At 42.5% G+C, this 121,896-nt stretch overlaps 9 protein-coding genes across 17 annotated transcripts; 3 read left to right on the top strand and 6 right to left on the bottom strand.

Annotated features, from left to right (window-relative positions):
• Positions 1–295: 295 nt before the first annotated feature.
• On the top strand, positions 296–5,380 carry LOC115044905 (amine sulfotransferase-like). Its single transcript, XM_029504235.1, has 6 exons — positions 296–452; positions 733–947; positions 2,125–2,251; positions 2,342–2,436; positions 2,530–2,710; positions 5,256–5,380. The coding sequence occupies exons 1-6, from the start codon at positions 296–298 to the stop codon at positions 5,378–5,380; spliced, it is 900 nt and encodes a 299-aa protein (XP_029360095.1).
• A 5,939-nt stretch (positions 5,381–11,319) lies between these two features.
• rwdd1 (RWD domain containing 1) lies at positions 11,320–14,098 on the bottom strand. Its single transcript, XM_029504740.1, has 7 exons — positions 13,904–14,098; positions 13,414–13,479; positions 13,168–13,298; positions 12,377–12,520; positions 12,108–12,240; positions 11,955–12,017; positions 11,320–11,586 (listed from the first exon to the last, which is right to left on the bottom strand). The coding sequence occupies exons 1-7, from the start codon at positions 13,974–13,976 to the stop codon at positions 11,474–11,476; spliced, it is 723 nt and encodes a 240-aa protein (XP_029360600.1). The 5' UTR covers positions 13,977–14,098; the 3' UTR covers positions 11,320–11,473.
• Positions 14,099–14,415: 317 nt separating this feature from the next.
• Positions 14,416–20,770, top strand: rbm42 (RNA binding motif protein 42). 2 transcript variants are annotated; one of them, XM_029505007.1, is made up of 13 exons: positions 14,416–14,582; positions 15,001–15,057; positions 15,407–15,542; positions 15,700–15,766; positions 16,137–16,208; positions 16,736–16,890; positions 17,050–17,220; positions 17,386–17,520; positions 17,873–17,990; positions 18,231–18,328; positions 18,897–18,993; positions 19,107–19,231; positions 19,707–20,770. In XM_029505007.1, exons 2-12 carry the CDS (start codon positions 15,002–15,004, stop codon positions 19,217–19,219), a joined length of 1,218 nt encoding a protein of 405 aa, XP_029360867.1. In that variant the 5' UTR covers positions 14,416–14,582; position 15,001; the 3' UTR covers positions 19,220–19,231; positions 19,707–20,770. The 2 variants fall into 2 exon arrangements, with proteins under 2 accessions (XP_029360867.1, XP_029360866.1); XM_029505006.1 differs by lacking the exon at positions 19,707–20,770 and having other exon boundaries at positions 19,107–19,330.
• Positions 19,285–28,337, bottom strand: ppox (protoporphyrinogen oxidase). 2 transcript variants are annotated; one of them, XM_029505003.1, is made up of 13 exons: positions 28,227–28,337; positions 27,226–27,312; positions 26,400–26,534; positions 26,191–26,306; positions 24,219–24,351; positions 23,358–23,502; positions 22,808–23,001; positions 21,852–21,912; positions 21,581–21,699; positions 20,567–20,680; positions 20,269–20,418; positions 20,140–20,182; positions 19,285–20,065 (listed from the first exon to the last, which is right to left on the bottom strand). In XM_029505003.1, exons 2-13 carry the CDS (start codon positions 27,307–27,309, stop codon positions 19,929–19,931), a joined length of 1,431 nt encoding a protein of 476 aa, XP_029360863.1. In that variant the 5' UTR covers positions 27,310–27,312; positions 28,227–28,337; the 3' UTR covers positions 19,285–19,928. The 2 variants fall into 2 exon arrangements, with proteins under 2 accessions (XP_029360863.1, XP_029360865.1); XM_029505005.1 differs by lacking the exon at positions 20,567–20,680.
• A 2,941-nt stretch (positions 28,338–31,278) lies between these two features.
• Positions 31,279–69,277, bottom strand: dyrk1b (dual-specificity tyrosine-(Y)-phosphorylation regulated kinase 1B). Of its 3 annotated transcripts, none has more exons than XM_029503666.1 (13): positions 68,551–69,277; positions 40,546–40,712; positions 38,938–39,057; positions 38,261–38,449; positions 37,857–38,004; positions 36,809–36,958; positions 36,159–36,295; positions 35,592–35,738; positions 35,117–35,257; positions 34,239–34,359; positions 33,889–34,071; positions 33,328–33,431; positions 31,279–32,957 (listed from the first exon to the last, which is right to left on the bottom strand). In XM_029503666.1, the coding sequence occupies exons 2-13, from the start codon at positions 40,612–40,614 to the stop codon at positions 32,442–32,444; spliced, it is 2,025 nt and encodes a 674-aa protein (XP_029359526.1). In that variant the 5' UTR covers positions 40,615–40,712; positions 68,551–69,277; the 3' UTR covers positions 31,279–32,441. The 3 variants fall into 3 exon arrangements, with proteins under 3 accessions (XP_029359526.1, XP_029359523.1, XP_029359524.1); XM_029503663.1 differs by lacking the exon at positions 68,551–69,277 and adding an exon at positions 50,077–52,060; XM_029503664.1 differs by lacking the exon at positions 68,551–69,277 and adding an exon at positions 50,077–52,060 and having other exon boundaries at positions 34,239–34,356.
• A 436-nt stretch (positions 69,278–69,713) lies between these two features.
• On the bottom strand, positions 69,714–77,296 carry fbl (fibrillarin). Its single transcript, XM_029503667.1, has 9 exons — positions 77,181–77,296; positions 74,605–74,700; positions 74,365–74,508; positions 74,074–74,168; positions 73,700–73,870; positions 73,127–73,259; positions 72,910–73,022; positions 72,050–72,195; positions 69,714–70,851 (listed from the first exon to the last, which is right to left on the bottom strand). The coding sequence occupies exons 1-9, from the start codon at positions 77,188–77,190 to the stop codon at positions 70,827–70,829; spliced, it is 933 nt and encodes a 310-aa protein (XP_029359527.1). The 5' UTR covers positions 77,191–77,296; the 3' UTR covers positions 69,714–70,826.
• Positions 77,297–77,948: 652 nt separating this feature from the next.
• sacm1lb (SAC1 like phosphatidylinositide phosphatase b) lies at positions 77,949–88,856 on the top strand. 5 transcript variants are annotated; one of them, XM_029505098.1, is made up of 21 exons: positions 77,949–78,004; positions 78,395–78,492; positions 78,612–78,618; positions 79,236–79,303; positions 79,427–79,554; positions 80,216–80,365; positions 80,544–80,603; positions 81,373–81,406; positions 81,782–81,883; positions 83,170–83,255; positions 83,574–83,660; positions 83,743–83,811; positions 84,601–84,680; positions 84,762–84,860; positions 84,943–85,081; positions 85,584–85,653; positions 85,740–85,812; positions 86,167–86,260; positions 86,666–86,758; positions 86,843–86,900; positions 87,001–88,856. In XM_029505098.1, the coding sequence occupies exons 1-21, from the start codon at positions 77,976–77,978 to the stop codon at positions 87,135–87,137; spliced, it is 1,761 nt and encodes a 586-aa protein (XP_029360958.1). In that variant the 5' UTR covers positions 77,949–77,975; the 3' UTR covers positions 87,138–88,856. The 5 variants fall into 5 exon arrangements, with proteins under 5 accessions (XP_029360958.1, XP_029360956.1, XP_029360960.1 ...); XM_029505100.1 differs by lacking the exon at positions 78,612–78,618 and adding an exon at positions 78,755–79,049 and having other exon boundaries at positions 77,965–78,004; positions 79,229–79,303; XM_029505096.1 differs by lacking the exon at positions 78,612–78,618 and having other exon boundaries at positions 79,229–79,303.
• Positions 88,857–93,931: 5,075 nt separating this feature from the next.
• slc6a20 (solute carrier family 6 member 20) lies at positions 93,932–104,848 on the bottom strand. Its single transcript, XM_029504330.1, has 11 exons — positions 104,725–104,848; positions 100,974–101,114; positions 100,529–100,620; positions 100,179–100,406; positions 99,711–99,821; positions 99,298–99,539; positions 98,024–98,180; positions 96,849–97,050; positions 96,036–96,195; positions 95,779–95,944; positions 93,932–94,102 (listed from the first exon to the last, which is right to left on the bottom strand). Exons 1-11 carry the CDS (start codon positions 104,846–104,848, stop codon positions 93,932–93,934), a joined length of 1,794 nt encoding a protein of 597 aa, XP_029360190.1.
• A 7,908-nt stretch (positions 104,849–112,756) lies between these two features.
• ggctb (gamma-glutamylcyclotransferase b) lies at positions 112,757–115,669 on the bottom strand. Its single transcript, XM_029503718.1, has 4 exons — positions 115,559–115,669; positions 115,316–115,461; positions 115,080–115,212; positions 112,757–112,921 (listed from the first exon to the last, which is right to left on the bottom strand). The coding sequence occupies exons 1-4, from the start codon at positions 115,667–115,669 to the stop codon at positions 112,757–112,759; spliced, it is 555 nt and encodes a 184-aa protein (XP_029359578.1).
• Between the last annotated feature and the right edge of the window lie 6,227 nt (positions 115,670–121,896).

The following is a 121,896-nucleotide window of genomic DNA, read 5'->3' as shown; positions in this document are numbered from 1 at the left end:
TGCGTGCGTAAAGACGCGTGCTCGATACGCATCTCCAGAGGCAAAGAGGAGGAACCTCCGGGCGCCGCAACTCTGAGGTCATATAAGAGGTTTCATCCCGGTGGCAGCGAGATCATCTCCTGCTCGCCGTGAAGTGGTTCCCTCAGTCGGACACAGGAGCGAATTGAACAGGTAGTAGACAGACAGATTACTTTTATTCACATGGGTTTTTTGACCTTTACAAGAGCGCAAACTGCTACTGTGATTAACACAGGTAAAGAAAACGCGCCTTTGCTTCTGTTGTGCCTCAGCTGTCATGGACTCAAATCATGCCGAGACTCACAACGACGAACTGGTGCTGCACAGAGGTTTCACGCTGATCAGAGGGACTCACGATCCGGATGATGTGGACCAGATTAAACACCTGGAGATCAGAGACTCTGACGTGTTTGTTGCCACCTACCCTAAATCAGGTGAGAGGAACACAGAGGGCCCAGCACACACGCTGTTTTTCCCGCAGTGGGAATGCACTAATGTCATTGTTGTTTGTTGTGCCTTCTGCATAAAAGAAGGGACGAGGCTGATCAATGTACAGCATTTTCACACTATTGTCCTTCTCTCCTGAATGTAACAAATGGATGTGAGAAAACCATCAGTGAGTTCTGTATAGACAGAGTAATCAGGACATAGTTCATCAGAGGAGAAAGTAAGGGTATGCTCATACCCCAGGCTGTCTGTCTTTCTCTCTCACAGGGACCATCTGGTTGCAGCAGATCCTGCTGCTAGTAGAGGCAAAGGGAGATGTGACAGCCATCAGAAACCCCACCATCGTATCCAACGCTGATATAATGCCCTGGATGGAGAGCATTGGCACCAGAGAGATGTTCATCACAGCCCCATCACCCAGAATGAGGGTCACCCATCTGCAGCCCCAATTCATGCCTCTTGCTCTGAGCCAGAGGGGCAAGGTCAGCTCAGCCAACTGCATATCACAGACACCTACTTTTGCATGAGCAACACATCAACATGTAATCAGCTGTACGCATGTATAAGAACATTTAAAGGTCCGTACTGTATAAACCTCTGTGGTTGGGTTCTATATTAATACAGTGAAGGTATCAAAGGTCCACGGAATAATGCTTACAATCTGTATTCAGAAACTGAGCTTTAAACTGCCAGGACTTCTGGGATTTTGTGATTTCACAAAAAAGCAGTATGCACTCCATCTCTCAGTGAGAACGTTGACCTGCAGCGACAACACGCTGATGTTTACTGATTTCATCTCTGTTTTGTTGCACCTATGTTCCCTGATGTTTGCTTTAGTTGTTCTTGTGATCTCCTGTCTGGCATCAGCATGAGATGGAAAATGTTCAAATCAGCCCATCGACATGGAAAAAAAAATTCGCATGAACCCTTTCCCCGCCAATCACAAAATGTTCTGTCAATCCGTGTTTTCGCAATTATAGTACAGGGGGTGCTTTTGCAGATTTTGTGAATTACTACGGTACTCCTTGTTTGACTACAAATAACTTTTATTCCTCATCAACGGAGTATACACCATCATTGCACTTTGCAATTGAAAATGCCGTCTCCATGAAAAAAAATAACTTTAGAAGCATTACAAGTTCTTATAGACACAGACTCGGACAATTTCATCTACAATGTTTGTTTAGAAGAATTTAGAAACAACAGACAAAGAGGAGGTGAGGGAGACACGGAGATCGGGCTGACAGTGGAGGCGTATAGGATCGGTTCAAACTGATTAATATTGCTATTTTTCTTATTTTGTATACAGTGTTACAATATGTAAACAAGAAACAGTAAAAAGTCTAAATAGCATATCAGTTTTATCTCGAAAGTAAATGTCAACACGATTTTCTCAGTTTTTTGTTCAAAATTGATGTTTTTTTCATGAAAATTACCAATATTCACATGTATTCAGGTCTCAAAAATTAGTGGATATGATCAAAAAGGTTGGAGCTGGCTGGCAACTTTTTAATAAAACTCTGGCAGGGAGAGTGCTAACAAGGAGACTACAATTTTATGCCCCAGAAAGGTTTTGACATGAACAGGTGCAGGCTGATACACTGACAATGTCTGTTTAATAGAAATGGGAATTGTTTGACTTGTTTCAATCTCCCTCAGGTGATCTACGTGGCAAGAAACCCCAAAGATGTTCTTGTGTCTTACTTCTACTTCCATAAAATGGCAAAAATGTTGGAGACGCCAAAGGATTTTAACGATTTCTTTGAGAAGTTCCTGAGAGGAGATTGTGAGAACAGCTCCTCCTATCTTCCTTGCCTGATATTTTCATGACCATTGTCTGAAGTGTGATGCTGACACTGGGCCTTGTACATTTCAGTGTTCGGGTGCAGCTGGTTTGACCACATTAAGGCTTGGTACTCAGTGAAGGACGAGATGAATATGTTGTTCTTCACATTCGAAGAAATGATTCAAGTGAGAACTCAGATCTTTTCCATGCATGCTTTCTCATCCCATGTTGTGGTGTCAGTTTGCTTTAACAGTTTGTGATGCTGTGTCTCTTCGAAGGACCTAAAGTCTGTAGTTCAGAGGATCTCCCTGTTTCTGGGTAAAGACCTGACAAATGAGGAGCAAGCCAATGTGGTTAAGCACAGCACCTTCAAGAAAATGAAGGACATTCCTCAAGCCAACTACAAGCAGGTGTCTGAAGAAATGTTCAACCACCAAAACGGCATGTTCATGAGGAAAGGTAGGCATGCTTACAGGATCTCAACTGTCAACGTGAAGAATTACAGATCATGTCAGATACATATATCAACCATGTACTAATACGACATCTTTGGAAATATTTGAACTGCAAATAGAGGGCCAAACTCTTCATCTAAACAATATGAAGTGTAAAAGATGGCTCTCGAGTTATAGATTTTTGGAATTTGGGGCCGACTAGACAATTAGGATTGACAAGGTGATGTTAGAGGCTGAAACTGAACCTAGCCTATGACTGGCCCTACATACAGGGATTTTAAATCTGAAATGACCTACTTTTTGGCCACTTGAGATCAAGAGAACCAAGCTCCAAATATAACAATGACATATCATCATCATTAATGTTGACACACCTACGTCTGTCACAAACAGGTGAGTCCAGTGGAATAGGTGATGTTTTAATGTTTTCCACACAGAAGGCTCAGAACATCATATTCCCCAAAAATGAATGACTTTAACTCAGTGACTTTTATTCAGCAGAAAAGCACCATCATGTGAGGTAAAGCAGACAAATGGGGCTCCTTTTATCCCCAACACAGATGAAAGAGGGCCCTGGTGTTTCACAGCTATATGAACAACTATAAGCCCTCAAGACATAATACAGAGCCTGGGGGTGCACAGTCCAATTCATCTGCACTCCCCATTGCTTGCATACGAGTCACCTGTTACATGGGGGACTGGTTTTACTTCCAGCATCTGCCAATGGTCTGCATGTTAGAAATTTACAGGGGGGGATCAATGTGCACTTTGTCTGGGCCCCCGAGAGTCTGGTAGGATACAGACAGGTCCATAAATATTGGGTCATTGACACAATTCTCATCTTTTTGGCTCTATACAACACCACAATGGATTTGAAATTAAACGAACAACATGTGCGTTAACTGCAGACTTTCAGCTTTTATTTGAGGGTATTTACAACCAAATCAGGTGAATGGTGTAGGAATTACAACAGTTTCTATATGTGCCTCCCACTTTTTAAGGGACCAAAAGTAATGGGACAATTGGCTGCTCAGCTGTTCCATGGCCAGGTGTGTGTTATTCTCTCATTAACCCATTTACAAGGAGCAGATAAAAGGTCTAGAGTTCATTTCAAGTGTGCTATTTGCATTTGGAATCTGTTGCTGTCAACTCTCAATATGAGAAACAAAGAGCTGTCACTATCAGTGAAGCAAGCCATCATTAGGCTGAAAAATCAAAACAAACTCATCAGAGAGATAGCAAAAACATTAGGTGTGGTCAAATCAACTGGAACATTCTTAAAAAGAAAGAACACACCGGTGAGCTCAGCAACACCAAAAGAGACCGGAAGACCACGGAAAACAACTGTGGTGGATGGCAGAAGAGTTCTTTCCCTGGTGAAGAAAAACCCCTTCACAACAGTTGGCCGGATTAAGAACACTCAACAATCAAGAGAAGACTTCACCGGAGTAAATACAGAGGGTTCATCACAAGATGTAAACCATTGGTGAGCCTCACAAACAGGAAGACTAGATTAGAGTTTGCCAAACAACATCTAAACAAGCCTTTACAGTTCTGGAATAATATCCTATGGACAGATGAAACGAAGATCAACTTGTAACAGAATGATGGGAGGAGAAGAGTATGGAGAAGGGATAGGAATTGCTCATGAGCATGGTGGTGGTAGTGTCATGGCGTGGGCATGTATGGCTGCCAATGGAACTGGTTCCCTTGTATGTATTGATGATGTGACTGCTGACAAAAGCAGCAGGGTGAATTCTGAAGTGATTCGGGCAATATTATCTGCTCATATTCAGCCAAATGCTTCAGAACTCATTGGACGGAGCTTCACAGGGCAGATGGACAATGACCCGATGCGTACTGCGAAAGCAACCAAAGAGCTTTTTAAGGCAAAGTGGTGGAATGTTATGCAATGGCCAAGTCAATCACCTGACCTGAATCCAATTATGCATGCTCAATCTGATTCACTTCTGAAGACTTGCTGAAGACAAAACTGAAGGGAAAATGCCCCAAGAACAAGCAGGAACTGAAGACAGTCACAGTAGAGGCCTGGCAGAGCATCACCATGGGTGAAACCCAGCGTCTGGTGATGTCTATGCGTTCCAGACTTCAGACTGTAATTGGCAGCAAAGGATTTGCCACCAAGTATTAAAAAGTGAAAGTTTGATTTGATTGTTAGTTTGTCCTATAACTTTTGGGCCCTTTAAAAAGTGGGAGGCACATATAGAAACTGTTGTAATTCCTACACCGTTCACCTGATTTGGTTGTAAAAACCCTCAAATAAAAGCTGAAAGTCTGCAGTTAAAGCACATCTTGTTCGTTTCATTTCAAATCCATTATGGTGGTGTATAGAGCCAAAAAGATGAGAATTGTGTCAATGTCCCAATATTTAGGGACCTGACTGTAACTACATATGTCTATAGCTCAGGCTTATTCTGACTGGTTGGTTGAAGACCAGAGGTTTGGCTGTGAAACAAGCTGAAGAAGGATAACCTGTTTAATATGCACTATGTCCTCATCTTTCTCCTTCCATGTGCTGTGAACTTCAGGCACCATTGGTGACTGGAAAAATCATTTCACCGTGGCCCAGAATGAGAGATTTGACCAGGTCTTTCAAAAAGAGATGAAGGATTTTCCTGTGTCGTTTATCTGGGACATCAAAGACATTGAATGACCACCTGTTTAGGGTTGTCTCATTACAAATGTCACAAAAAGAACAGTTAGATGCTGCTTCATGAACTAAAAAAACAAAACCCACATCTTATCCTCTTAACTATGGTGGCACAGCGCAACTATCTATGCAAATCTGTATCAGGTCTGAAATTGCTGTTGATATTTTCCTATGGTCCAGCAGTCAGTTTGATCCAGAAGGTAGAGATTGACTCAGCTGAAGTTTAGTTTAGTCCCCAGTCATGTTCCCAATCTGAGTGACCACCAAAATTTGTCAGATCACAGGACTAACACAAAGCATAAAGTTATGACAGTCAGTGTGAAGAGAGACCTTAACCTCAGGAAGATGTTCATTAACACTTAATTTTGCAATATTTTCCCTTAGAATAGAGTAAACTGAATAAACTATAGTGCGCCCATAATTTCGGAATCATGTCAGTGGAAGAGCAACAATGCCAAGTACATCTAAATTATATATTGTTAATATAACATTGTATTTTATTCACTTCTCATTCAATAAACACTGAAACACTGACATCTGTCTTTCATCTGTGTGATCATTTCAACCCTGCATATTTAGATCAAATCTGATTAAATCTAATATTTTGTATACCACCAAATTATAACATGAAACATGACATGAGTAAATTCTTGTGGGATGAAAAAAACCGAGAGTTAAATTGGAGATCTTGAAACGGGCCAAAGGGGGGACTTGCTCTCCCCAATCTGAAGAACTACTATTATGCTTCTCAAGTGTACCCAGTACAGGTTTGGTTAAACGATCATTCCAAAGTGTGTGCAAAGTGTGCCATGTTTCATTAAAAACAATACCCTTCTAGAGGACAGAAGGAAAAAACACAGACTACAGGAAGAAACAGAAACAGGAAAGTTAGTGACATGTAATGGAGTGGTATAAATACATGAGGGTGGGAGGGGGCTCAGTGCCTCACCCAAAGTCTAGGCCAGGGGTCGGCAAACCGCGGTTCTTTCATCCCTCTGCCGTGGCTCCCTATGGCTTTGAGAAAATCACATCAATAAATAATAGCTATTTAATTTGAATACATTTTATTCTTTTATTTTCTTCAATGTAATAGTTATGATTCTAGAGATTTAGGTGATCTTGCAGCATCAAAATAAAATGTTTTCTAAATATTTTGTCAATCAAAATATGCCCACCTTGTTTGTGTCACCTTTTGCTGAGAGGCTGATGACTTATTTTGAGCTCTTGACGCCCAGTAAGTTAAGGTAGGTTTTGTGGCTGCAGGTGGGTTTTATTTGGTGGAACCACGCCCAAATTGCTCTTTTAATGCTGAAGTTTGCCAGCCCCTGGTCTAAGCCTATAGCAGCATAACTAAAGAAACAGGGATAGTATTATACATATAATTATAGCTTTTTAACTGTAGGCTTTGTCATAAAGAAAGGTTTTAAGCCTGATCTTGAAAGCTGCAACAGAGTCCCACCACCCAATACTCGGAGTTGGTTCCATAGCAGAGGAGCCTGATAACTGAAAGATCTGCCTCCTGTGTACTCTTGGAGACTCTTAAGAACCTCAAATAAACCAACATCCAGAGAGCAAAGAGACTTGCTGAGACAGTAAGGAACTATGAGCTCTCTGAGATATGATGGCGTTTGGTCATTAAGAGCTTATACATTAACAGAAGGATTTTGAATTCTATTCTGATTTTAACTGGGAGCTGATGCAGAGAAGATAACACAGGAGAAATGTGATCTCTTTTTCTAGTTCCTGAAAATATTCTTGCAGCAGCGTTCTGAATCAACTGAAGGCCTTTCAGAGAATTGATGGGATATCCTGAAAGCTGTGATTTACAGTAGTCTAGTCTCGAGATCACAAATGGATGGACTAGTTTTTGTACATTTACTTCAGACAGGATGTTTCTGAGCTTTGCAATACTGCGTAGGTGAAACAAGACTGTTTGTTTTATATGAGGACAAAGGACAGATCCTGATCAAAAATTACTCCAAGATTCCTAACAGTGGAACTGGAGGCCACAGTAATGCTGTCCAGGGTGGTTAAATTATTAGATAATGCTTCATTAAGGTGCTTAGGGCAAAGTACAATAACTTCAGTTTTTTCTGGGTTTAGAAGTAAAAAGTTCCAGGTCATCCAGACTTTTATGTTTGAAAGAGATGCCTGAAGTCTGACTGGCTGTTTAGTTTTGTGCGGCTTTAGTACGCAGTACAACTGAATATCATCTGCATAACAGTGAAGATTTAAGCTGTGCTTCCTGATAATATTACCTAAAGGAAGTAGATATAGAGTGAAGAGGATCATTGTTTTGTTCCACAACTTACCAATAAAGTTTTTACCCAATAATACATTTTAGTGTCAAAACACATGGATGATCGCACTAGAAGAACCATAGTGATTAATTGATGAAAACAAATGAACAACATCAATTATCTACATTGTTTATAAATGGGAAACTTTCTTGATTAACAAATTTAAAAAAAAGGACCAAAAAATGTATAGAAATTTACCAGCAGAGCCACTCAGTGAAAGTCAAAGCTGTTCTAATTGGAGAAAATAAAGATTGTCTTGAGCCCAGTGAATATGAGAAGGTGATGCCAGTGATTTGCATTTCATTAGACTGAGTCTCCTGGCCAAAAAGAGTGGTAAAAGCCAGGAGGTCTTTAACTGCAGAGAGAGTTGGTTAACATAGGCAAGACTTAAACAATGCAACAAAAGCATCAGGCGCAATTAAATAAAAAACTTTGACAAATCTTTGTGCAATGATGAGTAAAGTATGAGCATATGTACATTGCAGGTGAATGCTGGTTTCTTTTGTATGCAGGAGACAGCCCATCATAAATTGCAAAGAGGCATTAGTATAATTGATGTAATTAAACAATTTACACTGAATAAGGCTATGCCTTGTGCAAACACAGGATTTATGAACTTGTTTTAAAACATCCATCCAAGTTCCCTCTGGTTTGCCTCCCACAAATCCTTCTCCCATAACATCTCCATGGAGATGACCTAAAAGATGAAAGTTGTGTATGGAAAAGGGGAGGAATGGATAGAATAGGTAAGTCGTGATGGAGGGCATTGAAAGGCCTCATATTCAAGCCGTTATTTAAAAATTCTTACATTGCCATGCCACCGAGCAGTTTAGATCTTTGTGGATATTGCTTCAACATCAAACAAAAGAGATATATATCGAAAGACATACATTAGGAAAGGTGTGAGAGAATATAGACTGTATTACTTCAGGCAACCAAGGAAAAATTAACAACAAACCTGTGATCAGATGAGTAAAGAGATGTATAAAATGTGTGGGAGCAAACTTCTTAGTTTTATATTTATATACTTTAGTTTTTTTTGTAATTCAGATTCTGAATCTCACTTGTTTTTTCATATTTTCTTTTTCTTGGGGGGGGGGGGGGCTTTTGGTTTGATTTTTGACTGTGAAGTATCTTCTAATGATACCTCATTCAGCTCAAAGCTACCTCAGGTCACCAAGCAAAAAAAAAAAAAAGTCTCATAGGTGGATTTACTAGAGTCTAGAGACGGTTTGTAATAATGGGGGACATTCACACAATGCTTCACCAATTGAAGTTTCCAGAAGGCAATGTTGATTTTCTGTAGTTTCTGCGGTGACCTGGGGGTGATACAAGTCTTAATCATCAAGAGTATTTGCATGATTGCGCACCTGTGTGGCACTGTTTCATCACCCAGCTGAGCAAACTATGCACTCAGATGGACAGCTGAAGATAATAAGAAACATTTAGACCTAAAGTTATTGACACAAAGCTAAATAATATCTATGTTGATGATTGCCATCTGTGTCAACAGAGGAAATGAGGATGACACAATACTGCTCAATAAAGAGTTCTCAGCTGAGTGTCAAATTGAAGGGTTCCACCTCTTCAAATTGTTAATGGCCGTTGGGTGTTATTCTCAATTCCTGAAGCAGACAGAGCTAAAGAGGTCAAAGAGCGCAACCTGGACAGAAATTGACTTCAAACAGAAAGTATGTGGCATGCAGCAGAGTGTGGAAGATTAATTAATCCACAGCCACACACGAAGAGGATTATTACCTATGTTTAGCTCCATATACAGTATGGCCCGCAAGGATTTCTCACATTCTTCATTCTGCCTGCTAAACTGCAAGCGCAAGACCAGTGGAGCATAAAATATTATAATAATGATAATAATAATAATAATAAATCACTGACTTCAGGGTTAGAAGATGCCTCAAGCCCAGCAGACACATCACTATTTTTCAGTTGGTAATTACCATCTGAAAAATTGTATGACACAGTGATGTAGTAAAGACGTTTGAATAATGAGAACGGGTAGCACTGTGTCCTAGTGCTTAGTGCATCACAAAAAGGTGGCAGGTCTGGTTCCCAGGTCTAGGGCCTTTCTCTGCAGCGCTTGCATGTTCTCCCAGTGCTTTCGTAGGTTTCCTCCAGGTAATACGGTTTCTTCTCACAGTCGAAAGACAGTGTGAAGGTTTTGACCTTTTGCAGTTTGCATTTTATTCCTTGTTTATCTAATTTCTTTTTGTCAATTTGCAACAGTTGCAAATGCAAGGCTCCAACTAAGAAGTCTTATTTTAAAGGGCATCTAGACAATCAAGTTTTTCTTAAGCACAAGCGTCTATTAATCTCAGTCAGCTCAAGAGTGACTTCCAAAGCTGGTCACTGTCATATATTTAAAAAAAAATATTAATTTCTAGAGAGTCAGCAGTTTTACCTGAATCTGTTTGGATTTGAGAAATGTGGCAAGTAGCAGCCATTTGGGGCAACTTGTGGGACAGCTGCTTTCTGGCTTTATCATGTTCAAAAAAAAATAGTATCTCAATTGGTGCATCAGTTTGAGAAAATTTTTGCTCATCAGTTGAATAAGTAATTATTTAACCCCTAATATATCTCCCACAGCAAAGAAGTGGATGCATCAGGTATTTTGTGTATGCTCACCAAAAAATGCAGCAGATTTGGAAGGTGAGCAAACCTTAGAGGAGGAGCAGTCTAACTGAATTTTGAGCCAGCAATTAAAGTTGCATTCTAAAATTAAACATCGTGAAGAGATATCAGGAGAGTTGAGAAGAGACATCTAAAATTGCCTTATCAGCATAATTTCGAGGATGTAGATTTGCCAAAAATCAAGTTAATGTTACGTAACTGGCCAGTAGTAACAAAGAATTAATGATTTGGATCAGAACTTTGATGGTCAATATTCAAAGCTTCCATTGTTGAAGGTGCAGTGGTATCCCGTGGTCTAAGGGGCAGTAACCCCCATGGACATCAGTGGTCAATGAAGCCAGCTGAAGGAGGAGTAGGACAATAGGACGATGGTGGATGGTGGATGATGGGAAATCATTGCACAATACCCTGGGCGAAGTCGCTGAGGTAGTTAAACAATTCCACATTGGCAAAGTTCCAGGGGTTGATGAGATACACCCTGAAATGTTGAAGCCTCTGGGTGTTGAGGGGCTATCTTGCATGGAAGTCAGGGACGGTGCCAAAGGAGTTGCAGGCCTGGGTGGCGGGCCCTCTTTTCAAGAAGGGGGACCAGAGAGTGTGTGCCAAGGACATCACCCTGGTTAGGGCATCTGGTAAGGATGCCACCAGGGCACCTCCCTAAGGAGGTCCTCCTGGCATGTCCAACTGAGAGACCTCAGGGCAGACCCAAGACCAGGTGGAGCGATTATATCTCCTCACTGGGCTGGGAACAACATGGGATCCCCCAGTCAGAGTTAGCTGAGGTTGCTGGGGAAAAATAAGTGTGAGGCTCCCTGCTCAAGCTGCTACCCCCACAACCTGGATTTGGGGAAGTGGTTGAAGATGGATGGAACGAGTAGAAATATATTTGAACACTTGTTTATCTCTTGCTATACTTAATGAGATACTGCCCTCTTCTGGCTCGATCAGGTGGGACATCCTGCAGGTCAATTAGCACGAGAGCCAAGTCACACATGTATCTGGCCACTTTAATGGTTCGGACATAGAAACAGACACTGGTGGATATGTATGTGTTTGTAGAAGAGTCTTTAAAAAATGAGTACAGCTGTTGTGTGGTCAGAGAATCACGTCTCAGAGAGGATCAGTCCTCAGTCCTCCACCTCCTGCTTCAGTCCTCATCACTGCCCATCTCTAAAGGGTCAAAGTCTGGGTCATCCTCATCCAGGTCTAAATCATCAATGTCCTGGAACAGTGATTCATCCACTTCCACATTGTTTCCAGCTGCAGAAGGAGAAAGAAGAGTATTGACTCATTTGTTTCCCAAACTTAAGACTTAAAGGATTTTACATACTGGTCAAACTAACTGCATTCTCAGAGACGTCCCCCTGCAGTCTCATACATGTTTATACCAAAGAGGACAAATGCCATTCATATATCAGCTGATATCTGGAGGTTGTGACTTGAAACCTGCCCTAGGCCCGTGGTCCACACAGGGTACACACAGACCTGAAGCCAGTTTTATGGTTAGGACTATATGTCAGGCAAGAAATAAAAGGTGTTGTTTTACACTAATTAAATTAAACCGATTTAATCATTTTCATTCCTTTGTCCTGAAAAGCAGGAACACCCTCAGTCTCCGAAACACTAACCGTCTTCAAGGAACTGAATGTCTGATGTATCTAGGTTGTGGTCTCTCTCAAACAGCTGTTTACCTGGAGAGGAAGGCATCAAATGACCATCACTTCATGAGTTTGTCAAATCAAAGTTCCAGATTATGAGCTTTGACAGTAAATTGTTTTTACCAGTGAGTTTGGGTTTTCCTGCCTGCTCCTCCTCCTTCTGTTTTTTCCTCCTCAGCTCAGCCAACTCCATCTCAAACTGGGCTTTCCATGCCAAGAAGTTTTCAATGGTCACCACTGTGCCCTGGAATGCCACCTGTCTCACACACACGTTTTTACTTTTACTATCCTTGGCAGTTTGACATATTCATGCCTACAAAATTAACTGATTAAACTTGAGATAGCTAAAGAGAAATGTATTTAAGTCATACCATACACCCTGATTTTCTTACCTTCTCTGCTTCCTCTGCCTCTCTTTCTTTCTGTCGCTTCTCCTCCTCTTGTCTGTTTTTCATCAAATCCACAATTTCATTGAGTTTCTCCTGAACTGCTGTCACCAGGGTGAAGATCATCACCATTCCCAGGTTTTCTTCTGCCTGCAGGGACCACACACACACGGTGCTGTTCACACTGGTGCATTGTGTCTGATCAGTAAACACTGATGATTGGATTAGTTAGTAGTGCTGTCAGTTACTGATACACCTGCTACAACAACCTATTACTGTGGAGACCTCTGTTCTTCAGATATTGTGATTTTTGTTATTAAGAGGAACGCTACACTCATCCAGTGAGTGAGTTATGCACTTCACACCTGGAACCTGGACACAGCCTTCCAGGCTGCTAGCTTTGGGCTACAACCATAATCCAAATCCAGTCAGTTTTCACGTCATCATGGTTATGGTTTACATTCCACTATCTGCTAATCTGGTAACCCAATGCTTGTTTTTAGTTTTCAGTGAGTGACACTCAAATTTCTGCACATTTGAATTTGTACATTTATCAACTAATGAATTGTGTACTTTTTACTATCAATATTTTCTTCCTCCATCATCTTCAGCAGTTGTAACAAGTGGATTTCCCTGCATAGATCAATAACAGCTTTATTGATTCTGACATTTAGGTAAAGAGAAGGAATACTAATAATAATTGTTGTTGGAGAACACATATCCAAACCATCCCCCTGGGCAGATCCTGGACACAGGATTTGGCTTAAGCTGCCCATTGCAAGTTGAAGTAAACAGACCTGCTGCTGCAGTAAGGTGAGGATATCCTTTACATACTGGTCTTCCAAGTTCTCCTGGGAGTGGATTTCCCATAGCGGAGCTTCATCTGGGTACTTATCTACATATGTGAACCTGAGTGTTGCCTCCACAGCTGCAGTCAGAAAACAGACAGATGGTCTTAAACCTCATTGCCATGAACTGTGTGAAACTTCATATCTTATTGCAATGACAACTACGTATCCAGAGGTTGACATCGAAATACTCACTTTCTCCATGTTCTCCAGCATCTGATGTGACAGTGATGGTGAAGCTTGTGGGTTCATCTGAAAGTACTGAAAACAAACAGTTACTGGGACCAGTCCACATACCGGTATGCCACAGTCCCCTAAGGAATCCCGAGTCTCAGACCAGAAAGTACAGTACAAACACTTTCCCAGCACCAGATTTACGTGACTCACTGCTACGTTCCCCTGAGCTGCTACAGTTTGCTGAAGTCTAGAGTTCAGACTATGAATCATGGTGGATCCATATTCGTTATAGATCTCTAACAACTCAGTAAAGATTTTGGTCTAGAACTGCTCAGTGCGATTTATAAAACAATTTAATTTGATTTGATCCTACAGAGCAGAGCAGGCCCGCGTGCTGAACCTGTCGGTCTTTACGCTCATCAGTGTGGGCACTATTTCAGTTGCTCTGAGTTAGTTAGCCTGTGCGCTAGCTACCCTGTATCTCCCGCCTACTCTCTGGGACTCAGACCTGTGAACGAGTCAGGGTAGATGGACTCTATCGCCTCCAGCTCATTCTTCTGCTCTTCAGCGTAGTCTGTCATTGTGGTGGGGCTGTAGGTTATCTGGACGTTAAAACGACCATCCCGCTGAGCGGAGCTAACACCAGCTAACACCGGCTAGCACACCGTACACTCACACGGTGTTCTTCTTGCTCTGCGTCTACTTCTTTTGCTTCTTCTTCTTCTACGGGGTTTTACAGACGTGTAGACCCCTGACGTCACATGCCTGCCTCCTCTGGATTCAGTTGTCCACTACAATAAATCCCTTCATTTGTATGACGGTAGCCTTGTGTCCTAATGAAAATACTAAAGGAAGGCATAGAGTGTATATCTACCTTTGTTGGTTTTTGTTTCATAATAAGGAAAACGTCCTTCGTGTGTGTCTTTGCATGTGTAAAATAAAGCCAGCCTGGGTGGCGCCCTCTCACATCTAGTCGATGACTGTGACGTTCACGTCCAAAGAAGAAGTCGGAGCCCCCAGGGTTGCTGCTATAGCCGCTACAACCTGTCGTCAAGCTAACGTGTCCACCGCTCGGACAGTAGCTCTTTACTCATTACTCATGGTTTCACTTTATTTTCGCCCCAGCACTTAGCCTGATCAGTTGACGGAGGAATCAGGGAGCGGGTCTCACAGCGGCAAGAGTTAAGGTAAGGGGCCAGCTGACTGAAACAGTAGAGCTGGGTTAATTTATCTTAGCTAGTTTGTGGTGTGCTAAGTACGAGCTAATATCACACACCTTAGTTTAAAATCCCGGTATGTGAATTGAATTTTGTAAGCGAAAGGAAACGCTAATATTAGAGGAGTCGCCCATAAATGAACGTAAGTGTCATGTCCCTGTGTGAACGAGTCAGAAATAGAAATTTTCCGGTTCATTGTGCGTCAACAATCCCATTGCTAACTGTTTTTGGTGTCTCTTAGTTTAAATGCGTACAAGTCTCTGAGCAAGCCTCACATCCTTTACAGTGACGCCAATTTTTCCAGTGTGTACTCAGTCACCTTGTATTTGTTATGTCTCCAAGCTCCTGAGCCCCTGTGTTGTCCCTGATCAGTGTTGTTGTCTCTTAGCATGGCGCAGAAGTCAGGAGAGGAGCGTCTGAAAGAGATGGAGGCAGAGATGGCTCTGTGAGTACAACTGATACACAAAGACACTCACTCACTCTTACAGGACATGAAACACAATCTTCCCAGTAACCTGAGTGTGCAAGTGACTGATCTGTGGTTCATCACAGCCCACTTTAGTGAGTTCAGGCTAAGCTGAGTATGGCCACTGATGCCCTGGTCCGGTTTATCTAACTCACAGGCTTACTCAATATAGCTTCATATATAATCAGGACCAGAATGAAACCATGCACTTTACATAATAAAGTCACTTTCATGATTCATCCACAAGTAGACCGTAAGACTGTAAGACAAAATGACTGTGTTTGGATCAGTGATGTAATTGGTGGCCGATCTCCCTTTTTTGCTGCAGTTTTGAGCAGGAGGTTCTTGGTGGTCCAATACCGGTATCAGGAAGTCCACCTGTTATTGAGGCAGTTCCCATCACTCTGGCTGTCCCTGCAGTTCCAGTGGTGCGGCCCATCATCGGCACAAATACCTACAGACAGGTTTGTACTGCTCCACTATCTGTCTGGTAATGCGTTGGATGTATATAAAAACAAAAGCACTGTTTATTTTCATTGTTGAAATTCTATTTAATAATGAAAGACCTTGGTCCTTTGCAGGTCAGGCTGAATCTTTCTGTCTCTGTCTTTTTTCTCTTAGGTCCAGCAGACATTAGAGGCCAGGGCTGCTAGTTTTGTTGGTCCTCCACCAGCTTTTGTTGGACCAAGTGAGCATGCATTCTGACATACATAAGCATTTGATACCTTAGGGTAGGGCTAAAAAGTAGGGACAGGGGGTGTGTTGGAACTGGGCCTTAGTCCAGGTCTGATGACTCCAGTTAGTCAGGGGAGTGTCACAGTGTGTTCTTAGTTCAAAATGATTGTGTTTGAACATTGTTATGACACAGATAAAGATCAGATCACATTTTTCTTTTTTCCATTGGATAAAAACCCAGAAGTCCGAGTACCTCAGGTCACTCCACATTCATCTTCATATAGATGTGATTATGGAGGACATAGACTCATGTCAAATGTGCCGTCATACTGTTTTCCTCAGATGTTTCGTCTATTTGACACTGTGATTTGTGTCTGTCCCAGTCCCTCCAGTTCGCCCCCCACCTCCTCCCATGATGAGGCCAGCATTTGTCCCCCACATCCTGCAGAGACCTGGTAAGGTTACCAAAGAACACTGACTGATTTATTAATTATAACAGTATTTCTTATTTGAGTTGTTAAGGCTGAAATGTAATGGGTTTGTTTTTCCACAAATAAGACATAATAGTATGTAGTACAGCATGTGAATTTTTGTTTTGACCTGGGCTTTAACAGTGTCGAAGTTAATGAATTTGCATATTGTCTTGCTATTTGCGTGTATTACTAAGTACAGTGTTTACTTTTACATGTGCACTGATGGGACTGATGGGACAGTTGATGCAACATTGTGTCTGAGCTGTGATAAACAATCTAAAGTCTGCTTCATATTTATTTATTTTTGTTCAGGTCTTTATCAGATAGACTTTCCATATTCCTTTCATGTCCATACAATAACATATAACATGAAATCACATGTCTTGGTAATAACATCGCATTTCACCAACCAACACATCTGCACTCTAAAGGAGGTCAGAGGTCATAAATAGACTTATTTATGTTTTCTGGCTCCTCATCCATGTTTCTGTCCTGGTGCTTGTTGTCAGGTGGTCAGAGGCTGCCCATGATGCGTGGCCCTCCAATAGCACCTCCCCTACCCCGGCCTCCACCACCTCCTCCCATGATGCTCCCTCCTTCCCTACAGGGCCAGACACCTCAGGGTCCTACTCAGCCCATGCAGCACATGGGAGCCGCCACTCAGGTCAGAGCTCAAAGCGGCAGAAAGCGTTGGTGTGACGTTGCAGCTGCAGTTTGTGTGCATGCTACTCAGCTCATTATGGCTGATTATTAATCTAATGCTGAGATGTTATATCACAAACTCTTGTGACTGCATCTGGGTGTGTCTGTGTTTTTCACTTAGGTTGGTGACATGGTCTCGATTGTGTCAGTCCCAACCACAAGACAGGGAGCCCCGCCTCCTGTCAAACCTTCACAGTCCATCATCCAGGCAGCCCCAACTGTGTACTCTGCTCCTCCTGCTCCAGTCGGACATAAAAAAATTGATATTAGAGCTCAGAGACAAGCCAGAATGGTGAGACAATTATTATTGATCAGACAGAGGGATGTTGGTGGGTCTGGACGTTTGCTTGAACACAAGCCACATCATCTGTACATGACTGTTGTGGTAGACATGACTAAATTAGAAGCTGGGTCGGGGTTGTGGTAACGGTTCATGCGTTGGATGTGAATCTTCCAGGAGGAACTGGCAGCACGGGTTGCAGAGCAGCAGTCAGCAGTGATGGCAGCAGGTCTACTGGACAAGAAAGACAGTGACGACAGCAACGCTGTCATTGGTCCCAGCATGCCCGAGCCTGAGCCCTCCCACACTGAGGTATGGATGGCCACCATTCAGCTTCCTGCTGCTAATGCTGAACTTCCATAAAGTAAGGATTTACTGAGGCCTGAAAGTGCAACTCAGTGCAATAGTTTGTGGACACATGAGCCATGATAGTGAACAGTGGCAGTTAGTGAAATTACTTCTATGTGTAGTTCTCAGGTCAAAAAAGTCTTAATTCTTACCATTACTCCATCAGTACTCCATAGCTGATGATGCACCATGGTTTCATGGCCATTCATGGCACCATAGGTTGAACCACAGCAGTTTCTGCAGTGTGTGCACCTCCAGAAACAGCTACCAGTGATATGTAGGTGAAGATATCACAATGTGTGTGTGTGCTTATCAGCCCGTGGAAAGTACAACCGAGGACAAAAAGAAAACAAAGGTTGAGAAGGTGAAGAAGTGTATTCGTACTGCAGCAGGGACGTCCTGGGAGGATCCCAGCCTGTTGGAGTGGGAATCAGGTAAAAGTTCCTGCAGCCACTAGAAGCTCAGCATGTAAAACCCTAAGAAACTTGATTTCATATCAATTTAATACCTCCTTGAATTGCATGTCAGCAGTTAGGTTGTCCACCAGGTGATTGCATTTGTTTATAGGAGGTTATTGGGCTAGTTTTCCATCAGTGTCGTTAGAGGATTAACTGCTTCTCTGAGCTGCTACAGGATGAATGGAATGCTGAATCCCATTCTGTCTATTTTTGCAGATGATTTCCGCATTTTCTGTGGTGATCTTGGTAACGAGGTGAATGATGACATCCTGGCCCGGGCCTTCAGCAGATACCCGTCTTTCCTCAAAGCTAAGGTTGACCTGATTTTCTGTTTTTGCTGTGATCATGTCTGTACACAATTCTTTGTCTTCCTTGTCGGCTCCAACATTTCACTCACATAAATGGTGATTTCAAATAGTGACATCCATTATCAAATTATCCAGGTTAATCTGAGCTGTTTACTTGATTATTGCATTCACTTCAAATCTATTATTGATAACTAAATTTCTCCAATCCGTCTACAACCATGTGTTTAACCTAAGCATATTTACAGAAGGGTGGTTTAACAAACTGTCACAAGGTTTAAGTTCCAACTTTACATCATTGTTAAACCATGTGACAATGGATATGAGAGGCCAGACTCATTCTACTCTTTCCATATAGAATATGGAAATATAAATCTTAGTCTACAGTGAGTCTGGAACCTCTCTATGATTTTTTGTGATTTTATAAGATTCTCTAAAAAGACCTGTCCTTCTGTGGCACAATGCAAATATTTAATATAACCCTTTCATAGAATCTCTCATAGATTGAATCTCATTGTTTGGTTGTGATTATGCTGTTAAAGCCTTGTGTATGTAATATGTAATGTAATGTCTTCAGGTGGTGAGAGACAAACGCACAGGGAAGACTAAAGGTTACGGCTTTGTCAGCTTCAAAGATCCAAATGACTACGTCAGAGCCATGAGGGAAATGAATGGTCAGTCGTCAGACAATCTGAGTCTGTGTACTTCCCCTTTCCTCATCTGTCTCATGTTGACTTTATCTATGGAGTGAATAACTCATTTTAATATATGCAAAATCTGTGTCCAGGGAAGTACGTTGGCAGCCGTCCCATCAAACTGAGAAAGAGCATGTGGAAGGATCGTAACATTGAAGTGGTTCGCAAGAAACAGAAGGAGAAGAAGAAGCTGGGTCTAAGATAGTGTCAGTACATGGTGTGTGTTGTCCTATTTTGATCAGGTCAGAAGATATCCCATGGTTGTTTAGGTTGAAACTTTTATTTCTCCAATAAAACCAGAATTTTTATGTTTGAAGAATCTTCTCAGTGTTGTTGGTGGTTCTAAAAACTGTTTAATAAAATCAAATTTATTTATTTATATAGTGCCAAATCCCATATAAAGCACAGTAATGGCAGATGTGTTTCTGATAGATGTCTCTCCCACACTTCAGCCAGTAACAGAATACAGACATCAGCAGGCTCATGAGGTCCCTGAGGTATAGCTTTACACTCAGAACAGAGGCTAGGTCCTCCAGAGTCTGGATTAGCCATGACATATTTCATCACTGCATTTAACACAACCAATAAGATCATTTACACAATCTTACATTACAACACAATACAAATATACCAGCGCAAAAGATGTCTCAGTCCAGTGTAATGTAATGACTAAGGTCACTGCATGTCTCCAGGTGAACAATGAAGCGGAGCAAACAGCTGAAGGAAGCAGAGTGACTTCACCAGAAGACCACAACCCTTACAGCGGTGTGGCTTTATGGCTAGAAAGATAATGACTGCTGGTGTAGGCAGTTGCCTGTCGCTACAAGGACACCTGAGTATCAACAACCCAAAGGTTATAAACTGAAATTGATTCTCCGTGGCTCATGATTGTGTTAGTGTGTTGGTGGTGGGCATCAGACTCCAGCTCCCAACAACTCTTCTACAGCTGTCCGTCCACTGAAGATGACATCATTCACTGACACACCGTCATAGGAAGAGCCAATCAGAGACAGTGAGAGATTTTTCTTCTTTATGAAGGTGCGCATGGAGTCTGGGAGGACAGATACACATATTAACATGAAATGTGACTACACCTGCTACACATGGTATCAAGTCAACACTCACCTACTCTCCGATGGTGTCCTAGATAATACTGAGGTATACAGTCCTGAAGAGAACACATGACATGAGCTTCACCTTCTAACCAAGGGGGAAAAAAAGCATGAATCTGTTTTGGGTCTATCCCTATCGTACCCTCTCTAGAGCCACCCAGCTCCAGCTTGGCACTGATGTGACTCCCAGGTGGGTCTGCACTGCCTCAGTGGCTCTCTGTAAAAGGTGCTCCTCCTTTACTGTTTCTGGGTCCCCAAAGTCTTCCTGAAACCAGGCCCCGCCCATCATCACCTAGGAAAAAATTAATATAATGGGTAAATTCATATAATTAATATATAAACGGGACCAGAACTCAGGTGTGAAACAGCACACCTGAACTGAGGTCAGACCTGAACTCTATCAACCACAGCAGAGGAGCATGTTTGTGTGTGTCTGGTACCGTCAGTCTAGTAGTATGCCCATTAGGTTTGTTGTGCTCAGGGAAAGGAACAGAGTCATAGACGATGCCTAACAAACTCCGATCCTCTGATGATGGGACCAGGTGACCAAAACCCTGAAAACAGTTCCACAGGTTTTTTTTTTCTTTTTCAATTCTATCGTGGAAATAACATGCAAAAAAAAAAAAAAAAAAAAAAAAAAAAAATTTCAGTGACTTCAAAGATAACACGATAGACAAGCAAACAGACAGAAGCAGACAGTTATAGTGAATTTTGGGTGTGGGAGTGACAAGACACATTGCATCAACAACAAGAAATTTTGGTTTTTGCAGTGTGGCCAACTTGATTCTTGGTATTTTGTAATAGATATTTTGCTAACGATTTAGTCTAGAGATTTAAATCAGGTGAAAGCTGGATTCATTGTTAGTAGGTAGCTAATTTTGGGGAGAATTCTCATTTCAACAGTGGCCATTCTGATCTGGAGTGATATTAAGAATAATCAATTATGACTGTTCAGGGGAAACATTAATACCCAAATATTTGATGTGACATAATGGGATGTGATTTGAAGAGATGAGGGCTGCCACATCCAAACGATTACTATATAAGGGGAGTATGGAGGATTTGTTCCAGTTAACTAAGTAGTCAAAGAAAGAGGAAATGATTCAATAAGTCTCACTCCTTTTTGAAGTGATGACTGTGGAATTTGGTTCAAGAGTAATGTATCATTTGCCTAGAGACTTATTTTAGTGCCCATATTTGGAGATTTGAAATTCTTTTCTATGGGGGTTGTGATGGATGGCTGCTGCTAATGGTTCAATTAAAACTGTGGAGAGAAAAGGAGAGAGTGGACATCCGTGTTTAAACCCCCGTGCTTTCTGAATATTGTACATTTGTGATATCTGTGACTGTGGGTGAGATGTACTGTGGTTTGTCGCCACAAAAATAAATAAATAAATAAATGCTTTACCTCTGTGTGTGTGTGTGTCACTGTTGTGTAGTTTTATTGCTCTTACCATCACAGGCAGGATGGAACCATCATACTCCAGATTTACAACAGCAACTGTCACTGTGGCAATGTCTTGCAGCTCCTGGATGAGGGGTTGACAGGAGGATGGCAAGGTGGACGAGAGAGCTGGGTGGAGCAGGAGGGTGGGGTATAATAAGAACATCTATCTCTGATGTTTGTTGATGTTTTTGTGTCCCAGTAAGCAGGTTCCAGTTCATTATTTGATGATCCTGCAGCATCCAACTGACCAGAGACAAAATCTGTCAGACAACACTTACCTTTAGCTGGCAGAGCAGAAATTATATGATCAGCTGACACAGCTCCGTCTTCCAGGTGGATCTGCACACACGGATGCCTATGTGTTATCAAAGCTGCCAAACAGCACCATGATACAGGATGCCAACAGTTGATCAGATTCATTCACTGCAGGGGAGCCTTGACTGTGTCCATGAAGTTGATGCCCAGCTTTAGGCCAGAATGTAATGGACCATTGAGTGCATCATCATACCAACTCACAAATAAAACCAGTGTATGTGGAAACACTTCTGATTTGTTGAAAGACTGAGCTGTTTTGGGTGGCCTTATTTGCTTAGGCTGAGTGGCTGATTCCTGCACACATGAATCCTGATGAATCCAGCCAAGTGTGCACTCGCACCATGTGGTCGATAACATGAAAAAGTTTGTTTGATGTAGAGGGAAACTGTTGTTGACCAGGAACCTCAGAAGGCAGTCCAGAGTTCAGTTGAGCCACCAAGTCAGCGAGGGACTGGAGATGAGATTCAGCCACACAATCATATCTGGTGACTCCAGACTCCATGCTGGAGTAATTATCAAAACAAAAACCTACTTCACACACTGGGAAAGTATTCAATAGACATGAAGAAAACCTCCTCTCAAATCATCTGCCTTCATGTTTCCCTGATAGACATCTTATTCAATCTGCACATGGATGAGACAGGTGATTGGCAGTTTGAATCTTTATATTCTCTTTATAGTACCACATATTTTTTTGTGCTCCTAAGTTTCAATAACCTTCTACAGACTAAGAATAAGATATTACCACTCTTTGTCATCCCTAACCCTAACTCTTAGCAAACCCTATCTGTACTGCAACCTCTGTACAAAGAGTGTGGCTGATCAGGGGGTGAATGGACCCCTCAGTCACAGCTGAGACAGTAACGTGGCTCTGACTGCAGAACATGAGAACCTGCAGTGTTTTTGGTTCCTTACTGACCTTCCAACCTGAGGCCGATGGACAGATTTGTTTAACAACTGCATGTCTGTGAAGCTCCACTCTACTGCTTTTTTGGAGGAAGCCCGTGATGGATTCTGGGAGAGACTCAACCCCCCTCCTCAGGGACCACTGGGCCCAAGACTCTTTAGCAGATCTCTGAGCCAGAGGCCTGGCAGGGACCACAGGACTGGGACCTGCAGGTTTTCACACATACAGCTTTAGTTTGATTGGTAACAACAAGCATCAACAGACTGAGAGCATGGTCATAATTGTGGCCATCTTTGTTGGTATATTTAGCTTGTTTTGTTGTATGTTTGTTGTGTGGCTGTTTGGTGGTGTTTGATCATATGTTTTTTGAAGGCATCTTTGTTGTTCGGTTGTATATTTTTTTAGTTGTACGTTTTATGTATGTTGTTTGGTTGTATGTTTTTGTGTCATGTTTGTTGTGTAAGCAGCTGAATGCAGAATCAGTGTGTATGGTATTAACTCTCCTGCTACTTTTTTCGCTCCTTGTTGTGTGTTCAGTTGGTTTAGTGACACAGCACTGTACCTGAGCCCAGCAACATCCCCAGAGCCAGGGAACCTCTGCGCTGCTCCGCATTGTACAACACAGGAAAACAAGAACGCACACTCAGCTTCCTGCAGTCGCCTGCAAACACCCCACGACACAAACTGTCCACAGCGATGTCTGCAAGCTGTGAACACACAAACACACAGAGGATATTTAAAACACTACAGCAAGAGGTTATCGTTTCTTCATAACCACAGACAATGAATGAAAAATGTTATAGAGTTGCATTATCAACCTCAACAGATAGAGTCAGTTTTGTTCATGTTAATAATAACTCCTCTATGTACATGAAAAAGTTTGTCAATGCCACATGGAGAACAGGCCTCAGGTGACACAGTGAGAACCTGTAGGGTAATTTTTGACTGGGACAGTCTGACACATAAAACAAGTCTGTACAATCTCCTTTGCAACATTGTCAAAGTGAAAAACATAATGTCTCAAAAAGAAGCTAAAAAAATTACTCCAAGTTTACTCAAGTTAACTCTTGACTGGACCAAATTTTTATAGCCATCCAACCCTGAGCCAGGTCCTGTTAGAGGGAGTTTAACCTCTGCTCTCTTGTCAGGGACCAACTCTTCAGATAATGTAGATAGTGAAGAGATAGTGGAGAGAATAGAAAAACATGATCTAAATCTCAGTTGAAGGACACTTTAGAAATTGTTTGAAATGTTTAAAAAATGTGAACTTCTCCTCCAACCAGCAGGCAATGCTCCAGTCCAGCCAGTTTACTGTTACACCAACATGATGCAGTATTGATGTAGTGGTGAATGTCTATGACCTTTGCTCAGTGTCCACAGGGCACCTATACTGCAGGTAATGTTTGCCCCTGCACTCCCTCACCTCCTTCCCCAGCCTCCTGGAAACAAATGAGTGTATGGACTCGTCATCCTCCTTGCTTTTCTTTACCAGTATTTCCATACCAACACTCCAAAGGATGGGGCGAGAGAAGGGTGGGACTGTCCGCAGAAGGCCACTGAAACAGAGAGAAACAAACTGAAGTTGCAGTGGTTCATATGTTTACCATCATACTGTTATTTCATTCGGTGAATCTCCACATGAGCTCATGCCCACACGTGTCAATAGTCATTACTGATGTTCTGCCCGAACCAGCACAGAACCAGCTCAAATCATTATGGGATCAGAAGTAATGTTCCCTCTAAGATGCACGGTTGTGCAATCGCACACTGCAAATCTATGCAGCACATAATTTAAAATCGAATCTGAACTGCATCTTGCAATGCAACTTAGTAAGTGACTGGTGACATTAAGCGGTAACTACAGTAAAACAATGACGAACAATGTCCAACATACAACATACATACACAACATACATACTTGTTCATGAAAAACAAGATATTTCATTGTAAGTGGGCCAAAACACTTATATGAAAAGTAATCTAACAGAAATTACTGCTGTAATTTGATTCGTTTTTTAATAAGCCATGAAACTTGTTAATATTCCAGGTTCTGGACTGATGCGATACTGGTGCAGCCACAGTGTGCATGTCGGTGCTGCTGATGTTGCTCAGGGAGTTTGTGTGTTTGCTCAGACACATGAAAAATTAGGGGGAGCATTGGTCAGAAGGATCTGCATTTAAACAGATACTCAGTTGTTGATTATTGGTTGTTTCATCAGTAGTTGACAGTTAGGACTAGGAGGTGATGCTGTTGTTTCTGCTTTAAGCATCATGTCTAGATCATTTAGCTCCCATTGATACTGTTATTAATCTGAGAATTATCACAATCTCCACTGAGGAGCTTTTGTTTTTCTCTAAACCTGAACTGATTTGAGCCAGTCCTGCTGAAGAGACTGGGGCAAGGTCAGAGAAAACTAACTTACTTTAATGTGTAGGATTTGTGTGTGCTAGACTGCTTTCTTTCTGTAATACTCACGTTAGCATCTTTGGATTTAGCTCCTACTCTTGAGTTTGTGGGCATCACTCCATTCCGTGTTCAGCAGCAAAATGTAACTTATCATAAGACAATATCTTTTCGGTCTATCTCAGGTGTACTGTCACAGTATTCTGTCAACAAGTCTGAGGTTTTTTGATTAATAGATGGTTACACAAGATGACTCAGATCCTCTCCCCTGCCTTACAGAAGTTGTTCTGAATTGTTCTCTTATTTAAATAGTAATAATTTGTGCACTACGTATGCTGTAAAATTCATTTGCCTTTTTGGGGATAAATACACTTTTAGATTTCTTGTCTGGAAACTTTCCTGCTCCAAGAATAGCTTTATTCATTGTCTCTGTGTGTACAGTAGTAAAATCACATCTGGGGTCTACTGTATTATTGCTGCTGTATTACTTCTTTGTTGCATTTCTGAATGTTCCTAGATGAAATACATAGATAGGAACCTTGTGTTGCTGGAATGTTGGAAACTTGGAATGGTATATTATGTTGCACAGGAGATGTAATAATGGTGTGTTGAACATCTACATTGAGGCAACAGAAAATGGTGTCAGATGAGTGGTTGTAGCCATTGAGATTAAGGAGGAATGTGGTAGTAGGACAGAGGAAATGCCCAAGAAAATTTTATGATACTCCAGATAATAGAAAATAAAGCAGATGACAGAGTGAAGAAGAACGAGACAGAGAAAGAGGACATAGGGATAATCACTGACCTGTGAAGAGAAAACATGGACATGGTCTCCTGACTGCTGTGTGTCAGGTAGTGATTGTCTAATACGTTAATAATAAGCAAGTACCTTGAAGTGTATAATGACTCCCATTGCCAGAGGGGGAGACAAACCTCCATATATATAAAATACATAAAATATCAAGGGGAGATTATCTTGTTAGTCCAATACCTGATTCCTGATGGCATCCTGTGCAGCTGTTTGTTCACATACAGGTATCTGTTCTTTGAGGCCACATGACTATAGGTGACTGGCAGGACATCCCCCGCGAGACCCAGGTCATCCACCTATACACACACATGGATGTAAGGTAATAAGGTTCTTCACACCTGTAAGTATAGTGTTATCACTGCAAATTCGCTCTCTGAGTCCTAACTCACCATGTTGAGTGTGTTGCGTCCCACTGCCCCAGTGGGTCGGATCCCTCTGGGTCCATGTTCAAACACTGCCCCATCTGACCTCCTGGTGGACCACAACCAACCTCCAAACCGACTGCTGGACTCCAAAACTATGACCTGAGGAAAAGGGACAAACAGTTGATTCAGAATATTGAGAAAAGAAAGACACAGACTAGAGGAAAGATGAATGCTGTCTTATAGCGCTGTGTCATAAGCATTGAACTGTGCGTCCTGGACTGACTTTATGAAGGCTTCAGTTTAGAGAGCATCTTCTTCAGTCCACTCAAATAAAGGTGTGAATGAACTTCTCAGGATTTTGTGAAGTTACAAATAGGTGTGCCCTGGAAAACCAGTCAGTTCCATTGTATTCTACTGGTTAAGCTTTCAGACCCAGCACATATTTCATCTCTTTTTATTTCAGAGTCAACTGAATCTCTGTCTTATCCACGTTCAACTTCAGGAAGTCATTGCTCCCACACTGTGTAATGCAGACAGCATCATGCATCCTTGTCATTAGACTTTAGATTTTCCCTGCTGACATTTCCAACAGAAACATCATAATGAAACAAAGAACCTTTCCTTGTGCTACAACATGTCTGTTGATTTAAACTAACTGTGTTCTTCCTCCAGTGTCACCATCTCCTATTGTTCTGATGGAAGACACAGTGTGTAATGTGTATGTTGTATTAATGTCCATCAGACCAACAGCACAACTGAACATCTTGTGACCTACACACTACGTTTTCCTTCACCACCGCAGGTACTGACAGTTTTGTAGAAAATAATAGTGTGTGTCTTTGCCAGTTACCTTTGTAACCTGGGGGCTTTTGCACAGGTAGTAAGATGCTGCCAAGCCCCCAATTCCTCCTCCAAGGACTGCAACAGTTTTCATTGGCTAGAAGCAAAAACAGATTAAATCCAATGACCAACAATAAATGATAAGCAATGATGAATAATAACAACAACAACACAGGCCCAATTCAGTAGTTTTGAGACCACCAAAACATGGTCACATGTAGTCAAGAACAGCTTGAATGTGGTCTGGCGGATCAGCTCTAAAATGTGCCCACAATGTGTCTTAAGTGTGAACAGGTCTGGCGATGACAGTGAGAGGCCCTTTCCATGGTCCTGACATTTGACCCCTGAACTCCCATCCATTTTCTACATATTTCCAAAGCCTTTCTCTTCTAATCATCCTAAGTGTAACATCCTAAGTATCCTGGGTCCTCTGGTTTCACTCAGTCCCCCAGGGTGTAACTGAAGGACACGTCTGTGTGTCCTGATAGTAGAAACTGTTAGCTTATCAGCTGGGTCTCTGTTGCCCAGCTATCTGTCTTTTTGTCTTTCTCTGTGCTCCTGTTTCTCAGACCTCCTCTCTGCCTGTCTTTGGGCCCAGGTTGTAACTTGTTCCGTCTCTTTCTTTATTGTCAGACTATAACTGGTGGTGTCAGGGGCCTGCGGCAGCTCTTCAGAGGACCTGGGCAGGACCTGTTCCCTGTCCACAGCTCCACCTCGGCCCCTGGTGTTGTAGACGTTCGGGCATGGACTCTGTCTCCAGAATAAAACAACTGATCTAATAGTGCAAGCTATGAGGGAGATCTGCTACAGAGACCCAAGGACTGAAAATCTGTCAAGTAGCTGGACCTGGAATGCAGTAAACCAGAACAGCCCCACACCGCTACAGGTATTATCACACACAGAATCACAGACAGGCAGAGGGACACACAGAAGGGCAGAGGGACTTATACACAAAGGGACACACAGACAGAGGGGCAAACGGTAGGAAACTGTAGGACATTCAGCTGTTACCTTGATACGTGACGTTTCACCACAGACCGAGAACCGCGATCATTCGGACACTAGATACAGATATATTTCCGACCTGGTTCCTTCAGAATAAAGTTACACAGCGCTTTTTCTTCTTCTTTTGTTCTATCGTCACTGTCGCAAACAACAATTTTAGTGCATTGGTGCCTCCAGCTGGTCTGGCGTCTGAATCAGATTAGCACTGAGACCATACAATGGGGTGGGGCGGGGACTGTCATATCTTCATAATCAACTTAGTCTCTTACAGAAAATAAGAGAACACCCACTTCTTGACTTCTTTTACTGTTGGTCTATGACATGAAATTATAATTAAACAGTTTCAGATTCTCATCATGTGCCTATTGTCTTGTTCATACTGTGCAAAATAACTGTAGCCTACTGTCGTTTTAGCGACATCATTGCAATAGCATTATTGTTGTTGTTGTTTATTATAAAGAAGAAAAAGTTTTCATTTTGGATATTGTTCAGTTTAGGGTAGCACGGCGGCATAGTTCCGAAGCCGGGAACCGAACCCATGCCTCATGTTGTGGGTTGTGGGCCTTTCTGTGCATAGTTTGCATGTTCTACTTGTGTCTGTGTAGGTTTCAGCAGGTATTCTGGTTTCCTCCCACCATCCAACGACATCATGTTTGGGTTAATTGGTGACTCTAGATCAGGGGTGTCAAACTCAAATTCACAGTGGGCCAAAATGAAGAACTGGGATGAAGTCGCGGGCCAAACTCAATATTTATTGAAAAAATGGACTGGAGTGCATCTTTTCCTCTCTCCAGATATATAATATTGAACCTTTTCATATGGAAACAACATTAGTTTTGTGTAAACATTTAATCTGGAACAATCAAAGCTTAATATTATTGACACATGAGAAATTAAATTTGAAATAAAACACATATCAGTCGTATTAGTTTCTCATTATGTCTCTTTCCATCTGTAGCCTTTCAAGTTCCCATTTAATGGGACAACAGGCCAACAACAAAACAACCAAAAATAACTATTTCCTTCAATGAAAATTCAACTATTAACAGTCCATGCCTTGAAGTTGAAAAAGTGCATAAAGACAACATTCATTCAAGCTCAGTTTGCCCTGATTTATTGTGATGCATTGGTTCGAGCCCGATACCTGACATCTCTTCTTAGATGCAAGTGCATCAATGTCTGGGGTTAGGCTCTGAGCTGAGAAAATCCTCTGGACTGAGTGAAGATGTTCATCAGTGAGACAACTCCTTAGTGGTGCTTTATTCATCTTCATCAAAGAGAACAGTTGCTTAAAAAGACGTGCTGCCGAACATTAAGAGCATTTGAGTAGCTTGGGCACTTAGTTGGGGCAGTGTATCGGAGGAAACATGGAAACTGTGCAGCACCTGTGCAGCACCCACACACTCATACATTGACTTGACTGTGTCACTACACTGTGTTTCAGTCAGATCCATTTGGAGGTTGGCTGGTGCACTTTCCACGTCAACCGCAAACGGAATACTGAGTAGTCCAAACCTGCGTTTCAGGGCTTCAAAGTTGGCAAATCACCGGGTAAACTTGGTAAACTTGAGTTTTTCGGCAAACTGTGCACTAGGAAACACGGCGGGTGAGATATGTTTGTCCGAGGTGCCTGGTAGAATGGATGCAAACGATTGTCAACAGAAAGGGAGGGGGCGCTTAGTGGTCTCGGCTGATGCGCCAACGTAAAGCATTCTGGGATTTGTAGTATTAGCAGTGTATGCGCTATATACTGGCGGGCCACCTCTAATACGTATTTGGTATGATCTCGCGCTCCAAATATAATTACAGCGAGGGCCAGATTTGGCCCGCGGGCCTGAGTTTCACACCCGTGCTCTAGATTGTCCCTAGGTCTGAGTGTGAGTGGTTGTTCATTCACAGTGATGGACTGGTGACCTGACTTGGGTGTACCCCGCCCTCACCATATGCGACCCGGAAACGGAAAAGCGGCAGAAGATAGGTGGATGGATGGACGTTACTCAGTTTAACATTGAATCTGAAGTTTTTTGCTCCTCTTCAAACATGTTCATTCTCTTGTCCATCAGAGACTGTGTCAGATAATCCAGAACGATGTGAACCACTAAACATGTCCTGTGCTGGTTGTGATTCGATGGTTAGAACATGTCCAGTTTAGTTTATCGGAGGAATCGGTGATCCTCTTCATTATACCTACGCGTTGTCCCCCTCCCTGTCTCTCATAAAGCTGTCTGATTAGGTGCGTTTGAAAGACTGAGAAGTCTGAGGTTTCTCTTCTATCACTTTTCGGGATCTTGTAGGAAGATGAATGGATTCAGTTTCTAGGCTGTCAGGAGGTATTGAGCTTACCTGTGTAGGTTACCATGGTGACGAACAGCAGCTTTATGAGTCCAGTACACCAGAGATAACTCCCACAGCACAAGTAAGCTACGCAACATCTGTTAAGTCCTGGTTAAAAATGGTTAACGACTTTAATGATCACTATAACGCTCTCGCTCTCTCACAGATAGACAAGCCAAAATAGATTGTTCCTAAAAGGTTAATAGTATTTGTAATCCTCCATTCATTTTTTTTAAGTGAGCTGAGTCTCAATATTGATGTCTGCATCAGACTCCCTTTGCTCCGAGTACGATGCAGGAAAACAAAGTCTGTAGAAAAGACAAGTCTTTCCTCCTATTCTGAATAGTTTTGTTGTTTCATGCCGACACCTGTCATGTTTGACAAACATGGGACGCTTGATGTCATTGAGAAAAAGGCTTACAATGTGACCTGTGTGTGTCTCTGAGATTTTATCATAAAACTCACTTCACTGCTAACTGAATCAAAAATGATTTTCAAGATGAAATAAAAAAACATGTTTAAACAAATACTGAAAATTTATTATGAAAGCTCAACTTTCTTCTTTTCAGGGGTCGATCATACTGGAGCTTCATTCTGACGTGATAATGATAATGCCTGGTCAGATTAGGAGGAAGAAAAGCGGAGATCTGGTGTTTGTTCGACTTTGGTGTGCAAAAGTATACTCTTTATTCTTATTATATATCCAACTTTATTTTGCCCCGAACCCCTCCCCTCCACCCAGCCCCCACAACCGGTGGCATTCCCATGTCACCAGTTACTGTCACTGTTACAATAGCCAATCAGAGCTCACCTGCAGAAAGAAGGCAACCAAACAAAGAAGAGCAGAAAAAAGGGTTACTTTCAGTTTGTTTTTTCTTGTTAAATAGTAATAAATACATTGAGATGCAGTGGTTCTTACTTTATCATTTTCTCTTAAGCAGAAGGGTTAAAAAGTTTTTTTTTTTTATTTCTGTTTCTATTTCTTTTATTTCTTTAATTGATCTGTGTTGGATCTTTAGCAGCAATCCGGACCAGTTGTCATGGTGATTAGCAGCACAGAGAGGAGGAGCTGTCTGGAGGAGAAACACGACAGGAGAAGGAGATGAAGAAGAAAGTGGGGCGAAGAGGAGGATGAGGAGGAGAAGGAGATTCCTGTGAGTGCCAGCAAGGCATCAGTGTCCCGTCACCTTCTCCTCCATCCACCTCCCTCCCCCTCTCCGTGCTCTGTCAGTGCGGCGGCGAGAGACAGAGGGAGGACACAAACTCAAAGAAAAGGTGAATTTAACACAGACAGGAGAGAGAATCCATGAGTCCTGAATCACACATGTTGGTGCTGTCTTCTTTTGAAAACAGCCCGTCATCTCGATGCAGCAGGATATACTGTGTGTGTTTGTGTGTTAAGACTACTTGTCTCTAAGGGCTGCACATATGAATATGTTAATGTCATAACTAACCAGTGTGAACATGAACTCTCCGTTCACTTCCAGCAACAATATGGAGTAAAATAGAAAAGCATGGCTCCTCTCTCCTTCCTCTTCATCCTCCTCCTCCTCTCCAGGCTTAAACAACAACCAAATAGAACACACAACTCCTCAAACCCGAGAAAAATCAAATAATATTAAACAACAATAATAATATTAATAAAAACAAACCTGTCACAATCATTCCTTTCCAATTACAGTCGCAACAGAAGACAACAAACTAAAACAGGATAAAAGGAAAGTTTCCTCTGCATCCTCCTCCTTCCTCCTCCTCCTCTCATGCAGTACGAACTGTCTCCTTCAGCACAAAGTTCACTTCTTTGTCTCTGAACTCTGGCTGTATGTGTGTAGTTGTGTAGTAGTTGTAATTAAAATTGTATGGCTTTAGGGCATGGTTCAGGTTTTATCAAGAATTGGCTGGCCCCTCATCTGAGTCCGGCCTCCCTCTGCCCCCCGCAGCGGGGTTATTGTTGTTGGAGGCAGGGTAGTAGTCCTCAGGGGGTGGGGCTTGTGGCCCTGGGGCGGTGGGGGCCGTCCGAGTCCGGAAAGCAGACAGTCCAATTGGCAGAGCAAGGGGCAGGGAGGCTGAGCCAAACTGAGAGGCCTCCATGGAAGACACCGCCCCCAGGTGGTGCAGCCCTAAGGACACACCCACATCCATGCTGTCACTCATCTGGGGTGAGGATCCCTGCTGCCCCCCCCCTCCACTGATGCCCGTCTGTCCACCCTGCCGCAGGCCACGCCCACCGTTCCCATGGTGGGAGTAAGTTGGGTGGGGGTGGTGGGGCGCGTCCAGGAAGTGGCGCTGGTGTTGCTGGGAGGCAGCTGGCTTGTGGAGCAGCAACTGGGTGTATGCTGGGTCCTGACCCCCACCTCCACCATCACTGCCTGGCCACATCCTCATCTGCTGCTGGGAGGGAGCCTGTGGGAAGAAGTGCACACACAGAGTGATACTTAGTCCTGCTCCAATGGAGGAACTTACAGAACCCTGACTGAACACCACAAACTCCACCTGCTGTCTAAGCTCTGCTAAGGATGGAACACTAAATCCTGATTCTGTCACGGTCGTGTCCAGCAGATCAGTCAACACCAGCTAAATAAAAGAAATGGTATTAATAATATGATGAGGCCTGGCTGTCAGATCCTGTTTCTGAATTCAATCTGAGACAGAATCTCAGGCCTCAGGGACCCGAATCAATTAGTATATGTACACATGTCTCATGTTCAGCCAGCAAAGAGTGTTTAAGAGTGAATGTGTTTCTGAGCTGTAGACGGTGTGGATCCATGTGTACCTGAGGGCTGGTCATCTCATAGTCTGAATGTGTCACAGCAGAGTTGTAGTAGCGGTTACTGTAGCGGTAGTTGCGGTTGTCATTGGAAGAACCACTGGAGCCACCTGGATATAAAACAAGCCAACATTACACAGAGTACAACTCATATTACCTGGTCTGATCCAGTTCTGGACCCTCCACTCAGGAGTATGTTATCTTGCTGGGTAACAGCATCGGGACCCAGCAAACTAAACCAAAAGGACTTTTCAATTCAGCTTTGGAAAGGATGTTCTGCTGCACTCAAGTGTCATGGCTCACAGCTGGATGTCAGTCCTCTTCTACCATGAAAACACAGGGCAGAAACAGAGACTGGATTCACATTCATGTGATGTTTTTCAAGATCCTGTATTTGTGTGGACCTTTTCCACGAGTAAAGAGGAATCTGACCCACCTATGATCTGGGTTAAGCAGCACCAACTTCATCTGACACAGAGTCTACAAGGGGACAGACCTACCCCTTCTGACCACCTAGGACTGTCCAGAGAGGTACAGTGTGTGTGGAGCAGATAGTGTGTGTTTTACCAGAGCTGGAGACAGAGCTAGTAGTGGAGGTTGAATGGGAGTGGTCCATGGCAGGAGATGTGGACGTAGATGAACTGGTGTTGGTTCCTTCATCTGTTGTCTTCTTGAAGAAGTTGTGCTGCAGGGCGTAGAATGGTGTGATGCGGCTTTTAGGATCATAGTCCAACATGCGCAGGATCAGGTCTGGAACAAGACAGACACAATTATGATGATAATGAGGAAATTCTATGGTTTCCACAAGGAAGCAGGCGGACAGTCTTATATACCAATTCGTATAATGATTCATCTGACTGTATTTCTATTAGGGTCATCTATGCAGGGATTAACATCCAACTGCAGTTCTGTTATACCTTTAAACTTCAGGTAGTCACAGGGGGCGTGTCCTGGCTCCCCCGCCCTCCTCCCCCCAGGCCCTCCAGTCTCTACACCCAAAATCTCATGGAGACGCCGCGTGGCTGGGGGCTTATACTCCTGCAAGACACAAATAAATCAGGGCAGGACAATTTAAATTTAGGCTTAACATGCGGTGAAGGACTCACACGTATGCATCTACACACAGGCCCTTGTGGTACAGCCACAGTGGCATTAACAACATGTTTACATGTTAAAAACATGGCTGAGGCCTGCTGAAGCTTACTTCCTGCTTACTAACCATGTTCTGCCAAAGTCTCTGTCTCTCCCAGTTCCTCTCCTCTCTCTCCCTGTCCTCATCCTGCAGGCCATCCCATGCTCCTGCAACACCTGCTGGTCCCATATTTCATGAATTCTGTACTACAGCTCAACTCCAAGAACTTCATGCAGCAAGATGTTCCTGCCTATACCCTCCCCCCAATGCCTATCTCACTCTCTCTCCCACTCTCACCCCAACCGGTCGAGGCAGATGGCCAACCCCCCTGAGCCTGGTTCTGCTCGAGGTTTCTGCCTCTTAAAGGAAGTTTTTCCTTGCCACTGTTGCCAAGTGCTTGCTCATCGGGGGATCTGTTGGGTCTCTTTAAATAATTTTATAAAGAGTTTGGTCTAGACCTGCTCTATATGTGAAGTGCCTTGATATAACTTTGTTATGATTTGGCGCTATACAAATAAATCTGATTTGATTTGAAGACTGACCCTGATCATTTGAGGACCAAGTCTTTCACAGCATCCATCTATTACCTTTCTATCATGTACCTTCACTGTCACTCTAACAGCAGTCAGTTCAACACAATGTTAAAGGGAATGAAGTCAAAACCTTTTTGATGTCCTTGTTCTTCTTCACTGTCCATAGACCGTCTGACAGTTTGTCAAAATACTTCCTGGCTTTAGGGGCTGCATCAAGCATGTGGCTCGGAGGGACCCCAAGGACCTCCACAATCTTATTCATCTGGTCAACCTGGACAAACACACACTTTTAGTCTTTGTATTGTTTACATACACATGCTGTTGCAGGTGTTGTTTAGGTTCCTGATTGAGTTTTGCTAATTGGTCTTTATAAAACAGGTTTGTGTGAGAAGAATTTATGAATACTTTGTAAAATGATTATTAATGTCTGGTATTTTACAGCAGCTTTGTGAAGTGTGGTGATAACTGTAGTAAATAAGGTTTACTGTAGATGATGTCTAAGCAGCTCACGAATGCAGTATAGCTCCTGACTTCCCGTGTTACTGCACACCAGACTGGAGTCTGACTCATTACTGAGTGTGTGTCTGTGGTAAAGCTGTTGGTACCTCATTAGAACCGCTGAACAGAGGCTCTCCTGTGTGCATCTCCACCAGGATGCATCCCAAAGACCACATGTCAATGGCCAGATCATAGGGCATTCCCAAAAGGACCTCTGGAGAGCGGTAAAACCTGCTCTGGATGTACTGGTAGATCTTGACAAGGGGGAGAAGGAGGAAGTGATGAAGAGCAGTAAATCATTGTATCAATCTGCTGAAATTTTAATTTCTTGCTACACAAGTGACATTCTGATTTTAACCATTCATCAATAATCAAAACACAATCTGATGAAGCATCTGCTGACTGATCAGACGTGAAATGCTCTCAGAGACAGTTTAGATTTCAGAGAGGCTTCTGTTCCATCTACTGCCTTGTGTGAGGCACAGTGTCGTCCTCACAGAGCAACCACCAGAGAAGGCGCCTCAAAGAGAGGCTTCTGGGGAAAGACCCAGCTATGGATTTGCTCATTCATCACTACTCCATCTAGTTTATAACCCCAGCAATGAACTCATGAATGCATTGGCATTTTGGGAAGATGTGTACATGTGTGTGTTGTAAATGCGAGTGTAGCTCACCCTCTGTCCCAGCTGGCAGGAGGATCCAAAGTCGACTATCTTGATGGCAGATCTTTTGGGGTTACACAGCAGGATGTTCTCTGGTTTCAGGTCGCAGTGGATGATTGACAGCTCTGGAGTGGCCAGGAACAATAATGCTGCACAGAAATGGCCTCATTACTACTGTTTTCACCATCATCACCATCACCATCAACACTGAGTCTAAGTCTGAAACTAAGTTAGTTAAGTCAATATCTGAAACTGACAATTTTATGTTTTCTCTTTTATTCTAATTCATTTAAGCTGTATTAGTTTTCAGAAAACATCCTGTTGAATGCTTAGTAATCTAGTTATGCTTTGGATTACTAGACATTACTGGACATTGTTTAACTGAGTGACTTCTGACCTACCACTGATTCTGTCCTGTATTAAAAGTGCAACCAACAGTCTTCACTTTGGCCACCTGGGGGCAGAACTACACCACAAACTGAACCTCACGTGAGCATGTTTGTTCTTGCAGTGAGATTGTGTTGTTGTGTCTTTCAAAAAACCTGTACACAATGAGGATGTTTTAATGAGTTTGTCATCTACCTGCACACAGTGAGAGTGCGTTTTTGTGTCTGTCAATGATCTGTACACAGTAAAGATGTGTCTGTGTGTCTGTCACCCACCTGTACAGAGCTGCTGTGCAAATTTCCTGGTGAGGTTGAGGGATACTCCTCTGAAGTTGGTGTTCCTCAGCAGGTCATATAGGTTATAGCTCAACAACTCAAACACCAAACACAGATGGTTCCTAAACATAAAGTGGCGCTTCAGATGGACTGCGCACGCGCACACATACACAACAGACAGACAGAGAGAGAGACAGATGCGAGACAAGGGGGAGAGTTAACAGTTAAGTCAGATAATTTCCTGTCAGATGTACAGTGATAATGGCCAAACCTTATATAACATATGAGGTTATGAGCCAAGGTGGTGTCACCACCTCTACTTGGTTGAGATATTATTTTGTTAATGCATCTGATGGGGCAGAATCTTTTACCATCAGCTAAATCACTTTAATTTTGTTGAGATAAACTTTCGCTGGAGCTTTCAACAGTGTTTCACAGTCTGAAGTCATCATTTTCAGATTCAGCGGTCCTTATTTTGACAACAATACTGCCTCCTTAATGTCTGATGAAGATTGTGATGCACTTGAAAACTCTTTAAAAATAGAGGGAGCTTGTCTTGTGGAAGAGACAAACATAGTTGGTGTAGAGACGTATATCAAACACCTCTAATCCATGTTCAAGACCAGGATCAACATGGAAACAAGCTTTTAGCTTATTTGCATTGCTATTGTGGACACTTTAGACATGTTTTCTGGACTACATGTTTGCTGTTTTTTCTATTTAAAGAGGTTGATACGATGTGAGCATCTTCCTGTGGGTGGTACTGGAAACCAAAGACCTACAGTGTTTAAAAAAAAAAAAATAAAACAAAACAAAACACTGTTTCTCGATGTCAGTGAATATGTGTCAGAATCATGAGGACCGACACATTTACAGAAGGAAAGGTTTCTCTGTGAACAACTAATAGCACCTCACAGTCTAAGAGACTACGACCCTGACCACAGGGGAATCTGTCATACGCTAACACACCTGTATGCACAGGTGGCTGTTGTGACATTAATCTGTGTTACTTCTACAGCCCTGACCTATGTGTGTGTGTCTTTCTTACCTATGTAATATTTCATCTCAGTGTCGTGCTTGTTCATGAGCTCCAGCAGACGCAACTCAATCTGAGCCTGGTTCAGAAAAGCCTTTTTATTCTTTATGATCTTGATGGCGACCCATTCCTGCTCATGGTGGTCGTAGGCCTTCACCACCTGTAAGCATACACCAACACATTTAATATTACACAACACCACACACACACCTGAAGGCCTGCTCTGATTTAAGCTCACACAAACAAGTCTGTTCACACACAGATTCAACATAGCTTTTTGATATTGTCAGACTGCCATTCTTTATGCTAAACTAAGCTAAAGAACAGAAAATGTTCAACATCAACATCAGACTTAAACAACCAAATCGTGATTTCTGAGGACCACTCCTCCTTATTGTCTCCTCTGTGGACCTCACCTGCCCAAACGAGCCCTTTCCGATCAGTGAGTCTATCTCATAGCGGTCCAGCCACTTCTCTCCATTCTTCACAATATAGTCGTAGTTGTCGTCATCGTAGCCATCATTGTAGACTTTCCTCTCCTTCTTGGTGCTGCTGTCCTCTGGAGGGACCTGCTGGGCCCGCCGCTTCTTCTTAGTATAGTACACCTGCAGATCAATAAGAGCTCAAGGTCTCAGCTCTGCTTCATCACCAAACTTAAGATGTAAATCCTCAACTCAAAAGTCTTGATTGTGTTCTTCTTCTAGTCTGAGGTTCTGGTCTCTGTGTGCATAGAAGTGGTGCATTGGGAAGATCTGCTGTAACAGTTGACATACCTGCCACCAATACAGCTGTTGGTCCCTGCAGTAGTCACACATGTAGAGAGGACACACATCTATGTCTGTGCTCACTTACCTGTACCTTCCTTCTCTGACTCACAGTGAACAGTCTTATCAAAACAGCTCTAAATCGAACTCAACATTCACGCTTTATACTCTCTAAACTTTGCTGACTTTATGAAAACCAGACAACAGAGAGAACCATCAAGGTTAGTGAGCTCATCCCTAACTCCACCCTGGGGAACCATGATCCTGGTTTTATCTCAGGGACCCCAAACAACAGCATGTAACTATGTGTGCGTGTGTATGTGTGATACCTCATTGATGTGCTTGTAAGTTTTGATGAGGTCAACAGAGAGTTTCCTCAGTGGGGCGCTGGCAGGGTCTCTGAAACTAGGGGGGATCCTCCGCTGGAGTATGGTCATATCAGACAGCACCTGCACAGAAGCGCAACACACATTAATTACTCACATGCTCACACCTGCACCAACAACTAAAGATACACAACAATGTCAAACAATGCCTTGTTTAAGTTAAATACCACGTCATCATCCATCGTCACATTATTAAAGGAAATCAGAGTGGTAGTCAAGGTTCTGTGTGTTTGTTTACTGTCCCTTTAAATTATTCTTGACACCTATCAAGTTATGTCTTGCAGGTGCAGACAAACACACACCCATCCTATAAAATACATCACATTAGCATGGATGGTGTAGTGTGATCTATTGAACCACCTTCATCTGCTGCTGCTTCACACACCGAGTTTATCCTGCTTCTGAAACACTAGCACGCTTGGTGTGTTTAGGTAGACAGGCTGATGAAAGCCTGGTTCAGATTCTTTTTGAATATGACTTTCTTTTTACTAGAATATGTCCCTTCAGGGGACACAAAGTGCTCCAGGCAGCTCAGTATTCCAGGAGGGGAAGGAAACCATTAGCATTTTTATGTATATGCGGAAGACTCAATAACACCAGGGAGCAGGTGAACGACATGAATTCCCATGACTCTTTGCTGACATGATTCAACATATGGCTCCAGCAACCACATGATCTATAGGGGAAACCTGCTGATTGCAGCTCCTGACCAGCTGAGAACAGAACCATGAAGAGGAGCCCAGAACCTAAATGATACTAGTATCTGATCTCTAACCACATCCTGGACTTGAAGCCGTGTGATGAGGTCAAAGCAGGTGCACAGCAGCAGCCTGTGGGGTTCATGCTGGCAGGGCTTGAGGATGCTGGGAACATCCATTATGGCACAAGAGAAAACTCGAGTGGAGGTGGTTGGTGAGGGTGGAGCATGTTGGAATTGGTTGGTTACCACAGCAACCAACAGCACTTCAACCTTGGAAGTATCTGGATTAGCACTTATTTTCTGATTCACATGTATGAAATGTTAAAACACACGAGACCCATGACCCAAACAGCAAGCGGTGGTGGTCCTCTGAGCTGCTTGGTCTTCAAACTAGAAGCTACAGTGACTCAGCATCAGAGAGCTAGCTAGTTACCAGGCTGACTTCAGTAAGATGAGATAAAGACAAGAGTTGGTATTTGTTTTCACCTCTGGAGACAGATGTTAGTGAGTAGAGGAATGTTGTTTGATGTTGAACTCACAAAGTTTCTTCAAGACTGGTAAATAACTGCTAATGTAGCAAGAGCCAAACTTATATATAGGTCCTTTAACTGTAGATACGGATGAACTACTACTTAATTTTCATAGAAGATCACCTTATCTCTTGACAGTGGATGTGGCTTTACCTGAGGGGATGTGATTTTCACCAGGTCACAGTATGATGTGTAGTGATGATACATAAGTTTCTCTCATGGGACAGGACAACAACAAGTGACACAGGTAAACTTTATCTATACTACAGTATTACCGAGGACCATCACAACATTGTGTATGCACATGAGTGTGCGTGTTACCTGCTGCTGCTCGGCCATGGAGTGGATGGAGCTGAAGGTAGGGTGTGTATGTGTGTGCTGGCTGGTCATGGCTGGCTCAGCGAGGGAGAAGCCCTGGGCAGTGGAGGAGGAGGAGGAGGAGGAGGAGGAGGAGGAGGAGGTGGGCGGACATCCTGAGCTGCTTACACCTGAGGAAGGAGAGAGAGAAATGATCAGAGGGAAACTCCAACATTTTAATCTACTCCTCTTCATCCATCTACAATTCAAGGCAGACCACTACTTTTTCAAATGCAGCCAAACACAATACCATCTGAACCAAACACCACGAACAAGAGAGAGACATGTCCATTTTAAAATCAACCTGTCATGGAGACTTTTTTTTTTACTTTGTTAGTCATTGCCCAAAACATATCAATATATACCCCACTTATAAATGTGACCCAGTTGGCCCAGTTGGCAGGATGCTGGAGCTATAATTAAATTCCAAAAACAGTGTTCAAGGCCACACCCCTCAAACTGTGTTCAAACTGTGTTCTCTTCTGGACCATTGTAGTCCACCATATTAGAGTTTTGCTTATCAGTGCAATATGAATATGTTAATACTTTAGCAGGATATTGTCCATAACTGTGTTGTCTTAACTAAATCTTGATTAAACTGACTGAGGACATCCCAGAACACACCAGGATCAATTATGAACATGCAACAACAACAATAAAACAAAGCCACGAGCAAACAGATGGATGGGTGTACTCTTAATACTTTAACCTGATTTTAACTGTATGCTAGGACTTTTAACTTAATTGATACAAGGTTCATCTGAACTGTTTCTGTCTGATGAGTCCATAAAGTTTAAAATCTGTAAATTGATGCCTGTAGAATGGCTCTGTCCCTTCACCCCACTGTCTTATATTCAATGCTAGAATGTGCCTCCTTGACACTTGTGTTGAGATGAAGTGCATTTGTTTTCATATCACAGACATCCCCACTAATCAAACATCACACAAACATGAGGTTATACAAAGGGACTGTATGTACGTCAGGATGATGTTTCTGCTTAAACACTATGAAGATGAACTTTAAAGTTGCTAAAACACCTGGGTACCAACAATAGCTGTCTTTTACACTACACAATAAGCAGCATATACCTGGGGGCCAGATAAACACCTAGAATATAAATTTGGAAGAAAAAAAAAAAAAAAAAAAAGTTTGCAGAAAATCCTACAACAGCCAATCAGAGAGCTTTCTACCAATCAGTACTGAGATATCGACAGTTTGTAGACAGGGAGTATAGATAAATATGCATATATATATATATATATATATATATATATATATAGATAGATAGATAGACACACACACACACCATGAGCCTTTTCTTCAAAAAATTATTGCAAGTGCATGGCGAATCAGCTGGTCACAGTTTATAATTGATACATAATGATTTACTGGTATCTTTGTGAGTTACAACAATGATGAAAGACTGTTTGAACTCATGATTTGTAATATTGTATTCTAACGCCATGGTGTGTTGCTCCCTTGAACACCAGACTGGCGATCAGCTGATTTTGAGCCATTCTGCACAAAAAAATCTCAGCTCTCAGGGACAGTGGATGAAGAAAAGGCAATGAAGAGTTAAGATCTTCATCAGTCCACAGTCAGACAAACTGTCTACAGATGGACATGTTTCAGTCCTGAGAAGACTCTTTTTGGGAAAGGACTGAGTCTACCAGAAACTGCATAGAGGTTTCTCTGCAGCTGGATCACAACTGTTCATGAGTCCTCCACACATAGATCATGAAGTATGGAGTTTTGTTGCCATGGAAACCAAAGAGGAAGATGCTCCATCATTGACCTGAACAGCACGACTAGATAATGTCTGATGGACTGAGGACACTAAGACTCAACTGTCTGAGCGACACTTAACACCACAAAGACATCCTCCCACAGTTGAAGCAAGGTGGAAGGAGCAGTAGGATCTGGATCTTCACTGCCTCTGGACCTGAACATCCCCATATCACAAAGTAAAAAAAAAAAAAAGGTATCAAGGTTCTTCCAGGACAATGTCAAGGTGGCTCCACTTGCTGAAGCTCAGGAGAAGCAGGATAATGAACCTGACCATAAAAGAAAATTAAGCTCATGGACATTCTGATTAGCAGCTACTGAAGAACTGGTTTCAGATTCCTGGATCCAGAAGAGGTTCAAAAGTTGTTGAATCAAGGCTGATCTTACTGATCTTTTCTTTGGAAACTAAGTCAGCATACACCTGAGCTCTCCAAACTGCAGGAGCCACCCTTTATGGATCTTTCAGATTTAGACATTAATGCTAATGTTAGTTGGGAACCTTTGTCCTACTTCCTGTTTCAGTTCATGTTGTTACTTTTCAGTCAAATGACATGTTGGTAGATGTTGGTAAAACTCAGTACAGTGTCACCAAACATAATACAAAGATTGACAAATGTGTGGATATTTCATGACGTTCCCAGTGTCAAGCTCTGTACACAACAAAGCAATAACAGTGTTATGTATGCACATCATCTGCAACAACAAACCATGCGAAGAACAATTTGACCTACTAACGTGTCTAAAATTTTTATTTTGGAAGTGTGTTTGCTACAATGTCTGCTACTACTGAGGAAAAAATTACTTTAAAAAATTATGTTTCACAACAGAGTTGTTGAGACATCCAGTGTGGACCTCTCCTGACAGCCATCTGGCTGACTGCAGGTCAGAACATCCACAGCAGGATGACTACAGGCCAGAGCAGCTACGGTAGGCTGACCACAGGCTGACCGCAGGCTGACTGCAGGCCGCAGCAGCCATGGCGGGCTGCACTGGGTCATCACATGGACACCCTCAGATTTACATATAGAAGGAAAGTTGAGCTGCTGCTGCCCTCACAGAGGAGCACTGCTGCTCTCTGTACCTTTAAGAGTAAGATGTCTATTTTTATGTAAGTATAACATAATTCAGGACACTGAAAATGTAAGAATAGCTTTATAATTATAGGCTTTTTGTTATCCTCCACACAGACAGGCCCCATATTCAATGTTGTACAACTTCTTTGAATAACAACTTAAATTTTAAACAGAGCTGTGTTAAAGAATAGCTTTGGTGTTGGACTGCATGCTGTGTTGTGTGATGAAGTAAAGAAAGTAATCCAATCACTGTCACCGGGACTGTTGTGGTGCTCTGAGTCCTGGCCTGCTTACAGACATGACACTGCTGGAGAGAGAGAATATCTGCCTAGCACTGAGAAATCTGCACCATCTCTTTAAGAGACCAAGAGGCACTCACAGCACTTCCTCAATCTGGCATCCCCCTTCTTGCACTGCCATTGGTTAGGGCCCCCTCTTTTTCTGTCAGCTGATTCGCTGTTGGTATCTAAGGGCTGGCTGGCCAGCACTCTATAAATAAACCCTGTGCTGTCTCAGCAACCAGCCTACAATACTCATTAGCTACTTCTCTCCCTCCTCTTCCGCCTTCTCCTGCTAAGCAAGCAGCCTCCAATAGCAGCTCAGGCTCTGAGCAGCAGTCTGACATCCTCTCCCCTAGCAACCAACCACCCTACCAGCTGCACTCCCCCCCCCCCTTTATCCTTCCTGCTTTAAAACCTCTGCCACTGAGTCTGCCTGTTTATCCATCATTCATACATCTTCTCTTCTTCGTCTTTCATTTAGTAACAGACATCTTCACCTCTCTATCAGTCTGTATTGATGCACAATGATGTAACAAAATTTAGGGCAACAGTAAAGAGGTACTCCAGGCAGCACAACAAAAGGTAGAGAACAACATACAGAAACACAATAGTGCAACAAACAACAAAAGGCAGAGAACACCACACGTTACGACACAACACAATGCAGGCAACACACAGACCAGCACAACACACACAACCACGCAAATGGAAACACTTCCTGTTCATAACCAGTTCCTTAATGGTGAAAAACACTGAACCAACTGTTTACAGCAATTATAGTCCTAACCCCTGTAGTCCAGACAGTGAAACATTCACGTTAATACAAAACACAAACCAAACCCATTGTGTGTGTGTCATCTTAACATTTTAACTAACCTAACTGACCAACACGACACACATTTCATCTGAGAACAATAGCCTATCCAGTCTGACACCAACATGACACCCACTGTGACAGACTTAATTAGTACAAATAATCAACAAATCAAAATTGCTCTCAGTGGACCTTATACCTCCATCAAAGCCCATCATAAAACTAGGTCCAGGTAATCTGGATCTGGTGTTTGGAAATGTTCAGCTGGGCGCAGATCAAGCATCAAGTGCGAAACCAGGTTTTCACACTCATTCTGTCCACTCATTAACACAAACCAATCCCTTCCCAGTATCCCAGTTCTGTACTTCACATTACGTTAATGAAAGCTGGATGAATACTAAGTCACAACATTGACAGCTAACCTGTACAGCTGTTAAACATACCCACATGTGATTGAAGAACTGCACAATAGCCCACATCCACCAAGTAAATTTACATCTCTGAGAATCTACCATCTACATATCCACTCTTAACGCAATAAATAAATAAATAAATAAATAAATCTAAAAACCTTGAAATCCTGTAAACCAATGGGAGTATCTACTCACGTAGCTCCCACATTTGTTACTTCTCACACACACTTTGTGGGTTCATCTTCAAAGTAAGAATGCCAGGGGCTCTGCTCCTTTAGCCATGTCTAACTTTACTTTTAACCATCAGACAAAGAAAATAAACTAGAACATTTTTACTCTCAAGAAAGAAATGGAACACAAACAGGTCTCAAGTTAAGAGCATCTGATCTGATTCAGGACCATGGTCAACAAAGAGTGGGTTCTCTTGTCTTAGCCATGCAGCCATTGTGGTCCAGGCTGGAACAGCCAATTCTCTAGTTTACACATGTAGAGTAAATGTCCATAACTTGAACTTTGTGTAATGCTAACTGGTAAAAATGGGCAGGCGCACTGTCAAGCGTCTGCTGTTAGCAACAAGCACTAGTACAGTGTCACAGAGGCAGGAGAAATGCTTTGATTGATATATTGCTTATGCCCTTTTAGATCTTCATCATGTCACCAGTCATATATCAGCAGAGCAAGACCGTTGGTCAGGGTCAACACGTGTGATGTATAATCAAGCTTTAAATGATGGTTAACTGTCAATATAATTTCAGTTACTTTGCTTCCTGATAGCAGATCCAGATCCAGCCCAGGTCAAGGATGTAGGTCAGCTTGTTCAGACTAAGAAGACCCCAAAAAAGTTTGATCCGTATCACTCTTGTCTGCTGGTCTGGTATACAGAATATACAACAGCTGAATTCATTAAAGGAGGTAATAACTAGAACAGGAACTGAAGACCTGACATTCACAGTGTGAACAACAACAAGGCTGACTGTGATAACATAAACAGGAAATAACTATAAACACAGAGAGGGGGGCCTGGTGCTGGATCTGAAGCACAACAGAACAGGCTGATCATTAACAATGACAGCTGTCTGTCTTAAAACAACAACAGGTACATACAACTACACCACCACAGAGCAGTGAGGTGCCTCTTTAGGAGGGGGTGGAAAGCAGACACACAACTCTAATACACCTATTCAGTCTGAACATAGCAAGTGTGTGCTTTACCCCCAACAGACACATCAGAGTCCTATACTTCCAAAGAGGACCAATAACCAGCCACTGTCTCAATGACCCCAAACATGACATACACAGGTCTGTAAGAGGACACCTGTCTTACTAGTGATGAGGATGATGATGGTGGTTACCTTTGCTTATTGGCAAGTATCCCATTATAAGTATAAATAAGTTAGTTAGTTTGAGGTTAGGGTTAGGGTTAAAACCAGGTTCTTATGTCCTGCATCAGTCCATCTCAAGCCCCATGGTTCTGTAGTCCAAGCCAGGACCTCCCTCTTCACTCAAAAGCAAATGAGGACTTCTGAACAGGCTCACCCAAGTCTGGCAGGGAGTCAGACCTCCTACAACCAAGTAAGATTGTTCTGAAGATAAGCTCCATATACCAGCATGACTGGATCCCGGTGTTTAAGACATCCTAACTTTCATATCATACAGGTCCAGTAGCTTGAAGGTCAGACATCAGGTCACCATCACTCTGGTTTGCGATGTGCTGCAATCAAACAACATAGAATCTGTTGAGGACATCCAGGTTCTCACATGCACCATCAATGATGCACAGAACTCAGCTGAAATGGCTTGGGAGACGTTTCACAAAGAACCAGAACTTTGTATACAACCTGTAAGAGGCAAACTCATATGCAGGTGCTGTATTTAGGTAAGTCAAAGTCTCAGTGAGGGAAAGCCCACTGGAGGATCCATGGTACAGGAAGTGAGAAACAGTGACTCAAAAGCTCAGGAGCAGCTTCAAATGGACTTTGAAATCAGGGTTGTTTGATATCATTGGTCTCACTATTGGACCAACAACCGATGACTGTGCTGACAGATGAGGGTGGTAGAGTTGTCAGGATGATGGTGAACAGGACATCCTCTTCCACAGCAGTTGCTCTTTATCTTCATCACATGATCACAAACACTAACACAAAATACTAATCAACTCTGTGTAGTAATTGTAGCTAACTAAACACTTCTTCTGGACGTTCCTCTGGACGTTTCACAGTTAAAGCACAGCACTACCTTTACACTGAGATACATTTATGTGGAAGAGAAAGCAGGAAGCTTGAAGAACAAGCTCCCTTGATGAGTCAATTGGTAAATTAATTTTTGATCATCGTTACAGATTGTTGATCAGAACTACAGGAACAGAGGCATGTTAATCTCCACTATCAGCCTGACTGTACTGAAATATACTGGGGATCAACAGGGTTCTTCCACAGTTTGGTGTTTGGCTGACGGTGGTGGCAAATATCACTGGAAAATCTATCATAGATGTTTAACCACTTACAGACCCTTAATATCCCTTAAAGGCCCCTGAGAAACCTTTTATTTAATTTTAAATCTCGTGAAGGAATTCTAAGACCTCTTAAATCACCACTAAACCAGACTTTCGGGAGCTCCTAGAAGACTTCTGGAACCTTCTCACTAACCACTACAACCTGTTCAAGGACCACAAGAACTTTCTAATAACCCCTGAAAATGTCACACAACATCAGCAGGACAATGACTATGTGAACAATCTAGTGGATCTCTAGACCCATGACAACTTAAAAGAATAGAAATAGATTTGTCCTTTAACTTGCCACTTGTGTTTGTGTGTTATGTGATGACATTGTTTAATTCTGTGCTGCTGTGTTCTGTAACTTTACTGTATAGAGGCTACCTCTACAGAGAATTTTGCTATTAGTTTTACTTCTAACAGTTCATTGTTAGGTTGTTGGCAGCCCAATGAGGTGGTTGTTGTGGAAATCAAAAGATGGTGGACAGCAGCAGCTGAAAATGTCTTTTCCACATCTTTGTAAGAGTAATGAAAGCTCTTAATTCAGTCACAACTGTGTGTCTCTGCTTCTGTGTTTTCCACTTTGTATGTGTATTTTTGTGTTTCAAAGCGTAGAGGCCCAACAACAAACATGTTGGAGGACATTAATTATTTTTTCTGGTATGTTTGACGTCGCCGTTGTGTGAAGGTGTGGCTCATGTAAATTATTTTTACTCTAAATTATCATGTTTAGGTCTTCAATGACGTTTGTTTGACATCTTCCTACTGTGATGATGAGAATATGATTCACTTCTATTTGAATGAAACTTCTTGATACAGTCCCACAGCAAACTTCTGCGTGTCAACACAATTCCTCCATTCAACCTAAAAGACCAGCCTCACACTGGACAGAAAGTTGCAAATCTGTCCAATTTGTCATATTTACACACTTCCTGTGATGTCAAAGGCCAGGTTATAGTCAGTGAAGGACACTGGAACTGGGCCAAGACCAGTCATAGCATGCACTTATTTATTTTGTTTTTCTTTTAAACGTATTTCTAAACAAGTTTTTTGTTTATTTAAAACATGTTAATATGATGAAGCTGCCTTTCATGTCGTGCTCTACTACCTGTCAGATTCAACATAACAAACTCAGAGAGGAAAGAAGAATAAGCTTTATTGGGACTCCAATTTAACTCCAGTTGGATGCTAAACAGAGTGCCCACATACTGAAACAGCCACACAGGTGTCTGTGACTCTCACAATCTGACCTGTAACAACTTTGCATAGTTCTTTGATCACCTGTGGTCTCTGTCCCTGATCTTGGTCAGTACCTATGGTGGAGAGGGTATACTGTACATGTGTACGAACACTGCCACCAATCCACCAATAAGGACATAGGATACATGGGTGTCAGAGAAGGTCCAGGGCAAGAACAACACCAAGGTGAGGAGGACAGCACCGGCCCTTTACCTCTGCAAACACTAACAGATTACTAAGAGAGAAAGAGAGTGAGGGAGTGAGAGCGCTAGTTCATCAAACACAAGATCAGACTCACAACACTTAAGTCTCATACACAACAAATCCTACTAGAGCAATCCAGTAACTCAGTACATTCTACTCTCACTCCTGCAGTGGCTCCTCTTGATGTCCAGCCAGTTGAAGCTGGTTAACAGATGTCAGTTCACTTGTGTTGTGATGTTTCTGCGAAAATTGATTGAAAATATATAGTCACATAAATTGGTGTGTACCACATAAACGATGAACACCTCTCTAACACTCTGAAAACAATGACTCCTCATCTCTGGACCTGGACCAGTGGAATTTCAACCTCAGCCCTAGTCCACAAACTGATTAACACTGCCCACTGAAAATTCAACTTTGCGAAACTTGTGTTTCGGAAAAGACAGAACACTGCAGCAACGGAGCGTAGGTAGGTAGTTAGTTCACAAAAATAGAAAGAAGCTCTACAACATCGACATTTAACTGGTTCAGATTCACTCAGGAGCTACAATACAACTTACAGCTGACACACAATTGGCTCAGTTGAAAATGATGAGATAGGTGGTTGAAAGCCAGGACAGCTCTCAACATGAAACACACTGTGAGCTTTCCTTCTGTGCACTTTGTAACATCGCTGTTAGAAGTTGTTGCCGCACTTTTTGTTTTTGAAAAAGCTGATCTACTGTAGATGCCCAATCAAGCCGCTGGACAAACTGTCTGAAAAAAATTTATTTATTGATTTATTTACTCTGGATTGGATTGCACAGAGACTGCCACTGTAAAACTGGCAATCTTGCCCAATTTCATTAAAATGAAAAGCATCAATTATAAAAATATTTTTTTTATTTAGAAATTGAAAAAAATCTGAATGCTTCAGATAAGATAGATGCATAAAGCTTGTTCACAATGACCCCCACCACAATGACACACACGCACACACCAGCATTATGATATAGTAACTACAACACATACAATCTCTAAAAAAACAAACAAACAAACAAACAAAAACAATCACTGCATGGACACACTACACACAGCTACAGTAACACCAAAAAATAATATCAAATATAAAAGCAAGGATTTCCAACTTTTTTGTCAAACAGTGCTTTAGTCAGTGTGTGTGTGTGTGTGTGTGTGTGTGTGTACACTGACTCTTGTTCTTGCGAAGCAGAGCAGTGGTGATCCAGGGTTCTGATTGGACCATCCTGCAAGAGGGCACGGTCTTGTCCTCCACGGATGATGACGTGATCACCATGGAAATGCTTGGCAAATGTTCAATCCAGCAAGGAAACACGGTCAATCACAACTATCAGACTGATGGGTGGGGCTTGTGAAGGGTCAGGTAACTGTCATCAGGCGTGTTTTCAATCCCAGAGTTCGCAGTTTACATCCAACTAAAAATCAATTAATCTTGAAATGGTGGGAAACCGACCAACCAATCAAAAGGCACCGTCTTCTCTGGCTTATTTCTTCTGTGAGATTTTTGTGACTGTGGTTTCTAAGGCAAACAACTGGTGTACAGGCAGCTCGTCTCTCTGGAGTAAAAATATAAAGGATGCAATCTCTGTCTTCTGTGGAATTACACTAAAGATATAGATCTCTCATTCAAGATATATATTCTGTTTCTCTGTGGGGGTGAGGGTTGGGAAATAGAATATTTGGTTCGTCAGTTTAGCTTTTAGTTACGTTGGTTTTGGCAGTTTCATGCATTCTGTCTTTGTGCTGGAGGTTTGGACCGCTCCAGATCGCTGGTGACCAATAGTTTAGGTAGTCAAAGGTAGACTTTCCTTCTATTCCACTAGGTTAACAACTCTGATTTCAGAGTCTGATCTATATGTCCAGGGGGTGAAGGCATAGACTCTACTTGCTTATGATAAGTTCACTTAGACCAACGCTGGTTTAACAAAAAATGCACATCTAGTAGTCCTTCAGACATCTCTGTCGTTATCCAAAACAGGGTTATGTGTCCAGCCCAGCCTCGACCAACAGAACACAGTATTCCCAGGTCACACAGACTCCATGGTGTGTATGGTTCCAACAGGTCTCAGATTATTCGGCAAAATAAATTCATCCAATGTTTGTTCTCCTTCTGGACCACTTGTGAAGCACACTAACTAGCTGTAAATCAAGTCTGTGCTAACCAGGCTCGCCCAGCATACTGCCAGGTGGGGTGAGCGAGGTAGTGTGACAGAGGGAGTGGAAGAGAAGGAGGTGGAGGGGAGTTGGGTTTCCAGCTCCCTCCTTTTACCCCATCCCTTACACTAAAAATAGCTCCAATTACTGCCGCTTTCTGCTGGGACTGGTCACTGGACAGAGTGGGGCAGTGCAGAGTGATGTTATCACTCAGGATTAATCCAGTGACACACACACAGGGCCCTATGCTGACAGTCACACAGCCAGAGCTCCACGGAGCCTGGGTGCCCGGTCACTCAGCTCACCCTCACCCGGGTGAGAAGGGTTCGCTTAAAATGCCACACAATAATGTGATCCACATACACTACTGACGCGATCTGTGTCAACAAACCGTCCACTGCTACGTGTTTATTTCACATAGACCTGGGTCTCCGCTGTGGATACAGACCCGGGCCAACAGGGACACAGCCGCTTGCCACTGGGGAGACCAAGTGGGCAGAATTGGAGTTTAGAAAGTTCAGATCCAGGATCTGGAGTCAGAAGCCAAATGTTTCCGCGTGCTGAAGAGACGGACAGGACGAGCCGCTGACGGCCTGCATTATCCCTCTAAAGTCCAGCTCAGGTCTGTTTACCACCGCCCCGGATCCAGAAAGGAGTGGGCCAGCCTCTGAGGTAATCACACCAAAGTAAAATCACAAACAGCCTCTGAACTGCGACGAACCAAAACTTGAAACTCGTCTCAAAGTGAATGTAGAAACCAGATCCAACGGAGTTCCTGAGCTGCTGACAGCCGCCTCTGGTCTCCTTCTGGCGCGCCTTTCTTCCGCCTGCTTCCGTTCTTCTCTCCTACCGTCCTCCTTTGCTCGTCCGTCTCATCACTGAGGGAGATTTTTTATTCCTTCGAGATGGAAACCTTCACTTGGGCGATTTTGATTCATGTTTCTCGCCCGTTTCCCTTTCCGTGCTTCTCCGTTAGTCGGAATCTGTGCTGCTCTCCCACACGGCTCCCCCACCCGGAGATAGACTATACCATATGCCCGTGGTAGGGGTCGAAGTTGCTCCGTCTGGCGCTACCTCACGTAGTCCCACTGAAACCGGGACCGACGCGTGCACGGGACGAGAAATTGCATAAGAAGCATTTCACCATTAAATTCACACCGTGGGTCTCTCGGTGGCTTTTAGGGAGCTTTATCCACAGCCCCACTGAGTTAGCAGGACGGTAACCTTCCCTCTGTCCACAGTAGTTTGTTCCAAGCAGACCTCTCCTGTCCTGTCCATTTATAGTAACAGCGGGATATATATACTGGGACTTTATATACACGCATACATAGACAGCCTGTGCTTAATTCACTGAAACGCTCCTTCTATAGTTTCATAGTTAAAACTTTGTGAAAAAAACAGACAAAATGCGTATTTAAAAACCACTTAATTGGGAGTTCAATAACCGTCTGAACACCAACTCTTAATAGATTACTGTTTCTGGGGTTTACAAAAGTTGTGATATTTAATAAAAGATGCTGTGCTGCTGTTGCTGCTTGACTGGACACGAAGGCCTCTGTTGATCAACGACATTAAGACCTCACAATACATTCATTACTCGCCACACAGGTTAGGGGGAAGTGGTTTACGCTTCACAAAGTGTTTCCCAGCAGAAAACGTGGTATAGATGGGAGTTTTTACCATGATGACAGCTGTGTGGAAGAGCAACTATACAGTGACCAGACAACTGGGATTTCTCTGTTTCACACGGGCTCATTCTGTTGCTCCAGACTTTGAATATATTTCAACTTCTCTGCGCTCCGATATAAGCTCCCTCTACAGCCTCTGTTGCTACCCGACGCCATGGCAGCTGCACCGCTATTGGCTGCGTAAAGTCCCTTCACCGTCTGTAATTGGCTCGCAGCTGGGTCTGTGGGAGGGGCGCTAGGGTTAGTTTCCCACTGTCTTTTCAAACGGCGCGAGGCAGGAATGACGCGGAAATAGTTTGAAGATGTCAGGTAGAAATGGAAATTGGGGGGGAGCGGGGGCCCCGCGCGCAAAGGCTTCTATAAGCACATAGTCACTGAGTGACTGTACAGCTGAGATGGTTGACTTCTCTCCACAAAGCGGCCAAACCTAAAAGTTGTTTCTGTTGCTATCCGAGCGTTCGGCTAAATCAGGCACAATGCTGCCTGGGAACAGCTCAGCAAACAAACACTGTCATACACCAGCTGACGCCCCCTTAAAGGAAAACTCACCCTCAAACACAACTCCCTACACTGACAAATGTGTGCCACTTCAGCTTCTCTTTCTTTCTTTCTTTCTCCCTTGTGTGCAGATGAGTCAGTCAGTAATATGCAATGAATAAAGTTCCGATCCACTGCAGTTAACTCTCTGTAGTTGCCTTTTGTATAAATATAACCTGGGCTCCCCTGATAATCCTGTGGCTGAACCTTGGGAGCAGCTGAACATGACAGGTTCTTTGTTTTTTATTACTGCAAAGTACTCGTTAATTGCATGAATGTTATATTGATTTGATTTATGCAGTCCATACAGGACCGGACACTGCACTAAACCTGTAATGGTAGCCTGCAGGAACATCTGAGTTCAGTGTCATTTAGAAGATTTCTTTAGATTTGTTACTGTATAGAGTATTTCCTTTGAACAAGGCAAACCTCAGTCAGTCTAATTACTGCATGTGGGCTTTGTGATGTCCCTCTGAGGGCAGTTCCTGCAGGTCTCCTCAGTGGTTTACTGAGGAACCAGATTCAAGAACCCATCATCCAAATCCCCGCACTCCCACACACTGAAACAGCTGACCAGTCACAGCTAAAATAGGATGGCATGGCCTAATAACACACTATAATTATAGCTACAGGATGCATTAGAATGATCTGTCTCAGAGATAAGTCATAAATAAGCAGTAAGTAACATTACAGAGCAATACAAAACAGCAGCAATGTATGCTAATCAAATCCAGATGTATCACTACAGGAGGTCTTCCTTAAAAAAGCCCAACTCAGGCTAACTGTGTCTGTCTGGTCCAAGCGAGAGCCATGGCAATGTAATGCATGAAGCTTGCAATGCGTGTGTGTAGGTCACCCCCCACACACACACACACACACCTACACAGCCTCTGCACTATGATTCAAAGCAACTGAATCTGATGGTCTGACCATCCCCAGACTGAGAACAGAAATACATCCACATGTGAAATGCATGACAAATGTTACATTAACTACAGATTCAATTAAATCACAACTGGTGTCAGATATAGAATAACAGTGAGTGAGAAACAGAGAGAACAATGGTTTGTACTGTGATCACACAAAGGAAGCATGAATGATGCATGTGTGTGTGTGTGTGTGTGTGAGACATACTCCTCTCTCTAGTAACAAGTGACAACTTTAACTAAGCAAAAGTCATCTTCCGCACATTGTATTCAAACTAATTCATCACTGTATCAATTGTTACTTTTCTAAAATGAGTGATTGATTTCAATGCCACTTTAGGTTTATTTTCCTGGAATTTGTTGTATTTTATTTAATTACTTGAATTTGTAGAATAATAGGTGATGGGCTTCTTTATATTTATCACACACAAACACTGTTTAGTTCATAACTAAAATTAAACAATGGAGAAATCATACTATTGCCTTTTAAATAACATGTTACAGGAAATATACACAAGCGCCACAACCCCAACAAATGGCTACCGTTCTGAGTATGTGGTTCAGAGGACAATAATACCTGGACCAGATCTGGACTAAGGTGCGACAAAAGGCAGATCCAGAACTCACTTCACAGTGACTAAATACCATCTGACAGGCTGTTTAGGCCAATACCAGGACTTACCACTCGAGCATGCATGCTAATTTAGATTTTATGTCAGGTCTATTTCTGTATGTGCAGGCACACCATCTGACACACAACTAACCGGAAGCCAGAAAGTACACAGAAGGACAAGGAGACAGAGCTTTTTACTGGCCTACTGTTTACACACATGTATGTTTGCACTGAGGAGGAACATTGAGGGTACCACACTTCTCATCATCATGCAACACCAACCCCACAACTATCTCAGCTTCACAATCAGACACAGATGAGCAACAGGTGAAGATGTGTGTGATTGAGTGTGGACTGGGATAACAGGACCTTCAGTGATTACAAACATACACAACTGTTCTGTAGCTTTTCAGTGGTTTGATTATTTTGCTGACTGTAGAACACCATTATTTTAAAAGTGTTTTAATTATGTCTTTAACAAACAGACAAGTAAGAAAATAATAGTAAAAAAGCAAATACAATCAATCCTTATGATGGAAGGAATAGTGTTCAACATTTAACATTTAACTAATAATTTGTGTCCAGTTTTAATAGGATATTGCATATTGACTCAGATTTGTGTATACAAAATGTATTTGAAAAGAGTCCACAACAAATTATTAATATTGAAAGGGAAAATGTTAAAGTTGTATTTCTTTTAATATCCCTGTATAGTTTTTAAAATTGATATATTATCCCAGGACAGTGATAAATACAGTGAATAAGGACATTGTTTTCTGCTTTTCTTTTTTTGTTTGTTTGTTTCAACAAGAATCAACCTATCTGAAACAGTCATTAGAACTTAAATTTTGTGTCTACTCCACCTTTTGTTAAAATTACCTCATAACACTGATTTACTCCCTCCTCGTTATTTCTTCGCTAACACTAAAGGCGGTGACGGGTTTTAATGGCCAGGGCCCGCTGAAATGCTGTTTCAGTACAAGTTAGGTAATGATACAGCACATTGGCAGGAAAGCAGCCTGTGAACGGCGGAACAGGCTGTGGGATCAGATGCAGACGTTTCCTTCTCCCTACTCGGCCGCTCTTCCCTCTCTGTCTGTTGTGAAGCGCATCAGTGTGGGGATATTTAGTGAAAATATGAACAAACGTCAGTCTTTCCCTCCACATAGTTACTGCCTGGCTTCCACTATGTCACGTTCAGTGGTACTAACGGCCAGACAGCGGAGATTACAACGGAAGCGCGGGGAGGCAAGCAGACTCTGAGACTCACGTGCCTTGCAGCAAAATTCCACCCGGCAACTATACACTGTACCATGGTAACAGCCCTGCCATTGGTCCCCGGTGCGTTTTCAAATGACCAATGGGATGGCCAGCCGCGGGTGATGCTTGTTGCTAGGTAAACATGATGCAGAGGAAAGATAGAGGAGCAGAATTACCATGCTGCTACTGCAGGGTGCTTTCATCGAGGAGTGGAGGAGCACTTCACACTCCGACATACCCTCCTTTCTCTCAGCACTTGGCGGTGCCAGAGAGGCAAAAACAAAGCGAGGCGGGAATGAGACAGGGAAGGAAGGAATAAAAGACTGGGTTACAGCCTCTGGGAACGAAGCTGCCGCTGTTACCGCCACTGTTCGACACGCACAAATGCCATTAACATCAATTTAGCTAGCCGGTGGAGAGGGCTAGTTTCAGGAGTTAGCAACCTGTGTGACATTACTAAGCTAAAATAAATCACACTGACACTGAAAACACCATGACAGTAACAACAACAATAATAATTAGATCGAGAATGATAGGAAAAACAGCAGTACAAGTTAAGCCTTACCCCATAACTGAGCGAAATAGCTAATATATGGCATAAAGTAAAAGCACTCAATCAGTGATAACTAATTCCAGTTGGCAACCATGATACACACTGCACTGTATGGATGCTATAATTGATAATATGACCCTCCTGCAGACATCCCTGCTTGTCTGCTGCTTGTGCCTAATCATAGTTTTGATAAGATGATTGAGAATCTAAGACAGGCACTGATTCCATATTCTGTTTAAGCTGTAGGTGACATATTCTGCCCAAAACCTGGTTTCAGGATCCCAAAGTTCTCATGACCCTGACAGTGAATTTCTGCATATTAGGCCATCTCATACGGGCCACACCTCCCACAGTACTGAGACACTGCTGCAGGACATGTCCTCTACCAGCATCTTAATCCTGGTCTGTATGTGAACACCACAGACTGTGGAAAACAGTTTTCCATATTTAAAAGCATAACAGAGTGTGTGTTGCAGGATGTATGTCAGGCATAGTCAATGATGGAACAACATTTTTATCCAGGAAGTGAAATCTTGTTAATTCATGCATCATCATCATCAACCATGGCTTTACTCATAAAACAGTGGATTTGGAGGGGTGCTGATCTGTTTCCTACTCCACTGATTGGTCAGCTGTGTGCAGGTAAGAGAACACCTGGACATCACTCACATCATCTGTTTTCATTAGGTACACATGGGCCATCTTTATCTTCATGTTAATATCACACCCTTTTCTCTATAACCAACAGCTTTTCACTGTGGCTCCAATGACAACTCCTCATCCTGCATCATTTGAACCTGCTACTGTAATGGTTCTGTTCATTAAAAAATTGGTTTTGCAGCGGATCAAAAGAAATACTCAAGAGAAAATACAGTAGTTAGAATTAGCCCCAGCACCACCAATGCAACACTAAGATGCTGCTGATGCTGCAGTAAAGACACAGTATTTAAGTTTGATTTCAAATCCTAAATCGTTACATTTTCAGCATATACAGATTTGATCATGATACTAGCAAATTATTTGGTCAATACTTCATTCACCACTCGGCCACATAACATCGTATGCTTATTGAATTATTTAAAGAAAGTATTTTTAGCCATGCTACTGTGAGGCTCCAATTTCGGTTTGTCCCACATTCAGTGTTGTCACTGTTTGGATGGCCATTAACCATGATGTTCACAGTTTGAAGAAGTAAGAGCTAGATCACTATGACAATCTGACCCAAGAGGATGACATTGTTATCCCCAACCCCTACATGGACAGGATCCTATGTGGTGAACGCAGTCATGGTCTTATGATTAACTGTGATGACTTTTATCTGACATCTCTTCTAACAACATTATAATTTGTCCGATAAATGGTAGCTTGGTTTATGACCAAATAGCCCCTAAGATCAAGAGAATGTGAAGAGCCTACCTATAATGTATATTAAGTTATCATGAACCATCAGTGACCCCTGTGACCTGCATGGAAGCACATGGATTTGTTTTTTTCCCCACTTCCTCTTTACCTTCAGTCAGGGTTAGGGTTAGGGTTAAGAGTCAACTACACAACAGGGAAGACATAAGCTTCAAGGACTTTTCCACATAAACATAGAGGAACAAGCCTCTGGGGGTCCAGTGGGTCTCTTCTTGAGACCCACTGGTTTGAATGTCACTATTCTTCCACAAATGTTTATCTCAATAAATGCATATTTTAAACCTACGTGTCTAATTCATGTAGAAATGATCAGGTCCTGAAACTACATCATACATAATGACAATATTACAAGCATTATTTTGACATGGCAACAATTAGGTAAAATAAGATTTATTATTCTTGTTTAAAACTTGAATTAGGAATGTATTAATTATAATTATAATTAATTTTACTTCTGTAGGAAACATATCAGCGTCTGAGGATAATTATCAGGAAATTTACTATAATCCAAAGATTGTTGCTCTCTATTCAGGGCACAGACATACACATAGTTTGTGGGGCCGACAGAACATTTCTGTCAACGTGCTGTTCATTGTGGTGGTAAAATGTTCATTAACAATTTTCTCAAAGTCAAACAGGTCTTCAACTAACACCTGGGGCTTATGGGAAGATCAGCCTTTTCTTTCACTTGAGAAAGCACCTCAATTAGAAAGTCTAATGTAACATCATTCTGGAGAAAAATTCTGTGATTCTGCTGTGTAATATTAGGGCAACAACATGAACATGGGAGAACTGATCTATTGAAATAAGACATCAACAGTTAGCCTCCACTCACAGGTTTTTCTTAATTTACTAAAATGAGTTATGAACAATATCTAAACATCATGATGTCTCTGTAGGGTAGCTCAGCATCACTCAAATGAAATGTATGATTATGTGTTACGATAAAACCAAACTAGGCCCAGAGTCAAGGGTATCAGTGACTTATTTTCTATTCTTCAATCATATCCAATGGTCCTGACTTTGACCACTTCAGCGTTAGTTTTGGGGTCTTTGAGATTAGATTTTCTTTACTGCTATACCAAACTTGGCACAGGTTTACATGAAGATGAAGAGCTTTGCAGCCTAATCCATGAATCATGTCCTGAAGATATGGTCAAACACAAAGTACAAAATTAACTCCATACACAGCAGCAATGTTGTCGTCCAGAGGCTTCTCATTTCGGAAGACTTGGTCTGTGAAGGTGTGGCTCTTTGTAGTAAGCATAGATTGGAGAGACTGAATTGAAATATAACAGTGTAGAATACAGAGGATTTCTGCTTTCTGTCACCAGTTATTTCTGCCTTCATAAAGCAAAGCATGTCTGCTGTTGATCTCCTCAGACCTCCCGGAGATAAACTGAGTGACTTTTTGGACCAGCTAAATTAGTTTTCACAAAAGAGCCTCCAGTGAAGTAAGAAATTCTTCAACTACAATGGACCAAGACAATTTCACATGTAATTCAATAATGTAGAGGCTTCACATTCCTCCAATTATTAACATCCTAACCCTTCCTGAACTCCACCCTGGAACCAGCAGCTACAGTCAGTCAGCCTGTCACTCCATCATTGAACTGAAGAAGAAACCCTGAGCTCACACTCCTCTGTGGAGCCATCACTCCATTAGTGCAGAGATCAAAACAAGGAGGACAGGGAGGCATGTTCCTCCATTATTACTGGTCCTTGTCTTATTCTATAATTACATTGTCTTCTTCATCTGTCCATTAAATGCTGTAACCAGTTCACCTTCACAGAGCCAAAGCCACTTCACACACTAGACCTGGCCTGAGCAGGAAGACCTGAGCCAGATGACGAACCAAGATACAGGACTGCACACTTCCACCTGAGTCTGCTGAGCTGTGAACTGGAGGTGTAAGGGACATTAGGAACAAGACTCTGCTGGTGAATGGATGAATAGTTAGCATATGGTAGGTTTTATCGTGGCTGTGCTGTGGTCTGTCCTTTGAAATATTTCACTGCTTCCTGTAAAGGGTGCTTGTTTCTGTAGTGGTGCTCACACCCTCACTTCAACATGGTCGCCGCAGTGAAAAGTGGTGAGCTCATGGTGGTCAGGAAACTTCAGTCTCCTGCTCAAAATCCTTTGTCTCCTCTCTCTCAGACACTATCACTCCCTAATGTTTACACACAGACTTCACTTTGAAACAGTGTGACTAACCCATGTCTTGGTTGTGTTTACAGTTTAATAAACTCTTATATTTGAATTAATCGTTGATTGTTGATTTTTTAAACAGTGACACAAGTGTGTATTTCTTATAGTTCCTGTCTGGGCTTAAATGTTCAGAATGGCAACTTCAGCGAACTGTTGACACCATTTGTGTCATCAGCTGGTGAATAGTTCGATGCATGTGTTTTTACTTCCTGTCCAGCTCAGGCTCAGCTGCAGTGGCCAGTGTGTACCTAGTCAATGAGGACTACATGTGGTCCAACAGGTGTCTGCACTGATGGACTATGCAGAGCTTCAAACAGCGTTTAGCTCCTTGTTACACTTCCAGTCCAGTGGTTCATGAACATGTTGACCTCAGTGGACACACTGACAAAGCTGGTGTGACAGCACCTTTAGTTACTAAAGGTGCTGGTGTTGAATAGTTAAACAAGCGCTTTAATTAAATGTGAAGACTGGTCAGTAGATGGTTAGTGGTGAACAGTTAAAAGTGTGGCCAGTTTTGGAAACCCCCATGTGTTGGAGTTTTTGCTAATCAGGCCTCAGAATATGCGTTGGGTCCGGGTGGCCCTCTACTGGACGTGTATGTAATACAGAGACCGGCATGCAAGTGCTTTACTGACCCAGCACTTAAAACAGTACAAAATGGATACTGGACCCTTAACACACATATCATAATCATTGGGGTCTGTTAAGTTAAAGTCATGATGTCTGTTACTGTCTGCATACAAGTATCACATAGGATCACCCTGAAGGAACAGTCCAACCTCAACAGGGCAGTAAAACTTGCTCCATGGCAATGAGGTTAAGTGTCTGTGGTCTGACTGTTCAAAGATAAGGAAAAGACATGCATTAACTTGTTCAACACATAGCCCCTGTGATATATATCAGACTAACAACATGCCAGATTTGTTTAAGCTGCATCTTGGACTCCACTTTAGTCTGCTCCCTGTTACAGCAGAGTTCAGCTGGGTCATAGCTCCATATGAGCCTGTGCAGCTCTCGTGCCACTGAAGTCAGGACTGGAACAACATATGGACGGACGGACGGACGGACGGACACACACACACACACACACACACAGAGTTGCCAGGCGAGACATAGTCAGGTTCAGCATGGGGCCCAGAAATAGAGTCCCAGTAAGGACAGGTGGGGGGACCACATGCAACAACCCTGTCTCCCAAATTACCCTCATACAGACCCAGATCAAGACCGAAGACCTGAAGACTGAGCTAAAGGTGACTGTATGTGGCTGTTTGGGAAAATTTCCCCAAAAAGATGTGGGGGGAGGGTTTTTTGGTGTAATTCAGCTCTCTGACAGACACTATCTATAGTGGCCTTGTTACCCTTCATCTACTAGTGCAGGTCATACTCATGTATTAAAACCACCCTTCACTAATTCAGGTAAGAATATATAGATCTAAAATTAATGGCAATGAAAATCAAATTGATTGTTAGTTAGTTTGTTGTGCGGCGGAACAATCAGCCATCTGGTCTGACAGGAATCAGACTAGTTAGGGAGCATCACCGTTAACATCAATACAGCTTCACTACACACAACATTATGACAGAAGTACAGGTAAAACAAGTGAGATCACTGTGATCTTATACAAACATAATCATGGTGACAATCTATTAAACTGAACGAGTGATGTAATTCATTATGATAATAATGTGACAGCAGCAGTCACCAAGCTGATAATGATGAAGACCAATGAGAACCGTTAGCTACATTAGCATGTGAACAGACCACAGGAAGAGTGTTGATGAGTTTAATGAATGAAAGGTAGAGGTGTGATGCTACATGTTATATTTATTTACACAATGGTTGAGCACATTATCATTTGCATCACAGTGTAATGACTGGAGGGAGCGGTGGTCAGAACTGGACCAATGTCCAAACTGATCCTTCATTGCTCACTTACCCAACCTTCCTGGTAACCTGCAGGTAAACCAGTAAATAACTGGTGTCCTGTTGACCCATTGTCACCTCCAGCCACCAGTTTGGATCTGACCACCAAACATATTGTTTACATACACATGTATAGGAAGATAATGATTATATCAATGGATTTCTTTCTTCTGTAAGGCCAGTGTTCTCCTGAAACATGGAGGTAGACAGCCCTGGTCCTCACTGCCAAAGAGCACTCAGATTGTCTGAGGCATTTAGGGACCATCTTTAAAATATCCTTTCTGTCTCCTGCTTTTATTACTGGATTGATTTAGCTAATTTGCATGTTTTGGAGCTGCACATTTTGAAACTCCATCTTTGCAGTGTACTTTGACAAAACCTTTAGACTGAGCCCATAATAAACCAGCCAAAGTGGATATTATTAAGAAATAAACTATTAGTGTGTTGTATCTTCCTTTTCTCTTCTCCCTTTAGTTGAAATCGAAATATAAAGGAAACATAGATTCAGAGTTCAGTCCAGATCCTGGTGTACTGCGTGTGGCCACTGCTAGGGGCCTGTCATCATACCCCCCACCCTCCCTCTTGAAAAACATAAAAAAATAAAATGTATTACAATTTAGTGTACAGTGTTTGTGTTAAGGTTCAGTGGGACATTTAGTCTCATCAGCCAGGCAACATGGACTCTAATGTTTTTACTGACTCACTGAGACTGAGGACAACCCAGCAGTAACTAGAATGTGGATCTGAGTGACAGTTAACACAGGAGGATGATTTTGGAGTTCCGATCTGAAGACTTAAACACAATTTCTGAACATTAGGTAAATTTCCATCTGGATTTTGTTTTTGACCCACCTTTCTACTGATGAAGATTGTTGATAGAATAGGTTATGATATTACACCATAATAAACTTGAGATATTTATGTTTCAGCTATAATTCAGATCTCTCTCTATCTCTATATGATCCAACCTTATATTAGACACCTCACTTCTCGAGGGAAGAGAAGGCAGGAAACTGGAACTGAACGATTGAGACAGTAGAGGATAGAAAAAGCAATGATGATGACCAGGAACTAAAACATCAGTGTTACAGGTTGCATTTGGTTTTTTATGTGGAACCAGACTGTCACACACACACACCAATCCCTAACACTGCAGTCCAAGTCCAAAACAAGGATCAAGTCAAGATGGCCACCCTAAAACTAAGGGTGTGTGCCTGCTACCTGTAGCCTGGCAGTGTTCATCCCAAGTTGACTTCCCCAGACCCTGATCCAGGGCTGCACCAGTACTGGAGTTCTGAATCATTTAAATGAGGCTACATTTAGCTTAAAAAAATGTGGCTAACAGAGCTGATCTGAACCCACGAGGACTGGAAGAATAAATTAGCATTGCAGTGCCACACAAGTCAAGCTGTTATGTTCACAAAGGTATTAAAAAATAATAAGAAAAGTACACATCAAAAAGAAGCAAAATGGAAGCCAGAAAACTGGAGAAGGTAATTTTTGATTGGCTGTTCAACCTGTTTGCTAGTTACCTGATACTTTCTGATGTAGGAGGGCTCAAACACCCCAACATGTGTCAGCTTAGAGATCTTGTTTTTTGAACCTTGATTATTTTTCTGACAGTTTGTACTTCATTTGAGTGTAGCCTTGCCATCAAAGCAGGTATTTGGCTAAGACTGAGCAGCTCAGCATTAGCCTGCCGAGCTAACTAGCTCTGATCTAGTTAGAGCTCCTGGATCAAAGTCTTCGTGCACAGTCAGGTGACAATTCACTGGGTCCACCTGCAAAAACTAACGCTTCCTCATCCATGACAGTTGTATGTTCATGTTGTGAAGATGAGTGTTGCCTGTGTAAGCTGAGACAAGGTGTGACTAACACATGGGTGACTGAACAGCAACGTCTCATAACATCCAACAGATGTTTACACAGGACCTCACTCCTCCTGTAACATGTCCAATGTCACACACGTACATACATACATACATACCTAGAACCTAAAAAACACCCAAAAAACCTGCACCAGTGTGAACACTCCAGAGCCTTGAATGAGTAACAGCTTCACTGCGAAATGAGAGCTCACCCCAATCAAGACTGATGAGAGAGAAGTGGGGGCCAACAAAGACTGTGGACACTGGTATAGCACACAGACAACAAATTCCAGCTCCATCTCATAAATTGAAGAGAGTAAGGACACAATCTCAGGTATGAACTTGGGTGGACTGATACCACCCCCCTCAAAATAAACAAAAATAAACACACAAAGCATTTAACAGGGAACCATTTCAGATTTCAAATGTTTTAGTCCTGCAGGTGAAAAAAAATAAATGGTTGCTAAATTGAAAGAAAAAAAGAAAAGAAAATCCTCCACCACATTGTTATAATTGCTGTGTAAAAGAGAAAGTAACTGACAACAGATCATACAAGCAAACTATGAACATAGTAACCTGACATTATTTGTGATACAACCTAAAATGATTAAAGATCTTTGCCATAGTACAATTACTTCACCTTTAACCAACATCTGATGCTGGCGATAGGCAAAATACATTCATGCCCTTTATTCAACTTGTACTTGTAGTTTGGAAGATGAAACTTAAAAATGGTGATTAACTGATCACTTTTCTGGTGAACCTACAGTTACACATTAAAAAAGTGTGAAAAGGCACTAGCTGCACAGAGCCCCAACACGAGTCAAGTCTCGACCAACAGTCTCCATCTAAATCAAGATTTGGGTACCTTCTTTAGCTCAGTCCACAGATCTGGTCAAAATGGCAGCAGAATAAACATTTTGTAGTATTTATTACATAGATCAAATTGAACTGGAATATGATACCTGGCTACATTGGCTACATCCCCAGAATTTGACTACCTCTGACCAGCACTCAGATCCAGTGATAAAATGAACTGATGTTGAGATACACAAACAGAGCAAATGAATGAATGTCTTTACTATCTATATTAGAGGTCTGTATCTGTGAAAACCACACAGGGAACCAATTCTTCTTGTATTTCCCAGAAAAGCTGGGAATCAACTCTGTGATGCAGCAGTAATTCCTCTGCCAGATCTGATGTAAAGTTTAACCCCATTTTCACCTGATGTTCATTTGTGATCTGGATATTTTATCTGGCATTAATTAATGTCATCATCTTCATTCAAAGTGCCCTTGTTTTGTCTTAAAAAACTGAAATTGGACGATCTTTGAATGATGATGTACAGGTGCCAGTAGCACCTGCTGAGACCTTCACATTCAGGATGGAAACTCCAGATGACCGAGGTCTACAAAAGCACTGTCATAGGAATTAGTAGTGAACAACATATGTGGGCTCTTTCAGTGACAATTAGCAGTCAATCTAATAGTCAATAACATAAGAAGATGTTATTGGACTTCTTCTTTTCCCCACATACACACACAAAACCGGGAACCCCGCTGATTTGTAACTGATCTAAAAAATATCAGTGTTAAATATTACACCAGTTTTCTGTTTTCTGATCCAGGAAACTAAAAACAAAAGCAAAAACAAAGAAACCCTCATACTGAAATAAAAATAGATGAGTTTTACCAGGTCCTACTCGTTCAACAGTGACTGAACATTGTTAGTGGTTGAGCTGCTAATAATTATTATCAATCAGTAAATGGTCTAAATAATAAACAGTCAAAATGAAGAACACCCCTTTCAATGTAATATTATCTCACTTGTCAGATTGTGTTGTGTGACGTGTTTTATGAAACACTGTCCCAACTAATGACTGAGGTCTAATCTGGATTCAAAGATAATATATGGGCTAATGCTGTGATATGACAGCTAGGTCACACTGCAGTGAACATGTATTTATTTACTCTATTGTCATTATACATCTGTCATATTGTTAAAATTATGAGTTCAATCCATATATTTCTGCCTCAGTTACAAGCTCAAGTGATACAGTTGTTTGATATTTTAATTTTCCCTTTAGCAACTTTAATCAAAGCTGTGGTATAATTTGGATAATTCATATTGTCACGATGATGATCATTATTAGTGGTAGTAACAAGAATGTGATGAGTACACATTGTAAACACCAGACAAAACAGACTGTGTCACACCCACCATTGACATCTACAGGATGTGTGGACAAAATTTCTGAATAGGGCCATACTGACCTCTCCACCTTTTTTTTTTTTACCCAGAACCCCAGTTTCCAGATGATGTGGTTAAAGCTGCTGTTAAGTTTCATTTTACAGCATGAGGGAGTAGTGAGAGGGGGTTGGATTTCATGCAGAGCCAAAGGACAGAGATACAGAAGCTAACACTATGCTGCAGGAGGAGCCCAGAGTATAGATGTATCTGTTGAGGAAGTTTGAGGATGAGTAATTGCGCCATTATTCCAAGATGAATCCATGAACATAGTGAGGCAGAGGCAGAAAGGGGGAGAGTGATGAAAGTAAGAGTTAGTTGGGTTCCTGGTGAGTTTGTCTCGAAAGTGTTAGATGTGTGTGTGATTGCTGTCTCATACAAATTCACGCACACACGCACGCACACACACACACACTGAGCTTGTTGTCACAGCTGTACTGTCAGTCAGAGAACAAGTCCAATGGCCAAGAGACACAACCTCCAGAACTACTCCAGCCATACAAGCAGGCCAAAAGTCTGACTTTACGTTACATGTGTGAGATGGAGTATGACCGTGCAGGGAGAGAAAACATTGGAGGTCTGGCAATGGAAGAGGCCACTTCCAGGAGCATCACTCCCACTGAGCCCCTGTCTACATCCAGCTGGCAAAGTCTTAAAATGAAAGTATTTCTGAGCCTGATGATGTTGTGTTTTATACTTATACTAATTAATGTTACATTTAAAAGAAATCAAGCCATTGATGTTGTAACAACTAATATTTTGGTATAGTTTCTATGCAGATAAGAGCTGCAATTCGTAAATGTAACCACAGATACATTTAATACATGCTGGGCTGATGGTGGTAGCTCAGGCTCAGGTGTAGACCTGTTTGACTGAAAATACTTGGATTGCAAATCCACTTTTACTGGAGGCTCGCACCTCTTCACCTATCCATACCAGATGCATCAATCTGAGCTAATGTCTAATTTCTCTCAACTGAAATTTTCCACTCTGGCCTGAATGTGGCCTGTTTGACTGAGAGGACTGGGTTGAATACTACCCTGAGGTAGGATGTTAAGGGACCAAAAATGAATGAGAAATTAAGTAAAGCAGAAATGGCTGAGGGAAAAAGGTTCATTTTGAGGCTTAATTGTCTTCATACCACAATTACAGCAACACAACTTCGGCGAGGTGGGTGGGGAGGGGGTAGAGCATCTATGACAAATCTCCCTATTTGAATCGGCAACAATTTCAGACCACAACATTTTCTGTTGAGCAATGACGGAAAGAAGCATAGACAGAGACACACAAACCAAGAGGAGATGTCAAGTCATGATTCCCCCAGCTGTGCATTTGCAGCGGTCTACTCATGGCCCCTGTTCCCTGACTGGGAGCAGACATCTCCCGGCCACTGAGAGCCAGTGTCCCTCTACTCCAGGGCAGGGTAGGGGCTGGGGCTGATGCAGTAGCTAGGCTAGTGGCTAGCGTTAGCTGCCATAGCAGATGAAACGCTGCAGATCTACAGAGGACAGTCGGGGGTTGCGGGTTGCTGTGACACCCAAAGTCATCGCCATCCACATGCGACCCCAGGATGCATCCGCCTATCCTGGAAGATATCGCCCCGTCTCCATCATGTAGCCACACAGCCATTCATCTGCCCTCTCCCTCCGCCGGCATCCTCTCCCTGTCAATTGGTGTCGTGCGATAACTTGAGGCAAGTTGCGATGCCACTGCTACTGAAACTTGCCTAGATACACGCACACTGATCGCATCAATCATTAGCCTATTTAAGACCAACCCAGCCCTTGGTACCCCGACATATGGTTAGCCGTTAGTAACGACTCGGTCACAATGTAAACTAGAAGGGCAGGGGACTGATAACTACACACTTGGAGGACATTGTATGCTACTAAAAAGGGGTAACATGTAGTCCATGATCATAATGCACGCCCCAGCTGCTGTAGACACGCCAACCAAGCCTTGATTGTTCGGCATGATCTATTGTCCAACATCGGCGTTAACCCACCTGTTTAATCGCAGCCTGCCTCCTGCCCCATTAGCCACCTGAGCGGCAGAGGAATGGGGACACGAGGCCGGGTGACAGGGGCGAAGAACGTGGGGAAGGGGTAACATTATGCTACCCAGCACTATTTCCATTCATTGACTGTCAAACCCCTTGCACACGCTCAAGCATGCATAAACGACGAGAAGCAAACATCAGAAAATTCATCCATGAATGAAAGGACAACGCCGACCAGTTATGTCTTACCTCAGGTGGTGTGTCGAACCAAGTTCCGCGTAGCAGCCATGTTCGGAACCCCTATCTCCCTCTGTCCGCACGAACCGAGCCCCCTCCCCCGGGTCAGTCGTCCTTCCTCCACAGCAGAAATCCAAATATAATGATGCAGAATCGTGCAGCCGATAAAAGAATCCCGGTGAGATTAGTTTCCAGTAAAATTGCGTTAGTCTCCGGAGCTCAGAGAGTGGGCTGAGATGGGAACTGATCACCGGCGCGGCGCAGCACAGCTAGCCGTGCCTAAGGGGAGGTGGGCAGCTCACCGCTTCAACCACGGACACCTCAAACTCAGTCCTCTTTCTCCTCGGAAAACTTAATTCACTTGTTCCAGCCTCTGAGCCTGCGACAGTGGCTCACAGTACAGTGTGGGTCGAATGATTTTACAAGCCCGTTAGCTTTTTTAAAATTAATATAAAGGCAAGGAGCTAACATTAGCCAGCTAGCTTTTAGCTAGCATGCTAGCTGTCTAATAAAACTCTGCCATTGGAATTTGGAAGAAGACAGTCCGCACACTGCAGGCTGCTTGGCGGGCCACGGCCAGCCGATGGACTGATGGACAATACAAGCAGCCACTATGAAGAAACTACACGTATTTTAGCACACACTGCTAGCTCTGTGCCGGCCAGCCCCTCTGTGATGTTAATATCGGTCAAAGGAGAGAGGGGCTGCATTGTGAGCGCACTCCCGACACCAGGCAAGTACGGCCCAGCGCGCTCCAGAGAAATTTCCCACAAAATGGCTGCCAAAACAAATCCTCCGCGAACAGTTATAGTAACTTCCCGAAGTTGGTTCTCAAAAGACAAGCCTTTCAGGTATTAAACGGACCATCCGACTACACAGTCGGTGTGTTTGTGCAGAGGCCCCGGAGGAGATTTATTTTGGCGAGACCTGACAGTTAAGGACAGAGGATGTGGGCTGCTCGGCCCCGCATATATTTAACTACCTGCTTCCACAGAGTAGAGACTGCAGCTGCCGGCTCTAAAGATCTAAATGGGTATGTACCAGTGTGGGGCAGGAAGACATATGTCCCGGACTGATACCACCACCTGACACCAGGATATGCAAGGGCGTTAAAATCAGTGTTAAAGCACTATGTTGGTGGTTATGCGAGGTTTAACTGCGCCAGATTATCAAACGAAAACAATAAACATTTTATTAAAATAAAGTTACCAATCATATCAAAAACGGTTCAAGAATAATTTGTTGTAAAATATCTACAACTGTTTTGCTTCATACTCAGTCCACACAAAAGGTAACGGATATCAAATTACAAGTCTAATGAAAAGTCACTTTCTATATTTGTACATACACAGGCACACAAGGGTCAGTTTACCTCTTCTCATCACAGATCAGCATTAATGAGTCAAAGTGGATAGTGTGATGATGTCTTGCATGAGGACACAACATATTAAAGAAAGTATATTTTACTGTACAGAGTTCAAGACATAAGTTTAGACATAACTCTCAGGGGAAAAGAAAAAAAAAGAAACTACCCATGGGTATAGGTTATGTGAATGAAAGGTATGTTAACTGGCGGCTGAAGCACCCAGAGGGGAACAGGGGCCAGAAGACAAAAAAAAAAAAACAAAAAAAAAAAAACACCCAAAACATTTCATAAAAAAAAAAATAAAAGCAATTCAGACAATAAGAAAAGGAGCAGAAGCAAAAGAAATTAAACAAAACAGAAAATCCTCTCTGGAGTCATGTAATTGGTTAAACATGCCTAACTACACAGACACTTTTCTGATGTACTGTTATAATGAAGTTTTCCTCATTTGAAAGCAACAAACTCACAGGCCAGTGGGTGGTGAAAAAGAAATCACTGATTACCCATCGGGGGTGAGAGCACACTACACAAGACAGGGTGTTCACAGTTGACCACAGTCAAGTAACAATACAGTGTTCCTGTATAACAGAGAGAAACAGACCTGATAAACATGAAATAAGGCCAGTGCACCAAGCACTTGTGGTGAACCTCTATATATAAACTCATGCTAGAATGAAGGAGTCTAATTTGGGGAGACCTGTAGCACAAACAGGCCCAGCAGCTTCATCCTTCTTGGTAAAAGACAGACCATACAGAAGATTGTGGGACTAAAGTTACTGTCAAATGGCAAAAAGGAAGGGGGGAGAGGAAAAAAAAAAAAAAATAATCAGCCAAGCTCTGCCCTGAGTGGCGAGGAGGCCAACAAATGGTACATATGGAGGTGATGGTGGAAAACAGGAATCTGCTTCATCTGTGCCACTCCTCATTTCTTCTGTTTAGGTGGAGGTCTGAGGAAAGAACACAGAGTTAGTGCACAGACTACTTTAGAACAAGCAGGACTACAGTGGTTTGGGAGGTTCCAGGTCCATGAGCCAACTTGTCACCATAACTCAACTCTGGAAAGATTAGTACGCAGGTGACACCGCTAAACCTCATAGTCCTAGTCATGGAGCTCTGGAGCAGGACCATCATCAGCTGGGCCTGTGCTTTGTTCACCATGTTGCATATCTCACTACCTCTTGACTTAGTCTGTCACTGTGCTCATCATCTGGAATCGACATAGCTCAAACCTGCTACACTCTACAAAACTGCATGGCAAAAAACGAACAAATTTAAAAGGGAAACAGTGACAGTTGGTCACTTCTATAAGGATAGCGAAGCAGACAGGATTTATTTAACTGCTCTCATGTCAGGTTTATTTAGAATAATGCAATTGCCTTCCCACCCCACTGATAAATCACGGCCGAAGCTGTAATACAGATAAATTATGTTAAAGTCTGACCTTATATCTTCTTCTCTACATCTGTGTTGTTCTATATTTATAGACCATTGAAGCACAGTGTGTAGTTGGTTGTCATCTTGAATGAGCTGTTAAGACAGTTAATGCAGACTCGATTCAAAGAGGCATCAAAATCTAACTAAGCTGCATGAAATTATTCACAAGTGTATGTGATCGGAGGAGATGCAACAGCTCAGGTTGTCTGAACTACATACAATCGTCAGTGAGCCACTGAACTATCGGCCATACATGGTATACTACACAGTTGTACTTCCTCAGTCCAGCAGATGGCGCTGTTTGACCCAGATGATGCAGGTGCTGGCAGAGCAGCCATATTCAGCTCCAGCTGTGATTTGCTGCTCTGATCAGCCTTAGCTTCAAGAGGTACAACTCCCTGCAACGTGTCATGTTTGACACAAGGACCAGCCGAGCCTGAATAAAAAGGGAATGAGATACCAACGAAGATTTTCTACATGGCTGAAGTTGTCAGCTGTTTGAATGCTGCTGACAAGTCCTAGCTCCAGCACCAACTTAGTTAAAGTTATTATTTAATAAGGTCAATACCCAAGAGTCATTAGAACTCAGCATGGAACATGACAATATTCTCTTGGGACACAGAAGGGGTCAGGACAAAAACTTTTAGTGAAATTGTAGGTGAGACAAAAAAAATTTGTGTTTTTTAGCTTATCAATGTGAAGCTGATGTACCTGTAGATGCCCACCACCACAGCATGGTCCCTCTCGTAGGGCTCCAGTGTGAGCTGCTCTTGTGGCTTCATGTTCTCAGCACTCATCTTCTTCACCTCTGAGGCAAACACTGCTTCAGGAGCTGCTGTTGAATCAATACAGTTTGCCTGGGGAAAAGACAGAATGTGGGGAGTCAGGTAGAGTGGTGCATGTGTGTGGTGGATCCTGTTTGACCATCAGCCTCAACTCTCACCAGCCCCACACAGATGAGGGAGAGCGGGGTTAGCATGTTCACTTCATGCACTTTGGCTGTGTGGAGGCAATTCTGTCCCAGGTTTTGTAACTTCTCACTATCTTAAGCCCTTTTTCAATGGTCAAACCCACTAAGAGACCCTAACATAGGCTTTTTGTCAACAAGAAAGTGTTTAGTCAGAATTCTGATCTTGATCTAATAAATCTGCAGTAGACCTACTTATGGTCTATGATCAGCATTTATGTTAACACCCAAGTGAAGTTATTTTCCTTGTGTTGAACTTCATTCTCAAAATCTCACTCACTAACAGTCTGTAGCTGCACACTCACTACTTTTACATGGTGCTTCATTTGTTTTCCGTGATGGAGCACTTTTGCTTCGAGATGGAAAAAGGAGAACATATTAATGCTGGAAAGATAACAAGGTCTAAACTTTGCTCATTATAAATACTGAAGATGATAGAAATTTGTGCTATATCCTTTTGTTTCCACCACCTAGCAGCTGATTGCTGTTACTTTGATTACTTTCCCAGGCCAGTGACCTGGTCTGAAAAAATTGTTACATTTTGTTCAAAATGCACCTTTACATTCTGCGCCGCTTGTGTCAGTTCAAGTACACATCACTGTACCTTGATAGAGATCACAAAGTGTCCTCCGTTCTTCAGGAAGTTGTGAGCATTCAAAGCAACAATCCTCGTCTGGTCAGGCTGAGCTACATCAGCAAAAATCACATCCACCATGCCTGTAGAGAGAGGGGGCAAGAATGTGAATGAGCAGTCGCAGACTGCATGTCAAGGTTCAGGACACCTCCAGAGAGTCCTCCATACTCTGGTCAGGTTTACCTACCGACCAACATGCGGTATTTGTGTGGGTGGCGAGCATCCTCGATGATGGGAATGATGTTGGTGCGTTTCTTTGCTACATTGAGAAGGTCACGACCTGATCGATGGGAGAACTCCACAGCATAGACAAGTCCGTCCTGTCACACAACGGACACAATTCTCACTTTAAACAAGCACACAAGAGTGTTTGCGCGTGCATCTGAGGAATAACAAAGTCATAATTCAATTGATGTTCCATTAGTATCAAGTTTAACTTGTCTACATGAACCAGTTGTTTAACCAGCAACTGTTTCTTGTACCACCTGTGTTTTGGTCACAGGTTCATGCTAGGATCATAGACATCCTACTTGTACTGGTCTCATTGTAAATGGTGTCACTACATAGTAGTCCTGCTAGGACAGAATTATTTGATAAAACTGAATTTCTGCAGCAAAGATTTCTTAAACTAAATATCTGTATGATATCTTTCTTTTAATCAAAAATTTAATCTCTCTAATGTTTAAAAGCCTCCATCTACAGTAAATAACCACACAGTAACATGAGGCCACAGCCTGAGCAAAAATCAGCTCATACTCACCGGTCCAACTATGTCAGAGACATGGGACACTGTGGTCCCTGACGCAGCTCCTAGATACATGACCTTTGCTCCAGGCTTGATATGGATCTGGTCTATTCCTCCCAAAATGGCTGCTGCCAGCTTGGAACGGAATGGATTCCAGGCTCTGTACTCAATCTTAGTCTCTCCTTCCTGACAAAGAAATGAAGAAGTAAATCTGACAGTGATACAAGAGACCACAGCTGTTGTTCACACAGGTCCAAGACTTCAAAGACCTCAGGACTGATGAAGATGGGCTGTTGTGAGGAATAATATACTGATCATGGAAATTAAGGTTTCCAATGCATAACAGGCATGTAGGTGCTGCCTTCAGTGATCACTGTGAAACATCTCACCTCTACGCTCATCCTCTTTTCTCCGTACACAGACTCTCCAACCACCATGTTCTTGGTCACCAGAGCGTCCTCCTTCCCTCTGCAGATAAAAACACCTGAGGATACACAACAGTAACATTACAGTACCAACAGCTTGTCTACAGGTGGATATGAACAGACATCCTACATGGTTTAATAAAGACAGCTGACCTTCAAAAAACACCTCAACTGTAGTCCAGGATTCCCTCCCAGGATTCCCTCCCAGCATCCTCACTTATAACCAATACTACAGGAAATGAAACAAATACAAACCTTCATGTCTGTGTGGCTCAACCAAAACCTTCTTCCCTGCTCCAAAGCCTCCTCTGCCGGCACCCCTCCCTCCTCTCCCTCTTGGTCCACCTCTTCCACCCCCTCTGCCTCGGAATCCTCCATCTGGGGACTTGAATCCGCCACCTGAAAGAGACATGTTTGAATGGAATTCATCTGTGTTCCAATGAAGCTGAATAACTACAGTAATTTGGAAACGTAGATCAGTCAAATCAAACCCACCTCTTCCTCCTCTGAATCCTCCTCGTCCTCGGTCTCCAAACCCTCCTCTACCACCACGTCCACCACGTCCTCCTCGATCTCCACGAGGACTGAACCCTGAAAAACAATCAGGAATAATATACTTGGGCCAATTAATGTTCACCAAGATGCTACAGATGTGAGGAGAAGCCTACACATGTAGCAAGAGCAACAACTATTCAGAACTCTACACTGGGTCCAGCTGGTGTGGTGACAACCTGCACAAAGAGACCTCTCTGTACATTGTAGGGCCCAGCACAGGCCCTACAATGTACAGGTGGAGGAAACTCAACTTGAGTTCTTGGTACTTTGGTTGAATTTGGGTCTTGGCGTTTGAGCTGAGAATAGATGTCTGACCAAATCTATTTCTGGACCAATGACATTTCACTGCTGCTTGTAAAACAAGAACAGATACAGTGATTGGCGTAGTATGCAGCAATGTCACAATGCATGTAAATAAACTACTTGACATGATTTAAACCACTTTGGATAAGTATTAAAGAAAATGAGCAGCATCAGTAAGCCAGTGTAAACTGATACAACTGAATCAATCTGTAGAACTGACAGTATTTGTTGACACCTGCTCCACACTATCAAGCAGTTCTCCTGCCCCACCTAAAGGCAGCAGGATACATGATGAATCTGCAGCCTCTCATTGGCTGAGAATTGCACCACGATGTAGTGACACTGCAGAGTGACAACATCCACCTCTACACACAGCAGGCTTCTCCATCATTCCTGCAGTTCTTTAGGCCATCTGGGCTCTTCAGTGTGTGCCACTGCCTCTTTTATGTCTTTACTTTATTCTTAAAATATATTAACGATTATGCAAAATGATTAGGTCATCTCAAATGATCAGATGAGGCAATTATGTAATAATTGAGAGAGAGATCTCTCTCTCTCTATATATCTATATCTATCTATCTATCTATATCTATATATATATATATATATCTATATATATATAGATATATAGATATATATATATCTATATATCTATATATATATATATATCTATATATCTATATATCTATATATCTATATATCTATATATCTATATATATATATCTATATATCTATATATCTATATCTATATATCTATATATATATATATCTATATATCTATATATATATATATATATATATATATATATATATATATATATATATATCTCTAATGAACTAAAACACTGCTGTCTGTTTCTGGCTCCTGTACCAGGATGAGAGTCCTAATACTGTTGAGGAGAGACTTGAAACGCAGGTGCTTGATCATTGACTGAGAGCTATTAATAAATGAAATTAATTTGATGAAAATACCTGGCTGCACTTAATGCACTGCAGTAAACCACGATTATTTGCTTGAAGAATCATGTTGGATTTTTTTAGGCTCATGCAAACTAAAATGACTTCTTTCCACATCCAAACTCCAGCAGATTCTCCCCATCCCTTCTTTAATTGACGCCCTGCTTAATTTCTACATCCTGTAGCACCGCCTGCTGTTACAGGCTGGGAAAACAGCAGGTAGACCAAAATGGACCTGCCGACACAAACACGTACCCACAGCGCTGCTGCTGGTCAGGAGAGGCTTTCACCGTGACAGAGGAGGCAGCAGACTTGAGCACAGCTGTGTCCGTTAAACCACACACAGCTTCTGTTCGCCTCCAGGAGACAACATGGCGCTATCGCCGACACGAGCTGCTAACACAGCCCTGCATAGACGAGAGAAACTCAATTGGAGGCATCAACCACTGGGATGACCCAATCCCACATGACCTCGAGAGGCGTAGAAGGGAAGCAGGCCTAAAACCAGTACGAAGTCCCCAGGATCCAAAATCAGTACTCCTGGAAAAACCTCAGTCCGAGAACTCACACTAAGCATGGGCCCTTAATTCATCAGTGGGTGTGAAAAGGCTCTGCGACCAGCATTAAGGACCATAGTTTTGCCCAGTCTCACTGCATACATAAACTAGCCCTGAACGTCAGATAAACACGGCTCGAAGCACGAACTCGAAACCCATAAACGCTATTTAATATGGACCTGAGTCCCGTAAACACAGCCATCGTTAGCTCAGTTCCTGGTTAGCATTAGCATGAGCCACGAGTAGCTTCGGTGCTCGTGCCTCGTGGTGCCATCATTCGGCCTCAAACACCAAACCATCCCGGTATGGCACTGCACCGACGTTTAAACAAAACAATGAGATCCGGATCAGCGGGGCAGACCAGAACGGCTGTGTGGTGCTGAATGAGGCTCAACACGTGTGTACAGCGTGTCGATGGTGTCATTTATCGGTCGGGCCCGCCTGTTCCCTCAGGTGAAACACTAACTCGTCAATAATCACACTTTGATGCTGTCGTCTGTGTCTCAGATATAACCGAGAAAAGCCCACACACTCGGTCATCAATTCTCTCGCAGAAAATGCTTTTCAGATTGGCTGAGGGTCCCCGAGATTCATGGCGCAGTAGGCCGGATGCATTCTCTAACTTCACTCTCATGGAGGGCAACCTCCCGGACTCACCTACTAAGGTCACCCATTACGGTGCGAACTGGTCTACTGTACCTGGCCTCATGATATCAGATGTAAAGCGTTGTATCTACGCTGTCCGTGGAAGTCTTATCTGTCCTGGATCCGGACTCTCTCTGAACATACCAAATATGACCACACGTGCAACTCGTACTTGTCTTCTTCTACGGCCACGTTAACAGACTCAACAGTGACCCCAACAGGTTGGTGAAAGGAGAAGCTCACACACTGGGGCTCGAGAGAGAAAAAAAGAAACAAGTATTAACAATTCCTGATGGAGCTATTTTCATATTTCAAAAACTCAGCATGATGGGATCACCAGACCCCAGCCCTGTCTGCTCAGATGATGTTCCAACAGAGACTGTTCCACTGCCACACCTGACAGCAGGGTGTTTCGCCTGATTCGAAGTGGGGTTTCTTTTAAGAGCTAAGTGCAGTCTGTTTGCATCACGGTGGCCTATAGTAAAATGATAAATGGCACACCCCATTATGTAGAACATGTAGAAAAACTGCAGACCAACTTCTGAAAACTCATTTGTGTCAATAAAACAATACAGTTGTGCGTGCGTGGGGGAAAGTCAAATTAATGTTTGTCCTTGGTAAATGTGCTGAGTGCTGATTTGACAGAACTTCTGATATGTACCTGCTAAAGTGGACAGATTAACTGTATTTGTGATGTCATGCAATGAATTTGAGTGCTGTTGATGTGTGCCTCCAGCGTGCAGGCAGCGCCATCCTGTGTCGGCCTGCCTGCATCTCACCTTTCCGTTACTCGAGACGGAAGTAGCCGGTGTGTCTGTGACACGTCACTGAGGTCAGACGGGAGGAAAGATGGCGAGCGCCTATGAGAGCTTCAACTTGTAAGTGCTGATGAACAGTATGTCAAGTGTCCCGGCTCACTGTTAGTTTCCTCTATGAAAGAGGCGGGTCCGGCTGTACCTCATTCTGACGGGACTCACGGTAGACCAGCTTTCCGTGTCCACGGTCTCTGTTCGGCGCTGCCTCCGTGTCACTGATATCTGGGCTAGATCGGATCCCAGACCAAATGGTCCACCCGGATCTGACAGTATGGGCTCAGTAACATGGCCCCTGAGGCAGCAGCTACAGATTTTAGGGTTAGGGTTAGCTTATAGCTCTTTTGTTTACTGAAGTAGATCTTTGCTGCCCTGTGGACTACAGCTGGGGGAGGGGCTACACACTGCAATTTAGTCTGCTAGTTCCTGGTCTTAACTCAGCTCCTGTCTCTCCAGGCGGACCACACCAGAGAAGTTTTACATTGAGGCCTGCGATGATGGCTCCGTGGATGTCCTGGCTATCGACAGAGTGTCAACTGAGATGACTCTGACTGGTAAGACTGGATTGGAGAGCTACACACATTTCAGACAGTCAGGCCCTTTACTTTACTGTGCTGTAGATTTAAACAAAAAGTCGACATTTGACATATCAGTCACTCAATGATCCACATAGACAAAGTGTGGTGAACTGAACTGACCGGACAGAGATTATATGTGTCTCAGCTCCCACAGTTCCCAGGCAGGTCATGTCATGTCATGTCATCAAGTCCAGTGGATTCTTTAGACATCTGTGTTCACAATCTCTGCACCACCAAGGTCCTGCCCATCACCTTGATCATCCCTACAGTCAAGCATGGGAGCAGGAGGACCAGTCAGAACTGAGGGAAGGATAAATGCAGACATATAACTGAGGTCTTAAAGGAAACCTGATCTGGAGTTCAGGGATGTGAGACTGGAACAACAGGTCACTGTTCAACACCACAGTGAGATAAACTGACCAAAGTATTTTAGAACTTGTAGAGATTGGAGAAGGCCGAAGTTGGGACTGCTGCTGACCAGGGTCCCACGGAGTCAGTGATGTCACCCTGAGTCTCCTGTCTGGCCACATTAAGTATGAACTGTCATTTGGGTATTTTATTTCAGTGTGTCATAGGCATAAAACATCCATTTCAAACAAAATAAAGGGAAAATTTAAAAGAGCATAATAAATTGTCAGGAGTTATGAGGAGTAAGAAATCAGTTAGTTGTTTTACTGTTTAAGTCAGTAAGAGAACATTGTTGTGTCTTCAGTGAGGAGGGACGTCCCTGCAACAGCTGAGACCAGGCCAATATGTGGACTCATGGGGACCGTACGTCTGGTGGCAGGTGAGTTAAGAATGTTGTGCAGGACGTGCACAGGGCAATATGACAGCCATCAGCTGTCAGAGAGCTGAGCTTACAAGTGTTTGTTGTGCTCTGTTGTACTTCTCATTACCACCTGTGTACCAGGGATGTACCTGGTCATCATCACAAAGAAGCAGAAGGTGGGAGATCTGCTGGGCCATGCTGTGTGGAAGGCTCTGGACTTTGATGTCCTCTCCTATAAGAAGACAATACTTCACCTGACAGACAACCAGGTAAGCTGTTAATGAGCTGGTGGTCCTCAAGGTCTGGATGATAAAGCATCTGAACAACCACTCAAAAGTCTCTCAGACTTCTCCACAGGCAGTTGGGCATGATAATGCTATCGTTTGTCTTAAACTGACATGCATTGTCTTCCCTGTGATTTGAACCCTGGTTACTATAAAAAAAAAAACATGTCTATGTAATGAAGGGTTCAGAGCTCATCTTTCACCATTAGTAGGTCTATCTGCCCCGACTGGACATTTTCATCATCACTTGCGTGAAAACATCAATTTGAACCAGAGCTGGGTGATATGGCCTGTAAATAATAACATAAGACCTGATATGTTTTGGGAAATGTCCTCTAAACTTGTTCACACTTGTACAATGATCATAGTCTGTCTTCATTAAAACCTGTGTTGGTTATAGACATGATTCTTGATTTACCAATGAGTGAATCCATACCAATTTAAAGGAAACAAAAACAGCTCGAACCATTGAAAAACCTTATCAAGAAGAGTCAGTGGGAATTACATTAAACAAAAACCTGTTACACTTTCTGACTATATGTAGTGTTCTGGCAAGAGTTTGTTGTTCCTGGCATGAAGACACACACTCTCTACAGTTAGTGTTTGGGTCTGTGTCCTCTTATGGTGGAGATATCTGTTGTTTCAGATGCAAGATAACAAGTCATTCCTGACGATGATCAACAGTGTGTTGCACACAGATGGCTTCTACTTTGCCACAGACTATGACCTCACACACACTCTACAGCGCCTGGCCAACACCAGCCCTGAGTTTCAGGAGATGAGTCTTCTGGAGAGGGTTAGCAATACCTGATATATTTCCTATACCTTTTATGTACATCATTAATCTTCATATGCACCTTAAAATATATACTGTGTATACAAAATACATATACATACATATCTGAATTAAATGCTGCTCTAGATCTCCACATGGTTGGCTCTGTATTAACATATGCTGACTGTCTGTGTTGCAGGTGGATCAGCGCTTTGTCTGGAATGGTCACCTGTTGAGAGAGTTCATGGCTCAGCCAGAGGTGAGACAAAAATAATGTTCTCTGTCATTTTGCAACTCAAGAGTCCTGGTCCCAAATGCTGGTCTGAGGGACAAACTGTCTGGAGGCTAAGCTGTCTTCAGCACTGACAGGATGTCCAACTGACTGCTTGTCTTCAAACAGCAGCCTGTAGTAACAGTTACAAGCTAACTTCATGAGCTCACTGCTTTAACTGAACCAGAGAAGAACCAGAACAGACATATTATAGTCACTGTTAATGGTCTCACATCTCAGCAGAGGACTTTGAAAACCTCACCAGCCTTTATCAGTGCTTTACCTCAATGTTTGCTCCTGAAAGCTGTTCAAAAATCTTATCTGCACAACAGGTTGTAAAAAGTGCTGTGATTGGCTGGATATGTGGAGGTGTGAAAGTGGGCACAGTTTGTCATCACAACTTCAGCCAAGTAGAAAACCATGAATAATTTCTGGTGGGACACTTTATCTGCAGTTACACCCATTACAGTAGCAACCTGACAGCATTGGGAGGGAATATCTGCCACAACCTGAAGTTTTAGAGATTTTTAGTTATTACCTGGTTTGCCAGTAGTTAGTCACCTATCACCTCTGCATGGTTTCATGGTACTACTCAGACCCTGTAAATGCTGTCTTGAGGCAGCCCCTGCTTTTACTGGAGTAGAGAGTCATCATAGGCTATTCTAGAGAAGAGCTGGTACCAGGAACCATGTTCAAAATTAACTATGTTCATATTGACAACAACCAGCTGACATTTAATTCTGCTCTGATCTTTCAGTTACACAAGTTTGTGTATCCTGTTGTCCACGGCTGTATCCTTTCCTCCTGATGAGTAAATGAGTGTGTCACTTCTCACCTGTACTTAGAGGGTAGCCATAGTCAAGGTGTGTCCAGTTTATCTGAGTCTTTGTGGTTTTATTTACATTTATGATCTAAAACCTTTTTATACTCATACGGCAAGATGTGTTCATTGAAGAGTGTGTCCTTGAACAGGTGAGATAAGCTGACAACCAGATATAGAAAAACAGCAGTACGGTAGTCTGCTGGGACTTGAAGGCGTGATAGTATTAGGGAGATGACCGAACCAACAACAGATATTAAGGTCTTTTTCTTGACATTATGACATTAAATGTGACTCTTGGCAGCCCCATGTGTCTGTTTGTTCGATTAACTCGCATGCCAACCAGTCATCACCATGAAGTCAAGCTGCATCAATGGCAAGATTTTTGAGTGGAGTATAATCTCCAGGAGGAGCTGTTTCAGAGCTGGCGTCCGCTACTATGTTCGAGGTAATGGCAAGATCCACATGTAACATATCTGCTGAGGATGCTTCACTTCATCCAGATGGAGATTATGAGACAAACACATGAAAGCACACTTACAGCCTCTACTGTAATATAATTGTGATTGGCAAAGATTTTGGTGCTTGTTTTTTTTTTAAGTCTATCCCTCCCTAAGAAATTTAAACAGAAGTCACCATATGGGCACCAGAAGTCGCTCATATGGGCACATAGGCCCATGCAGATGCCACAGCCACTGCAGATGCTGTCATCACCATGATGAAGTTCATTACACTAGTCTTTATCAATACATCTTACAGCAGCCCATCAGTTCTGTGCTGACTCCTGGACTAAAACCACCATAGCAATTTTCAGAAGATAGTGCCGACAGGATATACTCAACTTTTCATCATCAGTCTACAAAGTTGGAATGGATGAAAGACTGCAGCTGATCACTGTATTTATTCACACAGTGGCCTTGGTATCACTTACAGATTCTCTACCTGCACAATTTCCATCCTATGACAGGTTGCATTCAAACTATAGATTAAAATGCATTTCCTCACCTCTCTAAAGTTTATCTGCTGGGCCTCAAAAAAGTCAAGAACAGCCCTACTAAAGTCCAGATGCCAAGCTCTGCTGAGTTTATTGTTCCTCTTGTGGATGCTGCTTTTTACTTTGTTCGGCAAACTGTTGTTAACTGAAAGAATTGCTTGTTATGACAGTCTGTGAAAAAATGGCCTGTACAATGTATCAATGAAATGACGAGGAGCATGCTCACTGGTCAAAGATTGGAACATAACCTGTCTATTATTCATACCATTATCTTGGTATTTGGTAAGTGTATGGTATACTGTGCATGGGGGGTGTCAGTCATGGGACTGGGTTAGTTTAATTTAGAATCACCAATGTTCATGTTTTTCATGTTCATACCCGGGAACTGTCCAGACTGCTTCCCTCTCGTATGTGCTACAGAGCTCTGTCCGCCAAAACTACCAGACTTAAAAACAGTTTCTTCCCCCAGGCTGTCTCCCAGATCTCCCCATAACAACCACATATATATTTCCTTTTTATTTTTTATCTTTTGTTTCTGCCTTTCCCTTTTCCAAGTTTGAAACGCCAGAGTCAAATTTTGTAATTTTGTAAATTTTGTATGTTTGCACATACCTGGCAGTAAAACAATTTCTGATTCTGAACTTCCTGTCCTCCAATAACAACTCACCCTGCAGGTCCATTACATGAACCCCCAGTCTCACTGGGACCCTGAATGAACAGGTGTGTATTTGTGTGTGCAGGCATTGATTCTGAGGGCCATGCTGCTAACTATGTAGAGACTGAGCAGATTGTGCAGTTCAACAGTGCCAAAGCCTCGTTTGTTCAGGTGAGTTGAAGCAGCGATGAAGATGGACCATTAGGAAGAACTTAAGCATCATTCATGGCGAGTGTGACGTAACATGAAAGTATAGTCGCATGAATCACTCTTCAACCTTCAAATAATTAGAACTATCGGACTGTCTTTATGCTTGTCTTTACCATAAATCAGTTTACATGATGTGTAACCCCCAGTGCTCTTCACTGTGCTGCAAAGAGTAGTCCACCAGAGTGTCCAGACAGTGACCAGTGGTTGACATGATACTGTAGAGGCAGAGGGGTAGAGTTGCATGTGTTGCAGTGAGTGACACCAGGCTTTTCTTTACAGACAAGAGGCTCCATTCCCTTTTACTGGTCCCAGAGGCCCAATCTGAAGTACAAACCCAAACCTCAGATCAACAAAACAGTCAACCATGTAAGTTTTGCTTCATTGTGGTATTATAAAAACAGAGTCCTGTGTTAGTGTCTGTCTCATGCTGTTTGTCTCTTCTCTCTAGCTGGATGGATTTCAGAGACACTTTGACTCACAGATTATTCTTTATGGAAGACAAGTCATTTTGAACCTGGTGAGACAAAATATTTTATGTTTCAGCTGAATGTTGAATTCACATTTATGACTCAATTTTACTCAGACAATAAAATAAAATCTAAGCTGAAAGATCTGCCTCCTGATTTACTCTTGGAGACTCTTAGAACCACAAGTAAACCTACATCCAGAGAGCAAAGAGTTTTACTGGGACAGTAAGGAACTATGAGCTCTCTGAGATATGAAGGAGTTATTCAGAGCTTTGTATGTTACAAGAGGGATTTTGAATTCTATTCTCAATTTAACTGGGAGCTGATGCAGAGAAGCTAACACTGGAGAAATGTGATCTCTTTTTTCTTGTTCCTGTTAATATTCATGCAGAAGTGTTCTGAATCAACTGAAGGCTTTTCAGATAATTGTTGGGATATCCTGAAAGCTGTGATTTACAGTAGTTCAGTCTAGAGGTCACGAATGGATGCACTAGCTTTTCTGCATCCTTTTGAGACAAAATTTTTCTGACCTTTGCAATATTGCATAGGTGAAATAAGACTGCCCTAGAGATTTGTTTTATATGAGGACAAAGGACAGATCCTGATCAAAAATGACTCCAAGATTCCTAACAGTAGAACTGGAGGCCAAGGTAATGTTGTCCAGGGTGATTAAATTATTAGATAATGCTTCTCTAAGGTGCTAAGTACAATAACATCAGTTTTGTCTGTGTTCAGAAACTTAAGAAAAATTGAAACATAATTGAAACATAAAAAAAAAAAAAACTTTATTTACAGGCGTCATTATTAGATAAAAGCACACTGTTCCTGTTTCTCCACAGATAAACCAAAAGGGCTCAGAGAAGCCTCTGGAGCTGGCATTTGATAAGATGGTGACCAGCCTGGGTAACGGAATGATCAAGTAAGATCACCTCGTCTTAAAGCCTTGTGTGTTCCCTCCACCTCTGATGTGGTTGAGCACATCATAGTTTCTTCTTTGCAGGTACATAGCATTTGACTTCCATAAGGAGTGCAGTCGGATGAGGTGGCACCGCCTGCAGATTCTACTGGACATGGTCGCTGAAATGCAGGATGATTTTGGGTCAGTGTGACACATGAGTACATCAGGCAGATTTAGTCACTATACATCAAAAGTAATAATGTCTCTGTGTTTGTGTGTTCAGGTATTTCCTGGTGGATGCAGATGGGAAGGTCCTGCTCAACCAAGAAGGGACTTTTCGGAGCAACTGCATGGACTGTCTCGATCGGACCAATGTGATCCAGAGTCTGCTGGCCCGGCGGTCTCTGCAGTCACAGCTACTGGTAAGAGCCCTTCACCCACTCTGCTTTAAAGCTCCAGGCTCTACACATGCTCAGTTAGTTTATTAATGAATTGTTTTCAGGCAGAGAAGTTTTTCACTTTTGTACGTGTAAAATTATACTTTGCAAGAGCTGCTGTACAAACACATTGGCGAGCAAAAGCCTGTACAAACAGTCAACCTTTTATTTCTCAATAAGGGACCTTGGTCTGTCCTTTTGTGCACGAAGAAACCAGCCAAAGTGAAGCATTTAGCTGAGGTTGTTAATTTTTTCATCTCGTAGCCCCAAGAAATCCTCATTTCAGTATCAAAGCTCTGCTAATGTTCAGAGAGAGTTTTGCTTTAATATGAGAAGAACAGTAGGAAGAAGCAGCTATTAAACCGTGCTAGGTGTAGAGTTGGAGCTGTGGACACTGACTTAATCAATGAACATGGATGGAAGTGTTACCTCTGCATGAACAGCAAATGAAAATCAGTCAGGGTTAATGTGCTGTATGTTTCTGTAGAAAATGGGTGTCCTGCACAAGGGTCAGCAGATTGAGGACCAGGCAGACTTTGAGAAGGTGTACAAAAATGGTGAGTACCCAGCAACCTCACACAGCTGGATTCAAACAGAGAGCGGTATCTCATCATTGTGTCTGTCTCCCTCTCTGTCCTTGCAGCCTGGGCAGACAATGCTGATGCCTGTGCAAAACAGTATGCTGGGACTGGGGCCTTGAAGACAGACTTCACCAGGTCTGTTTTTAAATAGCTCACATCCAGATCATCACCTTCTAAATGCTATTTACCTGCCTGTAACTCTGTGCTCCAGTAATATTTTAACACATAATTTCTAGATATCTGGCTGCTTGAAGAAGAAATATGATGCTGGCTGGTTCTCATTACATGGAACAAAATCAGAATTTTAGTCTGAGATGACCAGTAAGGTTCATCCTCAGAGGAGCATGAATGTCCTCAGTAAACTGCGTTATGATTTACATAATTAAGTCTTCAGGTGTACATGGAAATGGTACAGAGGTCAGAGGTCACCAAAGTTCAGCTTCATCCACTAAGAGTATGTGGTTTTGATTTGAGCTCTCGATCTTTCAGGACAGGGAAGAGGACTCAATGGGGGCTGCTGATGGATGGCTGGAACTCCATGATCCGATATTACAAAAACAATTTCTCTGATGGCTTCAGACAGGTGAGTCAGGACAGGATAGGTCCCCTCCCTGCAGCAGCCTGATGCTACTTCCTGCTCCAGCTGTGAGCAACCACACTCACTGTAGCTGAGCAGTCATTCGAGGCTGTGGACCTTTAGGGTGTGCTCTTTCCCTGTTGTCACACAACAATGTCCAGGACAGTTTTAACCCAACCCCAGTTACGGTATTGAAGTTTTCATACAGATCATTGCTGTTTCTTCATGACTTTAAAGGCTTGTGTGTGATAAGGATTAAGTTTATTTGCAGACACGCACAAGGCTGAAATATGAAGTGGTATATGATGAGATCAACTAGACCCAGTCCAGAACAGTTTGGTCACTTCTGAGGTTTTTTAATCACAGAGCAGCTGAGAGGGTCTCACTGGTCTCTGGTTTGTTGTAATGCAGGACTCCATTGATCTTTTCCTTGGGAACTATGCTGTAGAGGAAGCTGATTGGGCCACACCTCTGCGAGACCCCAAAGACTGGAAGTTCCTTACAGTAAGAAGACTCCAAGTAAGACACTACTCAGTTGTAATCATTCTGACCTGTTAAATGTCTGTCTGGTCTTCCCTCCTTTTGTAGCTGCCCATCATCATGGTGGTGGCATTCTCCATGTGCATAATCTGCCTACTAATGGCAGGTAAGAAACAAAATGCTGCTTAACACCAGAGCATTTGATAGCGAATGAAACATTTTTGAACCCCTCTACTGACCTGCTTTGACCTCTCCTCCCCTATCAGGTGACACATGGACTGAGACTCTGGCCTATGTCTTGTTCTGGGGGATGGCCAGTGTAGTGACGGGTGGCCTCATCCTCTTTAATGGTCGTGACTTTGTTGATGCACCAAAGCTGGTCCAGAAGGAGAAGCTAGACTGAATGTGTGTGTGTGGAAAGCAGCTTGGACCCAGAGAGCTCACTGCCTCATCCTCCAGCATTTCATCACTTTACCCCCAGCATCAGCATCAGCAGCGTTATCAGCAGGCCTGGAGCCTTTATTGACAGAGGGGGAAAGGATGAGGGTGGTGAGCAGCGGGGCCGGCCTCGTGTACAACTGAGGTGGAAAGAGACGGAGATGGGGGGTGCACGGGCCTGCTGCTGTCCACACTGCAGCAGTCTTTTTGTGGCCAAGATTGAGTCCACTAGTTTTACCGAACACTGAACCTCTGGGGTTTGTTCAACTCAATGTGTGTGGGGACCTAAAGCTTCCTGCTAGTCCTTATATGGATGTCCTGGGATCAGATCAGAGCAGCTGCTGTGATGTCACAGCTCAGCTATACATAACTAACTGTATCTACTGTTCATTTTTTGTCCTTTTTTGCTGTTATAAACATCTGTCCCTTTACTTGCAGTAGCTGCCTCCCAGATGAAATGCAGCTTGTTTGCATGTCAGTCAGGCTCCATGATGACTGTGATCTGTCACACCCTGATCTGACTGACTGATGTCTGTTAAAGGGGAGATTTATTTTTCTTCGTTATGGGCCTCATGTAAGAACCACCGTTTGGTTTGTGAAGGATTCAAGAGGTTTTAGTTTGTTCTGAGGAAACAGATTTACCAGAACAAACGAGTACAGTCGGACTCACATCATTAAGTGTTAATCTGAACCTACATTGAAATCAAATGTATAAAACAAACAGACTTCATGATAAAGCTCTTCACAGCAACTTCTTCACTATTTGGGTTCCAGGTTTTTCTTTTTGGACGTCTGTGACTTCATTTTCGGTTCCCCATTATCCTCATCATTTTCTGGTACACCCAAATATTACATCAAATCACCTCTAGTTTCTGTACACCTCCTCTCTGTTATTTCTGTAGACGACTGACCATTTGATTTTCGTCTAAAGAACAAGAAGGTCAGGAGTCTGAGCTGACCATCATCTTCTTCCTCAGTTCACTTTGACCTTCTTCTTCTCCCCTGTCCTCTTCTTCATCTTCTTCCTTTTGTTCTCCTCCTCCTCCAAGTTTGCTCAGTGTGTTGCTGTCACACCTTCATGGAGAAACCTAAATCTGTCTTAAGACTGAGGGAGGAGCATGTTTAGTCCTCAGGAGGCCAACCTACTGTAGTAAACAACATGTGCTCCTGGACAGAGTTGTTGGTGAGGGCTTTGGCAGATATTAGAGTGGGGCAGAACATACAGCTGCAGAACTGAGCTTCATTTTACTCAGTTGCTTTTATTGCAGGTTGAGGCTTTGCTGTTTGGTCTGGCTTAATCGGAGACTGGAACCATATCATTGTCTTAAACCTGGACCCAGTCTGGTTGGTGATTACTGTCAGGTTTTTATATCTGTGGGTGAAAGACTACAAACATGCATCATACATTTCTCACTGTGCCAGTGCCATATGACTTTATTGCCTCAGTAAATAATATATAATGAAAATCAAGTCTTCAGTTGTTTAAATGAAATGCTCTGACTATTTGTGTTTGTCCTGGAGAAAACAAGCTAGCATCTAACAAGTTGGTGAGTAGTTTTTCTAGATTCTGTAGGTTTACTTGAGACACTGTTTCCTGGGGTTCCTTGAGATCTCTGACTCAGTGTTTTAACAGTGTTATCACTGACTTGTGATCTCTTCCATTAAATCAGCATTGCACATTCAACTGAGGTTGATAATGATGGCTTCAGTTCGACACCTCCACCTGCTGTAGTGCAGAAGCTGCATGAACATTCTTACTGACCTGGACACAAAAGACCAGGATCATTTGTGTGTATCTGAACTGGACCTTGCCTCCCAGTCAGTGTTATGTAAAGCCACGGTTTGTATGAATGTATGAATGTATGAAATGAGTTGTATCAGCTGACCTCAGTGAACAGCTTTAAAGCCATGTGTCCTGCTGTGTATTGTAGACCAGACAGCTGTAAAGTTGTCATTGTTTCTAGGACCATTGAAGGAGTACTGCTACATATGCTCTAGTTGAACATGGCAGTACTTGTGAGGCATCATGCGGGTGACCTCTGAATGTACTATGACTATATTTTAATTGTTTTTGTCAGCCAATCCTATAACCTCAGAAACTAACATGTTGGCGTATCAGATGTTTCTGCACAACACTTCCTCCTCAGCTCTGAGCTCAGTGGTTCCTACTGAACATGTGAATCCATAAAAACACTGTTACATGTAATAGTCTTACTGTAGCAACCATCACTGTAGTATCCATTTGACATACAGAAGGAAATAGGGAGAAATAGGAAGAAACTCCACTGCATTTGTGGTGCTGAAGGGATGTGACACTGATGTTTCACACTGAGAACAGTGGAGGTCTGCCGGATAGTCAATCCACTGCACCGTCAAAAGAACATCAACAGACTTGTAACATCAGCCTTAAGTGCGATAATATAGTCTGTCACAGTGTTACAATTTCTTTTTACATTATTTTTATTATTATTTATGGGGTGTGTTACAGTGCTTCACAGTATGTTACAGTCAGTCACAGGGTGCTTTACTGTACCAGTGTGTTCTGTTGTGTGTTGTTGTATGTTACAGTTTGTTGCATTATTTCACAGGGTCTGTTCCTGTGTATTACAATGTGTTATAGTGTATTACAGTGTGTTTGTTTGTTGCAGTGAGTTATATTGTATCACAGTGTGTGTTACAGTGTGTTCTAGTGTGTCACAGGGTGTCACAGGGTAAAGCTAACACTAATGCTACACAGCAGAGAATGAGTGGTAGTATTAAACATGTATGAGTCAGCTGAGCAGGATTCAGGTACTCAGAACGTAAATCACTCTTAAAGAAGGTATCTCACCATTACAGAAGGTAGGTCCCTCAACACTCAGCCAATGACTTTCATCTGACAGCAGCTGCAGCAGGCAGTCAAAAACAAACGGGGAGTGTCTTTTGGATTTCATGTCAATATGGTCAGAGACAGAAAAACTGTGTGTTTACCACTAGAGAGCAGCATAGGAACCTGAAAATATTGCGTTATTGCCTTGTTTACACAAACATATTCCATCATCATATAGAGTAGACTCAGGATAGACACAACCGCATAGAGTTCAGACTGTGTTTGGACTCTGAGCTGATATGTGATGATTTATTATTCCAGAGCTCAAACAGAAACCTATTGCTGGGATTTATTATACTTGGTCTTAACAGAACTGCACTACCAGTAAAAAGTTTGGATATGCTTTCTCATTCAAATGAATAGGACAGTGTGTCCAAACTTATGAAAGGAAATCAAAGGAGGCCCACAGAGTGAACACCATAAAATGTAGTGACTCAAGTGTTTCTTCACTGTTGAACTGATACCATTGTTATGCAGAGCCAGTAAAAAGCATTGTGGTATTTATGACAAATGACCAGATAGAAGGTACGGTTACTTATACAAAACCTGGTAACAGGAGTCTGAAGAAGTCACGCCTATTTGAGTTTCCTCAAATTTCTGCTGAAGGTTCCTGAAATAGTTTATTATTAGTCTAGTTAATATCCCTTTATCAGTTTTTATCAGATATGAGATGACAGTAATTATTTTATTGGTCAGATTAGACCCAATGGTACTTTGAACAGCCTTGGTCTGACAGCAAATGATGCACAAAAGCATTTCCCCGAATTATTGTTTTATTATTTAAATTGTATCAATACACTACTGTAAATATACAACAGTCTGCACATATTTTGTCATGCAAAGAAGTCACATGAACCTAACTACTGTTTTGCAAAACACCTTCTGACTGGTCTGGATGTAGTGGCAGTGTGGCTAGGGGTGAGTATGTGTATTAGCCATTCATCTGTCTGAGAAAGAGAAACCTCCTTTTCAGCCTTTATGGACTCAGTGCTGGACCTGCTTTTATTGAGACAACATGAAGAGAGCTGTTAGAAAGAGGTGGCACAGTGGTGAATAAGTCAGCACTGTTGCACTTCTGTGTAGATATCGCTTGTTCTTCATGTATGGGTTCCCTTCTGGAAGCTCCAACTTCTTTTCTTTACCTGTAGGTGTGTATGTGAATAACTGTTTCTCTGTATACCAGCTCCGTGATAGACTGGATGGCCTCCAGTCCCCATCACCCATAGGTAGAAAAAATGATACAATCTATCAAGCATAGATTTTAGCTAATTTAGTGTGGATTATTTAATTAAATAAACATGACTTGGCTGTTTGATTGAGTTTACGTGTGCAACTTGACCCAAGAAATGACGTCCTGTCACACAGTTGTCTGAAAGTGATAGTAGCTGAACTATTACTTACACTCTTCTTCCGGTTGTGGCATGGCACACCTATATCCAGGTAGTTCAGTGGAGTTCTGTGTCGTTATTTCTCCTCCTTTATTCTTCCACTGTTGTGTTTGTGGTCTGTTTGCTGTGATGTGGATCAAGTGCCAAGGAAACAACAACAAGCTTAAAATACCAGTTGAGATTATTCTTAACTGGGGGGGGGGGGGGGGTTGAACCACGATGACCTCTCCACTCACTGAAACACTGCGACTACTTGTCTTCATGAGGACCTGTTGTATTGCTTTGTTTGTACAAGGTCCCTGATCTTCCAGAAATGGACCGACTCCCATTTTCTGACCTTTGACCTTTCAGCAGATGCTGTGAGTGGTGTTGGTCTGCTCAGTTATAGCTGAATGTGTATACAGGAATGTGCATGTTGAATTCAGATAGGTCTAAAAGCAAGTGGACTGGAATGCAATGAGCCAGATTTCGTATTCAGTGAGAGAACTTCCAACTACCTAAACACACCTGACTCCTCCTTCTCCCTGAACCATGCCCTGAAAAAGCTACAAGAAGTAGGAGTAGCAAATGAATGATGCCCATCCATTGCATTGGCTATGTTGACCTGGGACAGTTAAGTCTAAGTCTGCTCCAATTAAACCAAGAACACATTCAGATCCAGACATTACAGAACAAGAGCCAGGTGTCCTTCTCCAGCTAACATGTCTAGATACAGATCAGGTGAACATGATGTCTGCATACTGATCACTGAGTATTTGCCATGGTTTGATGTACTGCGGCTAGATACCATTCAGGTTTTCCTTTCAGGGAAGAAAGATTCTCTCTTAGGGTGTAGGTGCTATTTACCTATGGACTAGTCAGATGCTTTGACAGTCCAGCTCCATCACTGGGTTCCATTACCTCCAGTTCCTGTACCTGTTGGTCCGATGTGCCCCTTCAGCTGTTGGACCTGCTGGACCTCTTGGATGTGCTGCTTCTGCTGGACCTGCTGGATCTGTTTATTCTGCCTTGTCTGCTCAACATCTTTTTAATCTTTTTGGTGCTTGTATTCAAGAATGTCTTTAAACTAACAGTCTTACCACCATTTAAATAAAAGTAAAGACATGGTCATCCAGTTTGATTTTATTTGATTTGTGTACCTGTTTTCATACATTTGAGGACATAGGCTTGGATACAACTGGAAGAATATAGAATAATGGTAAAGAAAGAGATTTTATTTAAAACTATTAAATTATACATTAGAAGAACAAAAACCTGGACCCTTAACATCCAAGGATAGAATCTCAGTTTCAGTGACAGGTGGTAACACTCGTACCAGAGGGTTGCTGTTTGTTCAGGGGGAGGATAAATGAAGCTCAGGCTGCAAGTCCACAATGAACATCAGCATCTCTCTTTAATAAAACCTGGATCACTTCCTTTCCTCTCCATCAGGATGCAGAAATCAAACTTAGATTAAGTTATCAAGTTAATAACTAAAACACCTGTGATTTTATCAACAGTTCATTATCCCTGTTAACATTATATTTAATCAATAGTACAAAGAAAAGCTACAGTCATGTTTTCTGATTGTAATGATTAGATAATTTGATAACACAATTACCTACAGTATGTACATTTTACAGGTTAGAATGTGTTATATTTATTTTTGGGTCAGCAGCTGCACTACTGCTTGACTCAGACCTGCTATGGAACTCTTACAGAGGATTATCAATGCCAGCATTTAAAACAGGTATAAAACTAGTTATCAAAAAATACTTCATATGTAGGAAAAATAGGTAATTTGTACAACCTTCTTACAAAGAGAACACATGAATCTGCTCAGTACACAACTCAACACAACTATTATTGGACCGTCAGACAGGCAGTCTGTTACTGAGTTGAAAATCGTGTTCTGCAGTAACGCAGTATGAAGAGTCAGGGTTTTTGGTTCTAGTCATGTAAACTGGTACTTCTCTCAGAATCTCTGGGGTTATGATGCTGCAAATAGGCCATAGACCTGGACCATCTCCGATCTTCCAACTTGCCTAAACCCTCTCGTTGGGATTCATCATGTCTTGACCCCACTGGCACAAGACATTTAAACCAAGCACCCAGTATGAAACTACATTTCTAGATGAATAAGATATGAAAAGTAACTGATACACGACAGCTGTAAGATACATATCTACATACATTCATCATATTGTGACATTTAGTAAACCAGAGTCACATGAAACACTGGACTGCAGCTACGCCTACTGTAAACAACTGACAATAACTGTACCTACACTGAAGCTGAGGCTGGGGGGCATAAATCTGTTTCAGTGGTGATTAGAATCTGGCTCAGGTGTCTGACTTTAATACTGAGAGAAATTATACAATAATACATTCAGTGGAAAACACTAAGGTGCAGTTGTTAAAGGAAAATTTTCTCTGATGTGACATTTGGTGACAGTGAAGAAGAATGAAAATAACAGCTGATTGTGTTGGAGTTCTGGAGGATGTTCAGTTGTCATCTACAAGCTAAGTAGAGACCGTGTTCACACTTCTCTCCCACTTGTGATGGTTCCCATGTTTCCTCTTCTTGCAGAAGGCATACAGAGCCGTGAGCGGGACGCAGCTGATGGACGACACCAGGAGCAGGCCAATGAAGACTTGACCGAAGACAGGATAGTCCAACACCTCTGACTTACCCTGAGGAGACAGCAGGTACAGTTAGCACCTTCAACAACATCAGTCTTTGATGCAGCAGCAAAATCTGTTTAACACTCTCTGTTACTTCTGCCTCTAGAGTTTGGTGATATTATGAAGGGTTAGTGCTGGATCATGGGAGTTGTTGTCTTCACCAGCAGTAACGCCCCAACACAGACAGAATTACACCTTTTTAATTTCACTGTATGTAGAATGCTCTTTTACAAACATGTGACCAATAAAACGTTGAATGCTGGGCTGACGTAGTTTAAGTTTATTTTTCTCATGTCCATATTTATTCAAACAATGTCCACCATCAGGGAGAGAGGTCAGTGAGGCCCAGCCACTGTGTGTCTCCTACAGTCCACTGTGTCAAAACTAGATTCAGACACACTGAGACAGAGGAGGTGGGATTATTGCCCAGTATCAGTTTTTTCAGCTCAGATGGCTGACGGAGGCTCACACTGTGTGCCTCTCTGGACACTTAGTATTTCACTCTCATCTGTATTGTGTAATCATATACAAGTTACATGTTTTTAACGTTTCCCTGTTGAATAAATGAGGACAATTGTTCCACAAGCCCCTGTCTCAAACAATATGGCCTGTTGTGTAACATTATTGCTGACCTAATGCTCTTTGCCCCTCAGTTCTTTATATTGGTTGAAACTGACCTTTGTGTTTGGGTGTTAAGAAAGAGCTTTGTCTGATCACAGCCCCTTAAAGCCCCTGTCACATGATGTGTTAACAGCTGGGTTGAACTGCCTGCCACCTCTGGTGTGAGAGACCCAGAGTCCTGGATGTGGACTTTGATGTCCAAACCATTTTTTATGGCCTGATATCTTATATGATATTGTTTTTATTTTTTCCTTTATGTTTAATTGTCCCATCTACGGTGTGCTGTCAATGCGCAAAATTTAGATAGAATCTTTTGAGAAAAAAACACTTACATTTATAACTGAGAGTAGAACTGCAGAGGTGAGTGACACTTGAGAAATTACCAACATCAGTTCGTCATAGTTGTTTCCTCCACCAAGTTACAGTAAACATGTTTACAGTCTCATGCCTGAGTGTTGTAATTGTAAACTGTCCATCCAATTACTTTATAAGATATTTGTGTTGAATGATGTCAGAATTAGTGGGAGATTTTTTTTTACAGCAAAAGCATGTTTTATGAAGTCATAGTCCCTCAATATGTTACTGAGATATTTTCGTCATGAGAATGAAGACAGAATAGAATACAAAACAGAATACCTCCCGCTTTGACTGTGGAGAATAAACACAATCTCAACTGTAGAAGATGATTTTGAATCTAAAATCAATCTAAAATTTTTTTCTTCGATGGAACATAAATAACCTGAGCATTTGTACAGGTGTTTAGAGCCGTATGGTAAAATGGACCAGCACAGACCCTCAGAAGGGTTGGGTTAGGGATTAGGATAAGGATTGTGTTAGGGTTAGGGAGGCTAACCCTAACCCTAACCCACCTGTCTGCCCCTTGATCTGAACTATAGTGGAGATCAGGGGTTAGTTCAGTGTGAAATAGTGAAAATTAAATGATAGCTTTACATAAAGTATGTGTACAAGGATATATGATCCTGAAGGAGACCAAGGAGACTTCCACCGTATGAACGCATATGTATCTGTACCAATACAGCAATAACAAGGAACACAAAGCTCACCAGCTCTTTGTTCCATGCTTGGTAAGTAGGCGTCCCTCCTTGGATGTACTTGATAATGTAGAAGATGAAGAGGGCAATGAGCAGAAGGGGGCTGATTACCAGCCACATGATCCTCCAGTACAAGTTGGGACGCCAACCAAGCATGTCCTGTATATCTTTTTCAAACCTATAATGATAAGATCATTAAATAATATGATTCCTCACTCAGCCAAATCAAGCTGACTTGAAGGCAAACTGACACACACGGACATACAAACCTTTTAATACCATAGATGTAACTGACAGCAATAACCTCGATGAGGACGATAAAGAGGAGGGAGAAAGTGGCTCCATAGTCATTGAACATGGTGAACCAATAGTTCCCTGATGGTGTGGTGAAGCCAAGGCCAAGCAGCAGACAGAACAGACACACTAAACCTGCAGTTAACACACTGACTGAGTCACGGACATACAACTTAAATGTACACATAGTACTGTTTTAACAGTCACTGTAGTACAACACATGTCAAAGAAGAAGCATGAAATAAATCTATATGAGAAAAATAAATTGAATCTAGAAATATAAATAAACAGATATGAAATATGTAATTAAATATTGTTTCTATATTTTTACAGATAAAAATTGTGAATACATTTGGACTTACTTTATTTACATAAAATATGTAATGTATGCCATTTAATATAATATTAAAATGCAATAAATACATGGTTTATATTGGTTAGTTTATATTATTAGATTAGATTAGACTCTTAAAACTAATTCAATATATATTTATATATTTATATTCATAGTATTTCTTAATATTAGAGGAACAATAAGAAGAAATTTTAAAAAATCTTTTCCACATTTAAAAAAATTATCTTATTTACTCTTTTCTTTGATCCTGTGTATATTTAATTTTTTTCTCTTTTAAAAAAAATAAGTCTATTTATTTAAATCTGCTGCCTGAACAGCATTCATAATGAATCCCCAGAGGACACATAGTGTCTTTGGTCACTTCATCCTTTGATTGGTCTGTACTTTTACAAGTCAACACCTGACTCTTATCTGGATTCTGATCCCTCCTTACCGTTGAATAGCTCGTTGCTAATACAAGAGATGATCTTGAAGTCTCTCAGTGGGGTAATGATGGCAGTGACGTTGCCCAGCATGCTGCCCATTCCAAGCAGCAGGAGCATTATGAAATACAGCACTGACCACGCCGGGGACAATGGCATGTTTTTAATGGCCTCACTGTACACGATGAAGGCCAGTCCTGTCCCCTCCACTGCCTGGAACAGGTCAGAAACAAAGTTCATGACTGGAAAATGAGACTTAGATCCATTATGAAGGATTAAATTACTTTGTGGCTGCTTTATATTAGGTCCAAAGTGAAAATTCAAGGGACAAAACAGCCTTCGTGTCACTCTTTGTAAACTTCCTGATGGTGTAACTAAACTGACCCATGGGACTGAGGTGATAACCTGGAGCAGGTAATCATGTCTCTTTCACTCTTCAAAACGTGACCTGACGCTGTTGCTAATTGGACGAATCCCAAGTATTAAAATTAGCTTTCCCTGTGTTTATGCAGAAAATGTAAATTTATCCACATCTCACCAAAACTGATGATGCTCAAATTTCGTTTCTTTACTTTTACTGTTTGAAATCAGAGGATCTCCACCCAACTGCAACACAGGCAATATTAAAGGTACTATCTATAACTTTAGCGGTAGCTATATTTGTGTAAGCATCTGTTTATTAGTGCATTTATTAGTCTTGAGGAACCACCAAGCACCAGTGTTAACTCTTGTTTCTGTTCTTCTACTTGTTGGCTTCCTAAAAGCTAGCTTTCCAATGCTCAGTCACTATAGACTCCAAGGCGCAGACATGGCTGCTCAGCGAATATGTTATAACCTCTCACCCTCAAGACCAAGGTTCTTGATAAGATTGGTAAGTTAACAGCTTGTAATGCTGGTCTTAGTTAGAAATCACAGCTATACAGATTCCTCTTTGTAAGTTGCTTTGGATAAAAGCATATGCTACATCAGCAAATGTAAACATTAATATCCACCATGTTGTTATCACTTTAAACTTGGTTTCAGGAAACATAACAACAGAAAGAGAATTAAATGCCACCTGTTCTCTTACGTGGCACTGTAGTTCATATTTCCCTCTGTATGCTCACTCTCTCAGTTTGTGAATCCATTATTGTGGATCAGTGTGTCTGTTGTGTACTGTTGTGAAGGAGTGTGATGAGGAACATACATTATTTAGTTCAGCCTCCATGCTGCAATTCACAAGTTTGAGCTCAGCAAACTCTTGCGGGTAAGAGGCATTCAGCTTCAGCACCCACTCATAGACATTATCCAGGGTGATAGTGTCCTCTGCTAGGTTAAAGGTATTCAGCAGTAGGATGCGGATCCTGGAGAAGGAGGAGAGGGACCCATACATCAAGACTAAACACCACTGCCCAAACCCTGTAGTTTTCTTCAGAACCAGCTCAGTGTAGTTCAGTATTAGTGGCAGCGGGTCTAATCTGAGTTAAACAACACATCCCCAACCCATACCTCTGTTCTGTGATATTAGCACACTGGATATTTTCAGTGTACTTTTATGTACTACTAAGTGACATATACTAGGAAATATACAGGAAAATCTGAGTCTATAGTTAACAGAGGTACAACTGATTTTTTTTGCCTTTACACAAAGTTGAAGACTATATTCAGAAACTATATGACACAAAATCTAACATCTAACTAATAACGGTTTAAACTGCGTCCGAAATGTCAGATTTTTATCGTTTGACATCCAATGCAATATTTGTTGGAAACAAATAACCCTAACCCTTAATCCAGAGTACGTCGTGTGAATTTTCCTATGTAGTGAACAGCTGGTGTACATGAGAGACTTCAAGCTTACTTAAATAGACTTCCAGCTATTATTTCAGTTGATTATCCTGGTGGGACAGTGGTGCAGTGGTAAGCACTGTCACATCGAGAGCTAGCAGCTCCGTTGTGTGTAGCTACCTGTAAAAATCAACACCATAAAAAAAAAGGGAAAAAAAACTTTTAAGGAAAAAAAATTATATAATTAGCATCCAGTAGATTACTTATGGTTTAGTTCAGTGTATACTGTAAAAAAACAACTCTAAAATAGTTGTGCAGTATTCTGACGCTTTCAAGCATCAGACTTTTGGAAACAATTTTGTCACGAAATGTATTAAAATAGTATACAAGCAACTATAGTATCAATACATTGATTTTTAGGATACTTACTACATTAAGGGCACCTATAAAATGAACTTGAGCTATACATGAATTTACTTAATAAAATTACCTTTAAGTATAGTGCTGCTGCTGTCACCCCCTGCAGCTGCCCTGAAATCCCTTTTACGATAATGACTATAATAAAATACTAAAACACTAGGGGCGTACTCAAGAGAGTAAAACCAGGTTTTAGAACGAAAACAAACCTGTGCATAAAAAACAGAATAAGAGACATACCAGAATCCACCTGAATATATACACACACACACTCACTTCTCCAGGCAGTTCTCATAGTTGACTGTGGCCTTAAAGCCATAGATAGAGAAGGTGACAATGCTGGCGAAGATGGAGGTCCCACTGTTGATGAGGGAGATAATGATGGCCTGACGCTCAAAGTTGTTGTTGTACTGGTTGTAGCTGGAAAAAGCTATGAGGGACCCGAAACCCAGGCCTAGGGAGAAGAATATCTGAGTGGCCGCGTTGATCCATGTGGTGGGGTTTGCAAGCTGCTCCATCTAAGGACACAAACACATACCCATGACTCCACAGCTTGCATCATACTGTATTGTGTTTTATTTAATTTAACTTAATGTACTGGAGTGAAACTGTCAACAAACCTAAGTGTGAAACTGAAAATACCATTTACTTACACAGTGTGTGTTTCTGTTGTAAAAACACAATCTCACCTTGGGCGTGAACATGTATTTGACACCATTAACAGCCCCATGAAGAGTGATGCCACGGATCAGATAGATAAAGAGGACCACATAGGGAAATGTGGCTGTGAAATACACCACCTAGAGATACAGCCACACAGCAGTGGGGGTCAAAGTTCACGTGGGAGGATATCAGTAGAAATTATTGTTGTTGTGTTAACCTGTGTTATCACACACAAGTTCAATGTACAGTAAATTTAAACAGTAGCTCACACTTACATTGTGAACATGAAAATGTCTCTGTCCATTTACTAAAATAATTTGATTAATTATGGATTATTATTTATTACTGGAGTGTTATCACAGTGTGAGCATAAATGCTCTGTTATTAATGTTAAATGTGTCTCAGTTGTAGTTAAAGAGTTGGCCTGAGTTGACAATGCACACTGAAGCACCTCTCTGTATGTATTTTTGGGGCCCTAGCAGTCCCCCCCTTACCTTTCCAGTTGACTTTACCCCTTGGACAATAAAAAGGTAGGTGATCAACCAGGCAAGCACGAGGCAAAGAGCTTGGCCTGTGTGAATTCCTCCGTTCACTTCAATGGAAGAAGAAATGTCCAGCGTCTCCCTATAGAAGAAGTATTGGGTAGACGTGGCCTTTTCACACTCCTCAATGGGCCCTGTTCGGTTGGAGTTGATGGGGCACTCAGCCCAAGGCAGGACAGCCTAGGACATGGACACAAAGCAGTGCAGGGTGTTATCTGCCTATATAGAGGGAAGCCAGTGCTTTGTATTGATATAGTGTCTGTCAGTAAACAAATGGCCTTTATTGTTGATCAGCAGCTCACTTGAAATGAATGAAAGAGGTACCAGAAACTCCATGCATTGATGATGTTGTAATAGAGACACAGATACAGGGAAGTCACAACACTAGCAAGACCTAAAAAGAGAGTTATAGAAGAAAATCAAAATCATGACCTTAAAGGGCAATGTCACACATTCTTACCATCCACCTGTCAACCTCCAACTGTTTCCATCTGTTAGTGATCTGCACTAGAGCTCAACACTGTCCTGCTTCATTAATTATAATGAAATCACTTCCTTATCCATAAAATAGACACTTTGCTTTTCACAATATGAAGTGGAGGCACTTCACAAAGTGTTGGCTTCAGGACTCGCTAAGTAAACATATTACCCTACAGCCTCATATCACCTGGTTGCTTCCTTCTCCACCAGAGAGCACATGGGCCTCCTCATCACTGTTTGTCTGCTGAAAATGTCTCTAGCTCTTACCCACTCCTCCCAAATATGGGCTGATGGCAGTCCAGGCTCCAATGCTGCCAAGGCGCATCTTTTGACCAATGGCGAGCTCCAGGTAGAATAAGGGTACACCCTCCAGAAACAGCATGATTAGATATGGGATTAGGAACCCCCCTGAGGATGGATGGAAAAATGTACTCAGTCAACTCACAGAAAGTAACACAACTAATAAAGAAAACTGTTGCCTGCCCACTAAGGCCTACAGTTTAATGATGGTGTTCCTTCATCAGTGCGGATAGGTTAAGGATATGACAGGTATGTCTTAGTGTCATCAGCATCGCAGTGATATGAGAAACCATGCAGAAAGATAGTTGGACCAAAGGAAGTGGCGTAGATTGGAAGGAAGAAGGCCCCAGTATTGATAATTGGTATACTGGTGAAAAGGGGATGGGATGATGACATGATTCACTGAAGGAGAGCCCAATCATAGGAAGCAAACCAATCAAGGGCTTTGTCAACTCATTTGAGAGAGGACAGACAGCAGAATGTTTTATTGTGTCAGAGGAGGACAAGCTCTGATAGTCAATTTTGTTGGTGGAACTGTATAATATAATTTAGTTCAGGATCCCTGCAATAAATAATTTCAAATCAAATGTATTTTTATAGCGCCAAATCATAGCAAAGTTACATCAAGGTACTTTACATGAAGAGCAGGTCTAGACCAAACTCTTTCTAAAATTATTTAAAGAGACCCAACAAATCCCCCGATGAGCAAGCACTTGACAACAGTGGCAAGGAAAAACTTCCTTTAAGAGGCAGAAACCTCGGGCAGAACCAGGCTCAGAGGGGGCAGCCATCTGGCTCAACCGGTTGGGTTGAGTGAGGTTTGTTCTCAGTGAGAGTCTCTGATTTCTTATAATAGTTCACCCAGCTGTATTAACAGTGACAAGACAGACAGGATATTTAAAAGTGATAATTGCAAGTGGTTAGTACTATTGCCCCACAATAAGAAGGTTGTAGGTTTGGTTCCCAGCCTGGACCCTTTTTGTGTGGAGTTTGCATGTTCACCTGGGTTTGCCTGGGTTTCCTCCCACCATCCGCCGACATCATGTTTGGGTTAGCTGGTGACTCTAAATTGTCTGTAGATATGAGTGTGAGTGGTTGTTGGCGTCTGTCTGTCTCTCTGTGTTGGCCCTGTGATGGAATGGCGACCTGTCCAGGTTGTACCCCGCCCACACCCAGAGCATTGGCTAGGATTGGCTCCAGCATCCCTTGTGGCCCAGAAAAAGATAAGCTGTTGTTCTCATTACGCCTGGGAGCATTGGTCCACACCATCCGTTCTTTTGGGATTGCTTTCCATTGCTATGCCGATGATATGCAACTGTATGTGCCAATAGCAGTAGATAGTGTCAGACAGAGCAAAGCTTAAGGCCTGTCTGTTGCTGTGAAGAGCTGGCTGTCAGAAAATTTCTACCATTAAACCAGACAAGACTGAGATTATTGCTATCGGCCCGGCAAGACCAACAGTCTAAATGATAAGCATGTCTTGATGTTAGATGATTGTGTCATTGTGGGACAGTGTTAAAAAGTCTTGGAATCATGTTTGATGAATCTCTTACATTTGTTTTCCAAATAATTGTGGTGACAAAAATAGCATTCTTTCATCTTAGGAAAATCACTAAGATCAGATCACTTTTGTCTCTCAAAGATGCTGAGGTGTTAATCCATTCTTTTGTGACATCAAGATTGGATTACTGTGTTGTCCTTCTGTTAGGATCACCTAAAAAGAGCTTTAACAGCCTACAAATGGTCCAGAATGCAGCAGCCCACATTCTGACTGGATCAAAGAAATGTGATCATATCTGTCTTCCATGAGATATTAGACAGGTTTGTTCAGTGGAGTTGCTAAAAGCTAAAATAAAGACCCACCTGTTTTGTGTTTCCTATGTGCCATAGTCTAATGTGTAGTGTTGTTTTTGTTTTTATCCACTTTCTCTGCTTTTTATTCTGCTCCATTGTTGTCTGCTTTTTATCTGCTTTATTTTATTGTTTTTATCTGTCTAGCTGGGCTGTTGCACTCCAATCTGTAAATTACTTTGACCTGAAAATGCTATGTAAATAAAATTATTATTATTATTGGTAATAATAATAATAATAATAATAATAATAATAATAATAATAATAATAATAATAATAATAACAATAACAACAACAATAATAATAATACTCATCATCATCATCATCATCATCATCATCATCATCATAATCATCATCATAATCATCTCTGATCTGTCTCTCTCTCCTTCTCTCAACCAAACCGATCGAGGCCAAGGCAGATGGCCGCCCTCCCTGAGCCTGGTTCTGCCCAAGGTTTCTGCCTCTTAAAGGAACCTGGGGAGCAGCTGCAATGTTTCCCCCTGAATTCCTGCTCAGAGGGTACAGTAATTACAGTAGAAGGGTGTTCATTGTTCAGTGACCTGCAACAGCCTCAAAACACCCCACAGTCCACAGCATTTCTACTCTATACCAATGTAACAAAAGCTTTTACTTTTACTTTATTTTTCAACCAGGTTACTCCTTTAGTTAGACTGTTAGTTCATGTTTTATATGCCAGGGTTCAGAAGTCTGAAAATAATGTATAACACAAACTCAACACAACATCAAGAAGGAGGAAGGAAGATACATGCTTGTTCATACATGTAATCTCTCTGAAACACAGGCTCTCCTTTTCAAGTAAGACCTGATTCAGAAAGTCATTCAATGAATAATTACATCACCAACACCATCACCTACATAAGTATAAACACTGTGATAAACACTAACATCAACATCATATTCACACTTTGGTGTACTGATTTCATATTAATGCAGTCTAGACTGGTTTGCAAAGTACAGATATTTACTTCTTACTTAGTGACCACCTGTGCGTTTGGTGACGTTTTTTGCTCTAGCAGCAGCAGTCAGGGAGTAAAATCTGTGTGGAGCTGTCACTCATACTGTATCTAGTGACTAATTTCATCCTCTCAGGCTCAGCTTTATGAGGTTTATGGGTGCACTCAACTGTGAGTCAAACACTGCAAAACAAGAGCTCCCATTCAACTTAATAAGGTCCTACTGTACATGCACATGCCATCACAACCAGGCAGAAACACAACCAGTCAAAAACACAGCCAGTGAGAACCACTACCAGGCAGAAACACAGCCAGTGAGAAACACAACCAGTCAGATACACAACCGGGCAGAAACAGAAGCAGGCACAAACACAACTAGTCAGAAACACAATCAGTCAGAAAACAACAATTTAGAAAGCCAGTTGGACACAGATGGTCTGACACAAACCAGGGGTTGAACCTGAGTGGTTGGAGCGTAGGCTATGGTATGAGCATGTGAACCCCAAGTAGAATTCCTGGCCCTTTTGGGCTCTTTCCTGCCTGCCATGCCCCTTGTCTCTGTCCCATGTTCTGATGATAAGAATCATTATAATGAATAAAATAAAAAGCAAGGGGTCAAACACAGCCCTCCCGAATGACTGACACCTCAGCCACTCAGGAGGACTGTGTCAGGGGAAGTCCTCATTGATTGTTCAGTGCCAGATGGATGTGAATCGGAATCAGCCTCCAGCTGAGTTTCTGCTGATGGACGGTGTCAATGACAGTGAAGGAGCGGAGACAGGCTCATTATCACATCAGTGGACGCGCTCCATCTGTTGAAATGTAAATCAGACATGAAGCGACAGACCTGTCTGCGCCTCATGTCTTTGTTGGAACTCAGTCTGGGCGCTTACCTCCACCGTGCATCTGACACAGGTACGGAAACCGCCACACGTTCCCCAGTCCGACTGCATATGACACACATGCCAGAAAAAACTGCATGGGGTTGTCCCAATTCGGTCTCCCGTCCTTCTCCATGTCTGAGTCCCAGGTCTGAGCTGAGCGGCGAGGCGGTGTGCAGAATGCCAATGCGCGTCCTGGCTGCGGCTTTTAAACGGACTGTGATTATAACGTGTTCACTCTGAGGAGGAGGGTCCCTTTACAGGAGTGTCATTATAGCTGTTATTGAATAACTACACCTCCCGTCAGCCACTACCTTTGAAACGCCATCAAAGCTTTGTGGGTTATGTAGTCCATACACTGGAAAGATGTGAAGGTGGGATTAGTTAGAATAAAGATTTGTTTAAATAGCACAATCAAATAGTCGCACTATACTGTATGTCCCAGAATTCCCTGCAGGTGTTCAGCTGTGAAAATAAAATTGATATCAAAAATTCTTGGGAAGCATGCCATGGGATGTCCTTTTATAGAACCTTTTATAGAGAACTGATCTGGTATCATCTGAGTGGAACTGATTATTCTTATGGCTGGGCAGGATTATTGGAGGGGGTGGAGAAAGCATGGTCAAACGGTAAACAGACAGCCCTTCCCACCTGGCAGCAGAATGAGTCTATAGGCGCTGGCAGCCCCAATGAATTAGTAAAGATCACTGCCTGTGCTGACATTTAAATATATCTTGGAGAACTCTTAAAGCCATGGTCATGTGTGATCTTTCATCCCATCACAGTTGGCCTTAAGATAGATTTGGTGCCATACACTGTTGTGGCCTCTATTGTGTCAGAAACTGTTTGTGGGGGTGAGCAAACCCAGCCTTAGAGGGGTGGAGGCAATTGTATGGCTGTAACTGCTCCTGTGATGTGTTACAATTCACATCAGTCCAGTTTTTTCCCCTTTCTGTTAGGGTGGTCTTCATCATCATCATCATCATCATCATCATTGTGTGAAGGCATGCAGCTCTTCACAGATGATTGATTATAAACCAGGACATAATGAATCATCTGTGAGGCTATTTGTTGTTGATTATTAATCCACCTCTGTCTGCTCACATGATCCTCCACCATTATTTTTCCTGTGGGATTTAGATTCAGCAGTTTCATCAAAACAATGCACTTGACTTCCTGTTACAAGAGTGGAACAGTGTGAATGTCTACTAACACAATACTAACACATTGTTACTCTATCTGCAGCTTGAACTAGGTGAACCTTAAAAAATATCCTCCATATTGAGGAGAGTGAGGACCAAGGATCTGCCCCAGCTCCTCCAGTTGTGGAGTATGATAGGTCGTATGCCAAGGCTGGATTGGATATCACAGACCATAAACTGAGAGCAGGAACACCCAACTTACAAATTACATCAGGTATATGTGGAAGCATGTGTGTCTGCTGTATTTAAAAGAAACAGGATGCTCTTCTGTTTGATCACACAAACTGTATTTCTTCTAATATGTGCTATCTGTTATTAACTTCGTCCAGCTCTGTGTCTCCTAAATTATATGTCTATCCCAAACTTTATTAGTGAATGTTCAGCATTAGACTGAAGGTTCAGCTGCATATTTTAAGACAGTTTGTTTTCCACCACAGTACCTGATCTCAGATTTCCTGTAGCAATATTAACTTTATTCATCTGATTTCTGACCATCCAGACTCTCACAGGAGCTGGTTCAGTTAAAATATCCTTCTCTGGTTTAATATATAACCAGGTTTAAGGTCTGATTATCTTACACTAAACCAATTTGCTTGAACCTTAAAATACACAGTTTGGATGCAAAATTTGTCTTTAATGGTAAAGTTGTTGCCTCTGCTAAGCCAGTGAACATTTTTCCTCAGAATGTGAGAATGAGGTAGCTGTAGCAATGAGTTCTTTGTAGGGTAACCCTTAACCCTAACCCTGTTGAAGAACTTCATTGAAAGCGGTCCCATTAAGACCAGCAGGGGCCTGTGCAGGTTGTCTGAGAGAAAAACATATCAGGATAAAATCCTCATCTCCCGTCTCCATTTCAGAGCCAGAGCTGCTGATCTCTGTTAGGTCTCTTGTCTCTCTACAGACTGTGTTAGCTTTTTGCTTTTATCATATCAGGGGACAATATCATATTTCACACTCAATCAATTATAATAAAGATTAAAATAAAACTAATCAGAAAATTTATGAATCCATAAATAGACAAACTGGATTAAGCCCAAGCACCAAAATCAGGGGATGAAACATAAAGCCAACACTGTAGTGACAAAAACTACACTTCTGCTAATGACATTGCCTCTGTGATATAAGCCTCAGGTTTCTGAACGGCAGCTCTGAAGGTCAGTGCTAAATACACAAACAGTTAAAAGTTTAGACATGCTCTCTGTTCATTTGAATGGGAAAGTGTGTCCAGACTTTTGACTGGTTCTGCCCATTAAATAACATTTAATTAACTTAAATCTTAAATTTGAAAGTCAGTCACAGATTCACTGACTCTTTCTGTTGTGTTCAGGTCAAATCTGATCGATTTACAATTTAAAACACTCATAAATATTTTGTTTTACATCTGATTGCCTCAAGACCTTATGATATTCTCCACACTGTACACTTGAACATATAAATTGATGATCACCACTTCCATTGAATTTTGAGTGTTTTAATCTACCTTGTTACACCTGTGGTGTTCCCAGTCAGAAGTGACCGCCATAGGAACTGAATGGGTATCCAGATTATATCCATCCATCGGATGAGAATACACATCACCCCAACACAGACACACAGACACACACGCACACACACCACACATTTCAGAGTGGATAATATCATTTGTGGCTACACATCTCTTTCCCGCTCTTACATGCTGATCCTCCCACGTGAACCAACTTCTTGATGCAACAATATGTCTTCACACAGATGAGACATGGGTCTTTTTATGCAAACCGATCTCTTTCCTGTGCTTTTGTGCCAACCCCCCCCCCACTTCCATGTGAACTACACCATCCAGACTAATCAATGTGTCATATCTTCACACAGAATAAAATATAGCTTGATGTTTGCCTTTCACTTTCAAACAAGCTTGACGTGCTGCAAATGTCATGCCTATGTTTGCAAGGCCCACTCTGATCTGAGATTCAAATGCCACTCGTGCATGAATTCACATGCACACAGACCACTTCATGTTGAAATGGTTTTCCATTTCTTTTATTTTACATTACATGTTAATTTTGGAATACATTTTTAGTGCCTATTTATATTTTCACTGCAGTTACTCATATTAACCACTACTCTGAGACACTGTTCACAGCTAAAGAGTGTTAAATAAGAATTTGGGTGTGATTAAGGGTTTTTGTTTTAATTTAAGAGCAGTTAAAACAGACTAAAGTAAGGGGTGGGGGGTGACCACAACGGGAGGGTTAGCAGACTATTTTCTGTCATTTAGGTCCTGTTTTTAAAAGCTTTGAGCGATAGGGCAAACATTGCCTTCTCATCTAACCAATACAATAAGCCTATATTAGATTGACTGATAGCTAATTCATAATATTATTATTTATTATTTATTTATTATTTATTTATTATTATTTAATATTATTAATGTTGGGTCTAGAAATATTGAAAACATTGCAACCTACTTTTGCTGAAATCATCTGATTATCAGGATGAAATGTCCAAAACAGACAATCAAAAGATGTCATTCATTCTTTCATTCATCTTCTACCGCTTTTCCGTTTCCAGGTTGTGGGGGGTGCTGGAGCCAATCCCAGCTCACACTGGGTGAGGGCGTGGTACACTCTGGGCAGGTCACTAGTCCGTCACAGAGCCAACACACAAAGACAGACAGAGACCAATAACCACTCACACTCAGACCTACGGACAACTTAGAGTCATCAGTTAACCAAAACATGATGTCTTTGGACAGTGGGAGAAAACCAGAGTACCCAGAGGAAACCCACACAAGCATGTGGAGAACATGCAAACTCCACACAGAAAGGCCCCAGGGAATTGGACGCACAACCTCCTTGCTGTGAAGCAACAGCACTAACTAATATGCCACCCTAGCCCTAACCCACCACCCAAAAGAGATCAGTTACTTATATTCTCAATCACAAATATATAGTCTTTGCAAAATGTGGGGAAAAATGCCATCCACAGAAAAGATGAACAAGTTGCTGTTGTTGTTGACCCTGCACAACTGGAGAACAAAACAGCTTTTGGTGTAAACGTGTATTTCTTCTATAAAGTTCGACTTTTCAACATGGGAGTCATTTTTGGAGCCACACTTTAATGGTTTCTGGTGAAACTGTAGCCTTGGAGATTGATGCTTAGGTTAAGCGAAATTAAATAAATAGCAGTTTTATCAGAGAGTTGGCTGCTAAGAGAAGATGGGACATGGCACTCTGTCCACAGGGACAGGCAGGGAGAAACATGACAATGGTGTGCAGATGTATTTAAATAGAAGTCCATTTCCACAATGTGTTAGTGGTTTAGGGTCAAATTAGATTTTTAAGGTGATTCCACCTAATTCTATCTAAAAAAACACACATTTCTCTTTGCCATCTTTAATATCTGAAAGGGTCTCTGTTAAACAGTGTCTGGTCCAGGTCGCTCATCCACAGACCTCAGGATCTATTCCTGGGAAAACTTCCATCTAGGTCACCCTAACTCTCAGATGGTGATGCAGCTGGTTGTGTAATGGCCCATGTGTGGATCCTTACTGTGTCCCACTTAACTGTTGTTGAGTCCATCCCACATGAGGGACATTGTTTGTCAAGGCCCTTGGGGGGCCAACAGGCTTGGCATAAAACACTGTAGGCTGACAGTAGAGGAAGCCTATTTGTGAATGAACATGTACAGAATGAAAGGAGAAATGCTGCCCTTACTTCAGTACAACTTCAGATATTAGAGGACGTCAGCTACCGGACCCCCAGTCTCATCCAATGAATGAGCACATAAGGAGCCGGCCCTAAAAGAATCCAGTTAGTCTGGGTTCCAGTAATCCCTCTTGACAGACTCTTCATGCAGAATGAGGACAATGCTCCCAGGAGGTGAACGTGCTACAAAACCCTAAACAGAGATTTAACAGTTTATAAGAACAGAACATCACAAAATGCTCCAGCGATATTTGGGTGGTGGGGCCTGCGTGAATAGAACCAGAACCTGACAGTGACACAACAAACTCAACTACAACTGTGGCATAACACAACTCCAACTATAACTGTGACATAACAAACACAACTACATCTATAATAAATACTAGTGAATGCTCCTTCTCTTGGTGAGAGAAGGCCATCCCACTGGGTCATATAATACACGATGATGAGTATTATAATTGACACAAGTAATAAATCTTAATGCAGAATGGTAGACAGTATCCAGGGATTTCAGGGTAGGCTTTAGCATTTCTATAAACATCATCAAAATAATCCAACACAGATAGGATGCCAGCCTCACTCTTTTACTATAGCCCAAAGGAAAGCAGGACCTATTTCTGTAGAAGAAGCCAATTTTCTGACGCAACTTGGAAGCAAGGTTGTCAATGCAGAATTTAAAAGTATGTTTCTCATTTAGCCATAGACCTCAATATTTAAATTCTGTAACCCTTTCAATACAAGAGCCATTCATGGTGGACAGATGTAGGCTATCAGCAATGACATCTCAAGCTCTGGTGAACAGCATACATTTTGTTTTACGAATTGAGAACCAATGTCAAATTGAGCCTTTTGTAAAACATTAAAAGAATACTGCAGATTCTCAACGACCTGTTTAGTAGAATCAGCAAAACAATATTAAGCTGTATCATCAGCATATAGGTTGGCTTGGCAATCAGGCAAGGAGGAGACTATGTCATTGATAAAAGTTGTGAAGAGGACAGGTCCCATATCGAACCCTTTGGCACACCTTAAGCAAAAGGCAGAAAATATGACTTTACAGCACCTGTAGTTACACACTGGCATCAAGCAGACAGGTAATCATTGAACCAGTCACAGGCATTTTTATCAAAACCAATGTTACCTAATTTCTTGAGTAGCAAGTGGTGATCAATAGTATCAATTGCTTTAGATAAATCGATAAAGAGAGCTAGGCAGGGTAGCTTGGAGATAGGCCTATAGTTGTCTAAGGAATCCCTATCCCCATCTTTGTGAAGATGGATTACTCTAGCTGATTTCAAGCTCAAAGGAAAGTGACCAGAGACATAATTATGACATAAGAAACACAACTGCAACTACAACTCTAACTATGACATAACAAACATAACTCAAACTATAACTGTGACACATCAAACACAATGACAACTACAACATAAAAACAACTAATGGTATAACTATGGCTATATCAGGATCATGCCTACACCCACAAGAGTACATATGAAGCTCCCAGTGTGCTGCTCTTCCAACATCTGGGGAATGACCAAGCACCAACATCTGGGTCTTAATCATATTGAAACTGAAGCATGTGTATGAAATAAACATATTTTCTGCCTGTGGATGAAGTTGTGTGTTATCTCCATCTTTATTTACAGTCTGTGGGGACAAACTCATGATAACTCAAGTTATCATGTCCTCCTGTGTGTGTTTCTTACTCTTGTCCAGCTTCCTCCCACAATTCACTAATGCAAGTTAATTGGGGATGATGCGGTTCTGAGTCTTTTGTCAAAAGACAGAGGGGCAGCATCTTATCAGCATCCATTGCGCCTCTGAGGCACTGACTCTCATTGTCTTCTGATTTTAAAGAATTAGAATTAAATCAAAAAGGCACTTAGAATACCAGAGGACTTCTCTCTTCTTCCTGGTCTGGATGGCTGGGACCTGATTGAAGTCTGATGATTGTGCAGCCTGGGTTCTGCTGGAGGCCATGTGAGTCTGTGAATGTGACTTGCAGCTGGACAACAGTAAGGAATCTGTTTTGCCTTGATTTCCCACAGACAACACAGCTTCCTTTATTTGGGAATTTGTCACAGGTCAACCTGGGTGGGTAAGAGGCCTGGAAAACTATATATTTCTGCGGTATGTTGTACGGCAGTCTGGCTCACAGTGGAGGGCAGAGGGCAGAGGAGACAGTTTTATCAACATGCGTGGAATTTTACAAAGCGTGAAACCTTTTTGATGTCAATCTACTATGGACATGATCACTGTAATTTTCTTGATTTAGGCTGAGCAAGGAACTGACCTGGCCTGTTATTCTTCACATGAACCATCAGTGCATGTTTAAGTGTGGAGTTTATCAGCTCAGTGCTAAGGTTTGAAATCCACATGAAAAGAAAAGTTTCAGTCCTTCCGGTCTCTTTAACTTGTACATAGAAATCTATAGTGTGTTGCAATTTCTCCCTAGGTGGAGGTCAGTGAAGAACAAGATACACACAGATTAGTGGGCCTCTTTGACTTCTCTGGGCTAAGTGGTGAGCATTCATGGAACATACATATGGATGCAGAGGCCCATCCATCATCATCAATAGAATATTTTATTGAACAGAATCCAAATAAAACCAACTTGTAACCTCCCTGTGTTCAGGTAAAATGGTTTGGTCCAAACCAGGTGTGAATAGTACTGGACTATTCTATATTATACTATTATATATATATATATATATATATATTCTATATTAGCAGCAAATTAAAAAAACATTGAACTGCCTTTAGCACATTTGTCATATAAGAGGTCAGTCTGGGTGGGAGGTAAGATCATCTTATTTTCAGTGAATGGACAAAAACTTTCAGAATAACTGGAAGGACCCTTTATTTGAATTGTCCATGAGTCAAAGTGAGTTGACGCACAGGAAATAACCTTTGAAATATTTCTTTATAAAAAATTGAAGAATGGATGTAAGGCAAAAATAACAGCCCGTAGTAAACGTGACTCTGATTCTCCTCTGAACCACAGAGTCATCAGTGGGCTTTGTCAGACACCTGCTGCCAGCTCTAAGGTCACACACTGAAGCAGCTGTCTCAGGTGAAGTTGATATGCAGATATAGTCTGAATACATGGTTATAAGGACTATTCCCTAGAACAGAGTCAACCTGAACTCTGAGTCCTCAGACATTAGAGTGGTGATTGGCCCCCTTTTTAGCTCTCCTCCTGGCTTGCTCCAGCTCTGCCATCATGGGCAGTGGACCTTCATACATGTTGGTCTTGATTGCTCTTAGCTTCTCCTGGTAGTCCTTTGGCAGGCCATTCTGCTCTGCTCCCATCACAATGACCTGTGGCAGCAACATCAGTGAATTCACTGTCCCTGTTCTCTGCAGTCCCATCTGTCCATCCATCCATTCATCTGTCCATCATCCATCCATCCATTCATCCATGTTGTCAGGACAGTGGTGAAGAAAGTTTGTTGAGTGAACTCTCTGTTATTGCTGTTCTGTACTTGACCCTGTATTTTGCTGAATGTTGCAGCCATGTGAGAGATGTACAATCCTGGTTAGGACCTAGGATCCCAGCAAATCTGAGGACCCCTCACACAGTGGAACAATGCAGTCGACTCCTGCATGTATAGTATAGCAGACAAAGCCATGGCATCCTCATGTTTGGAGCTCTCACATGTGCAAAAGAACAATCTGGTGCTCTAACTCACTACTGTCAGGTCTATGAATCGCAGCGTAGTAGGGGGTGTGTCCTGACTGTTCTGATCTGTTGTCAAGTGACACAGTCAAGTGACCAGGAGTGTGAGCAGACTGATCCTATTCCAGAGGCTTCAGGGAGAGAAATGAGAGGGAGTGAATAGGTGATGATGTCACTGACCCGATTCTTTGTCTCCTTCAACAACAACATCAAACCTCCATTTTTGACATCAGATATAGTGAGTAAGTAAAGGTAATTTATCCTGTTGTGACTGCTTAACTCTGCCGTTACAAACTGCTTCTAATTTGGTAGCAGTGTCACAGTTTTCAAAGTGTAACAGTGCTGTTGAGTCACCATGAGCACCATCTTCACACTGTCCTATAGTGGAGATGTGAGCTGCTCATATCCCCATCTCTCTACAGAGCCCAGCAGATGAATCACTGTCTTCACAATTTGTGTTTGAAGTGTTGTGTTTATTTTTTGACTCTCTCTTACGCCAACTTCTATAATAACTGGTTTAGCCACAACATGTTTCTCTGAAAATCAAGTTGCTGTATTACAAAAAGTGAAATTAATCAGTGCCATCATTGAATGACATAAAACAATGCTGACTGGCCCAAATAACCCATTAATGGAATTACATAAGAGCCCTGCATTTCATAATTTGGCTGACCTGTGTCTCAGTTCAGGACCTCATCTTTAAGAGACTGAATCTGAAGACCAACTGTGTCAAAGCAGTGACACCTACACCACTGAATCTTTAAGGTTCCTTCACATCGGTTCTTTCCTAGATAACAGGTGAAATTTGGCCCAATTTATCCCACGATTCATTGCATGGTCATGAAAGTCATACATCAGGTAACACTACAGTCAGTTTTTGTGGAAAAAAGTCACATGAAGTGCTTTCTGATGCAGTTGTTAGATTGGGAATAGTTGGAGACACAAAGTGAAAATCCTCCATTGACCTGAATGCCTCGTCTTTTAGTTTGTCCTAGATAGTCTATGAAGGGTCAGGCCCTTTGAATGTGGAACCCTGAACTTGCAACACTCGCACTCTGACCTACAGACAATTTAGAGTCACCAATTAACCTAAAAATTAATTTTTTTGGACAGTGGGAGGAAACCTACACAAGCACCGGGATAACATGCAAACTCCATACAGAAAGGCCCCAGGCCAGGGAACCAAACCCTTGGTGCTACCGTCTACATTGCTCACTGTCTATATTGGTTTTAGATAAATGTTTGTGGCAACTTATTTTTAAAAAAATTCCATGAAAAGATCAATAGCATTCACAAAGGTCTCCTTCTAGGAATTCAGTGCATCACAGTCAGACACATTGGGCTCTTCTGAGCCATGCACCTCCTGCTGTGGCACACTGGGTCACATGTCCTGTCATTACTATCAACACATTCTTCTCTCTCCATCATCTGTCTTTAGTCAGACTCATCTGCTGACCCTGGGGGTCAAACTCCCTCAGACCACATGGATGGAGAACACCTGTATATACAGTAGGTTGAATGTTGATGATATTCAATCTGTTTTGAAAGCAGGTGCATTGTTACTTACAATACACTTATTTACTAGTAAGTAGGTGTAGTCTGTCTTATCTACTACTGACATTAAGCCCAGCTGTATTCAACTGTTTTAAGAAGTTACTGCTCCTCATTCTGTACTTTGGAGCCCTTTGTAAAGGTGCTCCACAGTAAAACCAGTCTGAAGCCGAGGGTCACTGGCAGGATGTAGATGTCTATGTTTTGCATTGAAACTCAGAAAGATGGGCCCGGTGAGAGCAGTCATACCTGGAGGTATTGAGGTGATGGTGGGGCGTACACACAGCTGTTCATGATGTAGGTGCGACAGTTCAGTTCCTGGCCTTTTGTCTTCACTGAGAGCTCCACAGGACTGTAAGCACCTAATGTAACATTCTCCTGACTGAGTGCAAATGAAACACAAAACATGCAGAAACACACACACAATGTAATTTCAGAAGAAATCATTGCAAGAAATGCAAGGGAGTTTCCAACTGAACCTTTACCTGTCTAGAGACTTTAGATCAGACATGTTCATTCTCCAGACCACACCCCACACCTCATCTCCTGGACTGTGCTCTATGGTGGCCACTCCTCCATGCCACCGGTCACTGGCGAGACCTTTATGGTTCCCAAATACCAGTTTATAGTCCTTAAAAAGAGAGGAATAAATCATTTCAAAGTATGTCGACCTGGGGACACTTGCCTCTGGGGATGATGTTAGGGATGCCTCTAACATCAGACCATACCTTGAGCGTGGCCACACAGTGAACTGTTGCAGAAGGGTTCTTCAGTTGGAGCCGCTCCTTCAGGAGGTTGCTGCCATATGCAAAGTACAGGAAGGTGCGGTTGTTCTCCATGTTAACAGATTCTGGGAGGGGGGAAGAAGAGAGCAGCTGAGGATGAAGAAGCAATGATGACTAATTTGGAGTGCAGAGCCGAGCCACGACTGAGTGTTTGGAGGAGCAGAGGGTTGAGGTGAGAGAGAGTGGGAGCTGCACAGGCACAGAAATGAAGAACTGACCTTCCAGCACTCACACACCATTCTCATGTTAATCCCAGCTCCATCACTGAGCCCTATTCACATTCACAATACACAGTGCACCTCATGTTGTGAGCCAAAAGCACACACATACACACACTGACATCACCAGGCTGAAAAGTAGAGGACCTGATTATACTCCTGACTGGAGGCCACGCTCAGATATTCACAAATAAATTTATATTGCCCATCATATCCATGGAGTATATACCCTGTGTGACTGGATCATGTGGTCATGCCAATGTCAGCCTCGGGGCTACACCCATTGGTACAGGGAGTTACTCAGGTGCAAAGTGTTGCCTCGGTTACTGGTTATTACTATTACAAACGGAAGGAATTCCAGCTGAAAACCTGTTATTCTCTGCAGGACCTGGTCACCATATGACCTCCTCATAATATAACAACTGCTGTAAGTCTAAACACCCAAAAGGAGAAGTCCAGCACTCAATAGCAACTTGCTTGTATACTTGTTCATTTATTTTTCCTGTGCAGTGTTTGCTAGTGAATCTAAGACAGATGAGATATGTGGAATCTAGTTGAACATTAGATTGCTATATAATTATTTTGATGCATCAGCAGTGATGCACCAGGAGAACAGGAAGTGTTGAAAACAAGACTAGGTCAGAATCTGTCAGTCAGATTATAGATACAAGCCTAATATTGTGTTCCATCCGGCTCCAATCAGTTTAAAATAGTCTTATGCCACGCTTTATTTTTTTAATTTAATATTTGCTGTCTCTGAGCTTCATGACATAGCTGCTACAGAATGTATTGTGATACTTCATTAACATACGGTTTATCATGACATCTCATTGTCATCTTATCCAACACTGTGATTTATTGATAGTCAAAGTCTGATTATATAATAGAGTAATAAAAAACCTATCCTGTTCAGGGTCACAAACATCATTGAGCTGCATCTCATCGCACAAAAACTGATAGCACAATCAAACATTAACACATCAGGCACTTTTCACACTAATGAAATGACTCATTAATGACAGATCATCTTACATGAGATGTAGTCGTCATCATTCACCACAGTGAAGGGCAATGTGCTTGGACACAAAAAAAGACTTCTTCTGATTCCACTCATTCAGGGAAAAGGCAAAGGCACTGGTGTTTATATGGAATCAATCAGGACTTTTCATAGAGGCAATGTAAAAACATCCATATACTAATTTATAAATAGAAACATTAAAAACAAACCTAAAATAACACCACTATCTTGATTTCTAAAATTACAATGAGGAAACAAAGAACACTGTAAACCAGAGATAAATATTAAGTCATAAAATAAACTAGATTAAATGGGCATGATGTGGGCTACATCTGTGATAACAATGTTCTCTACTGTGATGACGATAAGTAAATGTTAAAAAAAAGCAACCATATACAGTATCTTTAACAGCCAAACTGTCAGAGCTGATGAGAGTGAACCCAGGTGCAAAAAGGGGAAGCGAGGCAGAAGTAGTGAGTCCAGTAGGGCAAGAGCTTTTAATCCAAATGGGGGCAGGGGTCATACACAAAAAGAATGGCAGGATCAAGCAGACAAAACAGGCAAGGAGTAGGCAGGAGAATCAAACATCAAAAAACAGTCCGGTCATACACTGGGAGCAAACAACTGGGAACACGAGAGAGTTTAGCACACGGGAGGTAACAAAGACAATCTGGCAGAGACATGGGGAATGAGGCGGGGTTTAACCCCTCCCAATCAACAGACCCCTGCCCCTCCGGTGAACGGCCAACAGTCTCTTCACTGTGTAGACGGGGCCACCAGCGATGAACCGGGGTGGAGGAGGAGGGTCGGAGGGAGGGACCAGATGGCTGGTCCTGACAGGTTTCACCCTGGATACGTGAAACGTGGGATGGATCTTCATAGTGCGAGGGAGGCAAAGACGAACAGCAGCTGGGCTGATGATGCTGGAGATCAGTAATGGGCCCACAAATCTGGGACCTAGTTTATGGCACTCTCCCTGAATAGGTAAGTCACGGGTGGAGAGCCAGACCTTTTGTCCCACATGATAGGGGGGAGCTGGAGTACGATGCCGGTCAGCTGCTCTTTGGTATCCTGCAGTAGTGCGAAGCAGGGTTGCCCGAGCTCTCTTCCAGGTGAGGTGGCAACGGGCTTGGGCTGATGGGACGGAAACCTGTCCTTCAACATCAGGAAACAGCGTAGACACACTGGAAGGGTGACATGCCCGTGGATTCCACTGGGAGCGAGTTGTGGGCATACTCCACCCAGAGGAGCTGCTGGGACCAACTGGATGGATTCTGAGAGGTGATACACCGCAGGGCTGTCTCCATCTCCTGGTTATATCTCTCCGTCTGGCCATTGGTCTGTGGGTGGAAGCCAGAAGAGAGACTAACAGACGCGCCGATTAGCCTGCAGAATTCTTTGCAGAAATGCGAGGTGAACTGGGGACCCCTGTCCGACAGAACATCCTGGGGAAGACCATGGAGCCGAAAAACGTGAAACAGAAATGCCTCCGCCGTTTCCCAAGCAGAGGGCAGTTTAGACAGGGCAATAAAATGGGCCATTTTAGAAAAGCGGTCAATGACTGTGAGGATCACTGTCTTACCCTCTGAGGGAGGCAACCATGTGACAAAGTCCATCGATATATGAGACCGTGGCCGATGTGGAACAGGCAGGGGTCTCAGAAGTCCAGCTGGAGGGCTGCGGGTGACCTTGCTGCGGGCACAGACAGGACAGGCAGAGACAAATTCTCGGGTATCCTCCCGTAGGGAGGGCCACCAGAACTGCTGTGTGATCAAGCTCAGAGTTCTACTCACCCCGGCATGACAGCTCAGTAGGGAAGAGTGTCCCCACTGTAGAACCCGGGAACGGAGCTGGCCTGGGACAAAGAGCCGACCGGGGGGACAGCCATCAGGAATCTGGGTACCTGGGAGCGCACCATGGACATCCCTCTCAATGTCCCAGGTCACCGCTCCGACCACACAGTTGGGGGGTAAGACGTTAGCTGCATACCGGGGGTGGTCTTCTGCCTCGAATTGCCGGGAGAGGGCGTCAGGCTTGATGTTGCGGGAACCTGGGCAATAAGACAGGGTGAAGTTGAAGCGGGTGAAGAATAAGGCCCACCTGGCTTGTCTTGAGTTCAGTCGTTTGGCCCCTTGGATGTATTCCAAATTTTTGTGGTCAGTCCAAACCAGAAATGGATGGTCAGCACCCTCCAACCAATGTCTCCATTCTTCTAATGCCAACTTCACAGCCAGTAGTTCTTGATTCCCCACATCATAGTTGCGCTCCGCCGATGACAGTTTAGGGGAGCGCTGGGAAAGGACAGCTCCAACTCCTACTGCTGAGGCATCCACCTCGACGATGAACTGGAGCTTGGGGTCTGGAGAATGGGAGAAGAAGAGAATCTGGACAGGAGGGTCCGGAAGGCAGACTCAGCCTCTCGGGGCCAAGAAAACCTGGACGTGGCAGAGGTGAGTGAGTGCAAAGGGGCAGCAATCTGACTGTAGTTTCTGATGAACCGTCGATAGAAGTTAGCGAAGGAAGGAAGCGCTGGAGCTGCTTACGGTCAGTGGGTACAGGCCAGTTGAGGACAGCATCGACTTTCTCTGGGTCCATCTTGATCGATCCTGGTGAGATGATATACCCCAGAAAGGACACAGTGGACCTGTGAAATTCACATTTTTCCGCTTTGACAAACAATTGGTGCTGAAACAACTGTTGCAGCACCTGGCGGACATGCCCCACGTGCTCCTCTTCAGACGGAGAAAAGATCAGGATATCATCCAGGTACACAAAGACAAACCTGTTCAACATGTCACAGAGGATGTTGTGACCAGGGACTGGAAGACAGCGGGGGCATTAGTGAGTCCGAATGGCATAACAAGATACTCATAATGGCCACTTGGGGTATTGAATGCAGTTTTCCCACTCATCGCCTTTCCGTATACGGACCAGGTGGTAGGCATTACGGAGGTCTAACTTAGTGAAGATTTTAGCCCCTTGAAGGAGCTCAAAGGCAGAGGAGATGAGTGGTAAGGGGTAGCGATTCTTCACTGTAATGTCGTTAAGGCCTCAATAATCAATAAGAGGCCACAGGGTCTTATCTTTTTTCTCAGTGAAGAAAAATCCAGCTCCTACAGGAGAGGAGGACGGACGAATGATTCCTGCAGACAGTGCCCCCTGGATGTATTCATGGCTTTTCTTTCTGGACCAGAGAGGGAGTAGAGGCGACCCTTAGGCAAAACTGCTCCAGGGAGGAGTACGATGGTACAGTCATATGGCTGATGGGGTGGTAAGGACATGACTCGAGCTTTGCTGAAGACCTCCTTCAAGTCTAGGTACTCCGCAGGTATACTGCACAAGTCTGGAAATTCAGAAGTGACTTCAGACTTGGAAGCAACAGAGAGAGGAAGCAGACATGATGAGTGACAGGCTTGACTCCGCCCCAAAACTCTCCCCATAGTCCAGTTTATGTGAGGGTTATGTTTGCACAGCCAGGGATACCCCAAAATGACAGGGTACACAGGAGAATCAATAATAAAAAAGGAAATTGTCTCTGTATGGTTACCTGACAAGCACAATGACAGAGGAGCAGTCTGGTGAGTGACCCTGCTCATCAGGTGCCCATCAAGCGCACTGGCCTGGCGGGGCTTGGCCAACAGCTGTAGCTGGAGATGAAGTCGGTGAGCCAGGTTTCTATCCGTCAAACTCTCGTCAGCTCCTGAATCGATGAGGGCAGATCCATCCAGGAGGGACTGAGAGTGAATTGATAGCTGGACTGGTGTCAGTAAGTTTGCTTGGTTGGGGCCAACAGATGAGTAGTAGGCCTCCAGTTACTGGTTAGCCTGGGCTTTTACTGGGCACTGGGCGAGGAAGTGACCAGAACCCCCACAATAGAGGCATAAGCCATCATGTTGACATTGTAGCCATTCCTCAGGACTTAGTCGCATCCGGCCGAGCTGCATGGGCTCCTGTCGAGATGCAGCGGGACCAGCCCCTGGGTTAGGCGGATTGAGTCGTGCTGAGGTGCTGGCCACAAGGGGCATAGCAGTGCCATATTGCCTCCAGTGATGATGATCCTCATAGGCTGAATGTCCACGGAGCCGCTCATGGTCATGTTGCTGGTTGTCGATTCTGATAGCGAGCTCCACAAGAGTTTCAAAGAGCCATTGTACCTCTCAATGGGTGGTGCTTTGGGTTCCAAATGTGGAGATGTAGGAATTGGTGGTGCTGGAGATGCTCGAGGTTGAGAAGAGTCAACAGGATCATGTGCTGCTGGGGTCATAGAACCAAGGCGGGCCATAATTTGGTTAGTCTGGGCATCCAAGGCTTGAAGGTGCTCCGAGAGTGACTGAACACCGGGCCCCAGACTGGAGAGGGACTGCTCCAAAGCTGTAAGGCGAACTCCCTGAGCTCTGAGGGCACGGTGGATAGCATCCCCTTTTGCTGGGTCCGTCATGGCCAGATCGTACTGTCAAAGCTGATGAGGGTGAACCCAGGTGCAAAAAGGGGAAGCGAGGCAGAGGTAGTGAGTCCAGTAGGGCAAGAGCTTTTAATCCAAATGGAGGCAGGGGTCATACACAAAAAAGGCTGGCAGGATCAGGCAGACAAAACAGGCAAGGAGTAGGCAGGAGAATCAAACATAAAAAAAAAGCTGTCCGGTCATACACTGGGAGCAAACAACTGGGAACGTGAGAGAGTTTAGCACACGGGAGGTAACAAAGACAATCTGACAGAGACATGGTGTTAGAATAAATGTATATAAAGTGATTATCACAGTACTGCTCAACTTTTACTGACCCTGCAAGAATGCAGAAACCTGTGTTTTATTAGCAGGAGCAGAGGTCAAACCTCCGAAGAAGAAGCAACAACCTTCGAAGAAGATTTATGAAGAAAGGGAGGATGTCGAAGCGAGATTACTTCGTTCATAAACTAACCCTCAATGTGTTTGAGTTTCTTGTGACTTATAACTTGAATATAAATCATATAACAAGCGTCTATTCATTCACTACTTGCAGCTGTGTATTCTCACCTTTAGAGCTGCAAGATTTTGTAACTAGGGACCA

The sequence above is a fragment of the Echeneis naucrates genome, chromosome 6, assembly GCF_900963305.1.
Source record: "Echeneis naucrates chromosome 6, fEcheNa1.1, whole genome shotgun sequence".
Lineage (NCBI taxonomy): Eukaryota > Metazoa > Chordata > Actinopteri > Carangiformes > Echeneidae > Echeneis > Echeneis naucrates.
The sequence above is the reverse complement of the archived record's forward strand: the minus strand, read 5'-3'. Positions and strand labels throughout refer to the sequence as shown.

Bases quoted from the DNA above. Each gene is read 5' to 3' on its own strand.
- LOC115044905 (XM_029504235.1), top strand. From the start codon at position 296: ATGGACTCAAATCATGCCGAGACTCACAACGACGAACTGGTGCTGCAC. The intron at 948-2,124 runs GTCAGCTCAGCC...AATCTCCCTCAG, and splicing joins CTCTGAGCCAGAGGGGCAAG to GTGATCTACGTGGCAAGAAA. The intron at 2,437-2,529 runs GTGAGAACTCAG...GTCTCTTCGAAG, and splicing joins CATTCGAAGAAATGATTCAA to GACCTAAAGTCTGTAGTTCA.
- rwdd1 (XM_029504740.1), bottom strand. From the start codon at position 13,976: ATGACAGACTACGCTGAAGAGCAGAAGAATGAGCTGGAGGCGATAGAG. The intron at 12,521-13,167 runs GTCTGTTTACTT...TGGTCCCTGCAG, and splicing joins TCACCTTACTGCAGCAGCAG to GCAGAAGAAAACCTGGGAAT. The intron at 11,587-11,954 runs GTTAGTGTTTCG...CTCCTTCTGCAG, and splicing joins CATTCAGTTCCTTGAAGACG to CTGGAAACAATGTGGAAGTG.
- rbm42 (XM_029505007.1), top strand. From the start codon at position 15,002: ATGGCGCAGAAGTCAGGAGAGGAGCGTCTGAAAGAGATGGAGGCAGAG. The intron at 17,521-17,872 runs GTATGGATGGCC...TGTGCTTATCAG, and splicing joins CTGAGCCCTCCCACACTGAG to CCCGTGGAAAGTACAACCGA. The intron at 18,994-19,106 runs GTCAGTCGTCAG...ATCTGTGTCCAG, and splicing joins AGCCATGAGGGAAATGAATG to GGAAGTACGTTGGCAGCCGT.
- ppox (XM_029505003.1), bottom strand. From the start codon at position 27,309: ATGAAAACTGTTGCAGTCCTTGGAGGAGGAATTGGGGGCTTGGCAGCA. The intron at 21,700-21,851 runs GTAAGTGTTGTC...TGCTCCACCCAG, and splicing joins TTCTGCTCTGCCAGCTAAAG to CTCTCTCGTCCACCTTGCCA. The intron at 20,183-20,268 runs GTACGATAGGGA...TGTTCTCTTCAG, and splicing joins GCTGGGTGGCTCTAGAGAGG to GACTGTATACCTCAGTATTA.
- dyrk1b (XM_029503663.1), bottom strand. From the start codon at position 50,179: ATGGTGATCACGTCATCATCCGTGGAGGACAAGACCGTGCCCTCTTGC. The intron at 34,360-35,116 runs GTTTTGACTTCA...TGTGTCTTGCAG, and splicing joins AGAACAAGGACATCAAAAAG to GAGTATAAGCCCCCAGCCAC. The intron at 34,072-34,238 runs GTATAACAGAAC...GTCTTGTTCCAG, and splicing joins TGACTACCTGAAGTTTAAAG to ACCTGATCCTGCGCATGTTG.
- fbl (XM_029503667.1), bottom strand. The intron at 72,196-72,909 runs GTACAGTGATGT...TCTTTTCCCCAG, and splicing joins ACTTTGTGATCTCTATCAAG to GCAAACTGTATTGATTCAAC. The intron at 70,852-72,049 runs GTACATCAGCTT...TTCTTTCCTCAG, and splicing joins GTGGTGGTGGGCATCTACAG to ACCTCCACCTAAACAGAAGA.
- sacm1lb (XM_029505096.1), top strand. From the start codon at position 77,976: ATGGCGAGCGCCTATGAGAGCTTCAACTT. The intron at 85,082-85,583 runs GTAAGAGCCCTT...ATGTTTCTGTAG, and splicing joins CTCTGCAGTCACAGCTACTG to AAAATGGGTGTCCTGCACAA. The intron at 85,654-85,739 runs GTGAGTACCCAG...CTGTCCTTGCAG, and splicing joins TGAGAAGGTGTACAAAAATG to CCTGGGCAGACAATGCTGAT.
- slc6a20 (XM_029504330.1), bottom strand. From the start codon at position 104,848: ATGGAGAAGGACGGGAGACCGAATTGGGACAACCCCATGCAGTTTTTT. The intron at 99,822-100,178 runs GTAAGGGGGGGA...CTGTATCTCTAG, and splicing joins GGGTAAAGTCAACTGGAAAG to GTGGTGTATTTCACAGCCAC. The intron at 99,540-99,710 runs GTGAGATTGTGT...TTGTGTCCTTAG, and splicing joins AATACATGTTCACGCCCAAG to ATGGAGCAGCTTGCAAACCC.
- ggctb (XM_029503718.1), bottom strand. From the start codon at position 115,669: ATGGAGAACAACCGCACCTTCCTGTACTTTGCATATGGCAGCAACCTC. The intron at 115,213-115,315 runs GTAAAGGTTCAG...ATTTGCACTCAG, and splicing joins GATCTAAAGTCTCTAGACAG to TCAGGAGAATGTTACATTAG. The intron at 112,922-115,079 runs GTATGACTGCTC...TTGCTGCCACAG, and splicing joins CATCACCTCAATACCTCCAG to GTCATTGTGATGGGAGCAGA.